Source organism: Candoia aspera, chromosome 1, assembly GCF_035149785.1.
Source record: "Candoia aspera isolate rCanAsp1 chromosome 1, rCanAsp1.hap2, whole genome shotgun sequence".
NCBI classification, from domain to species: Eukaryota; Metazoa; Chordata; class Lepidosauria; order Squamata; family Boidae; genus Candoia; species Candoia aspera.
The window spans coordinates 164,612,684-164,756,862 of record NC_086153.1 but is presented as its reverse complement, the minus strand read 5'-3'; the positions used below and the strand labels follow the sequence as shown (position 1 = coordinate 164,756,862).

The 144,179-nt window shown below is 39.3% G+C and overlaps 2 protein-coding genes across 3 annotated transcripts; both read right to left on the bottom strand.

The window, feature by feature from the left end:
- Positions 1-20,794: 20,794 nt before the first annotated feature.
- Positions 20,795-31,576, bottom strand: OPN5 (opsin 5). The gene is made up of 6 exons (XM_063291484.1): positions 31,423-31,576; positions 28,748-28,867; positions 26,344-26,514; positions 25,673-26,007; positions 21,500-21,744; positions 20,795-20,919 (listed from the first exon to the last, which is right to left on the bottom strand). The coding sequence occupies exons 1-6, from the start codon at positions 31,559-31,561 to the stop codon at positions 20,853-20,855; spliced, it is 1,077 nt and encodes a 358-aa protein (XP_063147554.1). The 5' UTR covers positions 31,562-31,576; the 3' UTR covers positions 20,795-20,852.
- A 20,364-nt stretch (positions 31,577-51,940) lies between these two features.
- CD2AP (CD2 associated protein) lies at positions 51,941-126,692 on the bottom strand. 2 transcript variants are annotated; one of them, XM_063317725.1, is made up of 18 exons: positions 126,534-126,692; positions 105,123-105,287; positions 94,273-94,422; positions 91,557-91,657; positions 88,211-88,331; positions 83,604-83,791; positions 81,803-81,911; positions 78,953-79,047; positions 76,914-77,018; positions 75,475-75,511; positions 74,356-74,418; positions 73,482-73,641; positions 72,636-72,778; positions 63,837-63,952; positions 62,363-62,452; positions 59,563-59,750; positions 58,544-58,607; positions 51,941-55,107 (listed from the first exon to the last, which is right to left on the bottom strand). In XM_063317725.1, exons 1-18 carry the CDS (start codon positions 126,535-126,537, stop codon positions 55,066-55,068), a joined length of 1,941 nt encoding a protein of 646 aa, XP_063173795.1. In that variant the 5' UTR covers positions 126,538-126,692; the 3' UTR covers positions 51,941-55,065. The 2 variants fall into 2 exon arrangements, with proteins under 2 accessions (XP_063173795.1, XP_063173803.1); XM_063317733.1 differs by lacking the exons at positions 105,123-105,287; positions 126,534-126,692 and adding an exon at positions 100,027-100,106 and having other exon boundaries at positions 94,273-94,426.
- Between the last annotated feature and the right edge of the window lie 17,487 nt (positions 126,693-144,179).

Below are 144,179 nucleotides of genomic sequence, written 5' to 3'. Positions count from 1 at the left end.
TTAATTACTGGGATAATATGAAAAAAAGAAATGGCAGCAACATTTTGTTCTCCCTATCTTTCTTTGTTTTAGGGATAATCTGCAAACCATGTTTTTCTGTTAGCTGGCAGGGAAACAGTAGCTGCCAACAAGGCTCTGTGAGTTCTGTCTGCTTACTAAGTGCATCTCTTCCCAAGACAAGAAAAGGAATGAAAATAAGGAAACTACCTTATCTCCTTCATCACATTACTAAATTTGCTGGTTCAGTTTGATTTACAGTATATTGTAGTGTATTTTATGCTGCCTTTCCTATAAGAATACCAGGGGGCACCCATGGGAGTCTGCCCTCATTTGATCCTGATATTTAGGGAGTTGTCTAACTTCAAAAATTTGAGTAAATACATTAACAGTATACTACAGTAAGACAGTGCAGAGAATCTGATCTGAAGGGCAAAATTATTCTGATCATGGGCTCTGATGACAGCACCCAGCAACGTGCTAAAGAATTGGATCAGTTTCCCCTGCCCAGGAATGTGTTTTGAGTAGTCAAGCTTCCTTCCCTGGGCCAGCAAGGTATTTAAATTAAATATCTGTTCCCAAACATTGAAGATCACTAACATTAGTGCAATTCAATGTCCTCCCAACAGCTGTTCTGGACAGCAAATACCAAAAAAGTTCCATGTGAGCTAAGATTGTTCCTTTGTGGTGAAGGACCCGTTGAACCTACAGCCCATGTGTTATTAAATTGTGCCTTCTCTAGGTTTGCAAAGGCCAATTGTAGTATGTCTCCCTATTTGGTGATATACCCAGGCAATTCTCTCTTATTTTATATACAGCTGCCCCTGCCAGACTAGAACAGTTCAGTTTCTGTGGAATGAGGCAACATTTTGTCATCCTGTCTGTAAAACCCATCAAGGCTTAATCAATTGATGATGTAGTTATAATTTTATTTCGTTTGACAGAGACATTTTTTCCTTTACTTTGTGGATCTGCAGAATTCTGGTCAAGTGACCATAATAAAGAACAGCCGGTGTGTTCAAGATTGGGAGGCAATTGCAGAGGGTGGCTACGCAAGGCCTTGAAAAAATGAAACTGCTTTAAGGTGTTCCTGGCAGGGGTTCTATGCCTACTTAGGTATGCTCTAAATCACACTTGCCCTTCAATTCCAGATCTCTGCACAGCCTTATAATATAATATATATGACATAATGATGGCAATAGACAGGATGTGGCAAAAATAATTTTAACATCCATGCTTAACTTCTCTTTTTATAGCTTTAGGACTTAATGGCGGGTTGCTGTATTTCACCATAAATCAGTCTTCCTTCCACAGAGGAGTAAGATAAAATATTAGACTCCTCTGAAAATAAAAAAGAGGAGGAAACAATTATGTATGTATGAATATTGGCCAGACAGTTCTTTGTTAAGACATATTTTCAATTAGCAATAAATACCCGGGATCTTAGGATACTGTAATTACAGGGTTCTTTGCCTTCTCAGCGGGAAAAAGTCCCACTGAATTCAGTAGGGCTTAAACTGGTATATATTTTCATCATTTTAATTTAATTTATTTCAAGTATTTTAGGCTGTGCTTATGAATAAAGTGACTGCAAGGTGGAGTAAAATCTGATAAAAGAATAATAAAAAAATAAAAGCAAGAATAATAAGTAAACAAATCTCAGCTCAAGGAATGCTAAAATGCAGGTATAAATCATCTAGTAAAATAGAGAGCCAGTTTGGTCTAGTGGTTAAGGTTCTGGGCTAGAAACCAGGAGACTGAAAATTCTAGTCCCACTTTAGGCATGAAAGCCGGCTGGGTGACCCTGGGCCAGTCCCTCTCTCTCAGCCCAACTCTGTGCAATGTAGACCAGCCTCCTTGTGGTGCACCCCGGGCAACCTGACTTGTCATGGCTAAATAGTCTACACATCTGGCTGCTGCCCCTCACAAGGATTTCCCAGCAAGAAAAAGCAGCATGAACACTGAACTGCTATGCCATACGATTTAAAAAAAAAATCTAGTGAAATGCAACTCAAGAAGAAGTTAAGAAAAGAAATGGATCTTCAGTTTTTATTTCTTTCTAAAGGCCTGTAGAAGGATGGGTCTAACAGTGATGCTTTGCAGAAAAGAACTTCTCTCTCATCCTTGCCCCCCTAGCTATTCCTGAAAGACAAACAAGTGAGAAGGACCCAATTCATAAGAGGCCCTTCAAGTAATTTGCTTCTAATCAGGTTAAGATCTATAATTTTGGCTCTGAAAATTTTTAAACAGCTTGACTTGAATGGCCATTTGTTGCTGATTCAATGGGTAGGTGCTGTGATGGGTACAGCCTAAGGCCCTTGAAAGAATTGCTTTGCTGCCATAAGTATTAGGTGGGAGTAAATCTCTATCAGTGCTGTTAGAATAGCCATGGGCAATTGAATGCGCTGAATTTTCTATGAAATCTTTTTTTTTCCTTTTTATTAGGAACCATACTAAAGTAGGCAGCAAAAATGATGTTGTTTTCCTAGCCTCACTTGGCAAGCGTAACTGCACTCCATTCCTTTGTGGGTTCCTCCCTCCTCCCAGCACAGCCATTTGCCTCTTAAATTGCAAGAGAAGAACATTCTTTTCCTATACTCACAACTTCAGCTAAAGCATCTCTGAGCATCTGTACATCTACATTATCTATATCTATCCACAGGTAGATTATGATTTGAGCTTAATGTGAGTGCACTATTCTATCCATTTCCTAATTTACTGTTAAGGAAGAGTTTACTGAGATTGGTGTCAATCTCTCCCCCTCCCCCGTGTCTTGCTGGCAGCTGGCTTTCTTCGGGGTAGTAAAACCTTTGATCTTCTTTTCTTCTGCCCTCTTCAACTCCACTGCAGCCCAAAGTCCTTTGCTGGTGACTAGCTCAGTGTCACCAAATGCACATTACATTTGAGTGGGGACTTGAACTCCGTTCAAGACTTCTCAGTTCCAGGTCAGCACTTTAACTGTTGCCCTGCACCAACTGGAAAATGTTCAGAAACTGAGTTCTGACTTCCTGGTTAGTATCTAAAATTCCAGTACGGTTCCAACTGCTGTTTCTGGATCCATTCCAGGTCTGAGGAGTTACATTGTAAATGGTTTGGGTGGGTTATCTAAAACATCCCCTCATCATGGATTGTGCTCAGCAGCAAAGGCTGTGCTCTTTAGCCCCTTGTCTTGGGGTATGAAGCTCCTGAGAAGAAATCCTAGCCTTTCAGCTGCAGTGCCCTGGTTCTGGAATAGCCTTTGAAGGGAGGATTGCCCTGGCATTGTCATCCATCTTACACATTCCTGCAGAGAGTAGAAAGCTGGATCCTGTTTGGATGGCAATTTATTACTGTCCTGGAGATGGTGGCATTGTGTTTTCTTCATGGATTTTTTTTCTGCATTTCTTTATTTTATGTGACTTACTTATTTTTATATTATGCAATTCTTTCTGTTTTATTCTATTTTTCATTTATAAACTGCCTTGGCAGCTTCAGTTTAAAAAATTTAAATTTAAAAAATGTGAGAATCAAATACTGTTTTTCATCACAATTTCTAGGCAAGTGCCAAAAAACTATAAACCATCAGGTATATTTAGAATAATATTAAGCAACATTAAGAGGGAAACACATCAGAAAGCACAAACCCTTTACATGGAAAACAAGTCACACCATCTTTAAATGTCTTACTAACTCATTCCCTATAGGCAGTAATCACTATTTTCAGCCAAGCTCAGTTAAATTCAGGATGAAAGTCAGTTTATTCATAGTGGCAGTGTCAGAAAGGATCTGTAGGGATCAAACAAGCAGAAGCAAATGTCTAACTATATGCTTGGAGTACCTGATAATCCAAAAGCTGCATGGTTGCACTGCAACCTAGTTTGGGATGGAGAAATCAGTAGTTTTTCGCCTGCTGTCACCTTTGCTTATTTTCACTCACTCCATCCATTTTCTGCATTAATTTCTTCTTCTTCTTTTAAAATGTGTAGTAATACGTATATTTAAATGCATGTTTTCTCAAAATATGCATTTTGAAACTTTTTTTAAAAAAAGAAAACCATTTTGGAATCTTAAGTGAGTTCAAAAGCCAATAGATAACTGAGCTCCAATCCTTGTGTGAGTCTGGTTCTTCATAGCAATCAGTTCTCATTGAAATTCTTTAGGCATCTTTGAACAGCTCCTTAATGCGTTTTCCATTTGCCAGATGTCTGCAATTAACTGTGACACAATACATTAAAAACATATTTATTTAATCTTCACTCCGTTGTTCTTTTCAAAATTCTCAAAAGTGCTATGCAAAACAAGATTCACAGTTCATTTAGCTGTATGAATTAGATGCTATTGCTCATTTGAATGAAATAAAAAATGCATTAGAATTTTTTTGGATATAGATGATAGACAGAAAGACAGACAGATTCACGGTTGAGACAAGGAAACTGTGATCAGCACAACTGTTAGGCTATACTTGAGGAAGCACTGCATAATATACAATTAACAAATTCTTTTGTCTTCTATAACCTACCATCATCCCCAAATTGTCACTTGTAGTTTTGGGAATCTAAACCATAGGGATTATTCAAGAATTCTAGCATGGGGGGGTCATTAAGGTTAATATCTAGTTTAAGGTAATATATAAAAGTATTCCTAACAGAAATTTCTTTCTTCAAGTCAATGGTACAATCTTTCAGAGATTGTTAGCATCCATTTCCATGAAATTCACAGGGGAACTCTATCCATTTCATCAGAGAATGGGACCCCTGAACCAGCATTCATTACTTTTTCAGGATAATTTTGTGGATAAAAGGGAATCCAGCGATACTTGGGTGAACTTTACCTTTCGTGATGCAGCAGCATGCTCCCCAGTCACAGCCCAGCCCAGGAACCAGGACACACTTCAGTGCAAGACACTTGTTTGAAAAACTGACTTACGTTGACTTTAATGCTATTTGACACACATGTCTTTACATGATTTTATGTGAGTCATAACAACAATATTACTGTTATTGTTTTATTGTAACCATTAGTTGTCTGATTCATTGAAAATGATTAGTAAATGTAAAGTATGACCCCTGTCTTTTGAAATATTAACATAAGCATACATAGGCTATTATTATTAGTAGGTGTGGTGACCAATATGTATTTTATATTAGAAATGATAGGTTGGGGAGGGATGATAACCTGATGAATATTGTTCATTATTTTAATTTTTTATTATATTTATGTCGTTAAAAAAAGAGAAACTATTCTCTATATCTTGCCAAGGTTTATTAGCTTGTGTAATTTTGTACGAAAATAATAAACTGGTTTTTAATTAAAGTTTTGTAAAATAAGAAAAATATGTATGTATTATTTCTTCTCCTAGCATTCTGCAGTATTAAGCCAATGTTAGCATACTATATTGAGAAATTCTAGTTATCTTATCTTGGAGAAGTAAATATCCTCAAATTCTCAGAAAAATAGTGTGGCCCCCAAATCATGAGATGTGGGGGGAAAAAATCTGAACAATGAATGTTAGATTGGTCTTCTTCATCCACTATTGCTGTCATGGCTAGGTGAAAATGTCTCATCTAGTCCATTGTTATATATGTACTGACCCATACCATGGACTTCCATATGGAATAGGGGAAAATAATAAATAAAATAAAATAAAATAAACAATAGAATATATCAAGAATTTACCTGCTACAGATGGAGTGCTAATTCTATGCTTGGGATACTTCTGATTCTGCTTAATTTCTTTTCTCTGTCTCCTCTTGAACCATAGGATGAAGTGGCAATGTTGAGAACATCTGAGTGGATCTCAATTATTTAGCTGCATGGCAGCTAACTCCAGCCCCAACAACATCCCTGCAGAAAGTTATGGGAAGATGGAGAAATGCCCCTTAAATAGTTCACTTATTATATCGCATTTCAAATCACATTTCACTTATCTGTCTCTACTCAGGAGACCTTTGAATACTTGGTTGTTCCTTGAACTTTGTATTAATAATTTATAGCTCACAGTCTACAGAAGATTTAATTATATTATTACCACTGCTTGTGGTGAAAGAAATATCTTTATGCAGTATTAGGGTAAAAGACGCCCATGAGCTTAATCATAGTTCCTCTTCCCATAAACTTGAAGTTGTAAATTACCCTCTATGAGGAGCTCCTAAGAAGATGACTGGTGTAATCTTTTATTATTTGTCTTTGGCAAGCATTATATCTTCATTGTTTTGTAAAACCAAGAATATGAATGAGCGAGCCATTCACATTAGTTTAACTTAATATGAGTTCTACATCTGAACCTTTGCAAGGAACAAAAATATTCATTCTGACATAATGCCTTTCTTCAGAGAAGCAGAGAGAAATGAGTAGGAATGTAACATGCTCTTATGTAATTTCACTTTTAGTATATTATTCTATGGGATTTGGGGGGCAATTAAAACTTACATAAGAGGTCAGTGATGGTTGGGTCAGAATCTGTTCTGATTCAACCTGCAATATTCACAGTAGGCTTATAATAACCAGCTGTTTTTACAATATGTCATCTGCAGATGTAATATTCAAACATACAGCAGGGACAAGCTTTTCAGATCTTTAATTAAGAGTACTAGAAGATGTGGCATACCAGGAGGATATTACATTTATATAAGGAGAAAATCACTCTCAGCAGATCTGGGCTCCAAGAGTGCACAGCTTTGGTACTAAACAAAAAACCTGATTAATATACCAGGTTATCACAGAAAGAAAAGATTAATTATGTAAAGAGCAGCCAGATCACTCTACTACCAACCCAGGCCAGCTGAAGTCTGCTTGGTCTCAACTCTACATTAACTTTTTTTTCTACTCTGCAAGAAAATGTCTGAAGAAACACATATGCAAATACTGGTTTAGTATGTATGTATCTTTATATTTTCACAAAGTACACATTTTAAAATATATTCAAACTTAGGCTGTTTGCTCTGGGAAAAAGAGCAACAGGGAGATAAAGGTCCACCTAGAGAAGATTTTGATTCATTCTCGTACATACATAGAGAGCCAGTTGGTTGTAGTGGTTAAGGCACCAGGCTAGAATTGGGGAGAGCATGAGTTCTAGTCCTGCCTGAGGCACAAAGACAGCTGGGTGATCTTGGGCCAGTCACTCTCTCTCAGCCCTAGGAGGGAGGCAATGGCAAACCACTTCTGAAAATCTTGCCAAGAAAACTGCAGGGACTTGTCTAAGCAGTCTCTGAGAACCAGACACAATTGAATGGATTAAAAAAAAAGTATATACATAGCACATCAATATATATCACAGCCTTTTCCAGTTTGGTCCTCTCAATATTTTGGAACTACAATTCCCAGAACTCCAGTTAACACGATGTCACTGAGCACACCTGGAGCGCTTCTGGTTGAGGACCACATAGAACTTTTCTACTGGTCTGTAAAGAGGAGATACATCACAGATTTCATAAAGGATCAAAATGTAAACAACAATAATTACTACTAATTTGTGACTCCCTTCCTGTTTCATCCTTTCTTAATTAAGCCTGAGATGCTAAAGTAGATAATCAATACTATGATGTCCTTCTTACAGTATCCCAGGGGAACTATGAGAGTGATTCAAAGCATCATTGTGTTCATAATAGAATTAACTCAACAGCTCTACTGTTGAAAGTGCTTGAATGAAACTTAATGGGCTGTAAAATGATATTTTGTAATGTATTCCCTATAATCCTGGACTAACTGGCTTCATATTCAATTTTTTTTCCAAGAGCTCCTTAAAGCTAGAAGGGGTATGTGTGTGTGTTTGTGTGTAAGGTTTAACACTTCAAGCAGTCTTCAAAATGCAAGCCCATGCACTCTTTGAGAAAATCATGATAATTAAACCATTTATTCATTTATTTGAATGGTTATATATAAAACTTGAAAATGTTTTATATTATGAAACAATGTCCTGAGTTTAACGAATTAGAAATTATAGCTATAGTGATATGGGCCATAAGGAAAAAAAATCAAAACAGAAAGTCCAAAGAGAAAACTCTTTTATTGGGCCATCCACAGTTTTATAATAATTGCATGCTGTCTGGTACATTAAAAAGTATCATTAGGCATTATGGTTAAAAGCCAAAAAAGAAGAAGAAGAGATATTTTTGGCTGATGATAGAACTATTCCCATATCAGTTACAGTCCTCAAGTATTATATAACGCTTAGTAATAAATTAGATGTTATCTGATACAGTGCAAAGAGAATTTTCTCTGGTGGGATCAGATAGCAGAAACAATTGCATTTAATTTTTCCTTTTCTTGTAAATACAAATATACAACATGTTATATAAATATAGAACAGTTTACATTATATTCGATAATGACCTTTTTGGAATAAAAAGTTCCTATATCTCAAGGCATGTCATATAGGGCTAGGCCTTCATTTACAACTGAGAGTCTCCTCGAATTGGCATCTATAACAAAATAATAATAATAATAATAACAATAATAATAAAAACTTGTCAAATGAATAAATTGGCTAAATTGAAAATTTCACCAAGGAATGTTTCAAGCAGCAGTAGAATAATATTGTTCTGTTCTAGCTCCCTTCATGAATGTTCTAGATCCCTTCATGGATTGTTACCTTGTGTACAACTCAGTGAAGCTATGATCTATACCACTGGCAGTGTAGACTGTTAGAAGAGTCACCCATGACAGGAATGTTATAGATGACTAAATATAATCCCCAGGAGAAGGAATGGCAATCCAGCCCAGTATTCTGCCAAGAAAACAAAATGAACTTTCACAACCAGGACAATATCAGTGTGAAGATTACCTTTATTCCCCACCCCACTGGAAAATAACTAATAACTGGAGAAGATAAAGGAGCAAGTACAAGTAGCACTGCTACTTATGATGTGGTAGGTTTAAAGCTGAAAGACGGTCCAGCTGCCAATATGGCCAAAGGCAAAAGGAAAGGTTGACACTGGAGGTATCTGTATGCCATTGATACACGGAATGTTAGCATCATGAACCAAGGTAAATTTGATGGCAGAGCAGAAATGTTAAGACTGAACACTGACATTCTGGAAATCAGTGAACTGAGTAGACTCAAATAGGTCACTCCACAGTATGAGATCTACTACAGCCAAGAAAATGGTTGAAGAAATGAAGTAGCTATCATTATTAACAAAAGGGAGTCAAAATCAGTGCTCAGTTATTTCAATTCAAATCCAAGGCAAGTCAATCAATACTTTGGTGATCCAAGTCTATGCTCTGATCACAAACCCTGGGGAAGCTGAGCAGTTCTGTGACACCTTGCAATACCTTGTAGATCAACACTTTTAAAAATGTCATGCTGACTGTAGGAGACTGGAACACTAAAGCTGGAAGTAAAATAGCATCTGGAATAATGGAAAAAATTGACCTCAGTGTACAAAATGAAGGAGTAGACAGACTAATAGAGTTTTCTGAGAAGAATCAATTTTTATATCAAATACCTTTCCCCAACAACCTAAAATAACACTCTGCACATGGACATTACAGACTGACAATACTGAAATTAAAGTAACTGTAAACTGCAAGCAAAGATGAAGAAGCTTTATTCAGTCATCAGAATCAGGATTCTGACACTGACTGCAAGTCAGATCCACTTCTTCCAAAATTACAACTTAAAATAAAGAAAGCAGATGTAAACCCATCAGACTAAAAAGATACACTCCCAGCAAAATTTCATCTGATTATGAGGCGAAGGCAAAGTGTAGATTTAATGGATTAGATTTGATCAATAGAGTGCCTAAAAGACTGAAATGTATGATGTCATTGAAGATGAAGCAGCTAAAAATGTCCTGAAGTGCTAAAAGCAAAAAAAGCAAAATGGTTCTGCTAGCACATCAAGAAGGGCTGAAGAAAGGAGGAAAGCAAAAGGCAACAGAGAAGAAAATCTGGCCAACTAAGTACTGAGTTCTAAAGAAGAGCAAGAAGAGACAAGATGTAAAATCTAAATAAGCGATACAAAAAAGCGGGGAAGATAACAATCAAAGGGAAAGGCAAGAAATTTATTGAAGGAAACTACAGAAATCAAGGAAAACCTTTAGGCTGAGAATAGGCATGCCAGGCAAAGGTCTACTGCAGAAAGAAGATATAAAGAAGAATTGTAGAAAAGAGAGTCCCACATTGATATGTATAAAACTTTGATTGTTCACCTAGAGCCAGAAATTCTGGAAAATGAAGATAAATGGGCCCAGAAAATATTTCTAACAAAAAGCTGCAGAACTTAATGAAATATCAGCAGAGCTCCTTAAAATCTTACAAGACAATATAGTTAAAGTGGTGGTTAAAGATTTGATTTGTAAGTGGGTATGGAAAACACAGCATGCTCAAGGAACTAGAAAAGATCATTTTATTTTCCACTTCCAAAATGGGCAACACCAAAAGGATGCTCAGACTGCCACATTGTTGGAGGTCCCAGCAAATCATGCCTCATTAGCACGTGGATGAGTTCGTTCTAGGATGCAATTCTCTATGTACTTCTGGAGGAGGCTGTTTGTTGTCCCTCCCACATTCCTCAGGTCCTACCTTCCTCTACCATCTGAGAAGGAAGCATGCTGCTGCTGCTGCTCCTTCCATCTGGGGGCCATGCATGGGCCTAGAGTCAGGAGGTTCCCCATTTCTGCATACAGCCTTTAGCAGCAATGAGGGCTAAGGGTTAATTCAGCTTAGGGAAAGAAAGAAGAACAAGAATCATTTTTCCTGAATGGATGTAACTGGACCAAATAAATGAGTAAGACTTTTTTTCCCCCTTACTTTTGAACCTACTTTGTCTAAGTGTGTAATTCTTTATGCTTGAGTGAGCTAAGTGTGTAAGATCAATAACCTATATTTCTCTAACGTGCTCATTAATGCTATTTTAAATAATATTCTTTTCTGTGTGCGCCTTTTCACTGTATTAAGCTCTGCTCCATTCAGTGGTCCTAGCTGTCCACTAATGGCTTCACACATAATTGCACTTATATCCTATGTTAGTGACCGACAGGAAGCTCTGGCGTGGGCTGGTCCATGAAGTCACGAAGAGTCGGAAGCGACTAAACAAATAAACAACAACAACCTATGTTAGTAAAACTATGTTCAAGATTTTGCAATCCAGACTTCAACAATACATGGAACAAGAACTGCCAGTTGTACAAACTAGATTCAGAAGGGGCAAGGACACATGAAATCACATTGCTAACATCCCATGGATAATAGAAAAGGCAAGGAACTTCTCCCCAGAACTGTTGATTGTACAAAGGCTTTTGACTGTGCAGTCCACAACAACTGTGGATAAGCTTTAACGATACGGGTGTACCTGACCTCCACATCTATCATTTGAAAAGTTTGTGTGCTGATCAGGAAGCAATAGCTAGAGTGGAATATACAGAAACTAAATGGTTCAAAATTGGGAAAGAAGTGTACCAAAATTGTATACTGTCCCCTTATTTATTTAACTTATATATAGAATATATCATTAATACTGCTGAACTAGGAGAAACAGAAATTGGAATTAAGATTTCTGGGAGAATAATCAACTGCTTCAAATATGCTGATTTAGCACTTTGGTGGCTAGAAGCATGGAAGAGAAAATCTTTTGTTGACACTGAAGGAAGAGAATAAAAATGCCAATGTGCTGTTCACTGTCATTCCTCCCCCCCACCCTAAAACTAAGGTTATATGTCAACAGTTCAATGCAAATAGGTGGAGAAGAAGTTGAAGTGGTAATAGACTTTACTAGGCTCAAAAATTATCAAATCAAGGAGTGCATATCACTTCCCATGCCACTACATTCTGTACCAGCTGTAGCTTCTGGATGCTCTTTAAGGGCAGCCCCATGGAAAGCATATTGCAGTAGTCCATTTGGGAGGTGACCAAGGCATGAGTGACTGTGAGCAGAGCCTCGTGGACAAGGAATGGGTGTAATTGGCACACAACACTAAGTTGTGCAAATGTCCTCCTGGCCAAGGCTGCCACCTGTTCCTCAAACAGGAGTCACGAGTCCAGAAGGACCCCCAAATTGCACACTGGTTCTGTTTGGCGTAGTGCAGCCCCATCCAGAACTAAAAGTGCTAAGTCCCTGGAATCAGGTGGCCCCAATAACCAAAACCACTCAATCTCACTAAGTTGAGTTGAGAAAACCTCAAGGAGAATGGAAAGCTCACCAGAAGCACTAACAATGAAGCTAAAGCTTAAATATTTTGGACATATAATGCAAAGGCAAGAGCCACTGAAGTCACTGGGGAAAACCTCAATGCCTGGAAAGTTCAAAGGCAATTGAAAAAGAGGCTGACAAAAGACAAGATGGCTGGGTAGTATGACAGATTACACAAGCATTGGGCACACAAGAACGTGAAGAAGCTGAGAGACAGTCCTGACAAAAAGATGCCTACTGATCATCAACAGTCAGAAGCAGCTGCATGAGTGAATAGTTCTAGCTAAGCAGAAAATCAGGGGGCAAGAACAAACAACCTCCTAGTGTAAATGAGAAACTGAACAAATCAAAATAGTCAGATTTGCTCATCCCTTCTTGTGCATGGAAGAGGTCTGCATGGGCATAACAGGCATAATCCACGTGTGCAACTGTATTCTGCCTATGGTAGAATGAATGTGTTAGGAGCCCCATTGACAAGGATTTAGTTCAGATGGATAACTGAAGACTATTAGAGATCTTTTAAGGTATGTTTTTAGATTGGGGAGGGGGGTAATTCTATAGCAGAAAGCTAAGGCTTTCTTAGAAATAAAATATAGAAATAGAGGAAATTTGGATACTTTGGATATTTTTAATGAGAACTGGATGACTTCCAGGACCCCTCTGATTTGAGGGCAGATCTACCGATCAGCGAACCTAATATTCCCCATCCCCATCCCCACCAGGTTTATGTGAATCTTGAAATTCTATTCTTGTTGATGTGGCTACTGCAATACTGTCAAAGGTTGGACAAAACGAATCACAAGCGGATGGAGCTTTATGGAGGTTCAGAATGGAGCTGAGATTTGTTGTCCCTACCCAGAGTAAATGAAAACATTTCCAAATTGTTCTAGTCTATTTCAAATTCTCTGGGAATAAGCTGATTACTTTTTTTTTCCTTTATGAAACAGGTTTTACTAAAAGATTTTTTTTAAAAAAACACCTTCCTTCCTTCCTTCCTTCCTTCCTTCCTTCCTTCCTTCCTTCCTTCCTTCCTTCCTTCCTTCCTTCCTTCCTTCCTTCCTTCCTTCCTTCCTTCCTTCCTTCCTTCCTTCCTTCCTTCTACAGCACAATATTATAGAGAGCCAGTTTGGTCTAGTGGTTAAGATTCCAGGCTAGCAACCAGGAGACTGAGAGTCCTAGTCCCGCCTCAGGCATGAGAGACGGCTGGGTGACCTTGGGCCAGTCACCCTCTTTCCTAGCCCAGCTCACCTCACATGGTTGCTGTTGTGGGGAAAATAGGAGGAGGAAGGAGTACTGTCATGTTCCCGTTCCGATGTTTATGGTTCCTCGTAACGTTTCACATGTCATATCTGCAGTTGCGTGCTTGCCTGGCCACGCTGGTAAATTTCCTTTGTGCTGACTTGTGATCTTCTGGAATGTATGTTTGGGTTATCTCTGCTGTTCAAGGTTACTTTCTCAGGCCGATTCTAACGGTTGCTAGCGTCTGGGGTGGGTGGTTGCTATGCTAGCCTGAGGGGAGGGTTTGCAACAGGAGCAAGGTGTTTTAAGTTTGTAATTGGCGCGCTTTTGCTCATTCTCAGCTTTCTTCGTACTTTGCATACTATTCATTCAATAAATTAGTTTTCTCTAGTAACTACTGATGAGACTCCTTTTATTGGAATAGGCAATCATTACAGTACTAGGTATGTTCCCTGCCTTGAGTTATTTATAAAAATAATAAAGGCGGGATGGAAAATAAATAATAAAAAAAATCCCAAGCACCATAATGAATGCTCACGCACGCGCACGTACAGAGATGCATTTGCCTTACAATCAGCTCCAGCCCTTACCTAATTTCTCACGTCTTTAAGTGCGAAATTGTAAGTAAATCTAAATCGATACCAATTCCCCAAAGTGTGGGTGCATAACTCTACTTAATCCATAGATTAAAATCTCTCTCATTTTCCAGAAAGAATCAGAGCATTCATTTATTGTTACATTTACATGTTGAAAAAACCCTCCATGCCTGTGGACATGGCTAATTGTCTCATCAATTTCTGCCCAGCTGAGACACTTCAGCAACCAGAGCTTCATTAGAAGGAGCTGCACTTCTTCCCAGTGTCTCATATATAATTTCCCAATGCCTTAGCAGTGATAATTATGAACGATGCCTATAAACGGGAGGCTTTTAATAGATTTTACCTCATTAAAGAAGAATTCAAAGGATTCATGACAGTTATGCCACCTACAATAGAAAATATTACATTTAACACCTCAAACCAATAAATGTAGTCAAATTTGGGCAAATTGATACTCTTGCTGCATTAATACATTTCTGTTCTGGGCATCTCACACTGCCAGTAATGGAAATGATTTATTGCATCTTTTCTGTGGGCGGGTTTTTGTTTTTTGGCATCTTAGAGGATATTAGATAAATAGGGGCTGGCTATGGATGGCCAGGTTTTTGAAGTATTGAGAGTGTTCTGGTTTATAGTTTAGCTGTTTAGATACGCAGAGCTTCTCCTATAGCTTAGAGACACATGCAGTATGCCTGATCTTCCCTTTATAGTTGCCCCATGTTTTTAGTAAGCAATTTACCATTTCTTTATGCCAATTAATATTAAATATCAGATGACATGTATTCAGAGGTATATCAGTATAAAATTATTCCACTAGGCAAATGTCTTTGTGTAATAATCACCTGGCCAACTAGGTTAAGTAGACCATTTCCATTACGCAACGAATTAGATGTTTTAAGAAGGCCAGTGCTCCCTTTCGTCCATAGAGAATCCCAAATAATTTATCACCTCAATTCCTGTATAATCTGGAAATTCCCCCTTAGCTTTTTCTCTAAGTCTCACAGAGTTTTAAACTTGTCTTTAAAACACACTAATGATTTTGCTGAGAATTTCCCATTCTGCCATATTTACTCTATTTTTGGTCAGTTTTCTCTGATTAAATTATGCCTATAACTTTTGCAAACATTGACCCCTTGGTTCTTGGAGACCTCCAGGGATGAGCCTACAAGAAGTGAGAGTGGAAAGAGATCTGTCTCCCTCTCAACTCTCCCCCAAGTGTTGCCTTTAAAAACTTTAGACCGGCTGAATAGCCACTCTATACTTTTCTGCTCCTCTCAACACCGTCCCTGCCTGACCTCCATCTCCATCTCCATTCCCTCTCCCTTCCTCATTTTTTTTTAGAATGAAGTTTTGGAAGGTAGCGAAACTGGCATCGATTTGGCAAAGGGAAGACTGGAAGTACTCAGTACGAGCATCTTCCTTCTGTTGGAGGTCCCAGCAAATCAGCATGCCTCATTAGCATGTAGATGAGTTCGCTCTAGGATGCAAATTCTCAATGTGCTTCTGGAGGAAGCTGTTTGTTGCCCCTCCCAAATTCCTCACTTTCTCCTTCTTCACCATCTGGGAATGAAGCACCATGCAGCGGTGTGGTCTTCCCATCTCTGGGCCACATGCTTGGGCCTAGAGTCTTTGCCCCCTTCTTCACGAGCCTTCAGCAGCAATGAGGGCTGAGGGTAAATTAAGCTTAGGAAACAGAAAGAAGGATCAGAATAATTAACTTTTCTTCTGAGATGGATGTAACTGGACCAAATAAATCAGTTAGACTTATTTTTACTTACTTCTGGACCTACTTTGTCTAAGTGTGTAATTCTTTATGCTTGGGTGGGCTAAGTGTGTAAGATCAATAACCTATATTTCTCTAACATGCTCATTAATGCTATTTAAGATAATATTCTTTTTTCTGTGCACATCTTTTGCTGTGTTAAGCTCTGCTCCATTCAGTGGTCCTAGCTGTCCACTAATGCAGGGATCCCCAAACCCCAGGCTGCAGACAGGTACCAATCCATGGCCTCTTAGGAACTGGGCCGCACAGCAGGAGGTGAGCAGTGGGTGAGTGAGCAAATTTACAGCCTGAGTATTTACAGCCGCTCCCCATCACTTGCATTACCGCCTGAGCTCCGCCTCCTGTCAGAGAAAGCAAGCCCATTGGCTGCTATCTCCAAACGGTGTGAAGAAAAAAGAATAAAAGGTCAGGAAAAAGAGGAAGCACTTGAATCATCCTGAAACCATCCCCCCCCCCCCGGTCTGTGGAAAAATTGTCTTCCACGAAACCGGTCCCTGGTGCCAAACAGGTTGAGAACCACTGCACTAATGGCTTCACCTTCCCCACCAGGTTTCAGCACAGAATCTGTAAATTGGTTCACTTTCACCAGGAGTTGCAGACAGGTGGGAGAGGAAAAGACCAGTTGGTTGACAGCCTGCTAACCCACTGTGACTGTGCCTACAGCTGTAGCAGCATGTTGAGAATTCAGTAGAGGACTAAGAGTTCATAATAAATAAAATTATGACGATATTGACAGGGATATGACATCTCTTTTATTTAAAATTACACATAAACAATACATTGAGGAAGGAAAACCAGAAACCCATTAGTGTAGCTGTAGAAGTACATCTGAGTTTAAGATGGAAAAAATAGACAACAAGGAAGGAAAACAACCATCTTACTCAAAGCAGCAATGAGAAGAATTTAGTTTTTGTATATTGGTATTCAGTACTGTCAAGTCAGATATGATTGTCTAACAGAATCTAAAATCTGCTTTATACTTTCTGAAATTGCATATTTTTATTTAAAAGGGGCAGGAAGTAGGGCAAGTATGACCTGGCCCATTCTGGCAAAGAAGACATTTGTACAAATATTGCTGTTTTAAACACTCACCCACTCACTCTCTGTGCAATCCTATTGTCCTGGGAATTGTAGGATCTGAGAGTCTTTGTCTGCTGGGGGTGGTGAGGGGAGGGGGCTGCTGTAGTGATCACTGCTGCTTGCCCAGTGGCAGAAAGCTCTGCTGGTGGGGCTGCCCTGCTACTGCTGCTTCATGGGCATGAAGGGCTCAAGGAGGATGTGCTGTAGCAAACTCAGGCAATCTTTAGATCTACTAGATCACATGTTTGTTTGTCAAACATGAACTCACAATACGGTGTGGGAGAGAGGAGAAAAATGGAAAGGAAGGAATAAAGGTATAGCCACTCCTTCTCCCCTGGCCAACTTGAGCACAGTGGAGCTTAGCAAGTAGACCTCTTCCTGCATATTCTCTTCCCATTCCACTTTTGTAATATCCTTTGGGTGGGCATTGTTTCTCTGCTCTTTCTTACCCTGTAAATGAGCAAACCTGTTCACTACAGCCACATTACTATAAAGGTAATGGGAGAGGAAGGCAATGACACTTCACTAATATAATTGAATATGGAGCATAACCTGGCAACATATTCATGCTTTTTGCACTTACCACAGATTAAAAGTTTTGCCCAAGGAATGCTTCCAAACGCTCATTATTTTTTAAAGTAATATTCTATATTCGAACTTGTTTTAAAAAATATTTACATTAGAGATCCTCTGTTGTTTCATTTTTAAAAATTATTTTAAAATTTATTCTGACCAGTGTGGCTACAACTGAATAGTTTACAGTTTGCTTCCCTCTCCGTCAATTTTTTTTAAATAAACAAAATAGCAGAAAAACAAACAAAAAACACCCAAAACCAAAACCAAAACCCTGATGTAATTGTCCATAATTTGTATCAAGTTTTTCTCCCTTCCATGTTTAATTAATTTAAAAGGTAAAGGTAAAGGTTTCCCTTGACGTAAAGTCCAGTCGTGTCCGACTCTAGGGGGCGGTGCTCATCTCCGTTTCAAAGCCTTGGAGCCGGCGTTGTCCATAGGACACTTCCGGGTCATGTGGCCAGCATGACTCACGGAACGCCGTTACCTTCCCGCCGAAGCGGTACCAATTAATCTACTCACATTTGCATGTTTTCAAACTGCTTGGTGTGCAGGAGCTGGGACGAGCAACGGGAGCTCACCCCGCCGCGCGGTTTCGAACCGCCGACCTTCCGATCGACAGCTCAGCGGTTTAACCCGCAGCGCCACCGCGTCCCCTCTTAATTAATTTAGCATTTATTAATTTATTATTTATTATATTGATTTATATAGCTGCCCATCTCACTATTGCAACTCTGGGTGATGAACACTGGAATAAAACCAACAAAGAACAAAATCAATTAATAATAATAGTAACAACAACAACAACAAAACAATAGCATAAAGGCACCCAGGGACACTCCAATCCCCAGAACCACACTCAGGTTAAGAAAAGTCATATCCAGAGGCTCACCCAAATATAACCAAAATGCTCCCTAGAGGCAAAGATAACTAGGCTCAGACTCTCATACTTCGGGCACATCGTCAGGAAAGACCGATCGCTTGGAAAGGACATCATGTTTGGTGAAGTCGAGGGCCAGCAGAAAAGAGGAAGACCTTCAATGCGATGGGTTGATACAATTACCGCAACGAAGGATACAAACATTGGAACAGTCAGGCATAGGGCACAAGACTGAACAGCATTTCGTTCTGTTATACATAAGGTCGCCATGAGTCGTAAACGACTCTGCGGCAACTGACAACAACAACACCCAACCTCCCAACGCCATGCCTGAGGCAGTCCAAGCCTTCAAGGATGGTGAGGAGTCCTGCAAATGCTAAAAACGATGTGCAGGAGCTGTCTAAATACTAACACTAGGTCAGTGCAAATGTTGAAGCTCTTTGAAAGTGCTGCTTCAGAACCCGTATGAAGCCCCTCTTTCCAAATCATCAGAGCAGCTGCATCTTTTACCAAACTTGTGCAGTTTTTGTTAGCTTGTTGCAGCAGTCTCTGCCTGTGTATGCCTGCACAGCAACTTCCCTTCCCAGGTGAATTAATCTAAATTTAAGTATAACTAAACTTTTATTAAATACACTTTGCATGGTGATTCCTCGTGCATTTCATTGCTACCCCCATCATAAAGGACAGGGGCAAGATAAATGGACCCCTCTCCAGCCCTCTTTCATAGGAACAACATAACAGCATTAGAGGAGGATGCCCATCCTCCCTCTGCCTTGGCCAATGTCTGGCTACCCCCGTTCCTCACCAGTCACAAACCAAGTTGGAGCCAGGGAGAGATACAGTATGTCATTATTTAGGGGGAGCACATCAACAATTGATACAACAGTGCCAGTTCCACTCTTGAAAATATTTCACAGAATTGCTCTGCACAGATCTTTTGTTTGCACAAACATATTTAAATAAATGAAGAAAGGAGAGGAAGATTGGAACCCAAGGTCTTTACTTTTCTTTGAGCAATTTCCAGTCAAATAGTGAATCATTTCCTAGGCCAGCCTTCCCCAGCATGGCACGATAACACTTAGAAAGCCTGCCGTACATCAGGTCCAACACGTCTGCATAGAGTCTCCTGTGAAGGCAGCTAAAAACTATTGGCTCTGGGCAATTTTGCGCTGTAGTTTTAGCTCCTGGTCTCCCATGCTGCTGCTGGCTGTTTCTTCAGCCAACTTCTGCTTAGGCCAGATCAAGGCCCTGAAAGACTGGTCACTCCCCTGCTTCCTACCCTTCCCCTCTACACAGGGAAGCCTTGCTGTCAGGGGCTGTTCCCTCCTCACCAGTCCCCATGTCTTTCCTTTGCTCTCTCAGATGGTTGTGCCCATGGATGCCTTCACACCCCATTACCTTCTTTGACACTAACCCAGATCCTTTCTTTGGCATTTCCCCCCCTTACCTTAGCGCTGAGTCTACAATAATCCAAACAATAGGGAACACATTGTTTTGTTTTGTTTTTCGTTCCTATGTAGGTCCATGCAAACTTGATTAGCAAGGAAGAACTGATAGTTCGGTGTCATAGAAACAACGTAGCAACATTTCTTTGTTGCAAATTAAAGAAGCTAAAAAATAAGGGGAAAGGAAGGAAAGCTTTTGCAGGTCTGTGAGAAGAGGGGTGGGAAAGCAAGAGGAGCAGGCTTCACCCAGCCTGGCAGAAACCAAAAAAGAGATGGAGGGGAGATGTAAGGGTTGAATGGAACATGAGCTTCTAGGCTTGAGGATAGCTGACTTAGCAGGCTATTGAAGGATAAACTGAAAGAGCATTTATTAAAAATTGCTGATAATGTAGCAGTCCTACAACCCAGGACAAAATGGCTGCACAAGGCGGTGATCAGCTGCTGGAAGGGAGGGCACATGCCAGGCCTTGAAGCCAAGCAGAACTGGGACTACTACTAGAACGGAACGAAGTGCTGGAGACCATCCGCTCTGAAGAGCTGAAGACTGCTCTGGTTGGAAAACAGCAGTGTTGAAGTGAAGCTGGAAAATATGGGAGCAGGGTGCATTTGCTTTGGGAGGAGGATGTCCTCCATTCCTGCCCTGGGAAAGCAGTAAGTGGCCCATACTGGTGGAGGGCCAAGCAGAAAGTATGGATCAGCCTCTGTCTCTGCTCTGCAGCTCTTGGCCAAAGGCATCCATTGCTTCTTTGTGTCATGTGGCTGTTGCCAACAGGCTGGTGGCATTTCATTGAGAGGAAGGACAAGGATCAACAGGGTAAAATATATGGAACCTATGCTACACTGTTTATTGTACTATTACTATTTATTATACACCTATTTGATTGTATTCATTGTAATCTTTTTAAGATACGTAAAATAAGAATGATGCGGGGAGCCCCTGTTTACCTAATTAAAATATAAACAAAATGGTTGTTTTAAAAAAAATCTCAGTAACAATGGAGAAAAGTTATATTAGGACCCTGTGAGAAAATACAAGCCAAGAAAACGAAACTAAAATGGAGCTGCCACACTTTGAAAGGGACTGGGAGCAGAAGCAGCTGAGAAACAAACCCGCTGGTTGGCTGGGGAGCTGAGGGCTGCCAGGCTCCTATGCAACATCCAGTTGAGTTTCAGCCATTACCTCAGACTTGTTTTCTGTAGAGACTACATACAGCCTGCAAGGAAAAGCAAAAAAAGGTGTTTTTATATGGAATCATCACTCCTGGAGATGCTTGACAACAGATACATCATCTCTGATACATACATCTAATCTTAAGGGACAAAACTCAAATGCCCCATACATTCGAGTTACTTGAGGGCTCCTCATTCTTCATCCACCTTAGAATCAGGCACTGGGGCCATGCAGCAGAGTCCACTGTGGCTGAGCTAGATCTCACCCCCGCGGCTCTTGCTGAAATCTCTCAACTGCAGGGTTGGGGTGGGAGAGGAGGTTCAGCAAGAGAAAGACTTTCAAAGGAAACAAGCTTAGAGGGCGGGATCCTGCTTCTCCATAGCCACTGATCTTCCTGCCTCTTCTCTCCCTGGGCACTTTTCCTGCCCAGTCAACCTCCAGGCCAGAAGCCCCCTTAGTGAGGAGAAGGAAGGTTTCTGTTTGGACAAGGATCTCCTTGTTTGTCTCCTGGGGATGGACTGCTTTTATTTTTGCCTCACGCTCCTGCATCACCAGATGGGTGTCAATTACGTGAGGTCTCCAGTGCCTTTCAGATATTTCAGCCCACCTCTGAAAAGCCCCACCTGGATTTCTTCAAGGAGTTTTTCTTCTGCAGTGGCCTGAGAGCCTCTGGCTGACAACAGACTGATTTACAGTTGATGACCTGGTAAATAACAGGGTTGTACATGGCTGCTGATTTTGCAAGCAAAGTGGGCACCACTGAAACCTTTATGGGAACCGAATCTGGTTTTCCAAAAGCAGACCATACTGATACAGCCGCATACGGGATCCAAGCAATTAGAAATCCTGCACAGATCAACATCGCCACCTAGTGAGAAGAAATGCATAACAGAGAATAAGACAACCTTTTCCACACGACAGACAGAAAATTAATTCAATTGTCTTGCAGAAGGCACTGTATTATTGGAGATAGTTCTCAATCAGGGGAGCAAATTACCACAGAATTAGTGACAAAGTTTGTGAAAACCTATTTCCACTTGGCATAACAATGAGGTGCGATGTGCCCTCTCAAAGCTGGGGCAATAACTGGAAAACAGGAGGGCATGCTAGTACATACTCTCTCAGAAGTAAATCCTATTTGAGTCAGCAGGACTTATTCCTGAGCATGCAGCCTAAAAGGTTATGGATGAAAGAAGGCAGAGAAATAAATTCCATCAATGCAACGAGAGTGAAACCACCTCAAACGTGATTACAGCCACAGGAGATCTTGGTGGTGACCTTTTCTCATGTTGCTTTGAAAAGGGATGAAACCTGTGGATATAGCAAAGTACTCACTGTTTTTTCTACCACATTTGTCCTGAATGGGAAAGAACCGGCATACATCACCTTGCCTGTGTTAGTTTATGTGGCCTGTCCAAAGTTTGGGGTAGGCGTGTGCTAAAAAATGATGCCTGTCATTTTGGGGGGCCTGGCCATCATTTTCTGGGAAGCAATTCATTCCTTCTGTACATCCAGGTGACTTGCCAAGTGCAGTGACTAATATAGGTGATTTACTGTATATTAAGATCATGCTACTGTATAAAAACATACCAATAGATACAATATAATGAAGAATATCATTGATAGACTAGATCAGATTGAAATTATTGATAATTTGTTTTAAAGATAATCATTTTTTTTTCTAAAATAAAATGAAGCATAAGAGAAATGATAGATTTTAACTGGGTAGGACTATGTTCAGTTGAAGGCAATTAGGATTCTCTATTTGACTGTAAGTTTTGTTATTTTTTTCTGTAACTTGTACTGAAGTTTACACCAGAGGGCTGTAAGCTTCCTACTGAATTCGTGTTTGAAGAAGCTGGTGAGTTCAGGGAGAGCTATATATAAAGTATAGGATCTGATTGGTTGGCTTCTTAGTAAATCATCCCACTAAAGCTAGTATGGAATGAAAATTTGCCAGTTCGAAATGCTCTAATTGAGTAACAACCATAAATACTATTTTATTCAAAGTTCCTGCATAGATTAATGGAAGTAGACTTTCCTGTCCCTTCTACGCTGCAGGTCCTCCCTGCACAAAAACTCAAAGCCATAGTGTGAAGAAGAGGGACAGTCAGGCGGGGGCACCTTCCACCTACAGGAAGGGCCTTTGGTTAATTTTCAGGGATAAACACCCGTCCCCCACCGCCACCCCAGCCATGGACTGTCACAACCCCCAGCTTTCTGGGTAGCCTTTGGGGGATACCCTCATGGGAAAAAGGGATGGGCGGTTCCATTTCCATTGTCCTGTCACACATACAGTATTAGCGGTGCAGCTGACCTGTGTTCTTTAACTGGATTGTGTTCAGCTCAAGTTCAGGAGACGGGAACTATGCTAGCACTTTATCCCAGTCCTGTTTCTCTGACATCCGGCTCACTTGTGCTGGACGTGAGTCCCTCTGCGTTTCTTCCCCCCAAATATAACTGTATAACTTGTATTTTGCAGTTTCTTTCTTCTGCCAAGTTACGTGTTACCCTTTACAGTATTACAACTTTTTTCCCCCCAGGGAGAGAGACTTTGAAATCATGTTTTGCATTTTTTCTCCACTTTCTCTTCTGACCCATGTTGAGGTTGGACAACAATCTCCCCCACCCTCCGTCCTCCACACCTTCTTCTATCTCTGCCTTTCCTGCTCCTGCTCTTTTGCCATCTTCCCCCTTCCTTGGATCCTGGGCTCTTCCATGGTCCTTGGGGAGATGGAGTGGCAGAGGCAGCTTCTGAGCGGGAAGGGGGCTGCTGCATCTCCTGGTGGTGGAGGATGGCAGAGGTATCGAAGCCTGAAAGAATTTAATTTCAGAGTTCAAGGGGGAAGGAAGCCCAGCTCTTTCTGGCTGGAGGGAAATAAGAGTTGCAGGCAGGGAATTTGTGATTTTTTGTTTGTTTGTTTGTTTGGTGGTTGTTCTCCAATATGTATTTACAGAGCTGTTAACAAACATGCAATTCTCCTTCAACCAGCATTCCTGAGAGGATACAATATAAATCTATTTATAACTGCTGTAAAGAAGATTGGAAGCCACTCCTTTATATTTTTTTTCTTTTCTCTCTTCCTTCCAATCTCAGATATGCAGATGATACCACTTTGATGGCTGAAAGTGAAGAGGAACTGAGGAGCCTTATGATGAAGGTGAAAGAAGAAAGTGCAAAAGCTGACTTGCAGCTAAACCTCAAAAAAACCAAGATTATGGCAACCAGCTTGATTGATAACTGGCAAATAGAGGGAGAAAATGTAGAAGCAGTGAAAGACTTTGTATTTCTAGGTGCGAAGATTACTGCAGATGCTGACTGCAGTCAGGAAATCAGAAGACGCTTAATCCTTGGGAGAAGAGCAATGACAAATCTCGATAAAATAGTTAAGAGCAGAGACATCACACTGACAACAAAGGTCCGCATAGTTAAAGCAATGGTATTCCCCGTAGTAACATATGGCTGCGAGAGCTGGACCATAAGGAAGGCTGAGAGAAGGAAGAGAGATGCTTTTGAACTGTGGTGTTGGAGGAAAATTCTGAGAGTGCCTTGGACTGCAAGAAGATCCAACCAGTCCATCCTCCAGGAAATAAAGCCAGACTGCTCACTTGAGGGAATGATATTAAAGGCCAAACTGAAATACTTTGGCCACATAATGAGAAGACAGGACACCCTGGAGAAGATGCTGATACTAGGGAGAGTGGAAGGCAAAAGGAAGAGGGGCCGACCAAGGGCAAGGTGGATGGATGATATTCTAGAGGTGACGGACTCGTCCCTGGGGGAGCTGGGGGTGTTGACGACCGACAGGAAGCTCTGGCATGGGCTGGTCCATGAAGTCACGAAGAGTCAGAAGCGACTAAACGAATAAACAACAAACAACTCTTCCTTTTCTGTCTCTTTTCTTTCTTTCTTATTTACTTATCACTTTTCTTTTACTTTCCTTTTCTTTAAATTTGTATTGCTTTTATTCTGTAAAAAATTTCTTTAATAAAAATTAATTTTAAAAAACCCTGCATTCCTGTGTGGTCCCAGAGCCATGCATATGGCTATCAGACTTTTTAAAAATGCAATTTCAAACAAAGGCATGCTCCCCCAATTGCACATGAGAAAATTTCACATTTCTCCTCCTCTCTCACTATATACTACTTTGTGGCACTAGATTGTGCTGTAAATATTGTGCATGTACACCAGTGTAAATCTACTTGGAGGTGGTTTAGTTTTGTATGACCAGCACCTGGTGACGTGCATTGGGATCGGGGAGATTCAGCTTCAGCTTCAGCTTCACCTCTGGAAGCTCACTATCTTTAGGCCAGTAACTTTCTCAGCCCAATCTCCCTCACAGGGTTGTTGTGAGGAAACAAAATAGAGAAAGGGAAAGCTATGTATCCATCTCTGACCTCTTGATTAAAAGAGAAAAATATAAATCTAATGAATCTCAGGCTAATTTAATATCGTGCAATCAACTTTATGGTTTAAAACACTTAGAGGGAAGTGACTTGTTTTTCCCCCAGAGAAAATCTCTGACAGAAAAAAAATATCTGGCTAATGTCCCTTTCAAAATCTACTTTTAAACCAGATTCTAGATGAAAAGGCGCAAAGACTTGAAGTGAAAGGCAAGTGGCAGGTAGGGAGATTGCCAGGAGCAGGGTGTAGATTTGCCATGTTCAGTTTAGTTGCCCAAATTCCCCTTTACTTCACATAAATGGTTTTCTGTTTATGCTACTGAACCAAATCTTCTTCTCTATTCAACCCATTCTTAAAACAGAAACAACCGTTAGGGATTGTATGCACTTACCTTAGTTAGTTTCATTTCCAGTTCATGGCTATTCTGAATCCTGCTGTCATAATGAGCTACTTCTTTGCTGGATGACTTGACCTTTGCTATTATTTTAATATAGGAAAACACGATCACAGCAGTTGGGAATATGAGGCAGAAGAAAAGAATATTCAGGATGAATGCCTGCCCTGCCACTGAACCTTGAGCCAGCCACCAGTCCAAGGTGCAGGATGTGCCGAAGGGCTCAGGAGCATAGTTCCCCAAGCCAGCAAAGGGAATGGTGGCCCAAAAGACAGCGTAGGACCAGATAATGCCTAGGCAGATAAAAGCATGGTGTCTCTTCAACCAGATTCCTAGGAGAAAAAATACATATTATGAAGTTATAATTGATTAAGTATATAATACTATGGACACCCACATCTGTACAATTGTGTCTGCACACACATATATATGCAGACACACAGGACTGTAGAGAAGTGGCGAGTCAATCCCAAAGGATCACCTCACCTAGGAATTCAAGGATGAACAATTTCTAGTTGTGATTTGAAATGGAAAAGCAGTAATTAAGACCTGATGAATCACCCAAGTATGGATGCATTTCAGAGATTGTCTCACAGAGCTGGCTGGGAACCCTGGAGTGCAAACCTCGACACATCTGGGGGATAAGTTGTGTATAATTTTCAGCTTACCATAAGCTAAATAGCAGATTTTGAAATACCGGTCCAGGCTGACTGCAGTCATAGTAATAAGACTTCCGACTCCAAAGAAGAAGCCGGTCCATCCGTACCAGCGGCAGCCACTCCAACCAAAGATCCAACGGTGGGAGAGGAATGCAATGACACTAAATGGCTTTCCTGTCACTGTAAAGGAAAAGAAGAGGCAGGTAAAGGTCTGAAACAACAAAGAAAAATGAATGTAATCCTCTTTCAAGCAACATAAAAGTTATAGGAAAGAAAGAAAGAAAAAAAGAAAGAAAGAAAGAAAGAAAGAAAGAAAGAAAGAAAGAAAGAAAGAAAGAAAAAGAAAGAACCCAAGATACAGTCAAACTGAAGAGAGATAACATGACTTATAGAATATTGGTAATGGCTTCATTATTCATTCAAAGATCAAGAAAGTTTAAAAGACTTCATACTGGAAAATATTGCAGATTTTTTTCAAAATCCAATTTTAATAATTTTGTGACACTTGGTTTTAAAATTCCACCAAACATTTCAATTTCCAGATTTTCCCCTCCCAGAATTCTGCATGTAAGGTGATCATTCTGCTAGTAACTACATAAGAAGTGGTTAAAGTAAAGAGACTTTTCATGATTAGTGGTAGATTTCAGCTTTCAATTTCTGGGAGAAATTGCTATGGTCAAAATGTTTTCATTACTTGAGTTGTTATCTATTTCAAGTTCTTCCAATTAGTTTATCTCCATTCATAACGGAAAGGTAGGGAAAATTATATTTGGCCTTCATATATGCAAATTAAAGTGTAGGTTTTCTTACAAAGTAATAAATATTAGGATAGATGACAGTAGAACAACAGTTTTGCCCCAGCCAATGTTTTGCAGGCCATAAACAACGTATGGTTTTTACTGGACTCTTGAGCCCAACAATGCCAACCCCAGAAAGACTTGCTACTTTGGAAACAGAAAGGAAGCAAGGAGCTAGATTTTTTTTTTTTGCACATCTTGCATATGAATTAACTTTTGTCACGAAAATTAGTATAAACCTAAGTGTTGTTTCTTCCGAGATATATCTGACGTTTGTATGTCCAACAGAGCCACATTAGAATGTAGGCCACCCACAGAAGTAAAAAAAAACATGCTATATAGATTTGACTTTGACACCTGAAGATTCATTGGATCGGATTGGATTGTGATGAGCAATAGTGGGAAATCGTGGTATTATTCCACTCAAGGGTGCTCTTAGCATCAGAATATTACTTACCATATCCCTCAAACCTGCTCCTGAAGGCAGGGGACTTCCAGTACATACAACTGGAGTGTTATGGGGGAGAACAGCAATGGAAAATCCAATTCTATCAGCTTCTGCTTAACACTGAATATACCCATTACCTTTACATAGCTTTGTTTTAAATTGAACATTTCTTCTAATAGTATTGATGATTTCAATAATGCTTCAACAATTCTATGCTAAGACTATACACGCTTCATAACTTTCAAGCTAATTCCTCCTATATCATTTATTATACAAAATGGAGGGACTACATATTTAATCAATTTTATTCAATTTTACTGAAATTCAATTTTATTGAAATTAAAGGAAACTAAGGTTTTGACTATATGAAAGAGTCATTCATGGCTACATGAATAAATTTGGTACTGGCTAGAAATAGTAGTTGAGTTTTAGAAATTAATTGCTGTAATTAAATATTTTTTTCACTTCTTTTTTTTACTGGGAAGAAATTATAAATCATTGCATGATTTGTTTGTAGGCTTCCTTTAATTGCACAATACAGAATCCACAATTAAACATACTATTCAATAATTTTTTATTAAAAGCTATTGATATAATACAGTATGAATGAACTATAGAAATGTAGTTTTATTTTATTGAGTCCTTACTATTAGATTAGCAGAATGTTCTCATTTTTTTGAACTGATCACATTTTATTTGTCATGAATCTATTAAATTTAAGGTTTAATTGTCTAAATGATCGATGCATCTGAAGAAAGAATAAAAATAAATTTAATTGTGTAGTATTACTCAGATTTTAAAAAACTATCATTCACATATTGTTATATTCGGTAACAGCAGTCCCCACTCTGGTGCCAGCTATGTTAGACCACAGCTTCCTAGCCAAGCCTTGAGTACATCCAGTACATCTGGAGGACACCAGATTGATGAAAGCTGTTATAGATACTGCAATCAACTACACTACTACCTTTACTAAATTCCAGATTACATTTAAAATATGCACCATTTCAATTATTATTTTCCACCTTGGTTGGCATTAATCATCTGTAAAGACAGAAATTAAAGAAACTTTGATGGTGAAAACCTGTGAAGAAGACATCACTATAGGCCTGGATGCTGCTTACAGGGTCCCATATATTCATTTTCAGCTGAGCTAAAGTAGAATTACCTGAAATCCCCAAGTCACAGACTGCTAAATTGACCGTCATGATCTCTGCAGGCCTCAGCTTCCTTTTCCGTTGTATAGACATATAAATAATATATCCGTTGCCTAAAGTGGACAAGATCCCTGCAATAAAGTGAAATACAACAACAGGAATGCTATCAGAGTAGACTAAGATCTTCCAGATAACTTCCCAGAAGTGAATTTTCAGTTTCAAACATGGAAATCTTAAAAGAGATAAACAGGATTATCTCTCTCTCCGTCAGCATTTCAGTGTGGGGGGAAAAAATCACATCATTTTTTCAGTGGGAAGGATCCGTTGATAAGAATTTGCAGAGGGACGTCACAGTTTCTTGAGGAGAAAGAAACCCTTTTAAAGTCCTCCAAAAAGGTTCCAATGGAACCTATATTTAAACATGTAACAGGCACTATCCTTTTGGAATTGTATCCAAAAGGCTACATAGCCCTAACAGCTATATTATAAAAGGTAAGTTTGCTTTTTTAAAATCTCCATCTCCCCTCCTTTTCAAGTTCTTGCTCATTTGTAAAGTAGCCTGCCCCAGCACATAACTGCTGGCATGCACATACTCACATGTGCTTACTTAGATTTTATTTATAACATTTACCTCTCTCCTTTCCTCCAGAAACTGAATACAGTTAGAGCCAAACATTATTCTCCCTCTTGACTCTTCTCTATTTCTTGTGAAATAGGTAGGCAGGTTGATCAGGAGAAGGCAGGCAATAGAAGGGGAGCAGCACTGTGGATGGGAATGGATTGGCAATTTCTAAACTAAGGAAAGATGCACAATAATCGTAGGGAAACAGTGAAACTTTACAAAAGAAACAAATGGCTTTGAGCTCATGGTCACCCCTAGAATTTGTTCTGCTGTGCTAGAATGAGTTCGGAGGAGAGAATTATAGATCTGTACAATTTTTAAAAACTTATTTAATTCATTTTCAAGGCTGCCTGACTCCTTAATGACTCTGGGCTGTTTACAATTGAAAGAGAGAAAAAAAAACAATCAATTGGAAGACTACACATTACCAATAAAAAACCAAAAAAACATGGGGACTTCACAACCACCCTGTCCCAAGGCCTGGGAGAACAACCATGGTTTTAATGATTTTCTGACTGTCATTAGGGTAGGAGCTATCTGAATCTCTGGCGGGATGTCATTCCAAAGGGCAGGTGCCGCAACACAGAAGGCACACTGCCTGGGTCTTGCAAGGTGAGCCTGTTTAATTGAGGAGACCTGGAATGCACCCACTCTGCCTGACCAGGCCCCATGCCATGAAGTGCTTTATAGGGGATAACCAGCACCTTGAATAGTACTTGGAACTGACTGGTAACCAGTGCAGCTCGTGAAGCAGTGGAGACATATGAGCATAATGCAACACGCCCACTGCTACCCACACCACCACATTCTGAACCAGCTGTAGCTTCCGGATAGTCTCCAAGGGCAGTCCCATGTAGAGTGCATTACAGTAATCCAATCTTGGCAAGTTATGACATAACACTGTTGCAGTTCCCGATGCTTCTTGAGTAAAAAAAAAAAAAAGCCTCATTGTTTTCCCACTGTTCTCCCAAAGCTGAAGGATGTTCTGCCACTTTGTGTAGGCTTCTATATGATCTAAACAATGTGCAGGGCCGCAACTGGGGGTGGTGCCAAAATGAGTGCTGGGGGGGCATCAAAATGGGCGTGGAATCCATGTTTGCCCTGGGTGACCCAGACCCTAGTGGCGGCCTTGACAATGTGGGTATACATGTGTCTATATATATATGCATGATGTGCACTAGTTAAAAAAAATCACATGGCATGTGAAGCAGATTTGCTTTTTTCCATGAAAAATTTCTAAGGAACACTTGTTCAGGTGGCAATGGAGAGGTTCCTTTCATGTTGAAGTACAATGGAATTCCTAGATATCCTTTTTGGAGTCTGTAGCCTGGCTGCTGGAATAAACTGGAACTAGCTGGTGGGAACAGCAGATTGGGATCCAGCGAGCATAATTTGTCTAAAAGCACAACATTTCTTTCAGGCTGTCTCATTGAGAAGGTTTTCTGAGAAGGTTCCTACCCTATGGAATGCATAGAAGGGAAGGTCCTTATCATGGCAGCAGTGTGAAAGGAAAAGCTACGGCTGGCCAAATTTTCCTCTTTTTTTGTGACTGAAAAAGAGATGAGTAAGGATGTAGAAAAATTCTGGCACCAGGTCCTCTGATAGCTTTGTTCCCAGAAGAATCTATGGCATCATAAATGCTAGCTAACAAGCCAAGTTTGATTAACATTCATCCTCTCCCTAAAAAAGTCCCTAGAAGGACTCGGTGTTGTATGAGGAGGATGGAACTGTGTGTGTCTTCCTTTAGCCTTAAAAAAGCTTGACATTCCTCCCTCAGCTCCGAGCAATCGGTAGCAAGATCTCTAACTTTCCTCAATAGTTCCTGGAAGGATGACATGACACCACATGACATGACCCAGCACTCTTTTTAAAAGGGAATCCTATCCTCCTTTTGAAGACTGAGTGCAACTCATACAGTATTGCTTTTGGAATTATGGTGTACAAGGTAACAAACATTACTGTATAAAATTTAAAATCAAATCAACAGCAGATTCTCATCACATAACAGAGCTGCATACATTTCTACATCTCCTTTGTAGATAAAAAGAAACAGAACAATCTTACCTATTATTAATAAATAAATTCCAGCTATTATGTCAGCTTCCTTTGAGAGTTTTGATGCAAAAGGGTCTCCATCTCGCTGGTAGTGAGGAAGATTAATATCTTGGGATGAAGCATTTTGCCTTGAGTACATTCCAGTCATATTGAAATGGGTATCTGAGAAATAAAGTAATGTTACTGAATCACATCTATCCAACCAGGAAAAAGAAAAAACAAATTATTCAAATATTAGACAGTATTGGAACAAAGTTAAAAAAAAATATTCTGGCTCAGCTATCCTCCCTCTATAATTTTGCAATGCATAGAAAGTAATATAATTTTAGCTTATGGCCTGAACCTATGATCCTCTGTGCATTACAGCAAAGAGACCATTAGCATTAAAAATTTGGATGCAGATTACTAATTAAACATTACATGTTATACTGAAACTCCCTTTATCAAGAGCAAAAACAAACAAACAATGGTTCCACATTCCCTTTCCACCTCATTAGACTCATGAGTTTGCTCATAATACAGTGCCAAGAATAATTTTGTCACATTTTCTTTAAAATAAACCAGCACTTCTGAGGTATACCTATGACTCGGGGGGGAGGGGCTAAGAATTGGGTCATTACTATTATTGGTGCAATATCTCTGTCCCAGGTAGTGTAACATCAAGCAAAAATAAATAACAAAACCGCAAGTCCCTCTCCTGAAGCGCACACAATCTACACCGATGTTGGATGGGCACAACCCTGGACAACTCAGCAAAGAGAGCGGAGGGATGGAAAAGGCAAGCCTGTTGAGCAGTGGATGTGAGGAAAACAAGGTGGTCTCCTTAATGTGCCCAGTTTTTGTTGATACTTAGACAGGTACTTCAAATGTTTAGAAATTGCTATCATATCTCAAGAACTAGCTAGTTACAGTAAGGCCTGCATAGAAGGACTAGTGTGGTATTTTACAAGTGGGTAAGAAAGCAGTTGCCAATGCTATCACTCTCGTCCCAGATGCACACCCAGGGCTATGTTCAGGTGGAAGCAATCTTGACCATGACAACATATATGGCTAGCATTGTATTTCTCATGTATTTCTATGTTGTGTCTAGTCAACAGATTGTAAATGAGTCAAACAAGCAACTGCAGTTGAAAGCTTTAAACTATCTGTATACAGACATTATAGAGGGAAGGGCAAACCCTGCTGCTCCCCTCTTAAGTGAAGCAATGGAGCAGACATACAATTTTCACTTTAGAACTGTGTCCCCAGACAATGACTGATTTGTCACCACTTACAGCTGGATTGAAAAGCCACCAATGAGTTTGGTAGCCAGGGAAGATGCTGCTGTCTCTGCTAGATAAGCAATCTTTAACTTCTCAATTTCCAGTTGAAAAATGCCCTAGAAATTAAAAAAACAACCCAAATGTATTGCCATCCAATTACATATTAAACCAGGTTCACCTGATAGTTAATATGGCATACATTGCTTATTGTCCTGGTCTGAACTGGATTCAGTAATTGAGACATATTTAGCAATTTTCAGTATTTTCAGACCTGTGATCTCCTTTTAGTCCTGTCTACCAAATTAGGAGTCACTTTTGTTTTTCACTGTGTAGACCTACAGAATATTTTTCATTCTTTCCCCCCTCTTTAATAGTGAGCTTTGGATTTTCTTTTCCTAATTCTCTTGACCTAAAAATAACAAGAATAAAGAAAAAAGCTGGAGAAAAATGGCACAATTAAATGGTATGTCACAATCCAGAAATTGCAAACTACTAAACTAGATTAATACACTTCTGCATTAGAATTTTTTCTCAGGGCTATATGATTGCCATTACATGAAATATAAATCAAATCAGTATAACCTTAACTGTACATGCTTTCTGATTTTCCACTAGGCATTCATATATACCTTCACTGACATTTTAAAATTAAATAGAAAGAGATACACAATATGTGTGTGCATGTTCTTACTTGAGTAAATGCATCCAATATTGCTTTGTTAGTAAATATAGTACATTGCCTTGCAAGGGGACCACCTTTTAACACATTGTCTTCACTTACAGTATCAGCTTCAATCAGTTTCAAATCTCTTTTTACAAATGCAATGATTTCTACTAAATTTGACTGGACTTTGAGAAAGCTGGTATATTTTTAAAAATATCTGACTCAATGGGAAGCATCAATAAGTTTCAGCAATCTTTCTGTACCAAACTGAGATTCTGAAGGAGTAATACAGGTTAGCAAGTATGTGAAAAATCTTCCTTCAATGAAGAATTCATCTAACGAGCTAAATATTCCCCCAAATGATAAGGCTTAAAAAGAATTCAATCACACAAAATCCAAAATCCATATATGCTTTCACAAAAACTCAGTGTATTTATACTCTGCCAACCTTTCTTAATGGTAAAAGCGAGACCCTAGATGTACCTTAGATCTTGAGTCTGCACAGCACTTTCCTACTTAGCTTGATCTCCGTTAGAATTAATTCTTCCAGCCTTCAGTATATCCAGGAAAGAATTCTTGTTATTGGATGCGGCAACAGGTTCAGTAGTTGAAACACCTGACCTTAAGGCTTCCTCAGATACATTTGTGCTGATTTCTGTCTGCTTATTGCCTCATCCCTCTCCCTCACTCTCTGCTTCTTCTGGAGTTGCTTGAGATCCTGGTAGCTGCCTTATGGAGCTGATTCATCTTCGAGAGCAGCTGAAAACCTTTGTGAACTCAGCAAGATCTCTGAGGAGCCAATTACACCTTCCAGAACAGACAGTAAGAGTGCGCCTGCTGGGCATCAAGCACATTGAGCAAGACTAACTTCAATCCTGTAGTCTGCCGGTTACGAGTCCTTTTATAAGGATTGACTGTATAGCTTTCAAAAAAATCAATGGTATATTTGTTTCATAGAATGGAAAACTCCATATATAAAAGCCAATAGCCACTTGTGCGGTTAGCTTCTGATCATTTGAACAACTAATGCAACTTCAACAAAACCACGTTGTTGTTAAATCAAATCCAAATGCCAGTTTAATCAATCATCTGCTTGGAATTGTAACGTTTATTTCCCAAATGATGAAATTACTATTCCCACAGAAACGTACTGCTGGAGCCCCTGGGAACTGGCACCCGAAGGTTCTGGCCAGAGATGAAAAAGGCTAAGTGCTTGTAGGGGATGAACAAATCCTCTCACCTTTCCCTTTTTTCTCTATTTCTTATTTTCTATCTTCTTGCTTGTTTTGTATATTTTGCTACATTGAAAAATATTAATAAAATAAATAAATGGATAAGGCTGCATGTCTTGAGGTCAAGGGGCACAAGTGGTCTTGCCCAGCAGTTCCTTACTCTTTGGAAAATGTCTCTTGGATTGGAGGTAAACTGGATCATGTCACCTTTTTGTACAAGAGACAAACTGAAATTTTTTATATAAAATCATTCCCATGCAAAAACCCTACAATGGAACTCACCAAAATGACTAAATAAAATTAAAAGACCAAAATAAGAAATATTTGATACAAGTTGAAATCATATGAAATCTGTTTCAGTTTATATTGAATGAGATCCATTATTTTAAGCAACAAAGTGTCTATTCAAAGGAAATTCTCATCTCAGTTGTTAGGGCAACATAGCAATTTTGGGATGTGTAATCCCAACAGAACACAAAACGAAGAAAAGGCTATGCCACAATCCTTTGCTTGCTATAATTCAACATTTGTATTTTATGCATATTTTCACACACACCTACAGAGCACTCCCTTAGTTGGGAGCAACATCATTTCACTTTTAATCTGACTGAATTGATAGCTTCCCGCAAAGAATGATATTGTGTGCTTTTAGCAGATAAATTTCATGTACAGAATTGCTTACTTTCATTCTCACATTGTTTGTTAGTTCTAACACTTATTTGGAAAATTAGATGAAACAGAAAAAAATAGATATTGGGCTTCCTGTGATATTATTTTTCATTGCTTTAGTATATAGAAATAAGAAATAAAAATATATTTCTATTTATTTAGAAAAAAAGAATGAAAAAAATACAAAAATGTATTATCAGGCCTATAATGAACAGCCAATTCAAAATTATAAATCTAGGGTGATATAACCTTTCCTTCATAATAAAATAATCTTTCTTTTTTGTTATGCCTTAGGCTTAATAAATCCATAGTTCTTCATATGTAAATTCAAGTATTTAATAAATTGTTCAAAATCATATGTACAACTTTAATTCCCCCTCCGAAATATGAATGTATTTATGCATATTAAACAAAAATGGGACAATAACAGGGCAGCCCCATGCCATATATGTCCTATCATTTTACATTTTCATCATGATGAAGATTAACAACCAACGGTTTTAAAATATTCTCTAGGCATCTGGTAAATATGAAACAATTTTTGCTGAATTAATCTCATTTTAAGATGATCAGAAACATACTTAAATTTTTTGGACTTCCAGTGGGGACAGTGGCGGCTTGAGCTGGTTTTTTCCGCTGTCCGCAACTGACCTATCAGAGTGGCTTTTTTTCTTGGGCTCAGGCAGGCTTCCTTGGAGCCCAGAAGTGTTCTCTGGATTAAGGAGAACCCCAAGAATCACCCCATGTGTTCTCCAGGCCAGACGGCTGGTCACAGCCAAAAGACCACAAAACAGCATTTCGCGATCGACTGGTATGTGATCAGCTGGGAGGTGGGGCCATCATCTTCTTCCCAAGCCGCCATGAAGCCATAATGGACCTTAAAGCTGCCCATTTCTACAGCACTAAGTTTTTTTTGTTTGAATTTTACCAAAGAGAGGCTTTCTACAACAAAGAAATGCAGAATCTCTTTGTGACTCTCATTATTTTTGAAAATTATTAACTTGGTAATTTGACTTTTTATATATAATTTGTTAAATTGAGATTTAAAGAATTTTATTTTTTAATTGCTTTTTTATTAAAGTGATTTTTGAGGAATATAAAACTTTCTCCACTGAATCTGGGAATTGGAGTTCTGATCTATTTGCTTTCACTTTCCTATGGGAATGCTGTTTGTTATTACTTTTTATTTTCCTGATTGGCCACACCAGAGATAAAAAGGCTGGAGAGAGTGTTCAACTACAGCATTAATGACTTTACCTTCCTGGGGCACTAGAGGGCGCTGTAATCTATCGTAATGTTAAGAAATACAGAGGAAATTAATTTGATATTTAAAGATCTCTACAATGCTGTTATTCAAGTCTTGGAGCATTTCTCAGAATTTGTGGAGTCCAAATTGTCACAAGAATCGAGAGAAACGATAAGGTTGAAAACTACCTTAAGAGTAAAGTGGTTTCTCCAAAGAAAAAGATGAGAATTGGTGACTTACATTTAAACAGTCAAAGGAAAATTGAGTTGTTGAAAGTTGAAGATAAGAAGACAGTGTTGCCACCACACCATGATCAAGGAAGAGAATTAAACTCTAGAGGCTGGAAGATTCTGGACAAATATTTGGGCTTTTTAAAGCAGGTTGTAGAATTTGAAATTGACAAGAAAGCTCTGTACATACTACTGAGACTTGTAAATGCCTTGGTTTACTTTGAAGGGGGCTAATTATCTAAATGTGTTTATCAGGATGGTTTCTTAAAGATTTGGATAAATGGTTATGCTGTTTTGAAAATTCTTACATTTTTGGTAAATGCCTAAGTTACTGTTTAAATGTGGTTATCAGGATGTTTTAAGTTTTTTAAATTTTGTTTTAGAAGGGAATGTAATAATGAGAATTTAAGAGCTGTATAGAAATAATGTTTACTATAATATGAATTGGAGTAAGAGATTGATATTGATTTATGTATACCTTTGTTATAGTTCGTTTTGTTTTGTGTTTTTTCACACCTTTTTAGTTCTGTTGCTTTTTCTTTGTAGGCTTGTTTCAATTTTTTTAGTTTTTATGTATATTTTGAAAATGCTTTAATAAAATGTTCTAAAAAACAAGAAACATATTTAAATTCTTTAAACTCTTCATCACTATTTTATTAATGCCTAGATTTGTGTGATTGAAGCACAATAACACTGCAGCCAAAGTTTCAGTAATGTTCAGTGCAAGATACTAACTTTTTTACATGTTTATTAAGACAATGAATGAAATAAGATTATCAAAATGAATAAATCTTAGAATTTGTGTGGAAGCACACTGAGCAAATTAAGAACAAACTATAAGACATTTTTTTATCTATCCAGGAGTCTTCAAATTCTTCTTCTTTCTCTTACTCTTTTTTAAATTTCTATTTCTTTTTTAAAAGTCATGTTTATGTGATAAATGAAATTTAAGAAAGTAGAGGCCCTGAAACTTTTTGGAGCAGTGAGTATGTTTGGATTTTTGAAAGCATGTATTTGGAAGGCAATTACACAGAATAACTGCATTGTTGTGGCCAACTGAAAGTGCCAATTAATCATAATAATCATAATAAACATAATCATTTTATGAACTTTATATGCCACTTGACTCCCATTAACTCTGGCTGGGTTACAAATTGTTTAAAACATTAAAAACAAGAAAAATTACAAGAAACAAAAAGAAGGCTAGAGATTGCAGAATAACAGACCAGGTGGAAACAAAATAAAGCAATCTGGGTTAGAAGGCTTCAGTCATCTCCACCAAAGGCTTGAGTGAAAGAGCCAGGTCCTCAAGGCCCTTTGAAACACTAGTAGGGTGGGGGCTATTTGGATCCTGGGGGGACCTCATTCCAGAGGGCAGGCATTGCTACAGAGAAGGCACGCTTCCAGGATCCTGATACATGTATAGTGTTGCTTGATTGAAGGAACCTGGAGCGTGTCAACCCTGCTATATTGAATTGGCCAGGCAGATACTATGAGGGACAGGTGGTCCCTCAAGTTACCAGGCCGTAGGCCATGTAGGGCTTGATAGGTAACAATCAGCACCTTGAATCACACCCGGAAGCAAACTGGCAACCAGTGCATCTTGCAAAGCAAAGGTGTTACATGGACATACTGAGGCATGTCCACCACTGCTCATGTTGCTGCATTCTGGGCCAGCTGAAGCTTCCAGGTGGTCTTCAAGGACAGCCCCATGTAGAGCACATTGCAATAATCCAGCCATGAGGTGATCAGGGCATGAGTGACTGTCTGAAGGGCTTGCTTGCTTGCTTATTTATTTATTGAATTTATATGAGTGATTGTCTAAAGGGCTTGGTTATTTATTTAATGTTATTGCAAGTTTTAAAAAGAGATCCTGAGAAAACAATACAGAAGCAAATTAAAAGACAATAATATACACACATCCAACAAATTAAAATATCAAAACAAAAGGAAAATAAAACCCTTCTAAAAAATTAACATGCTGAATTTATATACATCACCTAAATATATCACATGTTCATTTAATAATATACAGTATCAAATTATGCATTAAAAGTTATTTCTTCTGGTAAAATATTATGAAATTTATGTCAAAAGGAAACATACTGTGTCATTTTTTATTAGAACAAATAGCTTTTTCCAATGGTTTAGGGCTAGTGTGTTTGACTGGAATGAGGGGACCAATGCTCAAATCACCATTCAGCATGACTTTTTTTGGGTTCACAGCACTGAATGAAAGGCAGGATAAATAATACATAAAACAATACATATTTAAAAAACAAACAACACATCTTAATTCCTCAATGTTCATATTTTTTTTTCCATCAGTGGAAGTTAAACACCCAACGGCCAGGTAAAAATATTGAGAAATAATTCCTAAATTTTCTTACCTGCAAACTGAAAAGTTTACACAAGAATTAGTTTCATGTCAGTTGATTTTTTAAAATTTACAAGATGTAAAGATAGGATTTTCCGTCCATCTGTATTTTCTAACTGGAGAGCATCTGTTATATAGCATTTTCTAACCCAAAAGCATCAATTAGAATGGATGCATATTTTCCTCTTGCCTCTTGCAGCAAAACAAGAAGTACTTCACACAAAACCCTCCAGTCGATTTTCATATTCTCTGGGGCGAATGCATACTGTCATAAGAAGAAAAAGGGCGCTGAAGTGAAATGACAGCGTGCATTACATTTGCACCTTCCAAAGCGATCTGGAATAAATCAACAATGTGAAAATGCAAAGCGACTGTTGACTTTCCAACTGCTTTATCAAGGTCAGAGTGCAGCTCAAACCAGGTCTCCGGATACAGGGTCTTCCTAAGTAAACAGAGGTGCAGATCTTGGGGAGAGGGAGGAAGATTTCCTGCAAGAAGCCAATGCCAGGTTAGGGTTTAAGTAGCCCCAGCCCCAAAGGTCAGACAGTGGGGCGGGCGTGGATAGATAGAGGAAGGGGAGCTAATTTGGAAGGGGGCAGAAAGCGCGCGCGCTACTTCAGAAACAGAAGAAGTGTAAGAACCTAACTTTGGGCGTGGCAGAAGAGGGGAGGGCGAGAGGAGATCCGAGGGAAACAGAGCGTTTGCAACTAGCCCGGAGCCGCCCCTCCCGAACTGCGTGGCATGAAAGCTACTCCGGAGCTAGTGGCGAAGGAGGGCCGGCGCGAAGCTAGGCCAGGCCAAGCAGCTCGGTCCACGTGCTGGGAAGGGCTGGAAGTTCACCGGTGAGGAGACGCTGCGCAGCGGTTTGGAGAGAAGGATCCTGGGACCAGAGACAGAAGGCGATTGAAGCCCTGCAGCATGTCCAGGAGGCCATAGCAGAGGCAACGAGAGCCCATTTTGGAGAGAGGGGCAGTAGAGTTGAGTGTTCCCTGTGCTGCCCATTGAATAGCTTGCCATATAGTTCCCGTTGTTGTGTGTATCCTGCTCGTCTACCTGCATGTCCTTTCCTAAGGAGTTAAGTAAGCGCTGTAAAAACCCACAACTAGAGATGAGATAGTCCTTTTCTTACTTGACTGTCCAGGAGGGAGAGAAGTCACCTGTTAAAAATGGATAAGCAGTAGGCTTCTTGAGGATAATTCTGCAGGAGTGGAAGAAATTCTGGCTCACAAATCTCTGGGAGACTCAGCTCTTGGAACCAGGACCAGTTTCAGTGTTACAGCTGAGGCAGTTTACTCTAGCACAGTGGTTTTCAAACTTGGCAGCTTTAAGATGCGTGGACTTCAACTCCCAGGTTTCCCAGCCACTGGGGAATTCTGGGAGTTGAAGTTCACACATTTTAAAGTTGCCAAGTTTAAAAAAACACTGTGCTGGTGGTTAAGGCTCTGGATTAGAAGCCAGGAGGCTGTCAGTTTTAGTCCTGCCAGCTGCGTGACTAATCCAGTGACACTCTCTCAGCCTTAGGGAGAAGGAACTGGCAGAGTCACCTCTGAAAATGTTGGAAGAAAAACTGCAGGAACTTGTCTCTGTAGTCCTAGGACTCAGAGGCCTGACTCAAAGGACCAGAACAGCATATGCTTAAGTGACTTATGAGGGGGAGGGGGAATGTGAGAATGTTATGTGACCCCCCTCCACTGAGTTGGTTAACCTGGAGGGAATTCAGTGCAGCCCTCTATTTACTTCCTTTTGGGTAAATACAATAACTTAACACTACAAGAATAGTAATTACAGTTAAGTAATTTAAAATACATTATAGAATCAGTTTATTCCCTAAAGCAGATTTCTCCCAAAGATAAAACAAAACAAAAAAGATTGATTTAGATAGGATTTTACCTTTTTTAAACAAGTATTTGTGGATTACTGCTCTGTCTACCAGGATCATCACCACTGAGGCATGATTTAGAAATGCAATAGAATATACTCTTGATTTTAATAGGCCAATTAGTATCCATTAGTCCCAAAAGTCTGTTAAATCTGAACAGGATAATATGGATGCATAAAATGTCAAATAGGTGTTTACACATGTGTATTTTATACATTTAATATTGTATGCCTGTGATTTGATACATGAATACCAATGGAAAATGGAAATAGGGAAAATGGTGAATGGATGTGTCCATTTCACCCTAAGACCACAAAGCAGTTGTGGAAAATCAAGGGATGACTGTATGGTGCTGTCAACAGATTGCAGTAGCAAAATAAAAGCAAGAACATGGCTCTACCAAGAACAGTTCAAAGAGAAACATCACATTAGCAGCAGAGAACAAGTGTGTTATTTTCCTGCTTCCCAAAAACTCCGTAAAGATAGAGGCAAAATGGCTTCCTGGGGGGAGGGAGGCTTCCGGAAGCCTCAAACTCCTGTACCCACCAACCTGGCCCCTTTGGAGGGTGGCATATGCCACAAGCCTTCTCTGAGGAAGAGAGGAAATTATGGGGGACTCAAATGGGAAGGGGTAGTTTTCCAGCTATTCTAGCCTCAGGCTGTTCAAATGTTGTATGGTCTATAAGAGGCACCACAAACCACAGCCTGGGCCAGCTGTAGCTTTTCAAGAGCCATTTGACGACTGTACTCAACCCAGCTGATTCCCCCCTTACCCACAGATGTGTGTAGTCAGCAAATTTGGGAAGTGGCGATGGCCCTACACTCTGGGAACCTCTGTAGCCACCAGGATCTTCTTCAGAAGAGTGGTCCTTGTCCCAACACATATCCCATTGCCCATAGCCAGACCTTTTTAACCCAGCAGTGCTTAAATTGGGCATCATTTAGGTCTATCCTGGGAGTAATGGAGCAATTTGCAATTGCTTGTTTGTGAGGTGAGGATCCAGCTGGGGGCTGCTGCTGCTGAGACAGTTGTGTAAAACAGCATACTCTTTTTTTGTAGGGGTGGGGTTAATGACATAGGGAAAGGGGTAATTAAGTCAAACCGTTTAAGAACCCCTGCTTTAACCCATTTACTCACCCAGAAGTAGCTGCCCAAACAGCCAGTGTCACCAATCTTCCCAGTTTGGGGTTTAAGGTAAAGGTAAAGGTTTCCCTTGACGTAAAGTCCAGTCGAATCCGACTCTAGGGGGCGGTGCTCATCTCCGTTTCTAAGCCTTGGAGCTGGCGTTGTCATAGACACTTCCGGGTCATGTGGCCGGCATGACGACTCGGAACGCCGTTACCTTCCCGCCGAAGCGGTACCTATTGATCTACTCACATTTGCATGTTTTCGAACTGCTAGGTGAGCATGAGCTGGGATTAACGGGAGCTCACCCCGCCGCGCGGTTTCGAACCACCGACCTTCCGATTGACAGCTCAGCGGTTTAACCCGCAGCGCCACCGCGTCCCTTTGTTTGGGGTTTACTGTCTGAGAAATACAATATGGAAGTCATTCACCTCTAGTCACACTCTGTGTGATAGCCAGCAAAAAGTGCATGAGAAAAGATCTTTCTTTCCTTCCCACTCATAGAGAATTTGAAAGTATATCTCCTTCAAAGTGAGAAAAACTGTGTAAAAATGGTCATTGAGCACAAATGGGTTGGATCAAACCCAGATGCAAAAACTTGAAATGCCAGGCCCTTCTGGGTACTGTTAGGGAATATGATAGACCAACACCCCCCCCCCCATCATTTATAATGTATTTATAATGTTCTGAGTAATTCACAGTTTACAACTCCATTCCATATATTAAAATTATCTCCAGCTTGGTGACTGAGTGGTCTTCAGATTTGTGTGACACTGCATAACTTGTTCCTAGTATTGCCTGGAAAGTGGTATATTATGTAGACATTTCTGCAGACATGTGTGATCATTTTACTATCACTTCCCTATACACCTTCCCCATGTATGACCATGAGGTTTTGTCACAGGGAAAAAGAAATTCAATTGTACATTTTTTAGCTGAACTCAGGAAGGTGTTATAATATCTGCATCCATCCTTGCCTTACTTGACCTCTCGGTGGCTTTCAATACCATCATCCATGGTATCCCTTCGGACCAATTCAGAGGATTGGGGGTGGGTGGCACGGTGTTGTGCTGGTTCACCTTTCTATGGGGTCAGTTCCAGTTGGTGGTGATTGGGGAGGAGAGATCCCAGCCTTGCCCCCTGCTATGTGGTGTGCCACAGGGGTCAATGCTCTCCCCTCTCCTATTTAACATCTACATGAGACTGCTAGGTGAGCTCATCCATCACCATGGGGGGGAGATATCATACGTATGCTGATGATACTCAGTTGTACATCTCTGCCCCTGGTGAATTAAGTGATGCTGTGGATGTCCTGTACTGGTGTGTGGAGGCTGTGAAGGTCTGGATGGGGAACAACAGGCTTCAACTGAACCCTGGCAAGACTGAGTGGCTTTGGGTTTGGGGCCCCTCTGGTTCTAAGACTTTACCATGGGGTCGCCCTGCCCCAAACAGACCCTGTGTGCAATCTGGGGGTCCTCCTGGACTCAACTCCTGCTCAAAGAAAAGGTGGCAGTGGTGGCTAGGAGGATCTTTTCACAACTTCATATTGTGTGCCAGTTGGTCCCACCCTCGCCCCTTGCTATGTGGGAGGCACACAATATAAAGTTGTGCAAAGATCCTCCTAGCCACGACTGCCACCTTTCCTTTAAGCAGGAGTTGTGAGTCCAGGAGGACCCCCAGATTGCGCACAGGGTCTGTTTGGGGCAGTGCGACCCCATCCAGTTGTGGCTAGGAGGATCTTTGCACAACTTCATATTGTGTGCCAGTTGTGGCCCTTCCTGGATTGGGGGGACTACCCATAGTTACTCATGCCCTGGTCACCTCCCGGTTAGACTATTGCAATACGCTCTATATGGACCTGCCCTTGAAGAGTATCCAGAAACTTCAGCTGGTGCAAAATGCAGCGGCGCAAATAGTTGTGTGTGTTTTTGGTAGAACACATTTACACCTCTGTTTTGTGAGCTGAATTGGTTACCACTTTGTTTCTGGGTCCTATTCAAGGGTGCTGGTGTTGACCTTTAAAGCCCTTCATGGCATGGGACTGGGTTATTTGAGGGACTGTCTCTCCCCAATTTCATCTGCCCATCCTACCAGATCCAGCAGAGGGGGCATGGTATAGGTTTCATCACCTAGGGAGATACATCTGGCGGACCCTAGGCAGTGGGCCTTTTCTGCTGTGGTGCCCACACTGTGGAATCTTCTCCCCTGAGGTATTCCCAGGGAGATCAGATAAATTTTATCTGAACTATCTTCTCCAGGATTTAAAACACACTATTACCTCTGCAGTAGCCAAATTTTGTAGTAAAGGTAAAGGTAAAGGTTTCCCTTGACGTAAAGTCCAGTCGAATCCGACTCTAGGGGGCGGTGCTCATCTCCGTTTCTAAGCCTTGGAGCCGGTGTTGTCATAGACACTTCCGGGTCATGTGGCCAGCATGACGACTTGGAACGCCGTTACCTTCCCGCCGAAGCGGTACCTATTGATCTACTCACATTTGCATGTTTTCGAACTGCTAGGTGAGCAGGAGCTGGGATTAACAACGGGAGCTCACCCTGCCGCGCGGTTTCGAACCGCCGACCTTCTGATCGACACCTCAGCGGTTTAACCCGCAGCGCCACCGCGTCCCATGCAAAATTTTGTGTTACTGCAATGAAAATAAGGCAAAAACAGGTAAAGTAATTGATTTAAGAATTTCCCACTTTTACCTATAATATCATTTTTGTATTGATATTTCCTAATTAAAAAGCTGCCAGGGGATATTCACTCTATATTATAGTTTTTAATTTTTAAATTTATCATTACTTGGGTAATCAGTGTATTAGTACAGTATTAGAGGAGTTGATGTAAAAGTATTATGTGATTTTTCTTTTAGTATACTGCTGTATTAATTTGTTTTACTCTGTTCCTGTTTTTTAAATTTGCTGGTCATTGACCGAATACATACATACTACTCCTCTCCCCTGAGGTGAGGTTGGCCTCCTCACCATTGAGCTTCCAGTGGTCCTTCAAGACCTGATTATACCAGCAGGCCTGGGGACCCCAAGGGAGGGGTGAATTAGTGAGGTGATGCCATTATTTTTAACATCCTTTTATTTTTTGTGTTTTTTAATGTTTAAATATATTTATTGACTGTTTTTAACTGTTGCATACAGCCCAGTTGCTTGCTGTGAGATGGGCGGCTATATAAATTGGTTTAATAAATTTAATAAAATATTATCATTTTGGTTGAATGTTAAATGTCATCTTGAGAGATCAGTTTGTCTCCATAATTATCTCAGTAGTGAAAATCACAAAAAAGGTTGTGATGGAAGTGTTGAAGAGAGATGTCAAGAATTAAGCAGCAATGGTTTTGCTGAAGTTGGCCAAGGGGCAAGTCTAGTTCATCAGTGTAGGTGATGTGTTTGGACTCCATGAGCTAAGATCAGTTCTTGGATCCTGCCGCTTAGTTGTGAAGGCTGGTGCGTATCATGGATTATACTACCTCAGGAATCTCCAACCATTTTGCTCAGTGGGCACATTTAGATTTTGAGAACATGTTGGTGCTGTAGGTGCTGGAGAGAGAAATCACAAAGCAAAATGTCAGATGGGGTATAGCACTTGGAGGTGCCAAGGGAAAACTGGTGTCCAGTGACACCACACTGAGGACTCCAGCATTAAACTCTATTGCAGTTGTTTGATTTAACTTAGTCTACTATGTGGACTCAGCAACTATGGATTGTAAAACTGGTTTATGATTTGATATTATGGGAGAGCCCAGCCATTCTAGCTTATTCAACAAACCATGGTTAAAACAAACCTTGGCTTCATGCAATGTGCGACCCACTGTCAGATGGAATGACATTATAATGGCCTGCTACTCTACTTATTAATTTGCAACAACCCTAGAAAAGATTATACTTACATTTAGATGTGGGAACAGGTAGAAGATGTGGGCAAAACACCATAACGCTCTCTGCCATTCTTTTAGCTTCCCACTCCTCCCCTCCTGCAGGATGCTTCCTACTACCCCTTGTTGCCTTTGTTCTTTTTCTGTGCAGGTAAACTCACTTCCAGCACTAGGCTACAGCATCCCATCATTTTTATTTTCTTTGGTACCATTTCGGGTTATTGGTTATTGGTGAGATGTAAAGATTAAAGATAGACATTTTGGGCATCAGTGAATTGAAATGGACTGGAATGGGTCACTTCACATCAAATGACCACCAGATCTACTACTGTGGACAAGAGGACTACAGAAGAAATGGAGTAGCCTTCATAATTAATAGTAAAGTGGCTAAAGCAGTGCTTGGATACAATCCAAAAAATGATAGAATGATCTCAATTCAAATTCAGGGCAAGCCATCTAACATCACAGTGATCCAAATATAGGCCCCAACCACAGATGCTGAAGAAGCTGAAGTAGAACAGTTCTATGAGGATCTGCAGCACCTACTGGACAGCACTCCTAAAAGAGATGTTATTTTCATCACAGGAGACTGGAATGCTAAGGTGGGCAGTCAAATGACACCTGGAATTACAGGTAAGCATGGCCTGGGAGAACAAAACGAAGCAGGACATAGGCTGATAGAATTTTGCCAAGACAACTCACTATGCATAACAAACACTCTCTTCCAACAACCTAAGAGACAGCTTTATACATGGACTTCACCAGATGGACAACACCGAAATCAGATTGACTACATCCTTTGCAGCCAAAGGTGGCGGACATCTATACAGTCGGTAAAAACAAGACCTGGAGCTGACCGTAGTTCAGATCATGAACTTATTGCACAATTTAGGATCAGACTAAAGAGATTAGGGAAGACCCACAGATCAGCTAGATATGAGCTCGCTAATATTCCTAAGGAATATGCAGTGGAGGTGAAGAATTGATTTAAGGGACTGGACTTAGTAGACAGGGTCCCGGAAGAACTATGGACAGAAGCTCGCAACATTGTTCAGGAGGCGGCAACAAAATACATCCCAAAGAAAGAGAAAACCAAGAAGGCAAAATGGCTGTCTGCTGAGAATACTAGAAGTAGCCCAAGAGAGAAGGAAAGCAAAAGGCAACAGTGATAGGGGGAGATATGCCCAATTAAATGCAAAATTCCAGAGGTTAGCCAGAAGACATAAGGAATTAATTTTAAACAAGCAATGCACGGAAGTGGAAGAAGACAATAGAATAGGAAGGACAAGAGACCTCTTCCAGAAAATTAGAAACATTGGAGGTAAATTCCAGGCAAAAATGGGCATGATCAAAAACAAAGATGGCAAGGACTTAACAGAAGAAGAGATCAAGAAAAGGTGGCAAGAATATACGGAAGACCTGTATAAGAAGGATAACAATATCAGGGATAGCTTTGACGGTGTGGTCAGTGAGCTAGAGCCAGACATCCTGAAGAGTGAGGTTGAATGGGCCTTAAGAAGCATTGCTAAGAACAAGGCAGCAGGAGACGACGGCATCCCAGCTGAACTGTTCACAATCTTGCAAGATGATGCTGTCAAGGTAATGCATGCTATATGCCAGCAAATTTGGAAAACACAAGAATGGCCATCAGACTGGAAAAAATCAACTTATATCCCCATACCAAAAAAGGGAAACACTAAAGAATGTTCAAACTATCGAACAGTGGCACTCATTTCCCATGCCAGTAAGGTAATGCTCAAGACCCTGCAAGGTAGACTTCAGCAATTCATGGAGCAAGAATTGCCAGATGTACAAGCTGGGTCTAGAAAAGGCAGAGGAACTAGGGACCAAATTGCCAATATCTGCTGGATAATGGAAAAAGCCAGGGAGTTTCAGAAAAACATCTATTTCTATTTTATTGACTATTCTAAAGCCTTTGACTTTGTGGACCATAACAAACTGGCAAGTTCTTAGTGGTATGGGGATACCAAGTCATCTTGTCTGCCTCCTGAAGAATCTGTATAACGACCAAGTAGCAACAGTAAGAACAGACCACGGAACAACGGACTGGTTTAAGATTGGGAAAGGAGTATGGCAGGGCTGTATACTCTCACCCTACCTATTCAACTTGTACGCAGAACACATCATGCGACGTGCTGGGCTTGAGGAATCCAAGGCTGGAGTTAAAATCGCTGGAAGAAACATTAACAATCTCAGATATGCAGATGATACCACTTTGATGGCTGAAAGCGAAGAGGAACTGAGGAGCCTTATGCTGAAGGTGAAAGAAGGAAGTGCAAAACCTGGCTTGCAGCTAAACCTCAAAAAAACCAAGATTATGGCAACCAGCTTGATTGGTAACTGGCAAATAGAGGGAGAAAACGTAGAGGCAGTGAAAGACTGTATTTCTAGGTGCAAAGATTACTGCAGATGCTGACTGCAGTCAGGAAATCAGAAGACGTTTAATCCTTGGGAGAAGAGCAATGACAAATCTCAATAAAATAGTCAAGAGCAGAGACATCACACTGACAACAAAGGTCCGCATAGTTAAAGCAATGGTATTCCCAGTAGTAACATATGGCTGCGATAGCTGGACCATAAGGAAGGCTGAGAGAAGGAAGATCGATGCTTTGGAACTGTGGTGTTGGAGGAAAATTCTGAGAGTGCCTTGGACTGCAAGAAGATCCAACCAGTCCATCCTCCAGGAAATAAAGCCAGACTGCTCACTTGAGGGAATGGTATTAAAGGCAAAACTGAAATACTTTGGCCACATAATGAGAAGACAGGACACCCTGTAGATGATGATGCTAGGGAGAGTGGAAGGCAAAAGGAAGAGGGGCCGACCAAGGGCAAGATGGATAGATGATATTCTAGAGGTGACGGACTCGTCCCTGGGGGAGCTGGGGGTGTTGACGACTGACAGGAAGCTCTGGCGTGGGCTGGTCCATGAAGTCACGAAGAGTTGGAAGCGACTGAACAAATCAACCACCGTTTGGGGCCCAGAGGCATTCTTGAAATGCCTACCATCAACATTTGACTGACTAAGAATGGAAAGGGGGGGGGGGTGGCCAGGGTATTCTTTTGTCCCAGTATTTGATATATTGGGAACTATCCCCCAGATCCTGGAGATATTCAGTGAGATCTGATTCTTAATGGAGTATGCTTAAAATGTAAGGTGTATTTGCACCTGAAAAGCACTTGAATGATTTAGAGAAATTCAACACAACACCTCAGTGTTCTGGCTTTGAACCAGATTAGACATGATTAGACACCCATAACTTGTGCACTTTTTGTGGAAAGCTAAAAGTTAAATGGGCAACATTAGTAATGTTGTATTTATGCCTTAAGGGCATTTTGGAACTGCTAAGAAAATTAGAGAATGTTAATTAGAGACATTTTTTTCTTACTGCCAGCACTCTTCATAGTTAAAAGACAAGTCAGGCGCTTGCTTTATGGTGTGCTTATTCAATTGGATATATTGATGCCTGAGGACCTTCACAGCCAGCTGAAATTGTGACCTTTTATAGAAGAGATAACATCCTTTCTGCTTTCCTCCCCAGAGGGCCACTCTTAATCAACTTCAAATGATAAAGGAGGGTTGCGAAGAAGATTTATGAAAAAGTTGCTATTTCCAAAAATAGAAAACTGACAGATTTATAATTTTGGTTAAGTCTCCAGTGCTTGTATAAACAGAATCAGAATAAGGCTGAAGACTGATTTCAACTCCCTAAAAGACATACAAAGCAAAGATTTGTCTGTTCCAAGTAAGTAATACTGAGACTCCATTCACCCACAGTTAGCAGCACAGGACCCAATTTCCTATTGATTATCTAGATCTGATTTGTGGAAAACTCTTGTCTGTCACAAACACAATTTTAGAGCAGGTTGCCAGAGTTTTATTTGCATCATACTACTTAATATCCATAAAGAAATCAAGGTGGGTGTATTCACACACAAGGTTGCATTATGAAGCCAACTGAACTGGGTAAAAAAAGAGGTCTGAGTTTTTAATACACCCTACAATAAAGTTCCATACAGCTAGACTGGTTGGTTTTTGATGCTCTGAAGGAGGAGCATGGGACAGTGTTAGGATCCACTGAAGTCTAGAGCAAATGAACCAAATTCATGCTCCAAGGATGCTGTGAATGAAGGATCAGATATAACAGAAGATGCAAACCCAATCAAATGAAGCCCAAATTCTGTAAACTTGAATCTAGATTGCTTGGAGCCATAATTCAAACAAAAGATTACTTTAAATAAGCCTGAAAGTCTTGCTTGGAGGAACTATAAACTGGTAGACCAGTGGATGTAACCAACAGCCAATGAAAATCCAAAGAAATTGTATCTTGTGGAAATTTGGGGGTGACCTCAGAAGCATAGTGGCTAGCAATCTCATGAGATACCATCCTCTCTCACTAAAAGACGCAGGTATCTGTCAAATGGGGGCCCAGATAGGGAATGAGCTGCTTTTTGGCTGTTAGGAGGCATGTTGATGAACTGCAAAATGGAGAGGCTTGCCATTCTCATTAATGATTATTATTTTGTACACTTCTGATTGTCATGGCCATGAAGCCCAGGGGGGCAGTACGGCTGCATCAAATCGCTGTCATCCATTTAGCGTCACCCAGGGAGCATGTGTAGCTTAAGGAATGCTATGGATGCGGGTATATATTTGCCTTTCTCTTGTCATGTACTCATCATATGCTATATATATATATATAATAATTTATTTGTATGCCGCCTGACTCCCAGCAACTCTGGGCGGTTGTTATTTTAGTTTCCCTACCCAATAAAAAAAAAAATCTTCAGAACCTCTTTCTTTTTCTTTGAATTCTTTATACTTTTATTTGAATCTGAAAAACATCTAATAGTTTTGAGGCTCCCTTGAAATGGTGGATATAATTTCCTTTATGCTTAGTTAGAATGCTGAAATAGGCTGAAACTGGAGCTAGAAAAGGACTTTTTATTGATGGTAATATCTGTATTTTTCCACTGATTATAGTTCGTTTAATTTAACATCTATTATAATTTGTGTTGATTAAATAGCAATTACTTCACTTGATTATTTAATTAAGTGCTATTAAGTCCAGCTTGATTCAGTCAATGTATGGACAAGCACCTGCCATTGTGACCTGTCTTCAGTAGTAACACAGATTTTTCAAGAACATTCAAGTAAACTTTTTGATCTTATCCATCCAACTTACCTCATTTTCCCTTTCTACTTCCCCCAACTTTGCCAAGCATAATTTTTAACAGTCTATTATCTGTTCATTTTACATGCCCAAATATGTGACTTTCTGCCTACTGATCATCACCTCAAGGGAACAGTCAGCCTTTAATCTGGTCCAGGACGATTGCCTGGTTCTTCTTGCAATCCGTGGTACTCTTAAAAATATTTTTGAAGTTATTATTTGAAGATGTGTCTCATTAATTTTTCCCCAGTGTACATACATGAGTAATGGAAAGATGACTATTTTAACTGTTCTAATCTTTGCTGTCATTTATGATCTTGTCCAAGTTTGTCTTCTTCTCTAGGATTAATCTCTTCAACATATTGTCCATCTTTATCTCTTCTTGAACCCAAGCAAACAAAACTATTTACCACCTTCACTGCTTGTTCACAAAATATGCAGGTTGATACTAATTTTTCCTCTTACTATATAAGTTTTTAACCCAGACTTTTCAGACTACTTTCTATATGACTTCCTCTAAGACCATGGTATCATTAAATAACACTACCCTATTCCACCTAATATAAATTTGATTTTGTTGTATTAATATCTTAAAACTAAATAGTGAATATCAGTGGTGACAAAAGGCATTCTTTTCTCACCGCTAACATGTAAGTTGAATTATTTCTGTCTTGCAATCACATGAACGTCCTTTTCTTTGTACACATATACAGCTGAATCACATAAAAGGTATTTCAATGCTTTTGAACAAAAATGCATTTACATATTAACAGCATATAATTTTATTTGTGGCATTTTGATAGCATATAACATTTTACAGCACCTGTAAACGACTCAGTGAAGATTCCTGCTTGAAATAAATTTTATTCTTTGGAATGTCTGCATCCAGTCCCATTTCCCATCACAGAGTATAAAGACAGACATTAGAGAAAATAACCATCACTAAAAAAACCTTCATAGCGGCAATTTCTAAGATTTGTTTATTACATCAAGTCATTGCACTTGGTTATTTATTGCTACAGGAAAAAGACAATTTAATAATTAACACTTCTGAGTTCCATGATTGTCCTATTTATCTGCTCTAAGCTTCAAGGTAGAAAAAAACTTTCACAGCAATCTATTTAATACCATTCTGCCTCACACTCAGGATCACATTAAGAAGCATATAAATGATTTTTCTTTAATTAAAACCAATTCTTATTTGCATAATCACTGTAGAATGTAACAGAACCGTTATCAGCAAAAAGCTCTCGAGTTCCAACACTGAAGGCCATTTTGTTTAATTTGGGATGGATCTGATCAATCAACAAAGGTCAGTACCTCTATCTCTTCTTACTGGGTGTGTGGTTCCACTCTGCCCAGTTCCTGTACTTCACCAAAAGCTCTGCTTGTGGAACAATACAGCTCTGGGGAGGAACAGAAATGTGTTTTGACTAGTGCAAGTAAGGCTTTTCTTTTTAAGGCACCATTTCTACTTATTTCTGCTTCTGCAAAAGCACGAAGGGAAGAGAAAACTCATTCCCTTTCTTATCCTGGGAGGAATGAAGCAGCAGTCATTTTCCCTTCAAGTTCAGTTACCAGCAGGAAGAGGTGGATTTTTGGTGAAAAAGTCCTTGCAGCTTTTTAAAAATCCCCTTGCCGGGGGGGGGCACTTTTTCCTTCTGTGGGGGTACAGAATAAAGAAACAGTGGTTTTGCTGTAAGCTGGAGAGTTTGGAAGAAAGTATGAACTATGTCTCATTGCTGGTATTTTTTTTGTGTGTGTGTAAAACCCAAAGTCACTTTTTAAAATTCCCTATACTTTCTCATTTCTGTAATTGGGGGAGTGGGGAGGGTAGAAGATAACAGAAAGTCAGTGTGGAAACTGTTTTCAGAAAGGTAACTTGCACTGAGAACAAAATAATACTTTACTGAGCATTGGGGAAGAACTGGCAGATAGTTTCTGAGCTTCTATTTTGCAAATTTTGTTTTTGAAAGGACACCAAGAGTGTGTAATTGCTGCTATTCAAGGAAAGCAAAAAAACTTATTTATTCCATGACAAAGAAAAGGAAGGAATAGTTTTTCTCCCTACTTGTTCTGGATGGGAGGCAACAGCAAAATATGATACTTCTGGTGAACGTGCCCCTTGGGAGGATGGACACCTTCATCATCTGTCAGTCCACCATGCCTGTTGAGGAAGATGACTTGTTTCTCTTTCTCTTAGCTGAGCTTTGCAGGGGACTGCTTGCAAAAGATCAGTTCAAGACTAAACATGCCTCCCATCTCTGAATCCTCTGCATGGAAACTGCAGAACGAGGCGGCCAATAAACACAGAAGTAATGATTTTGACTACTAAGCCAAGAATTATGAATCGCTCTAACAGTTACAAATTAGTATAAGATTAATCACTAAGAGTGCTTGTTTTGAGCAAGAAGTTATTAATTTGAGAACATTATTTATTACTGTGATTATTAAGGAAAACTGGCAACAGAGGATGATCATTAACTAACTGATATATTAGGTATTTGTCATTAGCTTCGCATCCATAGTGTAAGCAAACAAGCATCATGACTTTATACACTCATGTATTCATTTCCACATTTTAACTCGCTGATTTGTAACTGGAATTAGAAATCTTTATTTTTTCATGTTGAGAACATGGTTTGTTCACATCTAAATAAGACAAAATATTAATGCCATCTAAAGCAGGAGATAGGCACAAAAATTTTCCATTGACTTAGAACAAGCCTAAAATCATTCTTGAAACACTTCCCTTTTTCTATAATGTTTTAGGATAGCAATGCTAGAGAAGAAAGGCTGTATTTTTACCTTTGGCTTGAAAAGAGCAATGAATATGTTCAGTTTCTCTTTACAGAAGAAGAAAAGGGATTTTAGGGTGTGGAAATAAATTAAACAAGGTAACTGAAAGAGTCCTTGTTTAAAATATACAGTAATTCAATTTGACTTCTAAAGCATAAGCCGAATATTTATCTAAAAATCCATTACTGATTTACTGAATACTGTAACAGCCCTGTAGATGATACACCCTTATTTTAAAAGACTGCATTTAGCAAACTGATAGCTTTAAACATTTTGTTATATGAAGATCTTTAAAATGTTACAATTATTAGTGCAAAGCATTTTTAAAGCTGACAATATTGTAGTGTTAGGTTATAATTTGTGAAAAGAAACACTCAAAAGAGAATATTTAACATGTCACATTCTGCAATAATTAGGGATATCATATTATAGGATTATCTCAATTTTATGCCTAGATTTTTCTGTTTTAAGTATTCACATGTATGTATGTGTCCGTGTGCTCCAATTATAAATCCTTTCTATGAATCCTATAGTGCAAGAAGTACAGTATTGTTCTCAGTCAGAGTAAAAACATCATAGTGCTGGGGTTTGGTGATCCTTCTGCTTCATAGTGAGAACAAATTCAAAAGACCTAAACTATAAAACTGCGTATGATTAACATCATATTCCCTTTAGCATGGTGGAAAAGATAGTAACCATAATGAATACAAAACTATACCATCTGCCTCTCTCCTATACTCTATTTTACAGATTATTTTCAAAGTTATATTGCCTTATTTATAGCACAGATCTCTTAAAATTGGAATATTCAATAAAAATCTACTAAGAACTCCCTTTTTATACAGATTCAGTAGTATTTTCAAGCAAACCCTGCCATACTTGCACAGTAAGAAATAAGGCCTCTCCTATATTGGCAAGAAACAAGCAAAAAAGCTATCCATTTTTTTCTTGTAGCTCACAGAATATAAATAAGATTATATTCAGGTTCTTTTTCATGGAATGCTATCATTCATTGGCTTGAAGTTAAAAAAGTCAATTTCATTTCTGATCCTGAAATCCTGGCACATTAAGGATCCGCCATATGTGGCTCTTTCATGTGGTTATGACAGCTTTCTTGAGCTTTTCTATTTCCATCTGTGAATGATAATAGTAAACATTAATCAAATAGGGAATATTTCATATTTTGTACACATTCACAACCCATCAATTTTTTCAAAAATAGTACTACTCTTTTATTACTATTACATTCTAGAAATTTATCACTGGGATGTGTCATCTCATGCAGCAGCAGCAGCACAGCATCTACCATTTAATTCATTATTTATTTAGATTTATATGGCTGCCCATCTCACATAAAACAACTCTGGGCAGCTAACGCAATAAAAGCATCGATACAGTAACAAAAGGAAATAAAACACATCAGAAAACAAAAGAAAAAAGGACAAGGATAAACCAATCAACAAATTCATTCAAGGTGTGGCTAGACATTTCAATAAACTGAATGCAGGTCTGTACAGCTCTGAAGGTTTTAATTCAGTTATTCAGTCATTCAAAGCTTTGCTGCTAATGAGTGCTTTGCAGGGTGCCCCAGGGCTCTACTCCCCCCTCCCCCCTTTTTAAAATATCTACATGAAGCGACTGGGAGAAGTCATACACTGGCACAGAGTAAAATATCATCAATATGCTGATGATACTCAGTTGTATGTGTCTGTCCTCAGCCAGCCAAGTGAAGCTTGTCAAGGTTCTGCCCCAGTGTCTGGAAGCTGAGAGGGTCTGGATTGGGAAGAGCAGGTTGAGCTCAACCCTGCCAAGATGGTTGCAAGATTCTGCACAGCTGCTTGCAAAGTTTGGCAGTCACATTCAATTAATCGATTTTATGCTTGCCCATTTCTTATGTTACTGTATAAGTCATTCCTTTTTACCTTTTGCAGAGCCCACCCAGTTCTGGATGTTTTCTATTGCTTCTTATATTTTAGCCTGCAGCTGGACACAGGAGCCTGGCACTTTCAATGCCTGTTAACTGACCTAGTGTGTAAATGGGATCCATTGTTTTTACTGCTTTTACTGTCCTATTTATACTGGTCTAAGTCTGTAAAGAACATCTGTCCATCCATCTATCCGTCCATCCAAGTTGAAGAATCTCTGGGTTTTAGGTCCCCCAGATAAACTGGAGTGTTTCCAACTCTGCTTCTGGAAGAGGTGGCTTTGCCTAGTTCAGACTCAGTGTGCAACCTGAGCTCCTGCTCTAAGAGTAGGTGGCAGCTGTGGCCAGGAAGGCCTTTGCCCCATTGCATATTGTCCACAGTTGCATCTGTTCCTAGACTGGCAGGCCATGCTTATGGTCACTTGTGCCTTAGTCATCTCTTAATTGCAATGAGGCTGCCTTGAAGACCACCTGAAAGCTTCATTTGGTCCAGAATGCAGCAGCACAGGAAGTTATGGCACAGCTCTTTATGCCCATGTGATACCATTACTGTTAGCGCTACTGGCTCCCAGCAGACTTCTGGGTACAGTTAAGGTGCTGGTTAAGACTTTTAAATCCCTATATGGCTTAGGACCAGCATATTTGCAGGACTGCCTGTTCAAAAGAACATCTGCCTGGAGGACATGCTCCAAGTTCCCTCACTTAAACATTGCCATCTTATAGGACCTAGGAAGTGTAGCTCTTCGGTGGCTACTCCTGTGCTCTGGAATGATCCCTTCCTATCTATCTATCTATCTATCTATCTATCTATCTATCTATCTATCTCTACCTACCTACCTACCTACCTACCAAATTTGTCACCACCCATCTCTGGGCGGTTTACAGCATAAAACAATAACTATACAATAAAATTCCAATATAGACTAAAACAATTTTAAAAACGACCAAATATAATAAAATCCTGATGGCTATGGTCTCGTTCAATCCTTGCATAGGAGGGGCACTTCAAGGCACTAACCAACCCCAAGTATGACTATTCTCCTCCCTGCCCCAAGCCCGATGGCGGAGCCAGGTCTTCAATTCCCTAGGGAAGGCCAGGAGTGATGGGGCTAATCTCACCTCTGGGGGCAAGATGTTCCAAAGGGTGGTGCCACTGCAGAGAAGGCCCGCCTCCTGGACCCTGCCAGATGGAATTCTCTTGCAGATAGGGCCCGCAAGAGAATATATGATGGGCTCCAAATCTGCTTGCCTTTAGAAAAGCTGTTAAGACCTGGCTTTCCCCTCAAGTGTTCAGGTCCGATTGTGCTGTTAATTATTTTATTTGGTTGCCATTTTACATGTTACATTTTATATACTGGGCTGTTCTTTTTAAACATTTTTTGTTTTGGTTGTTATTGTTTACTTTTGTTGGGTTTTGCCCAGAGACACCCATTGTTTGAGTTGGGGGTCTCAGAAATGCATGAAAATAACCAACCAAATAAATAAATAAATAAATCTGAGCCACAGAGAATTTTCATTTAACACCACAGTCTGCAGAAAATATTTGTTCTTTGGGAAACTGTATAGCCTGGAATAAATATTAAAGATTTGCCATCTCAATCTAAAGAGAAAATCCTAAATCTTTATCTTACACTAAAGTAGCCATTTTACTCTCCACCCTTAACTTTAAATTGTGGGCCTGACTACCTCATTCTTACACACTATTAAACATGCCCTCAACTCTGATGCCAGGTTTTACAGGAGAGGATTCTTCTTCCTGCAAACTTGTAAGATTGCAGTTTTGATGGGAACTATAATGGATTTCCTAGAATCTTTGAAACATCTTGATTTCTTCAAGATAAGTTTAACTCCAAGTGACTACACGGACATATGGAAGTGGTTTGCCGTTGCCGCCTTCCACAGTGTTTTTCAATTTCTCTATCTAGCCTGTACCCTCGATAGTTCTGTCATCTCCCATTCAAGTACTAATTAGGCTCAATCCCGCTTAAGTTCCAAGCCAAGAAAAGATCAGTCAGTAACAGTCTACAAAATACTAATTATATCTTCTACAGATATATAAAAACAGTTTACAAAATGGAGATTAAGTACTTAAAATTAAATGTTATTTGTATAGTAAAGTTGGAAGTAACATCTAACATTTATCTAGTCTTTTGCCAATTTTCTCCTAAAAAAAAAAGTATTTTCTCCAAAACTGCAATCTTGCCACAATGAAAGTAAAAATTCAAATAAGTACCAAGATGTCTGAATTTGAGGCTTGGGTAAAAAAAAAAAAAAAGTTGAATGGCGAAGTTCAAATAAATTATACCAAGAATCATTATTTCACAGAGCCGTTCAAACGGCATAGTGGATCACTACACCACCTTTTTTTTTGTTTGCATTTTCTCACCAGCTACTTCCCATGGTACTTCAGAGGAGCTCCCATCCAGCCCTCTGCCCAAAACCTCCACAGCAGACCTCACGGAATAGGAGGAAAAATGGCAAAAATACATCCTTTCCTTAAAATTAGATGCCTAAACTAGTCAAAGTATACAGTACTTTACTATGGCTGTTTCATTATTTTCTGACTAAGTATTCACATTGCTGTACTGAAAATAATGGGATCTGTAGAAAATTAAGTTTCCTATGACTTCTATTCAAATATTTTACCTCTAAGTTACTTCGCATCTGCTTTTCTTCTTCCAATTCTTTTTTCAATTTTTCCAGTTGTTTCCTTTAAAATTTGAATACATACACAAAAAACTGCAGTGAAAAACCACCCTTATGTAGTTTGAAGATGAGTATACAATATACCAGCTAGATCTTGAGTTAAAGGATAAACAGCGTCCTAACAGAGGTAGAAATGGCCTAGATTGAGAGCAGAAGCAGAAGCAAGTCTTAACCCCCTTGAAACTTCCTCCATGAGCCGGAAGAAGCATATTTATCTGAGTGCAGAATCCCCCTCACTCAGCAAACCGAAAGGCTTAAAACCTCTCCATCCTGCTTGTTGTTTGACCATGTGAGTCTCTTCTCATTCTCTGGTATGCACTCACATATTACCAACGTAATATATGAAACCAGCATACAAAAATAAAGTCTCAGCAATTCCTGTTGCAGTACTTATGCATGGAAAGCCAGTGTGGTCTAGTGGTTAAGGTGCTGGGCTAGAAACCAGGAGTCTGTGAGTTCTAGTCCTGCCTTAGGCATGAAAGCCGGCTGGGTGACCTTAAGCCAGTCACTCTCTCTCAGCCCAACTCACCTCACAGGGCTGCTGTTGTGGGGAAAGGAGGAGGAGGAAGGAGTATTAGGTATGTTTGCTGCCTTGAGTTAGTTATAAAAATAATAAAGGCGGGATAAAAATTAAATAAATGGATAATTTATGATCATTTATGAACAAAGTATAGTTGTTTCAGGTAACCCTTTATCAACAAACTAAATAATTAATTATGTTATAAAGTATTTTAGAACTAATCCAGGAGATGTATAAAAACACTGAATTAATATGACAAATATAGTACTATCCTTTATAGTAGGCATTGGCAATACGTGGTCCTCCAAATGTTGAATTTCTGCAACCCTAGCTAACAAGACCAGTGGCATGTGATGATGGGAGCTGTAGTACAATATCAGAAGGACTGCATGATGCCTAACTCACTTACAGAAGCCACTGTGAAAAAATGAGGTCTTACCCATGCTCTTTTTTCAAGGTTTCTACAACCAACAGGAGATCAAAGATCTGAGACCTGAGCTCTTCTAGAGAAGGTTTTTCCCCTTCTTCTGTTTCCTGGTTAACCTTTGCTTCTCCAGCAATTGCATTGATTACAAGAGAACTTGGTCGTGGTAATGAAGACAGAACTGGTGAAGTAAGAGTCGATGGCTGAAACAGAAGAACAGTGGTCTAAATGGGGATGGAGGGAATATAGTCAAATCTATTTCTTGAAGAACAAGCAAAGTCTATATTTTTATATAGAACAATGGCTTAAAATATTGGCTGGTGGTAGTTGACTGATATTTTGATGATCAAGAAAACTAAGGATTGACTATATAAGAGCAAGCCAAAATTATTTTGCAATTTGCTGCATGAATAAAGAGTTCTAATAAAGAATGTGGTCTATTGTATTCTAAAAAAAGTGATATACTATAATTAGAAAGACCAGAATTTGGCAACATGTGGGCTGTGCATCCCAAAGAATACCTGAGTATCCCATTTATGTGGCCCAGCACCCTGAGATCATATCCCCAAATTCGGCAGCAAAATTTCAGCAGTGTATTTTAATATCTTTAATAAAGATGTGAAGTGGGAAGACAGTTGCTCTCATTTTCCTCGTTCAATTCTTTCCCCCCAAATGGCATGAAATTGTATTGCTGAGTTTTGTGCTTTTTGCCACCAAATTTTAGCAACACCATCGCCACATAATCAAAAAGCTCTTGTTCGAAGGTTACCCACCCTGAACCAGATGCTAAGCAGGATTTTATTAAATCAATAATAGTATTGACTAAACTGGACAACCAGGTCAAAATAACTCTTAACAACCTCACCAAGAAAGGTCAAATTACAAAAGAACAGAAAAGAAGTAGACCCGTCCTCCCACGCTTCTACGGACACCCCAAAAATACACAAGCCTGGCATACCACTTTGGCCAATCGTATCATTACCAGGGACTCCCACATACAACATAGCTAAAGAGTACAAAGAAACTTGGGCATCTCACAGGGGAGAGTGAATATTCTATCAACTCCCCACTACAGTGTCTCCAGAAAATCAAAGACTTAAAAATAGAAGAAGATGAAATTAGGGTGTCATTTGATGTCACAACTCTCTTTGCATCCATAGACCCAGCACTAGTGAAAGAATCCATGGCAGCAGTTCTATGCAACATACCCGACCTAGTCAAATACACCAAGATAGAAATACCCAGAATCATGGACCTCATCAACCTCTGCCTCACTGCCTACTTTCAGTTTTATGGACAAATATACCAACAAATCAAAGGAACACCCATGGGATCACCTATCTCAGGACTCATAGCAGAGATTGTAATGCAATTTCTAGAAAGGATAGCACTCCCACATATACAACACAAAGTATGGATCTGGTATGTAGATGACACCTTTGCCATAATAAAAAAGGAACAACTGGAGGAAACACAGGAAACCATCAACAACATCTTCAATGGAATAAAATTCACAAGGGAAGAAGAAAACAACACACTACCCTTCTTGGACATCCTCATCAGTAGAGAAAATGACGGTAAGTTAGAAACACAAGTCTACAGGAAAGCTACCCACATCGACCAAGTGCTCCACTACCAAAGTAACAATCCAACCTCCCACAAGAGAAGCTGTGTAAGAACATTATTCAGACGAGCACTTACACACTGCAGCAACCCAGAACACCAGAAAAAGATCATCTGTACAGTATCTTCCAGCAAAATGGATACCCCCCAACTTTAGCAAAAAGTGCCTGACCACTCAACCCACTACAACCTAACCAACAGAAGCTATGAAAAGAATAACACTGCCATACATCAGAAACATTTCAGAAATTACCAACAGACTGTTACAACCACACGCCATCACCGTAGCACACAAACCAACCAAAGCCCTCCAGAACATCTTAAGTAACCCAAAAGACCCAGCAACCCAAGAAGAAAAAACAGGAGTCATCTACAACATACAGTGCAAGGACTGTAGCAGCCACTACGTAGGACAGACAGAAGACTAGTAGAGCGCATCCACAAACACCAACTAGCAGTCAGAAGACATGATGAGAACTCCTTTATCTCACAACACATGGACAGACTCAACCATACTTTCAACTGGGAAACTGTGAGCATCCTAAACCAAGCCAAATCCAAAAACACTAGAGAATTCCTGGAAGCTTGGCACTCAGACAAAGCAGCCATCAACAGACACATAGAGGTAAACAACATTTTCATACCATTCAAAAGAGACAACAGAAAAGCCAAAAGACCAGAACACCTCTTCGCCAGCAATCAACACCCACAGATGCAAAGATTAACACCATATGAACAATCAACAGCACAATATACACTAATCAAGGAACTATTAACTCAGTCAATCAACCAAGCAGCAAACAACAGCCCAATCGAACTCCCAAGGAGAGAAGAACACCCCCATCAACACAAGCAGGACAAATTACAGTATATAAACGGAAAGCAAGGCCCACTCCCTCTTTGCACTGAAGATGCTGCCTAGGTCTGGCAATGAAACATCTGCAAGAAAACAACAAGGCTCAGAGAGCACCAAGGACTCCATAATAATAGTATTTTGTGCATTTTTAATTTCATCAGGCTGACAGAGAAAATATCAAACTTTAATTATCTCCCACCCACGTAATTATTACTGAATTACTCAAGCTAAATCTGTACCAATACATTGGTATATTATCTTACTAAATAAATGATTAGAATATCCTGAATCATTTTGATTTCTTAGTACAATAAACATAAGCAGTGTCAACAGTACCTTTTTACCCTCATATGTTTTTAATTTGGCACTTTCTTCTTCCTCTTTATGCACCTTCACATTTTTTTCTACACTTTGAATCTGAGTAGGCTTCAGCAGAGAAAGGAAATATAAAATAGGAATTAGTGTTCTTCGAGAAGTACATTTACTCTGAAAGTCGATATATCCGAAGCGATTTATTATACTCATTTAAAAAATTATCTAGTACATTTTATTTCATTCCTAAATAAAATTTATTTCATTCCTAAATAAAATCCAATATGTTGGTTATTAACTATTTCATCACAAAATGGCTAGCCATAGTTTAGCAATCACCTTTTTCAATGTGATTCATGATCTGAGATCAACTGGGGGCTGCTGCTTCAGGGAACTCCACTATCTGCAATGATTCCATTTTCACTAAAATTTATGCTATGATAGTTTTGCCCAAGTGAGAACTACTAGGTGTGTCCTGAAATGTGGTGAGTGAAATCCCCAACCCATTAGTTTTTTGGAAGGCAGAGAAGACTATCCTATTTCAGCAGGCATTTGGTGGGTAATAAGCTGTTTTTTCACTGGATTTGATTTGATGCAATGATTGGGGGAGAGAGGATCTTCACATGGGATTGCTTTAAAATGAGTTGGATATTCATTGTAAACTGCCTTGATTCTCACAAGTGAGAGGGATATAAATGGCTGTTTCCCTGTCTGTCTATTTACATGGCCTCTGAACACTTTACATACTTATAGAGCTTTTGCTACCAAGTAATTGAAATAATCGTAGTACGGGTTGTGCATCTGTCAAACTGGTTTAGCAAGTATTGCCAACTTTTTAGTGAAGATTGCAACTCATATTTTTTACTCCATTACAGGGTGCCTTTCCTTAGAAAGACATGGACCGAAAGACTCATTCAGAAGCAAACGTACCACCGTTGTAAAGGTCTCTTAGGGACACTGCTATAATATCATATTCAAGCAGGAGCAAGTACACAAGTAGTAATCAGTGGCAAAGGCCTTCTCTTAGGACTACCCATGACTCCCTCTGGGGCCCCAAGTGTGTGCAGATGTCATGAGCACTGATGGTGAGCAGGAGGGGGCCTCTATCCAGGGGGGAAAACGCATGCGTAGTACTGAGGAGTTAAGCAGCCATTCAAAGAGACACAGATCAGACCCGCCTTGACTTTTGGGGTTTATCTGTCTGGGTTTTCCCACGCTTCTTCAGTTTGTTAGGATTTTCTGTCTAATGTAGCAGTAATAAACACTAGAGACCTATTCCTCATCTCAGTGTGGTTCCTGACTGTTAGGACAGCAGGGATCTGTTTTGTGGCTAATTGAGTCATTATAATGGGTGACTTATTCTCGGCTGCTGTGCATTTTAATTTTTGTATTATTTTAATTGTTTTTATTTTTAAAATTTTGTTCGCCTCCCAGAATCACCTGGTGTGATGGGTGGCCATACAAATTAAATAAATAAATAAGTTGTTCATGTACTCACAGAATTACTGCCACTGAAACGAGCAGGAAGCCTTCTGCCATGCATCTTTGGCCTATCTGCAGTGGGATGTGATAAATTATCTGAGGTAGGTGTTAGATCATCAAAACTTAAATGTTCTAGAAAAAAATTGAAAGCAGAGAACATAATGAAAGCTCAGGAGATATTGTCAGATAGTATCTACTTTGAGATGTCGCTACCAAATAACAGTATAAAGCCAAAATACCCTATATTCTACTGTAGAAAAGAATTGGAGCGAGTATCAGTGGGCTGAAAGAATATTCCATCTTTAAAATGTTGAAGAGGGAATGCAATGCAGGACAGGAACACATAAATTTCTAATGCAAGGATAGAGCTCTCTCAAAACACCGAAACAGAGCATACAATTGAAGTAGTGAAGCTATTGAGCCAGCTCCCATGCTCCAGGTTTGTGACATGTCTCCCATGGGACATGACCGGGAAATATCCTTTTATGGCAATTCATCACATGCACACCTGTTAATTTATATTATTTGTATCTCCTGTTTATACATCTCTCTCAGGCACATCAAAATTATGCCTACCCAACCCAATTATACACACCCTTTATTTCACAATACTGTACTCACAATATCTACTTACTCTCAGACCACTGTTACATTACTCACCCCCAATTCATATAGTTTCATACAGAACTTGTAGATAGTACTATGAAAAATCTGTTGGAAGGAGGACTATTTCCTCCTATACATCCTTTCCTAGCAGTAGCAATTGTGTATAGGTAGTCCTCATTTAGTGACTGCAACTGAGACTGGCAACTCGGTTGTTAAGCAAAGCAGTCACTAAGTGAAAAATCATGTGACAGCAACTGTACTTATGATTTTACACAGGATAACACGTACTAACTGACTGTAATGGCAAACACATGACTGAAAGAGAGAAGCTGTGAAGGTAGTAAATGCGGGTATTGGGTTGCAAAGTTATTTCTTCAGCACCATTGTAACTGCAAATGGTCACTGTCCGAATGAGGGCTACCTGCACTGATGAGTTCTTTAAATTTCTATTTCACAGTTGTACAAATGGCTAAGGAGGGCTTACCTCAAGCTAAATTATCACTTCCTGGTACTTGATTTATCGAAAGTGCCTTTGATTAATTGAAATGAGGATCCTCACAATGGGAAAAAAGGAAATGAAGTCTCTATCAAAGATAATCTTTCGTTGCATGAGGGCCATTTACTAAGAATACCAGCTTTACAAAACAAAATCCCAGGAGAGATTATATAGATCCCATGTAAAGACTACCGGAACAAAGTAGCAGGAGACTGGTTCTTGAATGTTAAAGGAACCAGAAGAAGTGTAAGGAAGTATTTGCCTAATATCTAGAAAATATCAGATTGATCTGATAGCAGGCTGACTGCTCCAGGAAGGAAGTTCCACAAGCAAAGCATCAGCATCTCCTCCTTGAATAACATCCACCAGGACACCTTCAGCAACAACATCTGAAGGAAGGCTTGAAACAAAGGCCTTACAGTTCAAGCAAACTCAGACTCAGGCCACTGCAGGTTCAGAAATAAACTGGCAGCCAGCTGCAACGTTCTTTAAATACAGGGGATATATTTCCTAGCAACCTATTCAGGTTAATCTTGCATTTGTATTCTGTAGTAACTTCCAAAACATTTTCAAATGGAGCTCCATGTTCAACATTCTGCAAAAATCTAAACAGGAAATTACAAAAGTATGGATAGTTAAGCAGGGCTAGAGTTGGAAGGTTACGCTCAGCTGATAAACACAGTCCTGACATCTAACTCTCTTCAGCTAATGCACCCACCACAGCAGTAGCAAAAGGAAGCAGAGTCCACAGTAGCCAGCAACGAATTCTTCCATCAATCCTCCAGACTGGTTGGGGTTCAAGGCACCAAATCAAGTTCCACTGCCACTTCCTTTATTGAGGATATGGAGGATGGGAAGATACTAGGGGCCCCATGTGAGGATGTGAGACCCTTTGGATTACTAGGCAATCTAAGCCAGATGTGGTAGGATCTGGCTGTGGCTGCCTGGGAACATTTGTTGAGATGGTATTCAGGAGAGCAGTCACTATTCCAACAGCCCATCACATATTGGCACCAGAATTGGTACAGTAATTATTCTTAAAGTTAGTTTTTAAACTGGACATCTAAGACAGTATAGGCATCTTTATTCTGTTGCAGGCTGCTGCTGTTTCTGCATTTTAGGTCAGAATTTATTTATTTAATTTATTTTCTATCCCTCCTTTATCATTTTTATAAATAACTCAAGGTGGCGAACATACCAAATACTCCTTCCTCCTCCTGTTTTTCCCACAACAGCCACCCTGTGAGGTGAGTTGGGCTGAGCGAGAGGGACTGCCCCAAGTTCACCCAGCCGGCTTTCATGCTTAAGGCAGGAACTAGAACTCTCAGTCTCCTGGGTTCTAGCCCGTTGCCTTAACCACTAGACCAGACTGGCTCACTCAGTATTTGTTTGGCTCAATCTGTATTTGTTCAGCACAAATCTTGCAACTCTGTGCAGACCATGCATTAGTATTGAGTACTTTTCAACATTTGCTCAACCCTTAATTTGGAAATAAGGTTTAACTTAATTAAGCAGTCTTGTGCCAATGTTATTCTTTCTGTGATGCAGCTGGCCAGCACAACTCAGCTTGTCTCTCTATCCTCTGAATATGGACTCAAAGGTCAACAGTCTAGTCTTGGGTCAAGCTTTTTCCCCCCATTCTGTTTGCTTGGGGCAGGTTTTAATCTCTACACTGAGTAAATAGACACAGGGCTACCTCCAAAAAGTTTATTGCCCTTCTGAGATGGCTTAGTCCCACCTAACTTTATTATAGATAGAACGGAGGTGCAAGGCTAACAATAGATGCCCCAAACATTTATTGTCTTTAAGCTAAGAAAGGGCTTTGACCCATACATTTTACACATCTGCCAGCCAGCTTGCTTCTGTGTGTCACAAAAACCCAGCTGGGTTTTGCTTCCTGAAATAAACTAATGATGTGTATGCATGGATCATTTACAGTCCCTCCTGTGTGTGTCAGCCTACCTCCACCAAAGCTTCTCTCCACTGTACAGCTACTTCACTTGAACAGTTCTGTAATAATGTAAGCCTGCTATCCAACCAATGTTCTCTCCCTGGTGTAATCACTTAACTGGAACTACTTCTACAGCACTACTCCTGATAACCTGCCATCACCAGCATCTGCTTCTTCTACTACAACAGCCACTCAACTTTGAAAGCCACTTTCTTTGCATGCCAGCCTGCTTCTTTGCTAGTCTACTGCCAAGGCCTGCCAGCAGTTTATTACCTCCAGTGTCACAGGCAGTACATCTTACACACTGGATGCTGGGAAGCAGCAGTGGAGGGAGTATTGCCCTCTAGTCCAGGCTTGTCAGCTTCCCAAATGAACCCAGTTTGGCACTGTCACACAGAATGGCGCACTACTTGGACCTCCTTTATACTTCTTTGTACTTAGCAGAGTCTTCTAGCCATTCTGTCAGCAACTCTCTTCTATCTATAATAAAGCTAGGTGGGACTAAGCCATCTCAGAAGGGCAATAAAGTACTGGCAGAAAGCTACAGCTGGAGTTTGTGTCACACTAAGATTTATTATCGACCTTCCTGCATCATTCCTCAAAATTAGGTATGCTTGCCAGGTCTAAAGAAGGTACCCCAGTCAGGGAGGAAAGTGATTGGAGCGTGGAACAGTGGACTCTTTTTTCCAGATGCTGGTTCTGGAAACCTTGGAAGTTACATCATGCAAAGACTTGTAAAATGGCATTCATCCAAATAATGAGTCCTGCCCAGAAAAGCATGTCCCATCTGCCAGCCCAGAATATTTTTATTTTTAAAATGGAAAAGGGAAACTTTCAGCACAATCCCAGTATAAGCTTATGACTGGAAAAACTGGAGGCTGCTGAGCTGTCCTTTCCATATCCCTGCTACCTCTGTCTTAAAGTAGACGCAAGAAGAACATTTGAAAAATATATTGCAGTGAAACCCTTGAACCTATCTGAGTGAGATGTCATCTTAAGAGTCTATTTTCATCTCATTCTGCCAAAATTGTAACTGGGCAGGCATTTTGGTATCTCCCTAATATAGCCTAATAAAAACTTCTTTTGAACAGAATCTAGAATTAGGCTGAATTCAATTGTCCCTGAATCTGGAAGCAGAAAATCAAATCAGATAATGACAAAGGTTGAATTTCCAGCTCAAATAATCTCAGGTGTCAGACTTCAAATGTACTCAGCAGTACATTTCAGCTTTCCAGACGTTTAATCCCTTATTCAGCAATTGGCTTTACTTGATAGAAGATTGTCAAACATGCAAAAACCTTTAATAACCACACCAGAATTAATAGCAATTACACAGTAGGTACAAACCTATTTCTACCCATAGGCATAGTATGAATTTGCCCCAGTAACAATACAGCTTATCTCTTCTCCCAGTTAGGCTTTGCAGTCCTTTCCCAGCCACCCATATTCAGAATCAGAGCACTTATATATCTTAGCTTGTACCTTAGTGAAATAGTTGCCTATTAACTATACCTGCTACCCATATGCTGGTTAAAGGGTGTCTTACTCCCTGTGGCCTTCTTTGGCCTCAGCTATGCAAAGACACCCAAAACAACAACAAAAACAGAAGGATTCTGCTACTACCAAAATCTACTTTTTATGCAATAATGTTACAAAATCATCCAAAGATAGCATTTTTCATCTGATACAGCTCATTGTAAATTCTTGAAAACATTAACACCTTATGTAAAAGAAAATTAATTTAATAATAGCCAAGAATAGAAACTTAGGTTCAAGAACTAATATGGAACAAAGGATTTGGATTGCCATATAGAAAGTTTCTTACCAAAATGGAGAAGGGGAGGGTAATTTCCTGACACGTAAGAAGGGAAACATGGCAAACAGGATAGGAAACAAAATCTGGAAAGAAAAGTCAAGGAGACGAATATCTAGAAAAGATTCTGAACAAAAAAAGTATCTTGCAGGAAAAATATGGCAGCATTATCTTCAATACATAATCAGGACATTTTTATTTTAACAATATCCATTCAATTTCATTCAGGGGAAGGACCTATGCTATCCTTTAAAACCACAGTGACTGACTGGATCCATAACACCCTTTTTTCAGAGGTATTGAAATTCAGCTATCTCTGAATAAAGAGGTAAACGACAGGGTTTGGTTTCCACTTATTAAAGTATTATATACATCTTCTAAAAGCATATCAATGCTTTTCTGCTAGCGTATGGATTCTTGATTCCTCAAAAACAGAAAATCTCACTGTGCAAACCGAAGTCCTGTCCCATAGTGCTGAACAGGGCTCCATGTATGTACTGTATACCGCATCAAAAGTATACAGAGATAAATAAAGTACCAATATTTTTCACATTTATGTCAACTTTAAAAAGCTGGCCTTAACCAAAATGAATCCAACAATAGTGTGGCTCATTTATAATTTATTAATTGGAATGATTTTGAAGATTGCATTAGTAAGGATTAAAAGCAGAAATTAAAATTTAACAATATGAACAAAATGTTTACAAAAGCTACGAAAATATATTGCAGACTACAGAGCAACATTATATAACGGGTTAAGAATGGAAAAGAAATAGCGTATTATAATACACAGTGGGAAAACAGCAGAAAAGAAACTACTGAATGACATTTGGAAGCAACCCATTATTACAAACTGTTCAACTACAAGACTCAGTTATTACTTGGATCCCAACTAAATGTGTTAGGGACAGCTATATATCTGCCCTACTCATATATACATCTCCTCCTCCTCCTCCAAAAAAAAAAAATGCTCCAGTGGCAACGCTGCCAGATAGGCAGATTTTTATTTACCTAGTCTTATAATAGCAATTCCAGCTGTTTAAAGGTTTTATCTGCAGCACTGATCATTGTTCCTGTACTGATGCCACCACGCCGAGACTGATGAAAGTATTTAAATGTTTTAACAAAGAGAGACATATATTCCTTACATACAGATGTTGTGGTGGGAATGAGACCTGCTGCTCCACTCCTCTGAAGGAGGAATCTCTCCCCAAAACAAGCCCACCACAGTTGCTGCGGCACATCTATGTTTTGCCTTAAGCTCAGTTGGAGGGGACATTATCGGGATTCAGAACAGTAGAGAGTAATCCAGTGAGATGCAAAGCAAGTCAGAAACCAGAAATATTTAGTGGAAATATTAGTAAATATTTACACTACCGCACTATCACAAAACTTCAGTCCTTTGTGCCTAATCAAATCGGATCAATATATTCAGAGACCAAAAGTGTTAATTTTTTTCCAAGTATTATCAGATTGAAAACAGGCACTATATTGCAAATATGTACACATCAAAAGCTGTCAGACCATTGCTAAAGTAGTAAAGGATGTGTGCTGCTGACACTACAGAATGCGCACACATACAGCAGCCTAACCCTAACCTTAATCGTAACCCTTTAAAATGATATTCTATTAACTAAACTGCAGTTTTATAGGGCTGTTTTGTAGAAAAGTTGTTTCACTAGGAGAAACGATACATGCATGGGGGGACAGAGAGGGGAAAGGAGGTAAAAAGACAAATCCATTTTGGTTCTTAAATCTATATCCCTGATTATATGAAGATTGTGGTAAAAGGTGAAAGGTCCCCTGTGCAAGCACCAAGTCATGTCTGACCCTTTGGAGGGATGCCCCTTTCGCAACGTTTTCTTGGCAGACTATAGCGGGGTGGTTTGCCATTGCCTTCCCCAGTGGTTACCTTCCCCAGCAAGCTGGGGGCTCATTTTATTGACCTCGGAAGGATGGGAGGCTGAGTCGATCTGAGCCGGTTACCCGAGAATCCAGATTCCGCTGGGATCGAACTCGGGTTGTGGGGAGAGTTTTCGCTGAAATACTGCCCCCTGCCACTCTGCACCACACAAGGCTGTATATGAAGATTAGGGGACCTCTTTTTAAAGAAAATAATTTTTTGTTTGAAAAAACATACTTAGAAATGTAAATGCATGGATATATAGAGAGATCCATCATATACCCCATCCCTTTAAGATAATAGATAATTTATGGCCCTGTAATCACTTGAAGCTCTGTCTCATGGAGGGATGAAAGGAGTGGGTCATAATGGCTCTCTACAAACTCATCCTTCCACAGTCATCCAGAAGAACAGGGCTTTAGAACCCAAAAATGTACATAGACAAAACTGCTTGCTTAAGACTCCCTGGATTGCTCTGGGAGATTCATGTGACCTCTCTATACAAGCCTTTCTCAACCTTTTGACCCTAGAGGAACCCTTGAAATATTTTTCAGGCCTCGGGGAACCCCTGCACATTCAAGCTCAAATAAAGGCCAGAAGTTACAAAATTATTATTTTTGTTTCATGTGTAGGCCTGTATATATGCACTAACAGTTTTCTTAAACTGAAAATAAAGAATGAAACTTAACTCTTTAAAGTGAAGTTGCTCAAATTCGAAATAATTTTTTAAATAAATCATGATCTCCCAGGGAATCCCTAGTGACCTCTTGCAGAACCCTGGCTGAGAAACCCTGCTCTATACAAACATCCCCACCCAGACCAACAGACACCTGAAATGCAAAGTTCAGGAAGATCCCATAGTTTCAACCCTACGTGGACTGATCTAGTCCAGTCCTCTACACTCTCCCTTCCACTTTAGGTAAAAGGGAATGAATGCTGCCTCAGTTTATTCCTACTAGAGCTTCAGATCCTAATTTATTCAACTCACTTCTGCAGAACCTTTCTGACGTTAACACAAATTATTGTAATACAAAACCTGTGAATTATAAAAAAGAAACCCTTAACATATTGGAAATCATTACTTGTTAAATTTTACATGCATTGAACTTTAATGAAATAGATGCTTGAGACCTTACTTTTGAAGCAAACCAAAGTAACAGGAGAATGAGTTCTATTATGTAAAAGAGCTTGTTTTAAGGACCATCTTTTTAAAAACAAAAACAAAAAAATGTATTATACATAAACATTATTTTTCCCATTATGAAATGCTAACTTTTAAATGGGCATAAGCATTCTCAATAGCATACAGTGCACATTTTAGCTTTCCAAATATTGGAGCAATTCCAAAATAAACAAATTCCAGAAGTCTCTAGAATCTATTTGAATAACTATTTTTAATAGTTCCAGAAGTTTGTAGTAGAGACTATATTGCATTATCTTAAAAAATGAATACATTTATTATGGCATAAGCAAGAGTAGTCCACATCTGGGGCTGGTGGACACATCTGGAATTTTGAAAGGCAGTCAGAAACATCTGCCATTGAGAGGCTTATCTAATCATAGAGTAGCAGCAATGGTGGTAGAAAACATCAATTTATCAGAAGACAAACTTCAGGGTATTCTTTTCAAGGCAGGTGAGCATACCTCCAGGTAAAGCACTGTGGTACAATCATCCACCACTTCCATTTTCTAACAATGCCTATGGGCCCTATAAGGGTCTCAGAAGCATTCTTACGATTAAAGAATAATGCTAGAGGTAAATACTTTGCTGCAAGACAGCTTTCTATTTAAATTTGCCATTAAAAATATAGAAAAAGGTATGAAATATGGTTGGGATCCTGAGGGCTATCAAAGGAAGTAGTTTCAGATACACTGATGCCCTTAGGCCCTCTGCGGCCAACCCCTGTGCTTTCCCACAACAGAATCCATTGATAATCATGGATTCCTCTCTGAAGAATCCTCTGAAGGTGCTGTTTATTCTTTGTTGTGGTTTACTCTAATATTGTAGAAAACTGAGCCTTAATTATGTATGCTTTTCAAACTTACCTGGTTCTTTCAAGTTCTGTATTGCAGTTGAGTCTACCTCTACTGATTTTGATTTCAATGGTAACTGTTCAGAGTCTAACTTTGGTTTCACTGCTGGCTCAATTTCAGATTTTGGCCTCCAGGATGCAACTTCCCCATTTATCCTATGTTTGAAAGTCAAGTTAAATAATTTTATCAGGAATTAAGAAGAAAGAAAGAAAGAAAGAAAGAAAGAAAGAAAGAAAGAAAGAAAGAAAGAAAGAAAGAAAGAAAGAAAGAAAGAAAGAAAGAAAGAAAGAAAGAAAGAAAGAAAGAAAATGCATGTAACAAAAACTTTTTCTATATACTGTATGGTTATAAAAAATTAGCTCAGTATGAATCCAGTTCTTCAAACTGTGGGTTAGAGGCTGAGATATATCCAGAGACGCATAGGATTTTTGCTCCCTTCTTACACGTAGGTTCCCTCCTTAGCTGACTATAGGCTTCCACAGTATCCAACTCAGCAAACTATGTTTCTGTTACTACAACTCATGAATTGCACACTCAGCAATCAATGGCTTCAACATACACTTTGGAAGTAATGTAAGAATTGTATTTTGCTGCTCTGAATGTCAGAACAAACAACAGTAAGGCAAACAAGGAAGAAACATATTGAAACGGGAGGCAAATGTGAATGTAAAAACCTACAGAGTGTTTCAAGGACTCTTTGGAAGGACAGGGTTATAAAAGGCAAATAAGGATGTAATAACAGTTTGCAATATAGTTATACATTTGCAATTCTTATAACGTCCAAACTTTACTCTGCCTCTCAGTTAATTCTAAAATGACACGTCAAAGAATTTCACACACAAAACAAGATACACTTACTTAGAAACTAGTGGTTGCAAAACTGCTTTATCTGGCCATTTTGAATGCAACATCCCAGCTTTTAATATGCTATTAGCCTTGTTTGGAGGGACAGGCTTTTTCGGTGGTACTTGGGGAGCCACTGGTTTACACGTCTTCGGATCCAACACTGGTTTTTCATCTGGCAATTAAAACAGAGCGAGTGAATAATATTTCGGCAGGAAGGAAGTTACTTTTGTAAAACTACCATAAGCATAATGCAGAAATAATTTATAAAAGCTTCTTCCATGGACACAGGTTGTTCTGAACAAAGACCCCAATTTGCATTCTGGAAGCAATTTCAAATAAGACGAAGACAAAAACAGCACATAGTTGAATCAAGACCAAGGAGTCTTGCTCCCTTTCTTTAGTCTACTTTCTCAGGTTCATAAATTTGCAAGGGACTCCTTTTTAAATGGACACAAGTGGAATCCAGCATATTATTCATAAAGCCTGCAAAATACTGACTTTCCTGGAGCATAGGATTTATTAGCAAAAGCTTTTGCAGAAAAACATGAACTTACATTCTTTAAAATTTCTTTAAATTTCCTTTTATTGCTAACAGAACAGATTTTACACAACTACAGCTTTCATCTGCTTTAACAGGAATATGTAAAAAAACTGGTCATTTTTACATATTCCTGTAATATTACACTGAATGGAATTTCGTGGTGCTTGCTATTTCAGGGATCTATATACAGTTTTAAAATTCTACAAATATTGCATGATGGGATTTTCTTATTTAGCTCTTTTCTAGCCACCTGAATCATATGCTTATGATTATTAAAGCTGCTTTGTTTTAAACTACAGTCCTGAGCACTGACGTTCTTAGTATCAGAGATAAACCTGATTTTACCCTTTTCTTCATTCCTGAGATGAGGAAACCTCTTCTCCACAGACAGAAGGTCAGCCTTTGAACCTGTACGTAGAGCCAGTATTTAATTTATGAATCACACTGCTTTAGTAGGGAAACAAACACACAATGATAATTAATACTAAAATATATTGTGCACCTATCAAATATGTGGCAGAAATAGAAATCCAATTAGAAGTGGAAATGTACTCACTAGCATAGGAATTCTAGTCTTTATAAACAAGAATCATTTCATAGCATAGCCTTTTAAAATCTGTATGATTAAATATACTGCTAAAAAGCATTTTAACTGTAGGAAAAAGAAATAGTTACACGCTATCACACGGAAGCATGTTGAGAATGATCTCCTGTGCATTCCTAGGAGTCATGAAGTCATGTACATAACTCATTGTACAGGTAGGTAACAATTAGTGTGAGGTCGAATAGTGTGAAATTCAATTTAGTGCAATTTATAAATTGATACCAGGTTGTGTTTAATGTGAGCCAAAATTTGGTTAGTGTGAGGCTAGCACACACGCAGCTGAGGCTGGTGCATGAGCAGTTACCGCTGGGGTTTTAGATGCTAGTCATTGTGGAAGGTTCCATTCAAGGATAGCTCAGAAAAGAAGAGGCTCATTTTGAAGAACTACAGGAGATAGCAGGTACACTCTGAATATGGGTTTATCCTCTTTTACTGTTATACAGTATTTCATTAATAAACATATAACACCTTATGTTTAAAAGTTTTAATTGCCTACTTCTGTCAAACTGGAACCAATTACCCTATTTTCCATAGAAATAGAGCAAGTTCGAATAATGTGACCATTTCGTGGGATTCATTAACTGCACTAATCAAGACCTACCTGTACAATATAGCAGAAACTGATGGCCCACAAGTAACAGCCACATCATGGTTTTCAATAATGAAAACTGTCCATGTTTCAGTGTTGTAAACCACTTTGGGTATGGATGGATTTCATCTGACAGGCAACATCTTAAAAAACAATCATTCTGATCAAGATAAATTTCTCCTAGACACATTTCCCTCAGAATATATTAACAATTTCCAATCATCTTCACCCTCTTTTGCTGTTAAAATCAAATAAAAGCCTATTTACATACCTTGACCTTTTGCAGGAGGTGGTGGTTTCTTTGGCTTCTGCAAAAAGGACACAATATAATTAACTAATATTCAAGCCAAGCATTTTCCTGAATTAAGACCCAGAAGACAACAGGCATACTCAGTGACTCCACTGTACTGATTATAGGTTACTGATGCAAGGATTACAAATAGCTCTTTATGCAGACAGAGATTCTTGAAAGTGTCCAGGAAAATGCACCATTACTGAGGAAGGAGAGTAAGCAGAGAAGACGGGGGATAAACAACTCATCCTCTTTCTCCTCATTTCCCAGAAACCTCTTACTCTTCACAGGCTGAAGTTTTATTACTACCTGTTTAGAAACAGTTATCTGTGAAGGTAAGGGTAATGTGTAGGTGACTGTGGTCAAGAAAAGGGTGCAGCTGGCATACCAATCTAAGGTGCTGTAACCAAAAACACTCCTAGCCATCCAGGAACAAAACAACTATGAACCCAATTTTTCAAGTTCATTGAATTGTATCTAAAATACGAACTAGAGACCTGTCTGAATTTGAAAAAAATTGTAACACAACATTCAGAACATTTTCTGAGGCTTGTCTACAATTTGCTGGTGAAATACTATTCAGAAATCAAGCAAGTTAGACTGTATGATCAAACAGATGCAGAATCTGAAGACAACATTTTAGACCCCTTAGCAATCCTTTTTTTTTTTCTTTTACTACCTTGAACAGTTTGGTATCATCAACAAACTTGGCCACTTCATCTCTAACTTCAGATTGCTTATAAATGTTTAATTAGTATTACTCTGGATGACTTTACCTTGAACTTCTCTTCAATTTGAATATTGTTCATTTATTCCTACCCAAGCCAGTATCCTTATTTGAATAAATATTTCAGAGCCAAAAATGGAAGTACAATTATTATTATAGGTGATCATCACTTTGGATTCAATTTCCAAATGCAAATGTGCAAACGTAGCATCTGTCTGCATGACCTTAAAGCAGTGCAGTTGTATGATTTGAGATAAGGCAGTATTTGTTTCAAGGAAGTGTTGCACCCAGGTGTTGCATTCATGGCCCTGCACATTCTGAAGCACCTTTTAGAGACTGAACCTGAAGTGCTGAACAGTGCTAGTAATAGTGCTTGTCCCATCCCATCTTGCAAATCACTTCATTTCTCTTCACAACAGGTCTATGAGAAAGGTTAGGTCACGTGATGGTGACTGGACCAAAGTCACCCAAACGAGGTCTCTCCCCAGAGAGGTCCACTGGCATGGCAGCGCTATATTAACAGAGCAATAGCAAGGCAAAAAAATAAAAGGAGAAAAGTAATAGGATGTTGAATTACAAGAAAAAGTTATGACTGCATATTCATGAATCTATACAACACTCTACTTGGTTATTATATCAGCTTTTTAAAGAAGAGCTATACTGTTTTAAAAAAACTGCAATAAGTACTTACAGGAAAATCTTTATCTGATTCAGAAATCTGAACTGCAAAGTTGTCTGGAAAAACGCCTTCTTTACCATTAAGAATGCCTCTCCACCATCCTACCTCTCCAGTGTCCTAAAACAAAATTCCTAAATGTATATTCATTTTACACAACAAATAAATTTTCAGACTTTATCATCTGCCCACCCAGCTTACATTAAACTGCAAGTTTTTAGAAACTGGGTCACACATCACACTAAGTCATAACATTTTTTTTTAAAGGTATAGCATGAGGTATGCACATGATTAATTAATAAACAAGAATTTGTTCTACATTAAACCAGTTTGGAACATGGTTTGATGCTGGCTTATTTGCTGCAAATATTACTTGGCAATATTACTGTGCAAATGGTTATACATACTTTGTGCTTTCCTGGTTTCATCTGGATTCATTTTTGTGCCTTAAGCATATCTTTGCAGAAATGCATCTGAATTGTATGCAGCAAATGGGGGGACAAACAAGGAATAGGTGAAATACACAATTTGCCTGCCTGCAAATCTAAGGTCTCATTTGCCTTGGGTTTTTTGCTTTTGACTTGAGGTGATATGTGAATCAGTCCAACACGGCTTGGTCAACAAACCATGGTTTAAAACTATCCCTAGCTTTGTATTGGCAAGTTTAGCTATAAAATGGCCATTGTGCTTTTTGTGTTTCTCATAGATGCTGCAAGTACTGATACCATGTTGGAGGGCATCCCATGTTAGTTAATGCCAAGTCAATGCATTATTCTGTTAGGTAGCTTTCATACTACTTGATCTTTTCCTTCTTAAACGTTGAAATGTAGTTAGCTAGTCAAAAATGTCCTTTGATAAACATTTCTAATTCAGTAAGAGATTGTGCTGGAATTCTTTCACTGCAAGTAGAATCATAGAGTTGGAAGGGATCTCAGAGGTCATCTACTCTAATCTCCTGCTCAGTATAGGAACTGCTAAAACCATTTGGACAGATGACTATCCAGCCTGTGTGAAGACTCCACTGAACATGCCATACCACTTCATGAGGTAATGATATGTGTATATATACTGTCCATCTACATAAGTTTATATGCATGGACAGGTAGACCTCATTTAGCGACTACCTTGTTTAACAACCATCTGCAGTTACGACAGCGATGAAAAAGTAACGTTATGACCAATCCTCGCATTTACGACCTTCACAGGTCTGTAAAGCAAAGGAAAGCTGAAGTAAAATCATAGCACAGTCATAGTTTCACTTAGCAACCACTTTGCTTAACAACTGAGTTGCTAGTCCCAATTATGGTCACTAAACAAGGACTACTTGTAATGTCCTAGCTTTTTAAACATTCTTTCAACTCAATTCTTGTTATTGAGAGAATAACCATATCATCAGTGTAGGGTGAAATGGAAAATTTCCAAGAACCTAGAGATATAGGAAGGAACTCTGAAGCTGACATATATGGGAATCTCTGCCAGATCTAATGGGATGCGCTGATGTAATCATATAATTATAATCTTATAATATAATTATAATAAATGTAATTATAAATAATTTTCGAAGCACATATTTGTAGCTCAGGGTTGAACTGAGTCTGGCAACGAAACGTCTGCAGAAAACAACAAGGCCCAGAGAGCACCAAGGACTCCACGTAAATAATTTTGTTAGTCTTTACCCAGTCTTCCAGTTTGTCTAATAATATCTTGGCATAAAGTTTAATAGGAGTATCCACAAGGCTGACTGGTCACAATTCTTGGGATTTTGCTTGTCTCTTTTTTTATAATATAGGTATGTATTATTATACCTAACCTCCAGTCCTCTAGATAGGTTCCAGTTTAGCTAATATAAGTAAACTGTTTAGTCAGCAAAGGTGCCCACCAATTGCAACAGCATTTGGGTACCTCTGCAAGGATCGTATCTTCTCTTCAGGCCTTATTAGAGGCTAAGGAAGCAAGCAATCTGACATGTGGTTTACAGAAACTAGAGTCCTCAAACTGTGTCTAACTGTAGATTTAATAAAAAGAAAATTTTAATTTAAATATAAATACCTTACCTTACTTATTATTTGGATAATATCACCTTCTTTAAAATTAAGTTCATCCTCATGGGTACCTTCATAGGCAAACAAGGTTTTGAAGTATTCTTTAGCTTAAAGGAAGGAATGAAAGTTTTGAACCTTGAGCACATTCCAGTGGTTGTTGCTTGAATACAAATGTCTAAGGTTCACAATAGGTAATTAATGGGGAGATGGGGTGTCACTTAAAGTGGAATGTCTGTTAAATCTGAATGGGATCTTGCACATGCATATGGGAATTGAATTTTATATATAGTTGCAATCAAAATTATTTAACCCCCATTGCAAATCAGGTTGATTGTCAAAATGTACAGGCTTTCAGCTGTTTGCAATGAACAAATCAAACAAAAGCAATTGAAATAGCTCAACACAACGAATGCTTCAAGTGATGTCCCCGAAGTCAACTGAAAATGCAACTTATCATGACTTCTCCAGACTCAAAATTATTCAACCCCTTCATGGCAAGCATCTTCAGTACTTAGTAGAGCCTTCTGCTGTTATAACCTGCTGAAATGAGATGCATAGCCAGACACCAGCTTCTGGCAGCGTTCCTGAGGAATCTTAGCTCATTCCTCATGAGCAATGGCCTTCAGGTCAGTAATATTCTTGGGTTTGCGTGCTGCGACCGCCTTCTTCAAATCCCACCAGAGATTTTCTAGGGGGTTCAAGGTGGGTGACTATGATGGCCACTGTAGAATCTTCCAGGATTTCTTCTGCATCCAAGCCTTAGTGGAATCTGAGGTATGCTTGGGACCATTGTCCTGTTGGAAGGTCCAATGATGTCCAAGCTTCAGCTCCTTACAGACAGCATGACATTTTCTCCTAGGATTTCCTGATGGATTTCTTGAATCCATCTTGCCGTCCACACACTGCAGGTTTCCAGTGCCAGAAGATGCAGAGCAGCCCCAGAGCATCACCGAGCCACCACCATGCTTAACTGTAGGCAGGGTGTTTTTTTCAGCATATGCTTCATTCTTCTTCCTCCAGACATACCGCTGATCCATCTGGCCAAAAAGTTCCAGTTTTGTTTCATTGCTCCACAGAACAGAATCCCAAAACCTCTGTGGCTTATTTATATGATTTTGAGCATATCGGAGCTGACTTTTCTTGTGCTTTTGGGTCAGTAGCAGTGTACGTCTTGGAGTTCTGGCATGGAAATCTTCTGTGTTTAGTACGCGCCTTACTGTGCTCACTGAAACCTCAGGGCCTGTTGCCACCAAGTCTTGCCGCAGGTCTTTTGCAGTCACTCGAGGGTTTCTCTCCACCTGCCTTCTCAGAAACCTGGTTGCAGCCATTGACAGCTTCCTTTTTCTGCCCTGTCCAGGTAGTGTAACCACTGTTCCTTTAACTTTGAACTTGTGAACTATGCTTCCAGAGGTGTCTCTAGGAACATTCAGTGCCTTCGCTATCTTTTTGTATCCTGTTCCTTGTTTGTGAAGGACAATGATCTCTTCTCTTACCTTTTTGGACCATTCTTTTGACTTAGCCATACTGTACTTCTAACATGCAGTCAGACATGACACTCAACAAACCCCTAGCCAGGTCAGGTATTTCATGTGTTCCAGCTTAAGCACACCTGGTGCAACTAATGAAGCCTTTGATTAATTGCATCAGGTGTGCTTGAGACAACACCTGTTTTGCAGACTGTATGTGTGCTGTTGTGACGGATTCTATTCAGGGGGTTGAATAACTTTGAGACTGGAGAAGTCATGATAAGTTTATTTATTTATTTATCCAATTTATCCCTGCCCATCTCCTCCCATTGGGGGACTCTGGGCGGTTTACAACAATCAATCAAAACAACAATCATAAAATATACAGTATAAAGTATATGCACCCAGGATGTAAGTTGCATTTTCAGTTGACTTCGGGGACATCACTTGAAGCATTTGTTGTGCTGAGCTATTTCAATTGCTTTTGTTTGATTTGTTCACTGCAAACAGCTGAAAGTCTGTACATTTTGACAATCAACCTGATTTGCAACAGGGGTTGAATAATTTTGATAGCAACTGTATGCATATTTTATGGATTTTATACATGCATATTTTATACATGCATAAAATTACTGATAAGATTATAGTAATGCATAGACCGATATGGTTCATGGAAAGATTCTGCCTACTGCATTTACAATCTACTAAATCAAGGTCAGTTCAGTCAAGGGTTTACTATATTATATGTTTAAACTGTATTACTTTACCATGAAGTATGGCACACTACTATTAATTATTTAAAAGCTATGCTAGTAAGGGACAGAGTCACTCCAGAGAAATATCACAAAATCATTAGGAAGAGAGCATGTGACACTCCCCCCCCCCCCGTTTATGAGCAACTGAAATAAGACAAGGAATCAGCTGAGGAACAGTAGCAAAGTAGTTATTCAAATGATTTACTGAAGTCCTGAGTTCAGAAGAGACACAGGAGAGCAAAGTCAAGGGAAAGTCTAACAGCTCTACTAGATACACCACGATTTATGATGGAAAATTATGATTACGTTTTCACTACACAAGCTAATAGAATGGTCTTGGGAGTTTTATGCAGCAGAATGTGATGTTTACAAACAGTAAAGAAATAAATTGTTATCACCTATCTCCAGCATCACTAAACTGACAAGTTGCTTCGATGCCTTGACATGTTTAAGGTATTCTAGCTCTGAAGGTAAAATGCGCCAGAAATTACTACTAGAGTATATATTCCTCACCCAGGATGTAAGAATATTTTCTTCAAGAAGGCAGGAATAAACTATCTACCCATTTGAGAAATCAATTTTTATCAAAGATTTTACATTAAAGATTTTAAAATTAAAATAAAGCAGATATAAAATCATACGTTTTTGTTTGCTTTCCGTTTCTACTTTTGTTACTTCTGTTGCCATTTCTGATTTTGTTATACCAGAGAATGGGGTTACTTTTGGTCCAGACGGAAGATTAGGTAATGGCTACACAAGAGATATGGAGATAAAAACAAGGATTAGGCAGATGCCAAATATATTTTAATTTGTGATCTCTGAATCAACTCAGGAAAATAAATTGTAAGGTATGCGCCTTACAGAACAAGAAGTTAATGAAACACATTTCTTTTGTTTTCAGTGCATTTAAATGCAACAAAATATATAATGCTTCCAAATGAAAACATTTATCTATCTGAGAGACTAATAGTAGGCTACAAGTCAAACCATTATATTTAGATATAATCAATTAATTTTCTGAGCTAGCCTTCAGATTTCCGTGGATGTCAGTCCATCCTCTCCAAATTAAGCACATTAATGTGCTTCGTCTTTATTAGCATTCCAGTAGTATGTTTTGTCATTACATGCTGCTAATGTGTATTAAAGTTTCAACACTACTTGTGATAGCAACAGCTCGATTTAATGACAGATGACAGCATTAAGTATAAGAAGTCATACAAAATAGACATTAATTAATTATGATAGAGCAGGACAAAGTACAACCAGAAGGAAATTACATACAGCAAAAAGCAAAGCTCTACTATCTGAGACTTCTAAGTCTGTTTTGCAAATGTTCTTACATTAGAATCCACAATTACTCCTGCCCAAATATAGATACACAAACATGTATATGTAAAGTGTTTATTTCTAATGAATTTCAGTAACACACATGAAGACTTAACATACTTCAAAAAATAGAGAGATTAAGTCTAAAAAGAAAGTATAGATCAAGCGGTAAGTATGTCTGTACATTGCTGGGCATAACTTTTAAAAATGCCGAGTGTCCTTTCAAAGTTACCTTGTGGGAAAAAAGTACAACTACAGCATACACTAAATTTTTCCCAAATGGATTTTGAGAAATGGAAGTACGACGACACACGTGCTACTTTTCATGAGACATGAAAGCAAAAAACCTTTACCCACTTTTATTATCAGCTGACCCAATAATGCAATTGAAGACTGGCCACCTATTTACAGGAGAGCAATCTATACTGCCTGAAATACCTGACATGTAGTCAGACTAGTTGACTGCCCTCATATCCCTCCTTCAGATTTTCAAAAATCTAGTCAAACTTTTGAAGACACCCCCCGCCCCCGCTTTCTACTGCCATGCTTATGTGCTATTTTACCGGCATAGACAAGAACAAACATTTGGAAGCTTTTGTTTCCTCTGATTGACTTATCCATCCAAATTGTATGCTACCTGACTCTCAACAAGTTCTTCACTGCAGTTTATGTAGCAGGATTTTTTTAATTTATCCCACCTTTCATTCAGGAGCAAAAGTTGGTATACACAGTGATCTCCCACTTTATCCCATAACATCAACTTGCAAAGGGGGTTCGGCTAAGAGTGACTGCCACAAAATTAGTGAGCTTTTGTGGTTGAGGATGGACTAGAACATAGGTCTTCCCACTCCTAGTCCAACACTACATTATACTGGCTCTCAGATTTTCCCAAATTATAGTTCAGAATAGAATTTTTCAGGTCTGAGTACAGTAAACTGCTTTATGTAAAAGACATCTATGGAATGGTGCACTGCAGCCATTGTTGCAGAACAATGTTACCTGTGAAACAGCAACTCTTAAGAGGCAGAATAAAGTTCTTCAAAGAGTAAACTACATTTTTTTGTAAGTGCACAAAAACTGCTCCATTTTGGAATGTATAACATTTAGGCCCATTACCTTATCTTGCTTTTTTTCTTCTGAATCATTACTGGACAATCTTGGCTTAAGTTTTACTGAGCCTTCTTTGAAAATATCTCCAAACCCAACTCCTCTGATTTTCTTTGGTTGTGCTATCTGTGCAAATGCAGACTCACCAACATTCCCTGGTGAGGATGCAGGTGACTGTGGTCCATGAAAAACAGATTCTAAAAATAGAAAATTAGGTTAGCCCTTATGTTTATGTTTAAGCATGCACACAAGACCCCCTAACTGTGTGTTAGGCATGGGGTTTTCAACACAGTATCTATTACACTGTAAATTCTACAGGGATATTAGGTCTACTTACACTATGCCCTTAGTATGTAAATTCCAAAGAAGGTCAGTCAATTTCTATGTGAATCATCTTCTAGAAGTTTTGAAACCCTTCATTACTTGTTCAATAGCGAAATTCTGTGTTGCCACAATGAGTCATAACTGGTCACAAGAATAACCACTTGTTTTATTCATTACTTCAGGTTTATTATGTTAGTTACTTTGTTTTAGGTGACGTGTAGTTTTACTTTATAGATTGTAATATTTTAGATTTATAGTTGCAGTTAATTTTTTTTAATCTGTTGAATTGTGTCTGATTCTCAGAGACTGCCCTGACAAGTCCCTGCAGTTTTCTTGGCAAGGTTTTTCAGAAGTGGTTTGCTATTGCCTCCTTCTTAGGGCTGAGAGAAAGTGACTGGCTCAAGGTCACCCAGCTGGCTTTGTGCCTAAGGCCAGACTAGAGCTCAAAGTCTCTTGGTTTCTAGCCTGGTGCCTCAACCACTACACCAAACTGGTTCTCATTACAATAGCTTATGTTATGCTTTTATTATAGAAACTCCTGTTATGTTGGTATTCTAGATCAACCATTTGATTTAACTTTCATGTTGTATACAGGTAGTCCTAGGTTATGACTGCAATTGGGACCGGGATTGCTGTTGCTAAGCGATGTGGTTGTAAAGCATGATGTCATGTGGCCACATCGCTTAGTGACTATCCCAGCAGTCCCAGTTGCCACCGTAACCCCAAGACATGCAGGTCGTTAAAGAGGGAGCAGCAGGAGTCCCAGGCAAAGAGCTGAGGGTGCCACAGTGGGGTGGGGGAGGCCAAGGAGGCCCTGAGCAGCCTGATGCAGGCCATGAGCAAGCGCAGGGAGGTTAGGGAAAGCAGGATGTGGCACTGCGCAGGGAGGCCGAAGGAAGCAGGGTGTGGTGCTGTGCAAGCGCAAGGAGGCCAGGGAAGCACAGGGTGGCTGGGGGAAGCACAGAGTGGCTGGGGGAAGCAATTCAAATATTGTAAGGTTAAAAATGTGGAAATGTTAAAACAATTTCTATAACTGTATACACAAATTCTTAACATTCAAAAGACACAAAAATACTTATTTGGCAGTAACTGTAATATATCATATGTATACACTTCATTAGGGCTCTATTCCTTCAATCAGTGTTGGGCAAGTTAGTCAAAGTCTACATTATCATAGTCAAATCTGGTGACAGGCCATATTTTATATGCGGATACAGCCAGAACCAGAAGCAAATGAAATTATAGATATGACTCTTACTTCAGCGCAATACCCAAATGTGATTCTCCTCTTTTCCCAAGGCTTCCCTATCAGCTGTACATGATGTGGAATAAAAATCAATAACTGGAATTAACCTGTTCAGGAATGTGGCTTAGGGAGAATCCAGGTTTCAACCCTACCACAGACTAGTCTGTCCTTGACACACATAATCAAAATGTAGCAATACTTAATGACAATTATGATGTGATTATAAGGCTGCTGTTCAAAATAAAGTTGGATCCCACTAGGACTATACAGTGAATAACATACATAAGTTTGCTTCCAAACAACAAGGAGTCATATCTAAATTCTAATTCTTCAAATATTTACACATATGTTTAGTCTTGAACGAACCGTATCTCTAAATCTAATGGGCAACAAATGTGCTTGAGGTTATGCACAATCCTACAATTAACTAAAACAACTAATCTTTAATTGCACTCCATAAAAATAATACAAATACGAACACGAACACTAATTTAGAGGCTGCCCAACTCCAGAATGACTCTGAGACTTGTACTTAAAAAACTGAAAACAATACAAAAGATCTTATGTGTCTGGACAAACCGCACTCCATAGCCATGGAATACAACCAGCAGGGGCTCCACAAGCACCCTACTCCAAGGCCAAGCTTTTAAAGACTTCCAGAACATCATCAAAATGGGAGCTACATAGATCTCTGGGGAAATATCATTTCAGAAGGCAGGTGCTGCAACAAACAAGATATGGGTCCTGATAGCATCAGATGGCACTGACTGAGGGGATCCAAAATGCACCAACTCTGCCCAATCTAACCAGGCAGGGAAAAACTATGGGAGACAGGCAATCCCTCAAATAACCTAGTACTATGCCGTGGAAATATATAGGTGAATACCAGCACCTTGAATTGCACCCAGAAGCTCACTGGCAACCAGTGCAGTTCACAGAACACTGGCATTACATTGGCATACCAAGAAGGCCCAATTCTGCCCATGCTGCTTTACAGGTAGTCCTCACTTAACCACCATTCGTCATTCATGATGGTTCAGACTTACAATGGTGTTGAAAAAAATGACTTATGACTGGTTCTCACACTTATGACTGTTGCAGCGTCCCCGCGGTCACGTGATCACGATTTAGGTGCTTGGCAACTGGTTCGCATTTATGACGGTTGCAGCATCCTGTGGTCATGCGATCGTCATTTTTGACCTTCCCGGCTGGTTTCTGGCAAGCAAAATCAATGGGGAACCGCATGATTTGCTTAACGACCACATGGTTCACTTAATGCCCACTGCAAAAAAGGTCGTCAAATCAGATTTGCTCAATGACCTCTTCACTTAGCAACCAAAATTCCAGTCCCAGTTGTTAAGTGAGGACTACATGTATTCTGGACAAGATGAAGCTTCCAAGTAGTCTTCAAAGACAACCCCATGTAGAGGGCATTGCAATAGTTATCCCGTGAGATGACTAGGCCATGAGTTACTGTCTGGAGGTCCTCTCAGTCCAAGTACGGGCACAACTGGCATACTACCTGAAGCTGTGCAAGAGCCCTCTTGGCCACAGCTACCAACTGCTCTTTCAGCAGAAATTGTGAGTCCAAGACAACTCCAAGTTTTCACTAGTGCAAACCTACAGTATCTAAGGCTAAAAATGGAAAGTCTCCAGACCTGGGAAAGTGAAAAATCCACAACCACTCAGTCTTGCTATGATTGAGCTAAATTTGTTCCTCCACATCCAGACCCCGCATATTTCAGACCAGGGACAGGACATTGACAGCATTACTTGGCTGGCCCATAGTTAAGATGTACATCTGAGTATCATCCACATATTGATGATGGACGTGATTGGAATAAATTGTAGGGGTGACACAGAAATACAATTTGCCTTTTATTTATTTTATTTAAAAGAGTTGTATGGCCGCCCATCTTAAACAACTCTGGATGGCTCACAACAGCAATAAAACCCAATAGCTATAAAATATAACCATCAAACAAAAACAAAAACCCAGCACCTTAATCATCCCCTCAGGATGCCCCGCAGCAAGCTCCAATTACACTCATCCCATCCCATCCCATCCCATCCCCGCGACTGAGTACAAAGCCAGATCTTGATGGCCTTCTGAAAGGCTAAAAGGGTGAGGGCCTGCCAAATTGCTGGGGGGAGGGTGTTCCATAAGGTAGGGGCAGCCACAGAAAAGGCACACTTCTGAGGTCCCACTAGGTGGCAGGATTTCAGGGAAGGGACCTGAAGCGTGCCTACCCTATCCAATCTGGTGGGACGGGCAGATGTCCTTAGGGAGAGGTGGTCCCACAAATAACCAGGTCCCATGCCATGTAGGGCTTTAAAGGTTATAACCACCACCTTGAACTGCACCTAGAAAGAAACTGGGAGCCAGTACAGCTCATGCAATAGAGGTGTAAAGTGGGCAAACCTAGGAACACCCAAATATTGTGCACACCACTGCATTCTGGATCAGCTGTAACTTCTGAGTGGTCTTCAACAGTAGCCCCATGTAAGGTGCATGGCAGTAATCCATTTTATGTATGTCTTTTACTCTCTTTTTCAACACATGGTTTTATTACTGCTCTGTATTTTGTATGCTGATATAGCCCAATGGCTAATTAATAAAGTATTACACATACTGATGATACCAGACTCCAAACTAATGGATGACCTCCCCCAGCAGTTTTATGTAGATGTTAAACAGGAAGGAAGAGAGCATTGATCCTTAAGGCACCCATAGCTGAGGAGCAGAGGGCACCATCTCCCCTATCAACACCAACTGGAACTGGCTGCTGAGAAAAGGAGAACCACCATAGCACAGTCCCTCCACCTTCTATGCCCTGCAGCTGGTCCAAAAGGACGCGATGATCAACAGTATCAGAAGCTGCTGAGAGATCAAGGAGTGCAAGGATGGATGCAGCACCCGCATCCTGGCTCTACCAGATCATCAGCAAGCATGACCAATGTTGTCTCTGTATTGAATTCCAGCCTGAAACTGACAAAAAGAGGTCCAGATAATTAGTTCCACCTTCTGATTGCCTGTATTTGTTACCTGTGTCTTCTAGGCTTTCTTGTATTTCTCCTTCATCTGTTACCTCGAGTTCTTTTACAAAGTTAGAAGGAAAAAGGCCTGACTTGCCATTCAAAGTCCCACTCCACCAGCCTTCTTCCACCTGTGGAAAAAAATGATTTTGCATTACCTCTAACATGAAAAGGAAAGATGCTCACTGTTTTTGCTATAAATACCATCAGAGATATGCAGAAATTCAGGTGCACTGTGATTATGCAGGACTAGTATGTATACTTAAAAGGTCAGAGCATGTGAGGCAAGGAATACTGATGTTGGACAAAGGACTAAATCACTCATAAATGGATAGAAATTGCTCTATATAGCCATATGATACTAAGAAAACATAACAGCAGTGGGTGATATTCCCTGTTCAACTTTACACTGAATATAAAGTGTGCACCAAGCTTCTTCCTTACAAATAACTAAGCAAAGACTACTTTAAGAAAGCTGAAATTTTGGACCAATGTCTTGCAACCAGCTTTGTATGAAGAGAGAAAATATGGTGGCAGTATAAATTGGAGGAAGAGGGAAATGATCCTTAGGTTTTTTTTCCCCCTAAGATTAGTCACTGACTGCAAGTTCTAAGGAGTCTGAAAACTACAGTAAACAGGATACACACGTTTATTACAGGTCTAAGGCCAGATACAATCAAAATATATAATAGTAACGATCTTACACACACACACACACACATATAACAGAAAAACAAATAGTATGATACAATCTAAAATTAATCAAGAATAAAAATACTAAAATAAATCAAAATTTCCAGGCAGGGAGTGTGATTTCTATTTAATGCTATTTATTTAGGACAAGGACCCAAAAATATCCTCCCAGGTAGCCCAGTTTTGTGCTACCATCTGCACAATATGCCGAACTGTAACTTAGGTTTAGAATTTCTTAACGAAGTATTTTATTTTGATTTTAGTATTTTTATTCTTAATTAATTTTAGATCATTATCATACTAATTGTTTTCTGTTTTGTATATATGTAAATGTAAGATCATTACTATTATATATTTTGACTGTATCTGGCCTTAAAGGTAAATGTAAAGGTTTCCCTTGACGTAAAGTCCAGTCGAATCCGACTCTAGGGGGCGGTGCTCATCTCCGTTTCTAAGCCTTGGAGCCGGCGTTGTCCGCAGACACTTCCGGGTCATGTGGCCAGCATGACGACTCGGAACGCCGTTACCTTCCCGCCGAAGCGGTACCTATTGATCTACTCACATTTGCATGTTTTCGAACTGCTAGGTGAGCAGGAGCTGGGATTAACAACGGGAGCTCACCCCGCCGCGCGGTTTCGAACCGCCGACCTTCCGATCGGCAGCTCAGCGGTTTAACCCGCAGCGCCACTGGCCTTAGGCTGTAATAAATGTGTGTGTGTGTGTGTGTGTGTGTGTGTGTGTGTGTGGGTACAGTAAACAGGAAGTTGAGAAGGTAAGTTTGGATGAAGATTCTAAGAAGGCTGAGAAGAGAGCTGTTGCAGTGACTTGAAAGATCTGTAGCACATTTGTTTTTCCTGAGGATGTACAACTGGAGCTACTAAAATATTTGCAATACAGGTAGTCCTCGTTCAGCAACAATTGGGACCGGCAACTCGGTCGCTAAGTGACATGGTCACTAAGTGGAAAATCATGTAACCACATCTGTGATTATGATTTTACTTTAGCTTCCCTTTTCCCCACTCCCCCATCCTTTGGAATGCTCACTTCAACACTGGGATAATTAGAGGGTTATTATTATTATTTTGTTATTATTTATTAAATGTATATCACCGCCCATCTCCCACAGTGGGGGACTCTGGGAGGTTTACAATAAAATGACACTAAGAACATAACCACCTAAAGTACCATTCAAATATAAATAAAATAAATGTTTATGTTTACATTCATTGGAGAGGAAGGGATCACAAGAGAGTAAGCAGGCACACAATGGGGAATACACATCGAAAGGAATGCACTAGCACCACTGTTTGCCTAGTAAGCTCTGAGCCCCCAGCTGCTTAGGAAGCAAACAAAAGCTAAGGTGTGAAGGTGATTAAGAGTCTTGTCAGTTACAGGCAGCGGCTGCCAGCAGGCTAATTAAGGTCACAGAGCTGAGCTTATTAACTTGCAGTTAGCACCTTTTGGGGACGCTGGGCTGGGGAAAAAAGCAGTTCGGGAAGAGATTGCTTGTTTAAGCAACCTCTCCACTCTGTGAGGGGAAAAAAGAAGAAAAAAACGGTCAGGCACAGGACAATGCATACGGACTGTAATAGCGAATGTGAATAGAGACACTCTATGGAGATCGTAAATGCATGCCTTGGTCACAAAGTTATTTTTTTCAGCACTATTGTAACTTTGAATGGTTGCTGCATGAGGTAGTTGGTAATCAAGGACTTCCTGAATTTATATAGATTAAATTGTAGTCTTTATCTCTTTCACACTGAAAGCTACAAAGAAATAAAAATAACTAAAACAATTATTTTTTATTCCAGTTATACTGCTTCATGAACTTGAGTTTGGTTTATATGATTCTTATTTGTCCTCGGTTTTATTCTTAGAACAAACTTGCAAGGTAAATTAGCTAAGAGATACTTCTAAGCCAAAGTGGATATTTGGGCCTCCCTAGTCTTAATAGTAAGATAAGATAGTAAGAGCCTTGTGTGGCGCAGTGGTAGTTGGCAGTATTGCAACCGAAAACTCTCTCCACAACCCGAGTTTGATCCCAGCAGAAGCTGGATTCTCTCTCGGGTAGCCGGCTCAGGTCGACTCAGCCTTCCACCCTTCTGAGGTCGGTAAAATGAGTACCCAGCTTGCTGGGGAAGGTGACGACTAGGGAAGGCAATGGCAAACCAACCCGCTATAGTCTGCCAAGAAAATGTCGTGAAAGCAGCGTCCCCCCAAAGGGTCAGACATGACTCGGTGCTTGCACAGGGGACCTTTCACCTAACAGTCTTAATAGTAGACAGTGTAGAAGGAGAACTGTATTAGTCTATGGTAGACAAAATCAGGAGTCTGGTAGCACCTTTTCAGACTAACACATTTTATTAAAAGGCATAAGCTTTAATGAGCTTCTCACTTCCAATATTTTCATTACTACAGTAAGTATCTGTATAATAACACCATCAGACATAACATTCCTACTTCAATTTTTCAAAGTCCTTCAAGCAAATATCATAAATAAGCAGTATTATAATAGCTCTCTCTAGTTAACTGTAAGATAGAAATCTTCAGTCATGTTATTTTGATTAGGATAACGAAAATCTAGAAACTTTTTTGCTATTCCAATTCAATTATGACTTTCAGATTTGCTTAATTTCTCACAAAAATTCTTTAAAATAGCTTACCTCTTCATTCATGTCTATGATGTCTCCTACTTTCAGTTCTAACTCATCCTCATTCTGAGGTGTATACTCAAATAGAACTTTACATGGCTGCTTTTTTGACCCTATTGATAATAAGAAATGTGTTAATTCAAAATAAAGTTTCATTAAAACATCAAGCTTATTACATTGCATATATTTAAGGAGACTTAGATGGTAAGACTAGCTGTAGAATGTTCACTGCTCTATAAAAGAAATAAACTTACTTGTAATTCCTTTAAAAATTATAGATTTATTTTGGCATAAGATTTGTAGCACACTATCCTCCCAGATTTAACACAGGAATTGAGAATCTTTGGCAGCAAGTATTGTAAAAGGCATCTGCATCTGGCCTGCAGAGATACCACCCCCTCTCCACAACACCATGCTCTGTGGTAGAGGTGATTGTTTCCTTCTTCTGCAGAGAAGTAACTCCATGCAGGATAAGTTAAGGAACTTATCACTCCCAAGTTCTCAGCCATGGAGAAAGGCACAATATGCACAATGAGGAACAATCTCATGCACCTGGAAAGGATTCCTTTCTCATTCTACAAGAAAAATAGAATGAAGCAGAGTAGTGCTTTAAGGAACGGCTCTCCCTTCTTGAAATCCCACCAGAGATGTCAGCCAGCCAGCCAGAGGTAGATGGAGAGAATTTTGACTTTGGATCACATTCAGTTCAGTTAAGCAGCACTGAATCAATTGGAAGGATGACCAACTTGCTATATTCACTGCTTTCTTATTTTGCATCTGTAAACAACTTCACACGAATGGTCTGCATGTAATCAAATATGCATAACATTGTACCATGTAAAGGTTGTGTTAGCTTCAATTCATTTAGGGATTAATTGAAATCTACAATTTGAATGCAAGTGCCTAAAGTTTTACATGCAATTGAACTGCAGATGTGACAGAATAACACTAATCTGCTGGAAAACAACCTCTGGGAAAATGGATTTTCCTTCTTTAAAAAACAGCAAGTTAGGATTATTCAACATGAATACAAATGTTAAAAAGTGTCATGGTTAATTTAAATTAGTAAAACTAATTAGCTTTAGTATCTGGACCTTTTAGTTCCAAACTCCAATACTGCTTCTCCATTTTAAATTTACACTGCATTCTGTAACACCTACAGTTGCAATCTTTTGAATTTATCATGCAGGAAAATAAAGATTAAAGTCTGGTCCTGACAGAAAGCTTTCTGACCCATTTTCTAATCTACCACTATCTACCTGTCTCCTGCTTTAAGTGTATCAAAGTAATTTCCTCTCAACTACCAGTCTGCTTTATTACTGAAAAATGCATCAGGTACCTTTATTTCATCAATTTATTTCAGCTTAAAGAAAACTGTCAATTGCCTGTCAAGGAATGACTCTTGGAATGTTTTTCCTTCTCATATTTGGTCCTTTCTTAGAAAGTAGCCCAAGAAGAAAAAACAGGAGTCATCTACAACATCCAGTGTAAGGACTGTAACAGTCACTATGTAGGACAGACAGGTAAAAGAGTAGCAGAGCGCATCCACAAACACCAACTAGTAAACAGAAGACATGATGAGACCTCCTTGATCTCGTAACACATGGACAGACTCAACCACAGTTTCAATTTGGAAACTGTGAGCATCCTAGACCAAGCTAAATCCAAAAATGCTAGGGAATTCCTGAAAACTTGGCATTCAGACAAATCAGCCATCAATCAAAGTGAATATTTGTAGTTCAGGGTTGAACTGTGGAGTCCTTGGTGCTCCCTGAGCCTTGTTGTTTTCTTGCAGACGTTTCATTGCCAGACTAGGCAACATCTTCAGTGTGAAGAGGGAGTGGGCCTTGCTCTCAGTTTATATACCGTGGCTTGCCCTGCTTGTGTTGGTGGGGGTGTTGTTCTCTCCTTGGGAGTTCTTTGATTGGGCTGTTGTTTGCTGCTTGGCTGATTGACTGAGTTAATAGTCAATAGACATACAGTATAGGGATAAGCCAGATTTACACACCATTCAAAAGAGGCAATAAAAAAAAGTTAAGAAGGAAACAAAAAGACCAGAACATATCCTCTCCAGCAGCCTACACACAGTTAAGCAGGGATTAACACCAGACAAATGATCATGCAGAAAACAATAATCAAGGAACTACTAAGGAGAAAACAACACCCCACCAAAACTGGCAAGGCAAGCTACTGTATATAAACAGGAAGCAAACCCCACACTCACTCACACTGGTGATGTTACCCAGTTGGGTAATGAAACATCTGCAAGCAAACAACCAAGCTCAGAGAGCACCAAGAACTCCACATTTCTCAGAACAGTCTGAAAAAAAGTCATTTCAATGGATTGGCAGTTTTACTAGACACCCAGAGACTGACTGGAATATTTCATATTACACTGCTATTACTACTCAGAACCTATCCTTAGCAAAGTATAATACATGTTTAAAGTACCCTGTGAGAGAGACATCCTGTTTGTTTTTCCTAGAATACAGGAAAGAAATAGATACATCACTCCAACTTCTTTGTTTTTGCAACTTATGGATACTTAAAGGGTTCCTATAAGCAGAGCTTTCAAATTTCCCACTTTATGAATGAACAGATCAATTCAAAAATATGATAGTACTTTTTCCAACATAATAAACATCAAATTAAGCCTCTCTCCATTCCTCTGTGACCTCAGGAAAAAAAATAGAAAAAAAGTACTGGAGAAATCTAATACAATACATACTTCTTCTGATGCCTTTACCCTGGGAATGAGGCTGGAATGCTCCAGCTGGAAGCCCGTAAGTACTCATACGCTGAACAAGATTGGCCACATTTCCATGCCTTTTTCTTTTGACTGGCAAGCCATCTTCTTTAGATTCAGTTTCTCTCTTAACTTCCTGGTAAATATAAAATGGGAAATTAATTTGAGACTAAATTATTCTTGGTATGTTATAGAACTACAATAGAAAAAAGTATTTTTTAGTCATGTGAAAGCCAAAAACAAAATATTCAGAAACAGATAGATCACTGCTAAATGCCCATGTTATCCATTTAGTTCATAATAAAATAAATATAATATAGTTAGTGGCTAGGCACAACTTTCCTGCCATACAAATATAAATTGCAAAAACGAGCCCATTTAACAGGCACATATCTAGAAAGCAGGTTGAGAAGAAGCAACTTAGCCAAGGACTTTAAGTTCACATGCCTCTACACCCCAAAATCAGTGTCAGACTGATTCATGACAGAGACAATCCCCTTTGAAAGGAGTATTGTTTTTTTGCATAACATACTTTAGAATACGATTTTCCCAAAAAATATAAGGACATTAATACTTTGTTTATGAATATATTTCATTTATTTAAAATACTAATATGGCTGCCTATCTTTTATGCAATAACGCTGGGGAGCTCACAACAACAAAATATAAAAAGGGGCAATAATACTAGCAGCAAAAAAACTACACCTCACAGTGCCCTCCCACAACAGCACTGCCCCATACGTTTGCTGGGCTGCAATCTTACCCTAGCAAAACAGTGCTGCTGAGAGATCCAGGAGGGCCAGGATGGATGTGTCAGCCCTATCCTGAGCCTTCTAGAAGTCATCTAGACATACAACCAATACCATCTCAGTACTACAGCCTGGACTGAATTGTGACTAAAAAGGATCCAGATAATCTGCTTCAATCCAGGACCTCTGAAGCTAAGCATCCACCACCCTTTCAACAACATTCCACAAAAATGGAAGGCTGGAGACAGGACAAAAGTTATCCAACATTCTTGGGTTCAAAGATGGTCTCTTGAGAAAGGGGTGCACCACCACCTCCATCAAAGCAGGCAGAACCACCCCCTCCCACAATGAGGCATTTACCACTGTTTGGGCCCAACGACATGCCACCTCCTGGGAGACCTTAACCAGCCACGAGGGGCATGGGTTCAGAACACAGGTGGCAGAGCTCACAGCAGCAAGGACTTTGTCCACTTCCTCAGGATCGACTATCTCAAACTCTTCCCAAATAACCGAGGTAATAACCCCCATCACTTCCATAGGACTTGCCCAGCCACAGTCCAACTCAGAGTAAAGTCAAATGACTTTATCCAACAGATGCTGAGAATGGTCTTCACAGTGAACCTGCAAGGGCTCCTCCAGCCTCTTTACTCAGAAAGGACACGATAACCCAAAACAGGGCCACTGGCCGGCTATGTTAACATCCCTCAACCTGAGATCACAATGCTACTGCTTTGAGACAAAAATCTGATCTAATGTGTGACTACCACTGTGAGTTGGATCCTTAATAAGTTGGATCAATTCTGTGGTTATCATGGTGGCTATGAACTCCTGAGCTACCTCTGACTCTGGGCCCAGATCAGGCAAGTGGAAGTCCTCCAGAACCATAAGTCACCAACTTGGCCAGAGTTGAAGAGCTCAGGAAGGGATGCTGCAATGCCACAGGGAGAAAGGTAGGTGAGCAACAGTCCCCACTAATTCCTAAGGCCCAATTTCACAAACAGAATGTTATATGTCCAGTTATGGCTGAAGCAGTGCTCCTAAAAGCCACTCCTGGATGACAATAGCCACACCTCCATCCCTGTCCTGGAGTTACAGTCAGTGTCACACCTGAAAGTGGGGCACTACAACAGCTGTAACTTCGGGCATGTGTCGTAGGTCACTTCGTTCAGTGCCACGATAACTTTGAACAGTTGCTGAATGGTCGTAAGTTGAGGACTACCTGTACTATTTTGCATTAGCTGACATAACTATCATGGTTTACTTGCAAACTAGGTATAATGTTGATTAAGCTTTTAAAATTCAATTAATTTCATTTTTTTAAGGATTTTAAGAGCACATTTCTGAGAGGAGAACCTCTCCCTCTGTGCCCGACCAGGTTTCAGTAATCATATTTTTATTATTATTCAGCTCTTTAAAACAAAAAATGGAGCAGAGTATAATATTCCAATGAATTCTTTAAAATAATTTTAAAAATTGAGATACATGGCAGTGCTTTTAGGATGTAGTATGATATTTTGACTAACTTGATTGAGAAATACAATATTAGCACATGCTTTGTTAAATTGTATTTCAATAAATTTGATTTCATTTACTTCCATTTTTCATTCTTCAGGGCTGTCTTTTTGCTTGCACTGTGCCATGGCCATGATGCAACAGCTCTTGAAAATATGCTGAGGTTGTGAATATTCACACTTGCTGCATCTTTGGGAGGAGAGCAGTGCTAGGGAGCAGAGGGTAGCAGAGTCTGGGAGGAGAACCAGAGCTTCTTCAACCCCAGTACTTAGCTAAATTTTTACTGTACTATTTTATTGTACTTTAATTTATTCCTGTTTTATGTAACCCACCCAGAATCGCTCTCTGAGTGAGATGGGCAGGGAATAAATTTGATATATTAATAAAAATAAAAATAAATGCTGCAGCAGTATGGCACACTACAATTTGTTTGATTTATATCCCACCTTTTGTTTTTGTTCAGGAACATAAGGCAGTATATACAGAGCTCCTTTTTCCTATTTTATGCCACCACAAGCTTGTGAGGTAGTTTGGGCTAACTTAAGCCAGTGAGCTTTCACGGTTGAGGGTAGACTAGAAACTTGGTCTCTCAATGCTCAGTGCCACACTGCCATTCTGCATGGTGTATAATGAGGTAAATGGCAAGGCACCAAGAACTCCACTCCATAATAGCTTCAGGAGAGAGCTGAACCCAGAGAAATAATTCCCAGGAGAACATTGGTCTCAACTCTTTATATGAAGAAAAGGTGTATCTCTGTACAACCACAGTACCTTATGTGCTTTTCTGCAGTGTACAGGTAGTCCTTGACTTATTACCACAATTGGGACCAGAATTTCGGTTGCTAAGCCATGTGGTTGTAAAGCGAGATGTCACGTGACTGCATTGTTTAGCTACGGCAATCCTGGCAATCCCTCTTGCTGTCGTTAAGCGAATTTTACTGATTGTTAGCCAAAGACCCACCCCAATCCAAATCATCTGGGCTTGGTCCCTCCCACCTCCGAGCCTCAGTAAGGTAAGGGGCTGCCTCAACACCCCCCCATATCTCCCCCCACATCTCTGCCCTTTTGGCCACCCTGCAACCTGCCTTGCATGGTGGCAGGCAGCCTGAGCCACAGCTGACCAAAACACCCCTTGGTGCCATGCTCCTAAGCCATATTGGCTGGACTTTGGCTTAAAAAAAAAAAAAAGCCAAAAGCAGCCTGAGCCACAGCATGCCAAAACACCCTTTAGTGCTGTGCTCCTGGACCGTATGGGGCTGGGCTTCACGCTGCACAAAGCCTGGACTCCAGTGCAAAAGGGCATTTTAAAAGCTTTTAAAATTTATTTAATTTCATATTAATTTTTTTTTTTAGGATTTTAAGAAAATAATTCCAGAGTTCTTGATTTCTATTTCACAAAAAAATTTGCTCCATCCAAAAATATGGAAACCTTGCAGCAGGCTAAATAACATCTGACCTGTGGAAGAAATGCCACCTCTATGACAGCAGAAAAAAAATGTGGATGATTGCCGGAAGTTCTCCCACTTCCATTCTTGAAGATCAACAAATGGCAACCAGGTAGCTTAGTAATGTCTGTGGTTTTATTTCCAAGGCCGTTTTAAAATATATTTCAATACACATGACTACACCATCAGGAGCTGCCAATTCTCATCACATAAAAAGAATACCACACATTTCTGTATAAAGCTGCTAGGCAGTAACTGCCTTATAGGTGACTATGATAAATATGTTGAAATACTGCATGAATGTCACAGCAGAAATCACAACACACCCTTTTAATTTCTTTATGCTATCATCTCTTGGCAACAGTAAGGCCAGCTTGTCCCTGTCACTGGGTGGAGTGATGTGACTTGAGCCAGGGAAGCCCAAGTCCTCACCCACACTGTTCACTTTATGGCAACTGCTGTACCTCAAAGGCTCACTCGAGGGTAACACCAGAGAAAGGGGGGGGGAAACCCTCTCCTCTTGACATTTGTTTGTTACAGTACTATTTTTTTCAGTTCAATAACAACCTAACTCAGGCAAAACAACATGATGCCTATTTGAACACAAAGTGAAATCTGCAGCCTCTGGAGTGCTTCTTCTCAGAGTTCCAGATACTCCACCCCATCCCATTCCTTGTCCTCCTAATTTTCCATTTTTTGCCCCTTCATTCAACATTCCTTACTCACTGAACATGCTCAGTCCTCACTGGGGTATTTTGAGATACTGCCCCGAATATTTTTTGCAATATACCTGTGCAGGCAGATCAATTATTTTCCCCCGACCCCACCTTATTCTTTCGGCTGCATAAACAATCTTGGTTTCCTGATAGGAAATGCCCCCCCCCCGCCCATTACACATTTCTATGTACTGTATATCCTTACATGGTATCCAAGTCAGCTTATTAAAATTCATTAAAATGTAACATATAAAGCTACTACTAAATCAGCAATGTAACAAATAGCAAACAGCAGGTAAAAACAATTTAAGGTTATCCTGTGCAAGCAAATAAGCAGTTTGGCAGACATAGCTGGAGTATTTCGTCTGCAGTATTCAAAGTAATACTGGCACCTATAGACTGCACTATGCTCGCCAGCACCACCTACACAAAACACTGATTCACACCATGGATTGTGTTAATTTTTGCATTAGATACCAGCAAGCCCACCATCAGTGGTTGTATGGGCTATGCCTTTCTCCATTAGAGCTCAGGAAGAGATAAAAGAATCTCTAATATAGGAATAACATCAACAACAACAACAACACAATCCTAACATAGAAATGGTAATAATAATTACTCTTTCAGTTAGCAACAATAAAATTATAAATTGCTCACAAAAAATAACAGTTTCCCAGTGTAGATACCACAAGGAAGCTGATTTAAATAACTGGATGCAAAGGAAACAAAAGCATTTAGCTTGCTTTGTTCCTGCTTCAACAATGGTTAGACCTGGCCAAGTTTTTTTTTCCCAAAAGAGTTGACTTTTATTTGAAAATAACTTATCAGATTGCCTTTACAATTAATTCAAAACCACATCTAAAATTTTTTACACAGGGGCGGGGGAGGTTACTCCAGCATACAGTATAGTACCATTCCTAAGAGAGCTCCGAAAACTACAAATAGGTAGGCTCTATTTTTTTTCTCATTTCAGCAGCCTAAAAAGAAGCATATGCCCAGTACAATCAATCAGTCAATTCCAGAGCTTAATTTTATGATGTTAAATTCATTAAAGCCCATAAAAATGAAAGCAATATCTAAATCCAAATCCAATTAAAACATTACCTAAATCCAAATGTATAATGAAACTATATGAAAAATAAACAGCTGTCTGAGCCTGGAAAAAATTATGTAATTTACACAGTCCTTCAGACAATGCCATGACATTGCACAATCACCTAAATCATCTTAAAAATCAAAGCATCTTGAGTCAATAATTATTTAACTAGGTTCAAGCAGCAACTTTTAGCAAGGAAAAGTTTTAAAAGAACTTACTGTCTCTAAAGACATATTTGCTTCAACACACCCAGGTGTATGTGTTGTAGAAAGTTTTACCCAGTTGTTGTAGTGGCCAAAGTTCAAATATTAACTAAGCAAACGCTTCCTGGTTTGTGCTAGGCTTGTAGCAATATACCTGTGCAGGCAGATCAGTGATTCCCCCCCCCCACCTTATTATCCTTTTTTACTCCATGGTACTTGATTGATAACTGGCAAATAGAGGGAGAAAATGTAGAAGCAGTGAAAGACTTTGTATTCCTAGGTGCGAAGATTACTGCAGATGCTGACTGCAGTCAGGAAATCAGAATACGGCTTAATCCTTGGGAGAAGAGCAATGACAAATCTCGATAAAATAGTTAAGAGCAGAGACATCACACTGACAACAAAGGTCCGCATAGTTAAAGCAATGGTGTTCCCTGTAGTAACATATGGCTGTGAGAGCTGGACCATAAGGAAGGCTGAGAGAAGGAAGATCGATGCTTTGGAACTGTGGTGTTGGAGGAAAATTCTGAGAGTGCCTTGGACTGCCAGAAGATCCAACCAGTCCATCCTCCAGGAAATAAAGCCAGACTGCTCACTTGAGGGAATGATATTAAAGGCAAAACTGAAATACTTTGGCCACATAATGAGAAGACAGGACACCCTGGAGAAGATGCTGATGCTAGGGAGAGTGGAAGGCAAAAGGAAGAGGGGCCAACCAAGGGCAAGATGGATGGATGATATTCTAGAGGTGACGGACTCGTCCCTGGGGGAGCTGGGGGTGTTGACGACCGACAGGAAGCTCTGGCGTGGGCTGGTCCATGAAGTCACGAAGAGTCGGAAGCGACTAAATGAATAAACAACAACAACTCCATGGTACAGCTGTCCTAAGAGAGTGTCTGTCCACAGCTTTATGGTATCAGCTATTAGTCTTGATATTTCCAAAAAGAATTTCATAAAGAATTTCTTTTACAGAAGATGGAATGCAGTATAAGAAATTTAAAAATGAAGTAAGAATTCTATTTATCCAGCAAAGCCATAAGTCAAAATTAATAATGTCCATCATCCAATCAGGAACCTGCTATTTATACTTCTCAGATCTTTTTCCATCTCTTTTTACCTAAAGCCTAGAGAAATGCTTTCTATTTCATGCTTTCTATGCGGAGGATCTTTGAGTATAAAAGGGTGATTAAAAATAATTTTTTAAAAAAAGTTGAGTCAAACAAAATGCCTGCTAAGACTTCTTTGGTCCTGTTATTTAACATGTATTAGTATAAAAGGAATGGTATTTGCTGTCTTTCTTATCTATGTCATTGTGGTTGCTAAATCATGGCTTGCCATTATGTGCAAACACAGCCAAAAATGACTTAGAAAATCAAAGGGTAGGCCTGCAGAGTGTGCTAAAGGCACCTCCCTATAATACATGATAAAGTACTCAATTTTGCCATGTGCTGCAAATGGATTCTACTGCCTCAAGGATGGAAAAGAACAAAAAAGGGTTTCTGTGCAGCTCTGAGGATCTGCCTCCCCAGTTTATAGTGGCTACACTGTAATAGCATAAATCCAGATTCATAAACACATGCTAACTTCAAGTTGGACAGACAGAAATGATAGAATTTGGAAGGAGCTGCAACCTGTATTTTGGTTGAATTACTTGGTTTCATCAAGAATGTATTAGACACAAAATGTTGACTAGGCTCATGCATTGTCCAAAATATCACTCTTTTAAATCCCAAGAGAGACTCCGCAGAAATCATCTGTTCATGTCCTAGCAATGGATGTCATTTAACCTAACAATGGAATATTTCATGGGGAAAATACTTTTTTTTTTTAGTAAGAGCATATATATCTGAAAACTATATGATTGCTTTACACTTAATTTCAACATGTAAAACAAACAAGAATGTTTATGTTTATTAAAGATGGTTTTAATATTTCAATTTTAGGCGTTTTGACAGTTCTTTTGGAAAAAAGAGAGAGATCATTACTATTTATTTAGAACCAGTAACAAATGCAGAATATTTTATTTTAAATGCATTTTTATTTGGCTCTTCATCTCAATATACAAAAGAATTTTGGAATTTGGAAGATAGGGAGGGGTTCTTTGGCTAGGTAAGACTGCCAAATTCTGGATTATGCAGGGCAGACGCATAGTTTTGCTTGTGAAACATATCTAAATTAAAACTGTAATATGAAGAATTTTTTCTACATGAATTAACACCTCTACCTCAAGAGCTGCACTATTATTGGTTGGTTTCTGGGTGCATTCAATGTATTGCTTGTCACTTTTAAAGCTATCTGGACATCTCTGAGATCACCTGATCCCAGTGGTTTCTGCCCATCTAATAGGATTTGGAATGCAGGGCTCAGTTTTGGTCCCCAGTCTGGAAAGCAAGGGCCTTTTCCACTGCTACCTCCTTTCTATGGAACAGCATTTCTCCTGGGATCATGTCAGCACCAAAACCACTGGCAGTTAGAAAGGCCATTAAGACACTGCTTTCCCTGGAAGCTTTTCGGGGATGACTGAGAATTGGGTTCTTCCTGGCTGTAAATGATTATTATCTTGCATGAGTTGTTCTTGCTGTGATATGATTTTTTAAATTATTTGTTACATTACTTTTGGAGGGTATACAATATTATATTTTAATTGTTATAGGAATATAGGCTGCTTAGAGTTGGTTTTATGATTCAAGCAGCATAGATGCCTGAGAAATAATTACATCAATGTAAAACTGAATTCTAAAATGAACTTGCAACTCTCCATTTAAAAGGTGTAGTAAATCACACTTGGATTAACACAGAGATTTTAATCTGGAAATGGTACCCTAGTAGCCTCAAAAGTATAAATGAAATCTTGATTATCTCTTTATCTGTGCAACACTTGAATTTCCATATACAACTTACTGCAGTTCTATGACAGATGTTGCACACCTCAAATATAGCTGCAGTGAGACATCATCTATTTTGACACACGTGTACCTATGAGTCCCATGGTATACACATGTAGCAAATTATATACAAACATACATACCACACTGTCAGACATGGAATAGAACTGGAATAAGGAGAATTTGTTGCTTGTTGTATCTGGCTATCACATTAAGTCAGACTACCTTAGAATTCCAAGTTAACATGAACAAGCATCATGCTGGTATGCACTGGCTGCTCCTGTTTCAATATTTGTGTCAGCAGGATGGTTTTCTCCATAATTTAAGACCTATGAATCATAAGCCATGGTTCCTGGCTTAAAATTGTGGAAGCGCTAGACTTTTGAATGTTTATGAATGGGTAAATAAACACTATTTGGAGCTATCCAGGTTTATTCCTAGTTTTGCTCCAGAAAAGCAGTTTTTAAAACAATTTTCATCTACCAGTGAAAGAGCATATCCTATTCAACATACTACTTCTCTCTATTACCAGCTCCCATTTGTTCAGAGAGCTAGAGATCCACTGGAGCACAATTCAGAGGGCTGAAAGCATAGACCAAGTTCCACTGCATTAGTAAGACTTAACTCACATGGTATAGAAGTTTGCTATCAAGAACAAAAAGGATTTTAGCTCTCTGCAGCACTTGGGGATATATTCTGAAGATACTGATTCTATCACACCTGAAATATAACATGGGAGGCAATCTGTTTAGCATATACATCAAAACAAATAAAAGAGCAATTAGTAGGTTTACTATTTTAATAGTGAAAAAGTTTCATCTTCAACTCTGATAATATTCTAGAGAAATTAGAAGAAATTAGAAATCTAAAAGCTAAGGTTTGTTTTTTTCCATTTTTTCTGCCATACTTTCAAATTCATCACTTTCAGAAGTATTAACGTATTTTAGAAACTTACATATATCACCCCCTTTTATAGCAATTCTGCATTTATAGACAGAATTCTAAAAATGCCCTGAACAGTGTATTTTCTACTTCTGCTTGTATACAAAGCAAATCATAGAACATAACATGCCTCTCCTGCTCCCCCCACAAAAGAGTAGCTAAGAGAGGTACCCACAGGATTCAGTACTTTCACCAAAAGAATGAAAGCAGCATTGTGTTATTCTGATGAAAGCACCCCTTTTGTATGTGCACGTGATGTCATGACACATATACAAAATGGGTGCACCTTGCATTGTGTTGCTACAATGCTGCTTTCATGACCTGCCTTTCACAATTCCCCCAGCACCGACCTCGGGTAGCTAAATAATCCATATAACTATAAGTTTATATATCATACAATCGCCCCCCATCTCTTTTGCATACTATCTGTATAAATCTATATTGTTCCCCAATACATATAAAAAAAAATCTTGGTCTTAGCATTCTACTTCTATCTACTCTTCTGCCCAATCACAGTAATCACATTTCCAGAAGTGAAGTCTGATTTAATAGCATAATGAAAGGAATGAGACACAAAACCATTGCTGAACAATAACAAGTTATTAAGATGCACTAAATTAAAATAAAATTGTAGTTACTTAGTCCCTCCCATTTTTCCCCTCCAATGGCACTTAACAGGACATACTGATGTCATGATATTCTGCACTCTACTAAATATTTGGGATGGGAAGGTCATGACTAGATGTGTAAGGCCACTGAAGACAGCCACATATTTATTATCATGTCTAAGTTGGCATGAACTGAATATCCACTGTTCTACTTGCAGTTCAAAGCACAACTAGCATCCACATATGGAAAGGATGCAGTGGTTACTCACTACAGAAATACTGACTGCCTTAATGGAAAGAAATGCTTTAAGTCAGTCCGGCATGAAAGCCAGGTGGGTGACTTTGGGCCAGTCACTCTCTCTCAGCACAACTCACCTCACAGGGTTGTTGCTGTGGGGAAAATAAGAAGAGGAAGAAGTTTCTGGTATGTTCACTACCTTGAGTTATTTATAAAAATAATAAAGGCAGGATAAAGAATCTAAAAAAAAAAGTTGTACTAAATAAGCACACTGAAATGTCTCATGTAAATTTGCCACATTACACCACACTCTTCTAATACCCCATTCCTAAATGTCAGTTCTGCTTTAATTATTTCCAATCTCTAAGCTAAATTTCCACCAATATAGATATAATAAATAATTCAAGTTATCCAACAACTTTAATGAAGAACTGATACTTGCCTTAACAAAGTTATCAGGAAACATGCCCCTTTTTCCGTTTAGTTCTCCTTCTAGCCATCCTTCCTCTTCTAGCTTTTTCACATTCCTTATGATTTCACCAACTCGAATGGTTAGCTCATCATCATGTACAGCATCATAATTATATTCCACAACATATTCAACTGGGATGAAGAAAAAAAAAGTCAGTATATTCAATAATCCAAGCATGTAAAAATACAAATCAAATGGTTATGTGAGATTTTTAAAAAAAAATGTAAGCTATAAAGTGAAAATGAACACATGGCTTTCAGAAGAGCTACACAAAGCATTCAAAAGGGTTGCTTTGCAAAGCATATTAGCATGAGCAAAACACTCCTTGAAGTATTAAAGCAGCCTTATCTTCTGGGAGTCAAGTGACTGCTTCAAAAGCTGCACACGCATGTACAGGCAGCAGGTATGCTGGAGACAGCCATACAGACTCCTGTGCTGGTTAATGACTGCAATAAAGACTGCTGCAGCCATACAGACACCCGGGGACAGCCATACAAACCTCCCAAGGACTTGGTTGCCCTAACGTTTCAAGGAGAGGTGGCTTCATTTGTGCTACTGTACTTTGTGAGCTCTTACAAATGTGTCGCAGAGCCCTGATTTTAGATTATGGTTGCAACAGTAAATTTAGTTGTTAGGAAGCAAAGAGAAGTATGATTTCCTGGTTAGGATCAGGCTACAAATACTTTCATTGTTTCTGTTTATTCCTATATAAATTACCCAACACAACACACGCTCAGCTGCATTTTTTTGGAAGTTTAATCCACACCAAAAGGAAAAAGCCACATCCTCATCTTTTCTGTTCTAAGGCTGAAACAAAATGCCTTTCCATTTGTATCATCCTATTTGCAAGCAGCTCTTTCTTGCTCCTATTCTCCTCCATTCTATTTTTCATTCAGCAGTATGATAAGGACAAATAGCATTAATTTGTTCAGGTAAAATGGATTTACTGCATGATCGTAAAACTAAATCAGAATAAGGGCAGTAATTCTTCCCCTCTTCTTGAATATACCAAATTTAAAATCTGCTACAAATATAGATATCAGGCAGGTATAAGCAAAAAAAGATGTCCACACATTCTAAGTCCTTTTGAATTTGTTTTAAAGTCTGAAAACTTTAATCTCAGCCCCATCGTAGCTTATATAAATTCAAAATATATTTTGTTATACAATGTTATGTTATATAAGAAATGTTACTGCATCAATTCCTACACAGACTACTTTTTATTAAACTAGCTGGCAAACCATGAAAAGATAGGTACAATTTAAAAATATTTTCCAGCTGTCATGAGCAAGTTGTTGCTGTTACTATTGTTGTTGTTATTAGTTTGCTATCTGGGCAAAGTCTCAGTTCTTATCTTGATATTACTTTGCTATACAGCAGGGGTCCCCAACCCCCAGGCCGTGGATCGGTACCGGTCCGTGGCCTGCTAGGAACCGGGCCATACACCAGGAGGTGAGTGGTGGGCGAGCGAGCAAATTACAGCCACTCCCCATCACTTGCATTACCGCCTGAGCTCCGCCTCCTGTCAGAGAAAGCAAGCCCATTGGCTGCTATCTCCAAACGGTGCAGGTTGGGAAAAAGAGGAAGCACTTGAATCATCCTGAAACCATCCCCCACCCCGGTCCGTGGAAAAATTGTCTTCCATGAAACCAGTCCCTGGTGCCCAAAAGGTCGGGAACCGCTGCTATACAGTATAGTTTTTGTTTTTGCATTACTTGAGAGTATAGAGATGAAACCCAAGGAAACAATTTAATATGATAATAGTTATCATTATCCCTTCTTACACTGTTCAGTCAGGTAAGGAATTTAGAAATTCTGTACTTAGTTAAGAAAGATTAGTTTCTTGACATAGTGGTTCAGACTGGATATGGGGTGAAGTTAAAGGTAATCCAGAACATGAGGGCAGATGGTGTGCAGGAAACCAATGTAGCTTGGAGAAGAAACTCCAGAATCAAGTCTGGAAGAAGGTAATGATAAACCATGTATTACAAATGTAACAGTGGAAGATACCAAATAATTTTAGGTAAATTGCAAGAGATTCTAAAATGTAGAAGGGACATAGAATCAGAATGCAAAAGATGGGAGAAACAAAGTACCAGGAATTATAGAAAGATTTGGATTAGGTAAATGCAATGCAGCAAAAAATATGTTTCCAGAGTTTTATGAAGAAAACTATTCATTGCCAACACCTACTTCAAGCAATACAAATGAAGATTCTACAAGAGGACATCACTCAGATGGACAACACTTGGATCAAGCCAAGTATATAATAGGAAACAGAAGATGGAAAAATGCAATCCAGCCAGCCAGCCAGGGTGCTGTCCAGTGTAGACTGCAGAACGGACCATGTATTATTGGTGTCAGATAACTTAGAAAATTAAAGAAGTAGACATGCCTGGAAGATTTGACTTAAAGGATATATAGTCAGAATATAAAATCAACACGAGGAACAGATTTGGTACATTTAATCTACACAAAAGAGAACTTGTGGATCAAGGGGAGACAGAAGAAACACTATGAAGGCTGAAGAAGGAAAACATTTCCCAAAACTGAAAAAAGATTGAAATGGCTTTCATAACAAGCTATCATGATAGCACAGAAAAGGTGGAGGATGAAAGCCTTGAAGAAGAAGAACATATAATGACTGAACATAGATTTTTAACATTATGCAAGGAATAAGGAAAGCTACCTCAATCAAGAATGTCAATTAACAGAGGAAAGTAACAAAACAAAAAAGAAAGAAAATGAGGTATCTTTTTAAGAAGATGAGAGAAATTACAGGAAAATTTACAATTTACTACACAAGAGTTGAGAGCCAGTTTGGTGTAGGGGTTAAGGCACCAGTCTAGAAACTGGGAGACTGTGAGTTCTCATCTTGCCTTGTGCATGAAGCCAGCTGGGTGACCTTGGGCCAGTCACACTCTCTCAGCCCTAGGAAGAATGCAATGGCAAATCACTTCTGAAAAACCTTGCCAAGAAAACTGCAGGGACTTGTCCAGGCAGTCTCTGAGAATCGGACGCGATTGAACGGATAAAACAAAACAAAAGAACAACAACAACAAAAACCACAAGAGTAATCAAAAAAGAGAACGAATGAAGGTAAATGAGGTTAAGAAAGATGTAAAGGTTATACTAAAGCACCTCATAATGGAGATAACAGACCATTTTTTAAACAGCAAAGCACCAGGTGCAGATAAAATGCCCCTTCATCTGTTTAAACCTGCAGAAGTGAAGACAGATATTAACAGCTCTGTGTGAAAAAATATGGAACAAGACTATGTGGTCTAGCAACTGAGAGTGAGACAAGGATGCATATTGTCTTTATATCCATGTACCTTATAGAACAAATATATTGTAAAACTTGCTGGATTGAAAACAAAAATTGGATGTTGAAACTCATAAGACAACTCCACTTTGTTAGCTAAAATAAAGAAATCTTAGAAGAGTTCATTATGGAAATAAAAACAAAAAGTGAAAAAAACTAAGTTATTATTTTAATACTAAAATATTAAACTATTTTAAACATTGAGAAGACATGGTAATACCATTCAGCATGTTAAATGAACATTTAACAGTATTAAAATTAGCATTTAATATTGTTAAATGTTAAGCTGAAGGTGAAGAAATGAATATAGTTTTGTTTTCTTTGACTCAAATATAAAAATGGGCAATGTGCTACAGGAATACAAAGGAGATTAAGTTGGAGTTTATAGTTCTGTATAACAATAACAAGGGATACTTCCCTTTCCTTGAAAGGATACTTCAGTAACAACAAAGATCAGGATAATTAATGCAATGGTTTACCTGTGCTAGTGTACATCTGTGAAAAAGTGAGAGAAAGAGATAGAAGCCTTTAACTTATGGATTTGGTGGAACTATCAATTCTTGACCAAGGTTGACTGTTCCATTGAGGTGATGAGCAGAAACTCATATAATTTTGCCAAGTGATGAGAAAAGATGATGGATTGGAAAAAATGATTGGCAAGGTTGTTGGGAATAAAAGAAGGGGAAGACAGGGTTGTTGTTGCGGGGAACATAGGAGGAGGAAGGAGTATTAGGTATGTTCTCCGCCTTGAATTATTTATAAAAATAATGAAGGCGGGATAGATAGATGAATGAATGAATGAATGAATGAAGAAAGAAAAAGAAAGAAAGAAAGAAAGAAAGAAAGAAAGAAAGAAAGAAAGAAAGAAAGAAAGAAAGGTTGGACACTGAAATAGGAAGAGCTACAGACTGACATTGAAGACAGGCTAACATAGGGGGAATTTACTTATATAGTCATCAGGGATCACAAGCAACTCAACAGCCCCTAACTATTAATCACCATATTTTTACACTGAATATACCAAAAAGGGGGACCTTTTTTTCTGTCTTCAACATTTTAGGGAAAGTTATATATCTAAAAGTAAATACTGGATTTCTTATCTTCTTTTAAGCTTTTGTTTATCAAGATAGCCAGTGACAAAGCCCACACCTGTAGAATCTTTTCCAAGATACCCCTATCAGAAAACCCCTGTATTATGGCACATATAATCTTCCTATCTCTGAAGGAAAAAAAACACCAATCATCAGGAACTTTATGGGCACGCCCTCTCAACTTGAAGTGTGAATGAGGTGATAACTCATTAAAGCCTCTTTGAGCCCATTAATCTTTATTACTGTTTGTAACAAATTAACTCAAATTCAAGCCAACAGGAAACCAAACCAATCACTTTGCAAGAGAATGATTACTATAACATAACTTAGTCAGGACAAACCCAAAAACAAAAGAAATAAAACACGGAACTTGACTTTCTTAAGATTGAATCCTGGCAACTTTGAAAGGAAACCAGAGTCATGTTCTATGAGATGGGCAGCCATATAAATTTGCTAAATTAATTAATAAAATTATTTCAGTTTTAACATTTAAAACTTCTAAACTCATTTGTGAGGGTTTATATATCAGAAATGAGATATTAGGAAAACAATTCAGCAGTGGTTGACTACTCCTCTCAATTATTTGGATACTCTAAAGAGTGAATTATAACAGTTTAAACAAAGCCAGTTTGGGCAGTGGTCAAGGCACCAGGCTAGGATCGGGGAGACCGTGAGTTCCAGTCCTGCCTTAGGCACAAAGCCAGCTGAGGGACCTACAAGGGCTTGTCCAGGCAGTTGCCAGGAGTCAACAATGACTGGAAGGCATACACACATACACACAAAAGAAAAACCCAGCAAAACTCCTCTGCAATAGTATTTATATTTCAGTATAAAACTTAAAATTCCCATTTCAAATAGCTGAACAAATTTTAATGTGCTTCATAGGTTGAAGCTAATCACTGAGTTCAGTGGAGTTTCCTCCTTGGTATGTATGCAGAGGATTGCACTATTAGAATGAAAACCAGAAATAGTTAATAGTAAGAAGAGAACCAATGTTTTATTATTAGAATATTTCTACTATTCACATATCCACTTTGGAACATTTACCACTTTTTGTATCAGAAAACAGCTGGATAATTGCATTTTAATTTGAGCTTTAAACTGAGCTACAGGTAGTCACTGCTTTCTGATCACTCATTCAGCAACTGTTTGAAATTACAACGGCGCTGAAAAAGGAGACTTATGACTGGTCCTCAAAATTGTGGCTGTTGTAGCATCCCCATAGTCACATGATTGCAATTTGGGCACTTGGCAACCAGTGCACATTTACGATGGTCACAGTGTCCTGTGGTTAAGTGATTGCCATTTGCAACCTTCACAGCTGGCTTCCAACAAGCAAAGTCAATTGGGAAGCCAACAAAAAAGCCGCCGTCATGTCATGTTGTGCTTAACAACTGCGGATGATTTGCTTCATGACCACAGCCGGAACTGCCATCATAAGTCAGGCGTGGTCACATGATTTTTGCTTTACAACTACATTGCTTAGCAGAGTTGCTGGTCCCAATTGCAGTCAGTAAGTGAGGACCACCTGTATATGGTATAGTGAAGAAGAAATGGACTGAAAATGAAAGAGGAAAAATATCTAAGAGCCTGGTTTATCATAACAATTTAATCAGACAATTTTCAAATTGATCAGTGCATATAATAATGTTGCACAATCATAGTGGGATTCAACTTTCTCACTAGCAAAAATAATCGCTTCACTATCAAGTTGGATTATAACTTGTAGATCCCTGATTACAGTAATGGATGGAGACCTAGCTGAACTCCTTATTTCCACCAATGGAATCTTTCATATAAATCAGCTTTTTTCATTGTGAATATGCCAAGCTGAATTATGGGGCAATTCTGTTCAAGAGTTTATAACAGCAATCAAAACTCTTTGGGCCATGCTGGAAATAGAGATTCTTTGTTTAGGGATGCATCTCTGAAAACAGCATGGATTTTTTTCTTGACAGCTACGATCCTGGCAATGCAGTAGTATTATCCTGCAAATATCCAGAGAAAGAAATTTCTTGTTACATGTAGATAAATAGGGGAGGAGGAAAAAATGATTTTTCTTGTACAATGGAAGACATTAATCTGAATAAAAATTTGATAGTATCCCAAAAGTATCTAAATAGAAGATGATTCTTTAGTCCTCCCACAAAAGTCCCCAGCTCAGAGACTCAAAATGAATAAATTAGTTCCATGAAGAAAACCATTTTTAAAAGGTTTTAGCCAAATAGATGGGATGGATGGATGGATGATGATTTTATCACACCTTTTTATATGTATACAAATACTCCTGCCTCCTGTTTTCCCCACAACAATAACTCTGTAAGGTGAGTTGGGCTGAGAGAGAAAGACTGACCCAAAGTCACCCAACTGGCTTTCATGCCTAAGGGAGGCCTAGAACTCTCAGTCTCCTGCTTTCTAGGCTAACACCTGAACTACTGCACCAAACTGGATGCTAGTAAATTTAAGAGAAACTGGGTAGCTATTACAGAACTGCTATGAACCATTGAAGAATGTATGGAGATTGTTCTAAGTAATAAGAAGATGAGGATTGCAAAGAGAGACAGGAAAAATCTGTCTTTCAGAAGACACTGCTAAAATCCTTCTCCCTAGCATATTTGGCCAGAGTCCTACTTGTAGAAATCTGGGATCCTTGTCTGGAGCAAATATGTATTCATCTTCTTCCAGAGTAACTGAGAGGTACCAACACTATCAAAAATCTCTGGTACAGAGATTCTCACTCAACTTCCAAGCAGTTAGCTTAAACATTTCTGACACAGAACGTTCAGGGACACTGGGAACTGCCAAAGATGACTGTTGACACACTGGTTTACTCTGAAAGCCACATTTGGGAGCAACTATGATCAGCTGGCCTTTTGCTGTCCCAAGTACATGAAGAAATTTGAATCTCAAAACACTAAAAGAGAAGTCATAATAAATGCACTTGTGACCAACCTCTTCTTAGGGATTTTAGAATTCCACCCTCTTCCAGCTTTCAAACTTCTCCAACACTGCATTGGTCTGCAAACACAACTAGTTTGTTGTCAGATTTAAGGTAGAACTATTTAAAAAAACAAAACAAAAACAATTTCACAGTCCACAGAAACCCCATTCAGGAAGGAGAAAAGCCCCAAAGCCAACTAGCTGGCAGCCACCTAACTTTATCTAATGGTAGAATTGGCCTTGAACTCTTTATTAATATATTCTCCCTGAACACTATTCATTACAAATTCTATTCAATTTATTTTTCATTGTGAGGCCATTACTATATGAATAGCAGACAAACTACCATTGTGTCTGTCACTTATTTCTTTTTCTCCTCATGTATCATGCACTTAAAGACACATCCCCAAGAAAATATAGAGGTTTCTTACTGCATTTTAGCCTCTGTAATTGTTAAAGTTGCATTCATTCTTTAAAAATGATAACACAATAATACAAAAATGATACAATAAATATCTGTGTGTGTGTGTGTGTGTATTACCTCTCCTGACACAAATAATAATTCAGTCATCTACCTAGCTTGTTATATTTTACTGAATACAGAATTATACAATAATAATGTAATGTAAAGATAATAAAATGTTGTTACAGATTTATCATTCAAATTTAATGAAATGATTAGATTTCTATCCTGCCTTTCCTGCGAAGCTCCTGTGGCTTACATGGAAAACTACCTTTATACAACAGCAACCCTTCATACCACAAGTTTCCATGGCTGAAGGTGAAACTGACCCTGGATCTCCCTGGTCCTAACCTTCTATCTTGACTTAGGCCAAAGTACCATGCTGAGACAGTGAGTTGGTCTCTAGTGTTTACTGAAAGCTCTAGTAGTAAGAAATCCTGCCAAGCTAAAAGAGCGTGGGAAACCCACACAGATAAACCCAAAACTCAAGGCAGGTCTACTCTGAGTTTCTTGGAAGGACAGTTCAAAGCTTCTAAACTATGCATGCGTTTTCCTCCCTGGATAGCAGCCCCCTCCTGCTCACCATCAGTATTCATGACACCTTCACCACTATACCAGACTCATGAAAAACTAAGAGTTTTTCTACCTTTTTTCTGATGAAGCTTTTTTTAAATACATATTTATAATGGATTTGATGGAAAATACAGTATCTAAATTAATTTATGCCATTCAGTGGAAGAAAAAGTTTGCAACAATTTCCATGATGAAGAATAAAACTTAGAGACGGTGAACAGAAAAGGTGTCATTTTGAAGCAATGTTCAAAGCCTCCCTAAGTACTCAGCTCTGCTATTTTGGGGACCATAGGAATGATGCCATTAGCTATATCTTTCTTTTCTTCCAACATTCTTTCCAAAATTCTTTTTTCAATAGAAAAAGTCCACATGTTCTCCTCTGAGCTGGACATCTCTAACAACAATTATATTTAAACTGCTTCAAGCTTATTAACAATAATACTAGCTAGATTTTAAAATTCTACGAGTAAGGATAATTTTCTAACTCTATTTCCATAGCCATAAACATTCACCAGAAACGTCACTAGATGGCACTAGTACTCACTGACCTAATTTTTGAAAACAGATTTTTAAATGCCAAAATTTTGCAATGTTTCTGTTGCATGAGTTCTTGTAAGATTTCAGCCATTTTAGTTCTTTGTCTAAAATACCATTAAAAAAAAAAAAAGATTATTTTTCCCCATTCAAAATTGTCAAAGACACCTGTGGTCTGAAAAGGTTGCTAACCTCTGTCAAAATCCTTCCCAGTGTATTAACAAGTACTTGAGTGGTCAAGCCTCTCCCTCCAGTCATCATCTGCTATTGAAGAAGCCACGCAAGGGAAAGGAAGCATTAGTTCTTAATAGTCTGTGCACAGATCTAACTTTATGGGAATCTGCTAAATATAAATTATAGTCCAAGGTTGATTTCTTCTTCTCCTTTGTAGGCAAAGTTGTTTTATTTCTGAACTTTCTGAACTGCTCTAGGAAACTTTTTAAACTGAAGAACTGAGAAAAAGGTGTAAAATAATAAAATAGCTTTCACTGAATTAAATATATATATATATATATATATATCTAGAAACAATTTGCCAAATAATTTTAAGAGAGGCAAACTAAATGTTGGAAAAGTGCTGACAGACATTCTATGACTAATTCCCTTATATCGCACTGGTGCTGAATGTCATATCGCAACATATTTTTCATTGTTAACGCCTGTAACACCTCCAGTGGATCTTAAAGTGATCTATTCTAGCCCCTCATCTCTGTAAGTGTTTCTAGTACTGCCTTTCTGTTGTGTTCAAAATCAGTCAGTGCACAGAAAGATTACTGCTATTTTTTAGTATTTATAATATTAAATATAATTTCTCAGGAAATGAAAAAAGCCTGGTGTAGGTTTATTGAAGGGTATAACTTTTGCCAACAGGAAAAGGTTTCAAAATATTGCTCTGTGGAAGTTTAGAGCCCAGCTCTGTGCTTGCAGAGAAAGCCCCAAGAAGAAATAAAGCTACAATCCTATCATGCCTACACCACTACTGAATTCTACAGATAGCCTTTGCATATCAGTAAAATAAAAGTTATCATCAGCAGGTACTCTGCTCCAAATCATAGCCTTAGAACTATCCTGTCTACTGGAAGTCAATAATCAAGAGTTAATTTTAGTTGTCTTTGAGTGTCTGCCATTTTTTCTACCACACAAAAGACCACAAATGTTTACTGCATATGCCACTGTTTCCTGTTCAAGTAACAAGCACTGTTTCAAAAGAAAAAAGGAGGCTTCCACGAGTTTTATATAAGTATGGATCTTTCACATTTAAAACACAGAAACACATTTTAAAAAAAGCAACCAAAGTGTTCTAAAATTTACATGGTAATACAGAACATTAATGTTATAGTAGTCAACATCCGGTAATTGGCATAAGCACGATCAAGCATCTTGTAAACATCGGTAACTAATTCTTCTTACTTGTTTTAATATGCACTATATTATGCCCTGTTTTGCAAAATATTGCCAGAAAATAACTAATCCTCTACTTGAGTTATCTAGTAGAAAAACCATCAAATAGAGCTGAAGCCCCACTACACTGAATTTGAATTATTCATAAAATTATGCCGCTGGAACAATCGAGATAACTGGAGATGCAGCCAAAGTTTGGGAAATCCAGGCAGGAAGCAGCAGTATGGGTCGGTATAGTCAGGTGATAGCATTAATATTCATTTATAACCAAGAGCCAAAACAAATCCATGATCCTTGGAAGACAGAAAATTATACAAGTACAGATTTGGTGCATGAAAATTCCTTCCAAAGACATTAATTGAAGGGGTCACTTGTTTGCTGGCAAGCCCAGACACACAGTAATACAACAGGGTGAAACTATTTCTGCCATGGAGTTAGTGCCACCTTTGAGATTACATGAAATTACACCACCCAAGAAACTTGCTGGACAAAGTGGCTGACAATCTGTAAATATCTTTCAAGCTCCACTCCATCCTATTCCAAAATTACTGTTAATACTGCAATGCATGCTATTTCTGTTTATTCAGAAGCAATTTCCACCGTTCCCTATGTGAACTACTCTCTAGATAATACAATATGTGACCCTTTCATACTTCTAATGTGTATCCCAAGGCTGAAATGTTTTTTGCTAAATTGTGAATCAGCAAGTAAATTCCCAAAATATGAACTGAAGTATATAATTTGCTTCTTGAAAATTATTTATACACTGAAAAATGAATCATAATATAGCCAAGTAAGGCTCCTAGTAGGAATGTGCTTACTTTTTATTGTCATGGAACCATGCAGCCAAAAATATATGAAACAAACATATCCCCAAATGATTCCAGACTCTAAAGACTCCCTGCTTTAAAGACTCACAGCAACATTTATAGCACCTAGCCAGACAACAACACAACTTGTTTAAGTTTGGCCAGGGAGACTGGTCCTGATTAGAATGACAACAGCATTCATTATAAGGAGAGTTATCACCCAATTTTCAAGACCTTACCTACAACTATAGCATATCAGTTTTCTCCTTATCTATCTCACAGAGAAAGAATTAAGACATGAATTCAACTATCAACACTAAGAGGAAGAAAAAATGACTTTTGCTATATCCATAGAACTATATACATAGTTCTCCTGGAATAAACTAGTAATTCCAAACAACCCAGCTTCAAACCGTTTCTAAGGTAAGATTTATCATTGCACAAGAACTTCAACGCTTATTATAAATCAGGGATGCCTAGCATTCAATAATATATAAAAAGAGGATATATAGTTTATAGTGCGATACAATGGTCGATCGATCACTTGACAGCAGCCAGGACTGCGTATGATTTATTCTGTTTGTATATAAAATTCACTTGAGAACTGTAATATTCTACTCCATGGGGAGGCAAAGATGTGTGTGAAAATGTACGGGCAATGCCTCCAAATACCACAGAAACTAGTGGGACTTCAGTGCATTATATAATACCTCATTCCTCTTAGGTACTTAAGTAAATAATAAAATGTCTGTAATAATATGAGATCTTGTGCAAGAGTATGAAAATATTGTGATCTCTGCATCCTTACATATGAAACCACAGACATCTTCCGAGATTTCTGCCATTAAAAAAAAAGTTAATGTTCATATATTTAATGTTGGAGTTCTGTGGGCACCATCCAAGATGTTATGTTGCTGACCCTTGCAGTAACACAAAGGGCAAGTAACATATTGTATTCAATCCATTCATTAATTGCAGCCATAAATTTATCTTTTCTATTTTGAAGGACCAGTTTCTTAGCAATAAGAAGAGAACATAGAATCCATTACCTCTGTCCAGCCATTAATTTCCATGTAATAGGCATATAGTTAAAAAAAATCTGAACATCTGAAAACAGTTGTCAAAACTTTATCAATATCATATATTATTGTGTGTGTGTGTGTGTGTATCTCCTTCTTAGAACATAGCAACTTTAGGGTGCAGCAAAAACTTACGTTTTAAGTTGCATCTCCAACAACATGATGATTTACTCATTCCTCTTCTACACAAATACAATGGTCCAATAAACCTAAAATATTTTTTGTTGAATAGGATCTGCTGGAATATTTGTTACAGATATTAAGACAGTTTCCTATTGTTTAGAAAAAAATGGCATCCCCCATTCCACATTCCATTTATTCTTTAAATTTGAATATCAAATTGATTTATGTATGTATTTATAAAAGCTAACTGTGGGCTTTTTTATATCAGAGGATTTAGTGATCACTTCTAATAAATTAGGTGTCTCTAAAGTTGAAAATGCCATTGGACCAAACTGAGATATCAAGAAATGTTGCAATTAAAATACTGCCATTGGATGGCAACGGACAAATACTATTTCTCCATTAACACAGAAAATGTTATCCAATAGTTGATCTAAAACAAAAACCTCATCTACACTTGAACAAAAATGTCATCTACAGTATTTTATACTGCATCACATAATGAGACAGTGATAATTGTGGTAGTAATGTCCTGAACTTTCTAAACCTAACATTTACAATTTTATTGATTTGTTTGAAAGTATTAAGACCCATATCAGTATTTTCAGAAATGAATTCTCCAGAATTTTTAACATCCAATTTATGGCATTTGTATGTTTTATCCCAGTATGTAACAAAAATCTTAATATCTGTGAAAAGTGGGAACAGAAATACTTTTTTTTCCTGATTTCCTAATAAAGCTTAGGAAGGTTCTGGTTTTGAGTCAATCATTTTCCATTTGGATATCTCCCAGATGAGCCTGATTCAGTACTAAATATGGCCAAATCCAACACACACACGTTCCTCTTTCTTTTTCTGTTCTCCAACTGAAATCAATGGAACCCATCCACTTTTATGCTAGTTTTCTCCCCATGAAATGCAATTATTAAGTACATGCACTTATATTTCTTGAAAACCAGTTAATATTACTGCATCAGGAAATTACCAACCTGCCAAAAGGACTTGCTGCTTTGCTATCATCTCTCTAGAAACTTCTGAAACTAAATAAATATCAAAGGTAGTTTATGATGCTATTCAGGTCATTTTTTTAATTAAAAAAAATTATAACCTTCAAACTTCAACTGAGAATATCTGAAATAGTTTCTAAAATTCTGGCACCTCATTAAGATTCTATTCTATTTTGTATTTCCTGATAAAAACAGCACATCACTGAATGCTTAACTCAATGGCTTAAGAAGGGAGAACTCTGCCCTGATAAAGAAACAAGGGAGAACAGTAGATAGCACAGAAACAGGAAAAGCTTTATTATCATTACTAATTTCATTCTTTTTTAATGCTATGTTATGTTGCTACAACTTGTCATCACACAATAAACTTGTTGATTGATTATATGCACCCTGAGCAATCAGTCTAGCCTTTTTAAAGTAATTTCTTCCCTAGGCTTGTTTTATTCCTAAACATTTTCTGCATTTTAGAAAACCTTTAGGTTTCTACATTCTTCTTGGTAAAATGCCATTTTGGTTTCATAACATTACTCATATTTGAGCACTGGAATTGGCCAGGATAATGATGAGACATGAAACTGAGTGTGAAGATTGTTCAGGAACTGCAGTTAGCATTTTAGCGGCCTTATACAGAACTGGGACTGTCTATAATATCCTATTAAGCCTATGTCCATATGCACTTTTATAAAAGTGCATATGGACATAGGCTTAATAGCCTATGTCCATATAGCTTATTTTTAAGATCATCAGAAACTTATTCTGAGATTCTCTCTGAAGATAGCAAGAAAGAAGCCTTTACAGTGGTGACATCACAGTTCCAGAACACTCTCCTAGATACCTTCCTCTGGGCACTCCCTTTGACATATTAACAGTGCAGGCAAATCTACGGTATTTTGAAAATACAGTGTTTTATTTCCTTATGTTCTAACCTTTTAAAATTCTATTTTATTATTGCTCTATTTTATGTTTATCTGAAACATAATATATCCTTTGATATAATTGCTGTTTTTAGCCTATTCGTGAATTATTTTTTGTGTATTAAAAGTTTATTGTAAGCCAATCTGGAACCTTGACTGAAGTTTGGTGTATACCTCTTAATAAATATTCTATCTATCTATCTATCTATCTATCTATCTATCTATCTATCTATCTAATTTGTCACCGCCCATCTCCTCCAACCGGAGGGACTCTGGGCGGTTTATAACACAGAATAAATATACAATAAAAACTCAAATAAATACAAGGTAAAATTCCAATAAAATCCCATGAAAACCAAAACAATTTCTTAACTACCCCAGCTCATAAAATCCAGATGGCTATGATCTCTTCGGCCATCATGTAAGAGGGGCACTTCAAGGCACCAGCCAACCCCAAGTATGTCGATTCTCCTCCCTGCCCCAAGCCCGGTGGCAGAGCCAGGTCTTCAACTTCCTCCAAAAGGCTAAAAGCGATGGGGCTAATCTTACCTCCAGGGGCAAGATGTTCCAAAGGGCGGGCGCCACTGCTGAGAAGGCCCGCCTCCTGGACCCCACCAGATGGAATTCTCTTATTGACAGGGTCCGCAGCATGCCCGATCTGCATGAGCGGGTGGGACAGGCTGATGATACGGGGAAGAGGCGGTCCCTCAGGTAACCTGGCCCCATGCCATGTAGGGCTTTAAAGGTGATAGCCAACACCTTGAATTGGACCCGGAAGCAAACTGGTATCCAAGGCAGCTCACATAGCAAAGGTGTTATGTGCGCCCTTCTAGGGGCGCCAAAAATAGCCCGCGCGGCCGCATTCTGGACCAGCTGAAGCTTCCGATACTCTTCAAGGGTAGCCCCATGTAGAGCTCATTGCAGTAGTCTATATGGGAGATAACAAGGGCATGAGTGACCGTCCGAAGGGCTTCCCGATCCAGGAAAGGGCGCAACTGGTGCACAACACGAAGCTGTGCAAAGGCCCTTCCGGCCACGGCTGCCACCTGCTCTTCCAGCAGGAGCCGTGAGTCCATGAGGACCCGCAGGTTATGCACCGGGTCTGTCTGGGCAACCCCATCCAGAACTAAAGATGACAAAGTCCCGGATATGGAGGAACCCTTAACCCACAGCCACTCCGTCTTACCAGGGTTCAGCCGAAGCCTGTTGTTCCGCATCCAGACCCCTAGAGCCCCCAGGCACCGAGAGAGGGCAGTCACAGCATCACTCACCTCACCCGGGATGGAGATATACAATTGAGTATCATCAGCATACTGATGATACCTCATCCCGTGGTGACGGATGATCTCGCCCAGCAGTTTCATGTAGATGTTAAACAGGAGAGGAGAGAGGACCGAGCCCTGCAGCACCCCACAAAGGAGAGGTCGAGGGTTCGATCTCTCCCCCTCATCACCACCGACTGGGACCGGCCCTGGAGGAAGGAGGTGAACCAGCGCAAAACTACGCCGCCCACCCCCAACTCCCTGAGCCAACCCAAAAGGATACCATGGTCGATGGAATCGAAAGCTGCTGAGAGGTCAAGAAGAGTGAGGATGGATGCACTACCCCCATCCTGCTCCCGCCAGAGATCATCCATAAGTGCGACCAATGCCATTTCTGTCCCATATCCTGGCCTGAAACCTGACTGAAAGGGGTCTAGATAATCCGTTTCCTCCAGAATCCTCTGGAGGTGTAATGCCACCACTTTCTCAACCACTTTCCCCAAAAAGGGGAGGTGGGAGACTGGACGAAAATTATCCAGTACAGTAGGGTCCAACAATGGTTTCTTGAGGAGGGGTTGTACCAGTGCTTCCTTAAAGGCAGCTGGAAACACCCCCTCCCTCAAGGATGTATTAACCATCGCCTGGACCCAACCACATGTCACCTCCCGAGCTGCTTTCACCAGCCAGGAAGGACATGGATCTAATTGGCAAGTGGTGGCATTTACTATCTGGAGGATCCTGTCCACTTCCTTGGGTCCAACAGGATCAAACTGTTCCCAGATAACATGGTAAGTATGATCCCTTGGTATCTCCACAGACCCTGCCTCACGCTTGGAGTCTAGCGTAGAGCGGATCCGATTTTGTCTTGCAGATGCTCCAAGAACTCCTCTGCACAGCCCTGTAGGTCGGTCACTGCACCCACCTTCCCCAAAAGGGATTGAGTGATTTTAAATAGGGCTGTTGGGCAGCATTCTGCAGACGCAATAAGAGCAAAGAAGTATTGACACTTCGCCACTTTTATTGCCACCAGGTAGGCCTTAATAGCAGCTCTAACCAGTGTTCAGTAGGATTCAGTCTTCGTCTTCCTCCAGCGGCACTCTAGATGTCTCTTAGTCCTCTTCAAAACCCTCAGCTCCTCCGTAAACCACAGGGAGCATCAAGTGTGATGAGGCAAGAGAGGTTGCACAGGTGCGATCCTGTCCAAGACCCCAGCCGCCTCCCTATTCCAGGTGGTGGCCAGGGCCTCCACTGGACCATGCAGCAGATCCCCGGGTATAACCCCCAGCTCCCTCTGAAACCCTACTGGGTCCATCAGTCACTGGAGGCGGACCAATTGAATGGGTCCTGCCTCCCTGCGGAGGGGGGTGGTATAAGAGAATCTCAAGGCCACCAGGGCGTGATCTGACCATGACAATGGGGATAGCTGTAACTCTCCCCTCAGGTCACATTGCCACTGCTCCAACAAGAAAACTAAATCCGGGGTGAGGCCGCTGTCTCGAGTTGGGTCACGAATAATCTGAGTAAGGCCCATGGCTGCCATAGTAAAGGTAAAGGTAAAGGTTTCCCTTGACGTAAAGTCCAGTCGTGTCCGACTCTAGGGGGCGGTGCTCATCTCCGTTTCAAAGCCTTGGAGCCGGCGTTGTCCATAGGACACTTCCGGGTCATGTGGCCAGCATGACTCACGGAACGCCGTTACCTTCCCGCCGAAGCGGTACCAATTAATCTACTCACATTTGCATGTTTTCGAACTGCTTGGTGTGCAGAAGCTGGGACGAGCAACGGGAGCTCACCCCGCCGCGCGGTTTCGAACCGCCGACCTTCCGATCGACAGCTCAGCGGTTTAACCCGCAGCGCCACCGCGTCCCATATCATGGCTGCCATGGTAGCCATGAATTCCCAAGCTGCCTCAGAGGCCCGCCCCAGGGAAGGCAGATTGAAGTCCCCCAGAACCATTAAGATGGCCTCCAGCAGCTCAGGCAGGGAGGCTGCCACGCAGCAGGGAGGCTGGTACAGCAGCAACACTCCCAACTGCTCTCATGCACCCAACTTGAAAAACAGGGTCTCACAACCGGCCACTTGTGGGGCAGGGCCCCTGAAGGCCACCAGAGACTCCTGGATGACAACTGCCACCCCTACTCCCCTACCCTGGAGTCTCGGCTGGTGCCATACTGTAAACCTGGCTGGGCACATTTCTGAAAGGGGCACCCCTCCTTTGGGGCCCAATAAGATCATTATTAGCACCGATAACGTATTGTGATGTAGCCTGCCAGTCAGACCCTCATGACAAGATTGTCAATCAACATCCCCACATGGGAGAGAGTTGGTCATGTACAGTGAAATACCCAAGCCCCTCCCTCTGACAGAAATAGAACATGGTTTGGACCCTTTAAAACAAGAAAAGCACAGGACTACTATTGCTTCCCACATCCTCCAATTAAAGTTTAGAATTTCAAGGAGTCTGGAGGACATCCAGGTAAATAAGGTAGAGGAACTTTTTCTTCAGAAAATTACTAGCTGCTACCACAATGCAGGGTGTTGACCAGAGTGTGAAAGCCCCAAAAGCTGCTGGAGGAGAATGTTTGAGACATCCTTCTACCTCATGGGCTCAGCCATTTGGAACAATGTGGAGCCAATTTTTTTGTAACAGAAAGTTACCCACAGAAACTCATTTACCAAAATGCAATGATTTTATAAAAATGAATTGTTTTATAAAATATAAAAAGCATTACCTAATATAGATTTAGAGGTCTGAATTACTATCAGTGCATTAAAAAGCCCAACATATTCATTAAAAACTCTTAACAAAAATTAACGTGCTATTAAACTACCCCTAATCACAATAACAGGAGCGGTGGCTAATACTTTAAGAGAAGAGAAAGAAAAGATCCAAAAAGATCTGGACAGGCTTAAATAGTGGGCTGAATTCAGTAGGATGGAATTTATCATTATTTGACAGGCATTAGGATAGGCAAGGGGATTCTAGCACTGGAAGAAAGATAGTGAGTTGAAATGGCCATCGAAAGGTCCTAGTTAAGATTCATGAAAAGTGCTATACACATATTCTGCTAGTGTTAATTTTCTAGCAGTGGCTTTGGATAAGCTCTGTGACACAGAGCAACCTTACAATGGTAAACGTATCTTCCTTCCTGAAAACCAGCAAAGATAATTTTAAAATGTATATATACATAATACTTGAAAGAAAGAAAAGATCACCACTATACCACACCACCTGTCCCTGGCCAACAGAAACAAGCGGGCCAAAGGATTTGCCTTGTTCCCTCAATTTTTAGGATGACTAAGTGCAGTGATGTTTTTTCTTATCAAATATATCAATTCACACTACTATTAGCAAGCAGGAGGGCTTTCAAGATATTATACTGTATGTAAAATGAACACGTGTTTTTCGCTGTGTTTTATCAAAATGATCATGTTTAAGATACTGAAGAAAATGCAAGAGCAAAATGTTACTCAATTTCAAATAAGGCAGGGTAAGTTTATTGTGAGACCAGACAAACAAGCTTATGTGCATTTTGAAAGCACTTCCACATCAGTATATATTTACAGAATGTTTTCCCCTTTGTATGTGCCTAAGCATGCATATTCAACTCTATCTAATTATACAGAGTATTATCACAAGAATGATCAACGTGGAGAATCAGGCTTCTGTGAACCAGGTGTCTTAGCCACAAATGAATTGTAGCACCAGACAACCCTATGTATGAATATTTCTGGATTGGAACTATACTGTCTTTGCAAATTATACAATAAGTTGTCAAGAAATACCCTGAATATTATTATAAGAGAAACTGACTAAAACAACTATCTCTGGGGAGGGGAGGTGCATTAATAAGTAGAGAAGAATATTTTTGCATGCAAAGAGAAAACTTTCAAGAAATAGCATATAACAAAGTAGTCATACATGCAATACCATGACTGTTGAACTAAACAAATATCTATAGCATATACCATAGAAATTTTAGGTTTTGCTGCACCAACACCAATTTATAAGCAGTCACATTTAAAGTAAAGTCCACAGGCAACCACATGTCATTCCTAATCAGGGGAAAAGAAAACCCTTCAGAAAGTATTATCAAGCAACATTACATAATTTTTTCCACACACTGAAAAAACTGTTGAAATAGACTTGAAGCAATTGCTAATTAATAACCAAAACAGGATTTAGGTTTTACGCAGCCACTGCCACTTCCTCCAATTATATAACACTGCCGGTATTTGTTATGTGGCAAGAAATCAAGTACTTTATTGTTTTCAAAAAAATATCAGGGTTCTCTTTTAAATGTACGGTATCTTTTGTTCTTCATGAAAAAAAAAATCTACATAGAATTCTATTTGCCACAAATAAAAATCAAGTTACAAATCTATCTGGTCCATTACAGATCTTCCCAAATAGATCTAATATTCTTGCTTCACTTTTGTATCTTTTTATTTATTAATTATTTTTATTTTATTTTTTATCCCATTTTTATTATTTTTATAAATAGCTCAAGGCAGCAAACATACCTAATACTCCCTCCTCCTCCTTTTTTCCCCACAACAGCAACCCTGTGCAGTGAGTCAGGCTGAGAGAGAGGGACTGGCCCAAGGTCACCCAGGTGGAACTGGAACTCACAGCCTCCTGGTTTCTAGCCCCTTGCCTTAACCACTAGACCAAACTGGCTGTCTTTTGTTACAGCTTTGAAATGCATGCATTACTTAGCAACTATACAGTGTATATTCCTCAACATGATGAGGGGAGGTGCCTATATTTCTGGCAGTGAATTGATTTCTTTCCACAATCAACACATCGTATACTCAGAAATAGTTCACACTGGATAAACTAGATTTACTGTACTGTATTTCTAAAAGACAACGTAATTTCAGGCTGCATATGGTTGCAGAAAGAATTTAGCAATCCCTTTTTACTGTACTTTATTTTAAAGAAACTGATACAAAAATCCTCAATACATAAAAGCAGATCAGATCATACTCAGATCATACTCAGCCATGCAACCTTTCATAAAACTGATTTGTGTAGCCCAGAAGTAAGGTAAATTTACATAATGCCTGAACTGTAATCCAACAAAAATCCACAGAGACTTATCAACCGTAGTGCCTTGCAAAACAGCAACAGACTTTTACTAGTTCCAACATGCTTCCACATGAAACAAAAAGCAGGCAATATTATTAAAGCACACTTCGCTGAATAAGACATGGGAGTTTCCTTCCCCATCACTTTTCAACATAAATAAAAATAGCAGTCACTAGGATATAAAAGTTCCTCCTTACTTTCTAAATATAGGGAAAAGTTCAGAAGAACCAGGAAGTCAACTATAGATTTCTAGCCTTAAACTGAGAGGAAGCCCATTCAAGCTTTCTGTCCAGTACCCTACCTGCTCGCGTAATTATGACTAATTGGATACTCCGGAGGCTTCGAGGGTGAGAAAATATGCAACTCCGCCAGCATTAGCGCCCAGGGACTAGTGGTAACCTTTGATGCTGGAGGAGGGGTGAACCGCAAAAAAGGCCACTTTCCCCATCCTATTTGGGTCTCGTTTGAAGGAAAAGCGAGAGAGACTGGCCGAGAATGACCAACGGGGAAGGGGGAGACCAGCCCAGGGTTTTACGGAAAGCCGGGAGGGGCTCCTGAGTCCCACGCCGCCAGTTCTGAGTGAGGGCTGCGGTGGAGTGGAGTGGAGGGACGAATCGTCTTCCGAGGCGTTTGTTCCCCGCTCCCCATGAGGAAACGAGGCAGACCTCTGGGGCAGCCCCCACCCCAAAGGCCGGGGCGAGTAGCCAGGAAGGAAGGTTCATCCCATCGGAGGAGTGGGGCGAAGGCTCCCTCCTCTCCCGCCTTACCCATGCTGGGCGAGCCCGGCTGGGCTGCACCCCCGCCGCCGCCTCTTCTTCCTCAGCCACCCGGGCCTCGCGGTCTAGCAGTCGCCAAACTCAGGCCGGACTCGGCAGCTCTCCATCGGCGGCTCGCGCGGCGCGACTCGGGCTGGAGGAGTCGGGCTCGCTCCCCGGCAGCAGCAGCAGCCCGCCAAATCTCCGCCGTCCACAGCAGCCCCTGGCGGTCTGGCCCGGTTCTACCCGCGCTTCCTCTTCCTTGCGTCCCGCCCGCCCGCCGCGGGAATGGGGGCAGGTCTGGGGGCGACAAATCCCGCGAGACCTCGGCGGGCCCGCTCCCCGTCCCTCCCGTAGCGCCGGGCAGCGCTGCCAGCAGCCTGCGGTTGCCAGGTGCGGGATGCGTCGGCTGCTCCTCCCGCTCACGGATTCCTGCCGCCTCCGCGAGCAGGGACGAGAAGGCGTGCATGGCGCCCCTCGTGTGGTCCCGGCCTTTCAACTGGAAGGGAGACCCTGGCTTTTCTGAGGGTCCGTTCAGTATTAAATGGAAACCAACACACGGAAGAGGGCGCTTAAGCATGTGCAGAGGTCATTCGCTTCTGATCCTGAGGACAGGGTTCAATTTTGCATCCCGCCTTTCAGCCCCTGAACTTCAACATAACTTTGTGAAGAGTAGCCCTGGGTGGCAAAATGAGTCTGGCATGAGTGTTTTAAGAGGCTATAGACATCCTCCAGTGAAACGTCAGCGTGGAAAAGAGCATCGAGCTCCCATACGGGTTTTATAAAACAGCCCCACTGCGTGAGAGGATTATGGCTCAGGGACGGAACAGCGTATTTGTAGGGTAAAGTTTCCAGAGCCGGTCTGAGGCCTCTCCTGTTAAAAGGAAGGTGTAGCTCACGATGGAAAAGAACAGTCTCTGAAGACCATGGTGGGCTGGATGGAACTAAATTCCAACCTGCAATCAACTGTTTCCTAAATCCTTAGAAAACAGCACTTAGCACTGGCTGCTTAGTAGACAAAACGGAATAACCCTCATATGAGTTCCTTTAGAAATTCAGGGTGGATTGAGAGATACAAGAAGCTACTGTTTTTTGCAGGCAGGATAAATCACAGGATCCCTGCCTACTCTATTTCTTTGGTCCGTGATTTGTGAGGCCATCCATTTTAAGACTTGACAAGGAGAGTAGGTAGGGCCTATCATTACTGTACACCAGGGTTTCTCAACCAGGGTTCTGTGTCACCCTAGGGCTCCATGAGAGGTCACTAGGGGTTCCCTGGGAGATCACGATTTATTTAAAAAATTATTTCAAATTTGGGCAACTTCACTTTAAAGAGGTAAGTTTCATTCTTTATTTTTAGTTTAAGAAAAATGCACTGTTAATGCATATATACAGGCCTACACATGAAACAAGTAATTTTGTAACGTCTGGCCTATATTTGAGCCTGAAATTGCAGAGGTTCCCAGAGGCCTGAAAAATATTTCAAGGGTTCCTCCAGGGTCAACAGGTTGAGAAAGGCTGCTGTACACAAAGTGAGGCAGGAGCTTCAGAAAGCAGGCATAGAGCAGGAAGTAACAGCTAGGCATTCAAGAACAAAACATATACTGTACGCCACAACTTCTATTCTAAACCTTTCAAGGTAGCTAAAAGGAATGAAGAAGCTCCTCCCACTGCTAGGGTGTTAAACTGAAATGCATCTGTCGATTCAGACACTGTTTCTAAATTTAATAAAAGGCATCACTGTGCCCTTTGCGGCAGGGACCAAAATGTCCTGGGGCTATGACCCCCCCCCCGTTTGCCCCCAAATAAAAACACTGAATAGGGTTATTTATTAAATCTAAACTGTAACTCAGTAGGGCAATTTCATTTAATTTATTTTCTCAGGTGGTCCAATATGGCTGCTCTTCCAAAAAGCTTGTGGAAGCAGGGATGACTGGCCTTCTCTGTCATTTTCAACTATCTGTGGAGGAACTGAGACTGAAAGGAGACAGTGAGCTGACTTTACAGGAAATCCTATGAAGCTAATGATAAAAAAAGAGATGTGGAACCGGAAACTATTGGAATGTTAAAACTGTCAATCCTCGTGCTCAGCCTGTATGTGTATATGACTGTATACATACAGTTGATATTACAGAAATGCCATCAAATTCCAGCGACTTCTTTCCAAAGAAACGAGCTGAGTAAGTTCTGATACCCCTTACATTTTCACTTGATAAAAGTTGAGTGTACAGTAACATTTATTTGGATGAAAGTGAGAGATCAGCAATTTTTCTGGCAAGTGTTCGAAGTATGAAATTGAACCATTTTATGTTTCTGTTTCTAAGTGTGTATGAAACAACAATTCCCATAATATTTTTGCTGAAATAAACTCTTCTCCAGGAGCATGCAAAAGAAAATTAGCATGAAGTTAACACAAATACTGTAAAATTGCTCACATTTTAAATATCAGTTTTGTTTTGTCAACAATAGGAAAAAAATCTGTTCTATTTTCCAAGGTGTAAAAACATACACCTTGTGCAGACGCAGTGGTGCTGCGGGCTAAACCGCTGAGCTTGCCGATCGGAAGGTCGGCGGTTCGAATCTGCATGACGGGGTGAGCTCCCGTTGCTAGTTCCAGCTCCTGCCAACCTAGCAGTTCGAAAACATGCAAATGTGAGTAGATTAATAGGTACCACTTTGGCGGGCAGGTAACAGTGTTCCGTTCAGTCATGCCGGCCATATGACCATGGAAGTGTCTACGGACAAACGCCGGCTCTTCGGCTTTGAAATGGAGATGAGCACCGCCCCCTAGAGTCGGATGTGACTGGACTTAATGTCAAGGGAAACCTTTACCTTTACCTAAAAAACATAAATACTTCCATTTGGCAGTGCCAAAGGGGTGCATTCCCAGTTTTTACAAGAAGATAGCTTACTTGAAAAAGAATTGAGAGAACAAGGTTGATTTTAAGAAAATTCAAGAGAAAATTATTTTCTATTCAGACTAAAAGGCTTAACAACAAATCCCTTATTTTACAGCTTCCTGACAATACCAAAACTACAGTTTTGGTGTTTAGGGCATAATGCTGCTATTCCTGTTTCAGTTGGAGATAATAGGGCTTCTATAAATGTTGGGCAACACTTGGGAGGCAGTGAGCTTGCATGGACCATTGAGAGCACGTTTTGGTTGTTCTCACAATCTGACCTGAAATGGTAAGTTTGGCCTATCACAAAATACCCGTTTCCCCAAAGACAAACTACTGAGCTTCCTCCCTGCCACCCACTGCAGCATTCCAGTTTTTAAAAGCTTACCTTTCTTTTCTGTGCAAATGGGCATGCTTCCAAAGGAAACACAGGGTTGCAACCAACTAGCAATGCCAAAGGGGCATTGATTTTTTTAAACAGCATGCCAGGCTTTCATTTATTTATTATATCAAAGAATTTAAAAATAAAAAGGGTGACTGCAAGCCTAACTGTATTAAAGGAGTTTTCTGCAAGTGCATTGATAGGGGCAGAATCTTTACTCTTAGATAAGAGCAGGGAGACATTTCATCTACAGTTGTATGGGAATTTCCCTAATTCAGACTTTTCAAGCTAGTATACAAACCAAAACACAGTTATACTTCGTATTTACACTTACTAGATTGTTGTGAAAATATACAAAAACATGTTAGTAAAAATTATTTGCAAAAATGTATATATAAAAGGAAAATTGCATACAGTTTAGAACCAATTGCACACACATTAGAACCAAGTATTAAAATGTATACAATTTTTAAACAACTTTACAAATCATTGTGGAAACAGAATAAACAATGTACATAAGGATGGAAAAATTAGAAAATGAGCTAAAGTTCGATTGACTATCCCTTCTCTTCAGGATATGATGCTCTCATGTGAAGAATTCATTTCTGAACAGCTCACCCAGCATATGAGAAAGAATTCATTAGAATTTTAATCTAAAACATGGATTTTGGACATATGACCAGAATAATTACTAAAAAAAATAATTCAAACCTGGGTATAAGTAGTTTTTTAAAAAATCAGATAAGCCGCATAAACTCTCAAAAACAAAACAGAAAGAAAACACTGGAAATGAGATTAGTAACAAAAGCAATGAAAAGTGATAGTTTTCATCAGTAGTTTACAACAACAACCTCAAAATGTTTTTTTAACCTTTTTAAGCTATAAAAGAAAAGAAAAACAATGTCGAAATACAAAGTTAGATCATTTATACAGAAAACAAAACAAAATAACCAAAACAAACAGGAAAAAAAGGAAAAAATTAACGCATGTTAGAACGAATATGTATACAACAGATTTCAACTCCTAACAAATTAAACATAGACCACACAGAATGATATTCATCAGCCTTTCCATAGGTCAGTAGGTAATTTCATATACTGTATGGAAAGTATATACATGATTTTCAGTTCAGTACATTAAAATATTCTATCAGAGTAAAACCAGTTTATCTCATGCTGTCAAATGAAAAATCCATAATTCTTCATGCTTTGATATATTCCATTTTTTCAAAATAGAATTTAACATATTCTCATCTTTGACCCTTGTTCCCTTTGAAGGTGTGGTAGCATGCTACTGATCTTAGAAAATAATTTCTTGTGACCTGAGTTTTTATTAGAAGATCAAATATTTACAAAGCAATTCACTATAGGCATGAAGTAATAATTTCATTTAATAATCCTTCAGCAAAGGATTGTTACCTTGTCGTGGTGCTGGAGCTTGAGTACCTCAGTGATGCCATGAGCTAAACCGTGAAGGGCCACCCAAGATGGGAAGGTCATGTCAGAGAGGTCAGACTAAATGCGATCCCTGGGGAAGGTAATGGCAACCCACCCCAGTATTCTTGCCATGAAAACTAAATGGATCAGTACAACCAGAGATATGTTGGTATACCATCGGAAGATGAGACCCCCAGGTCGGAAGATGGTCAAAATGCTACTGGGGAGGAACAGAGGATGAGTTCAACTAGCCCCAGACGTGATGACGCAGCTAGCTCAAAGCCGAAAGGACGGCTAGTGGCCGACGGTGCTGGTGGTGAACGGCGAATCCAATGTTCTAAGGATCAACACACCATTGGAACCTGGAATGTAAGATCTATGAGGCAGGGCAAATTGGATGTGGTTATTGGTGAGATGTCAAGATTAAAGATAGACATTTTGGGCGTCAGTGAACAGAAATGGACTGGAATGGGCCACTTCACATCAAATGACCACCAGATCTACTACTGTGCACAAGAGGACCACAGAAGAAATGGAGTAGCCTTCATAATTAATAGTAAAGTGGCTAAAGCAGTGCTTGGATACAACCCAAAAAACGACAGAATGATCTCAATTCGAATTCAAGGCAAGCCATCCAACATCACAGTGATCCAAATATACGCCCCAACCACAGATGCTGAAGAAGCTGAAGTAGAGCAGTTCTATGAGGATCTGCAGCACCTACTGGACAACACGCCTAAAAGAGATGTTATTTTCATCACAGGAGACTGGAATGCTAAGGTGGGCAGTCAAATGACACCTGGAATTACAGGTAAGCATGGCCTGGGAGAACAAAACGAAGCAGGACATAGGCTGATAGAATTTTGCCAAGACAACTCACTCTGCATAACAAACACTCTCTTCCAACAACCTAAGAGATGGCTTTATACATGGACTTCACCAGATGGACAACACCGAAATCAGATTGACTACATCCTTTGCAGCCAAAGGTGGCAGACATCTATACAGTTGGTAAAAACAAGACCTGGAGCTGACTGTAGTTCAGATCACGAACTTCTTATTGCACAATTTAGGATCAGACTAAAGAGATTAGGGAAGACCCACAGATCAGCTAGATATGAGCTCACTAATATCCCTAAGCAATATGCAGTGGAGGTGAAGAATCGATTTAAGGGACTGGACTTAGTAGATAGGGTCCTGGAAGAACTCTGGACAGAAGTTCACAACATTGTTCAGGAGGCGGCAACAAAATACATCCCAAAGAAAGAGAAAACCAAGAAGGCAAAATGGCTGTCTGCTGAGACACTAGAAGTAGCCCAAGAAAGAAGGAAAGCAAAAGGCAACAGTGATAGGGGGAGATATGCCCAATTAAATGCAAAATTCCAGAGGTTAGCCAGAAGAGATCAGGAATTATTTTTAAACAAGCAATGCGCGGAAGTGGAAGAAGACAATAGAATAGGAAGGACAAGAGACCTCTTCCAGAAAATTAGAAACATTGGAGGTAAATTCCAGGCAAAAATGGGTATGATCAAAAACAAAGATGGCAAGGACCTAACAGAAGAAGAAGAGATCAAGAAAAGGTGGCAGGAATATACAGAAGAACTGTATAGAAAGGATAACAATATCGGGGACAGCTTTGACGGTGTGGTCAGTGAGCTAGAGCCAGACATCCTGAAGAGTGAGGTTGAATGGGCCTTAAGAAGCATTGCTAATAACAAGACAGCAGGAGATGATGGCATCCCAGGTGAACTGTTCAAAATCTTGCAAGATGATGCTGTCAAGGTAATGCATGCTATATGCCAGCAAATTTGGAAAACACAACAATGGCCATCAGACTGGAAAAAATCAACTTATATCCTCATACCAAAACAGGGAAACACTAAAGAATGTTCAAACTATCGAACAGTGGCACTCATTTCACATGCCAGTAAGGTAATGCTCAAGATCCTGCAAGGTAGACTTCAGCAATTCATGGAGCGAGAATTGCCAGGTGTACAAGCTGGGTTTAGAAAAGGCAGAGGAACTAGGGACCAAATTGCCAATATCCGATGGATAATGGAAAAAGCCAGGGAGTTTCAGAAAAACATCTATTTCTGTTTTACTGACTATTCTAAAGCCTTTGACTGTGTGGACCATAACAAATTGTGGCAAGTTCTTAGCGGTGTGGGGATACCAAGTCATCTTGTATGCCTCCTGAAGAATCTGTATAATGACCAAGTAGCAACAGTAAGAACAGACCATGGAACAACGGACTGGTTTAAGATTGGGAAAGGAGTACGGCAGGGCTGTATACTCTCACCTACCTATTCAACTTGTACGCAGAACACATCATGTGACATGCTGGGCTTGAGGAATCCAAGGCTGGAGTTAAAATCGCTGGAAGAAACATTAACAATCTCAGATAGGCAGATGATACCACTTTGATGGCTGAAAGTGAAGAGGAACTGAGGAGCCTTATGATGAAAGTGAAAGAAGAAAGTGCAAAAGCTGGCTTGCAGCTAATCCTGAAAAAAACCAAGATTATGGCAACCAGCTTGATTGATAACTGGCAAATAGAGGGAGAAAATGTAGAAGCAGTGAAATACTTTGTATTTCTAGGTGCGAAGATTACTGCAGATGGTGACTGCAGTCAGGAAATCAGAAGACGCTTAATCCTTGGGAGAAGAGCAATGATAAATCTCGATAAAATAGTTAAGAGCAGAGACATCACACTGACAACAAAGGTCCGCATAGTTAAAGCAGTGGTGTTCCCCGTAGTAACATATGGCTGCGAGAGCTGGACCATAAGGAAGGCTGAGAGAAGGAAGATAGATGCTTTGGCCCTGTGGTGTTGGAGGAAAATTCTGAGAGTGCCTTGGACTGCCAGAAGATCAAACCAGTCCATCCTCCAGGAAATAAAGCCAGACTGCTCACTTGAGGGAATGGTATTAAAGGCAAAACTGAAATACTTTGGCCACATAATGAGAAGACAGGACACCCTGGAGAAGATGCTGATGCTGGGGAGAGTGGAGGGCAAAAGGAAGAGGGGCCGACCAAGGGCAAGGTGGATGGATGATATTCTAGAGGTGACGGACTCGTCCCTGGGGGAGCTGAGGGTGTTGATGACCGACAGGAAGCTCTGGCGTGGGCTGGTCCATGAAGTCACGAAGAGCCGGAAGCGACTAAACGAATAAACAACAATAATTTTATAAATACAGACTACTGTACAGTAAACGAGTTGATACTTTATTGGTTCAAACAATATGTACAAGTATGTTTAGCTAGGTAGCAAATTCTAGTAGCTGAAAAATCCATAAATTTTAGATCCTGCTGGAGAATTCAGCCAGGATGACTTTGTTACTGTTAGCTTTGCTGCTATTTTTTATTTTAGAGAATAGTTCGTGGTGTAATATTAAAATGTCATCTTCATTTCCCAGATTCCTAGACACTTAATGGCAACAAACAACGTAAACTATAATATACAGGACAAGCATGAGAGCAAGGAGGTCAAGTAATTAAACGTGTTCTGACATGATAAAAATCCTGCCCCTTACTTATTTGCATGCAATTTCATAATACAAGGACAAAAGGGCAGTGCTTGCATTATGATGTCAGGACACCTATTTTGTCATTTTGGCATCATCATGGAACAGATACACCTGAGTACTGTACATAAGAGTAAAGAACTAAATACTGCTGGGAACAGGCATCATTTGATTGGTGGAGATCACCAATCAACTTCCATGATGCCAACATTTCCTCCTCCTCCCTGTAGAGTTATGGATGGGAGGGAGGCTGAACCTTGAGAAGACTTAGACCTGGTCCATGAAGTCACGAAGAGCCGGAAGCGACTAAACGAATAAACAACAATAATTTTATAAATACAGACTACTGTACAGTAAACGAGTTGATACATCACTCTGAGAAAACTGTTTTCATATGTTCATATATGATCATATAGACATGAAAGAGTTTCATAAACAGCAGGGCTATTACTTAGGACATCCATTTGGCTGCCAGATATTGCATCTGATTAGGTGACCATTTGTTGTATTATTTGTGGGTGTTAACTGAGATCTGTCATTCTGAATAAATGAATCAATGAAAACAAAATCATCATCTGTAATGAAATTCAGGCACTCACTCACTCTCTGGCCTCCTTGTGCATGCTAGGGTCTATGGAGCTGCCCTTGAAAACCACTTGGAAGGTGCCGCTGGTCTAGATTCCAGCAGCATGGGTAATTATGGGCATGTCATATCATACCTACACAACATCTTTGCTCTGTGAGCTGCACTGGTTACCAGCAGGCTTCCAAGTGCAATTCAAGGTGTTGGTTATCGCCTATAAAGCCCTTCATGACATAGGACCTGGTTATTTGAGGTAGCATCTTGTCTTCTATAATTTCTGCCTGGCCTGTATGATAGGTGGAATTGGAATACTCCAGGTCTCTTCCATTAAGCAATGACACCTGATGTGACCTAGGAAGCGTGCCTTCTCTGTCACAGCACCTGCCCTCAGGAACATAATTGTTTGGTATATTGTTTTCTGCTACAGATTAAGGTTACTATGGTAACTAATCATTTTGGCCGGGTGAAGAGGTTGAATTTAATTGTCCTCTTTTTAGGTGTTAATAGTTGCATAGCCTGAAGCGAGGACAAATGCTTCTGATCTCTCCTGGGCCAAATGCTTTCTAGCACTCTGCCACCAATAATCTCTGAGATTTGTCTGGCCTCCACCTTGTGTTTAAAAGAGCCTTGAAAACTTGGCTTTTCCCTGAGGCCCTGGGTTAAAGGGAGTGATGGGTCCTGTGTATTTTACTGTTTTAGAATGGCTGTTTCTTCTTCTAGATGTCTGTGGTTTAAATTTGTATATTAGTATTGATTTTATTGCATGCCACCTAGAGTTATGTAGAATTGGGTGGCCTTATAAATGCAATAAAATAAATAAATAAATAACTTGTTTCTGTTTTGTGTTTAATGCCATCATCAAACATACTGCAGACTAACTTAAAATTTGTATGAAGACTGTGGTCTAAACTTATATAATTTAGAAACTGAAAGAAATTTCTCATTCATGGATGACTGTCTTTAAGTGCTGCTATCACTGAAATGTTGAACTGAATTGCCATCAAATCTTAATCGATCAGTACTAATTGTAGCTAGCAAAAGCAGACAGTGCAATCCTATGACACTTCAGATATGATGGAGGGGACTTCTTTTTGTTTAACAACATACTGATTAATGTTGACTTTAAAAAAAAAATACAGCTACTATTCAGGTATATTTCACAATGAAATTTCTGAAACAAATTTACACAAACAAACAAATGAACAAAAATGATATATTTTATTTATTTATTTATTTATTTGAACGTATTAGCCACCCAACTCCAATGCACTCTGGGTGGCAATATTCTCTCTGTTTGGTAATATTCTCTCAATATTACAATATGTAGATATAAAAGGCTTTTCTTTACCCAAAGCCTCTGCAGCCAATAAAGACTTTCAAGTATTTCTTACAAGTGCATACGTAGAAAATTTTACATTTCAAAGGAAAACTGATCCTTTTCTTGTCAGTTATTTGGTCACATGAATACCTCCAAAAGTATAGCAAAGTTTCAGAAATATTTTTTTTTAATTACAAATGGTCAGATTTTGCTTTTGAAATTTTACTTTTGAGGAAAGCCTCTTCAGTGATAAGCCTGGTTGATACAGAAATTACACAGACCAGGAGACCATGAGTTCTAGTCCTGCCGTAGGCATGGAAGCTGGCTGGATGACTTTGGGCCAGCCACCCGCACAGCCCAACCCACCTCACAGGGTTGTTGTGGTGGGCAACATAGGGGGCAGGAGTATGTTAGCCGCCTTCAGTTATATACAAAAAAAAGGAGGGATAAAAATATAATAAGCCAAATATAATCTTCCATACTTTTTTTAAGGATAACTACAATAACAGTATCAAGGTCACAGTAGTATTTCATAATAATTATTTATAATGTTGCAAACATGAAAATAATGACAAAATCAACCTGAAAACAATTTCAAAGCAGATAAATAAAAATTATTTGCAGATACATCACAGCTGATTCTGAAACATTATGAATTCCTACCTTCTTTTAAAACAGCTCAACCTGATGGCTGGAACATTTTAAATCATGTCAGAGAATAAGAAGAGTTTAATCGGAATTCCAAACATGAAAAGGTGTCTGTTATAGTTCCTTGTCTACATGAATATAATCTAATCCCATATAATGTAATTTCAATTTCCTGATCATCTTTTACTTTAATATCAAAATAGAATTTAATATTATTATCTGCTTATGTCTGGAAAAAAAAACATTGAAAGGTTTTAAAATTCTAGTCACAGAAATGAAAAAGAAGGGGAATTCTGGCAGCATTACTTAGTGCACCAGTTTCAGTGCCGTGAGGGAGTTGCTCAAAAGTCACATATTAGGCAATTTTTCAATGTTGTTATTACCTCCCAAATATAAAAACTTCCTCTTGAAATTTAGTACCTTTGGGTCAGTTAGACTAAGCTGTAAGGGAGAAGTACATTTTTAACTCTCTTTCATCTTAATTTTTATTCTATTTAAATAAAAAAAAACTATGTTAGCTTTATTGTTAGTATACTTTAATTTAAATTGTTATTCTTTATATACTGTTGTTGATTATATGTGTTTTAATTAAACTGTTAATTAAATTACTATTTGTTAGCTGCACCATGTATTGTTCAAATGTTTGGGATGAAAAAAGTCTGTAAATAAATAGTTACGTTTGTAGGAAATAACTATTTTTATCCATAAATCTCAGAAAATAGGGGCAAGGCTATCAGATCAGAAAATTTAGCCTATTTTTTTCCTCTATTTAGAAATGAATCACTTTAGCCTTGTATTAAGAGCCTCTAAAATAGCACTGACTTGCTCAACACAGTTAAAATGAAACTTTGCCAAGTTTAGTATTGTAATAGCAATACTGTACTGAAGGAGGTATCTTTGACACTCAGAAACTACTGAGTGAATTCAATAAATAAATTCTACTGATTTATACAGAACCTATGGCATATATGAGAACTGTTCACTTGCTTGGATTAAAATAATTGTAATAACTGTACCACTTAGTCTGCCATTAAGATCTATTCATACGTGATTATTAGGGCGAGGATTTCTATGATATGTCATATTTTTTCTGGAACCTTTATTTGAATGTATAAGTAAGTTAAAACATGTTTTAGAGTAATCTAGTGAGAATTAGATGCTTTTTATTTTGCCTGAAAAGTCATATTTTGACTTTTTAAAGGTGTTATGTCATATTTCTGCTTAATTTTTTTAACAAACATCATATTTTAGTCATATTTTGGTCATTGGCAACCCTCCTGATAAGCCAGCAAGTTCGAGCCAGCAAAGAAAGTGAGAATTTGACTGTTTTTTTTCTTTCTTATTTGCTCCCCAACTCAGGGAGGTGTGTGTGTGTGTGTGTGTGTGTGTGAGAGAGAGAGAGAGAGAGAGAGAGAGAGAGATGGGAACAAAGGCTTCTCCCCTGACAAGGCCTGAAAAAAAAGGTGACAATTTGCCTATTTTGTTTTCTTTTTCTTATTTGCTCCCCAACTCAGGGGTGTGTGTGAGGGAGGGAGGGAAAGGGAAAAGGTTTCTCCCCTGACCAGGCCTGAAAAAAAGGGGAGAATTTGCCTGTTTTTTCTTTTTGTTATTTGCTCCCCAATTCAGGACTCTGTGTGTGTGTGTGTGTGCGTGTGTGTAAGAGGGGGAGAGCAACCTTTTTTAAAATTACTTCAGGCAGAGGCTTCTCCCGGGCCAGGCCTGAAAAAAAGAATGAAAATTTGACTTTTTTCTTTTTCTTTTTCTCATTTGCTCCCCAACTCAGCTGTGTATGTGTTCAAGGTGATGGAGTCACATGAAAGCTGCAATCTGATTTCAACATGCCTGAAAGTAGATGTTCAAGGAATGTGAAATTACAGTGTCTGGTTCAAGGATTTGGGGAGCAGATTTTCAGTAGTGATGGTGATATTTTGTTTTGTAAATTGTATGAAGTTAAGGTATTGGCCCAAAAGCATTTTAATATTCAACATTGTGACACTGCGAAACACAAGAGTTGTTTAGCAAGATTTACCTTCACTGAGAACAGGCAACGTCTCCTTTTTGAGACAGCTTCTTCCACTGCAGGTTCATCAAATAGCCAGTCAGAATTTTGTAAGGATCTCTGTACAATGATGGTTACTTCAAATATTCCCTTAAGGAAATTAGGTAGTGGTAGCCTCAGGCGTTTTTTTGGAGAAGTACACCAGTCACCCGATTCCAAATGAATTAACTGTAAGGAAAAGTTACATCTCTGCCTGCTATGAAGGTGTGTTAGAAAAGATAAGATCTGCTGTTGACAACAATAAGATATGGGTTTCAATAGATGAAACAAGTGATGTAAACAGAAAATATGTAGCCAATGTTATTATTGGCACTCTGAAATGTGACAAGCCTGGTGAAGTATTTCTTCTAACATGTGAAACTCTACAAAAAGTAAAAAAATTCCACTATTGCTATGCTCTTTGAGGATTCTGTGAAACTACTCTGGCCGGATGGTGTACAAAGGGGAAATATCCTTCTCTTTGTACAGATGCTGCTCCATACATGACTAAAGCAGCCAAGGGACTTAAACTTCTTTATCCAAAAATGATCCATATCGCATGCCTTGCACATGGTTTACACAGAGTGGCCAAAGAGATTTGAAGCAACTATCCTGATGTAGATAAGATAATTTCAAATGGGAAAAAAATGTTCATTAAAGCTCCACTTCGAGTACAAAAGTTCAAAGAAATTGCTCCTACTTTGGCTCTCCCTCCCCAATCTGTCGTGACACGTTGGGGGACTTGGCTGGATGCGGCTTTGTATTATTTCACAAATTATGCTTCCTTGGAGCAGATAGTTAAAGAATTTGACTGTTGTGAATCTTCCTCCATCAAGATTGTGCAAGATTCCTTTTCTGAAATCTTGGCTGAAAACTTAGCATATATAGGATCTAACTTCAGTGGATTATCAAGAGCAATCACCCGCCTTGAAACTGTAGGAATGAAACTTAATGATGCACTGAACATTGTAAAACAAACTGAGAGTGATTTAAAGCAAGCAAAGGGGAAAGTGGCTGAAAAAAATAGTGATAAACTGCAAAGAGTGCTGCAATCTAATCTGGGTTATTCAACATTTTGCAAAATAAGGAATGTTCTAAATGGACTCAAAGCAAAATTTGAAGACTTCGAGCCAGAATTTTCTCCAGCTGAGTTTGCTTTTTTCAAATTTGTTCCTATAACCTCTTGTGATGTTGAACGGAGTTTCTCCAGATACCAGAACAGACTGGTGGACAACAGAAGGAGTTTTGAATTTGATAACCTCAAGATGCACGTGGTCATCCAATGCAATTCTGCTGCTAATGAAGACTAATCCAGGGATGACCATTTCACTCTCCAAATGTTCATTTGATTCCTTCAATACTAGCACTTATGCACTGGAAGTGAAGAAGAATAAACCTTTTAATGTGTGTGTATGTCTGTGTGTGTGTAAGCACAGATTTTTAAAAATTGGGTGCTAATTTCAGAAAAATTGTAAAGTCATATTTTTGCTTTAAAAGTCATATTTTTTGGTTTAATTGGTCATATTTAAACGGTTTTAAGGTCATAAATATTTCTAACATTTTTAGGTCATAGAAATCCTTGCCCTAGTGATTATAGTAGAGATCTCTTTAATGGAGAGTAGTATATAGAATAGTGAAAAAGTTGTGAATGAAAGTTCCCGTGCTTTCCCCAAGTTAAGCAACCCAATGAGTAGAAGCCCCCTCCCTCTTTTCAAGCATGCAGCCCTCCTCTTTGTACCAGTCAGCTCAACTCCATGCAGATGTCTCCAACGGCTCAGTAGCTTGACCTTGGATACCAAAGATAGTACAAACAAGATGTTTTCACACTCCTGGCATGTTCCCCCTCCCAGCTCTACTGACCCGCAAGTCCCAACACGTGTCAAGTCCATTCATGCATGCAAGTCCAATCAGATGTTCTGGGAATGCTTGATCAGGGAGCATGACAATAATGCCATAAATAAATCTTCATAAAAAGCCATTTTTCTTTCAAGACTTCCCTTTGAATATTTTTATTTTAAATGTAATAATGTGAAACAGCTGGATATTCTTTTGCATGCAAACAAAAGGCACATCCAAGGACAGGTCTATAGTATAAAATTCTGAAGCTTCTGTGATGCAAGGCATTTCAATTTAGAAACTGTTTCTCTAGGCTTTAAAAATAAATCATTTGTGAGTTTAAAACATTTCCAAACTGTTATTATAGAACCTTTTATTAGAAGGGAGAAAAATGTGGCTGTCCCAACAGGAAGACAAGAGAAGGCAAAGTCTTACTCCGTAATTATGCTTCAGGAATGCCAAGTCTACCTTTCTTGCTTTGGTTTAATATTGACATCAACCAGCACTAGGCTTTGTTAAATCCACTCAAAAGCAGGAGTGGATTTGTTGAAAGATGAATTTCTGATAACAAAAACGTGTACTGTTTTACTGCAAACATTCTGGCTGCTACTGCTGATAACAAGTAACTACAAAGAAAGTGACTGGATTGTTTCTGTAATTTTTTGTGCAATGTTTGGTGCACGTGGGATTCAGTCAAGCTTGGTTACAGCTTCTTGCAACTCTAAATGTTCTCTGCTTTGTGTCAGGGAAAAAAATACTATAGAAAAAATAGTATGTTTCAATCTTATTGGAGAGGATTTTTTTAAGATGGCTGGAAGATTTCCAGGAACTTGTTAAGAATCACCATTGATGAGCAGATTTTCCCCCCTTCAGCCTGGTCATCAGTTTTGAACAAGTGGGTTTTTCAGAGAAATGTAGCACTTCAAAAGCTTGTGAAACTGCTTTGATCAGAGAGGATAGCAGAAGAAAAGAAACAAGGGTGCACATCAAAAGCTCTAACATGTCTGCCATAATGTCTTCAATTATCTTCTGTTTTTGCACCTAATGTAGTATAACACTATGCATAAGAAATCCCCAGAGGGACAATGAAGACGATGTCCACATTAAAATATAGTTGAATGTTATTTCCATTAAAAATACTGCTCAACACAATAATTCATCTATTTCTTACTAAAGTATTTGTATTGCAGTGCTCTCCAGATTAAAATGTATTTTAATCTTGATATACTTTCTGCCCACATTCTTTGCAGATGTACCTTGCTACCTTTAACCTACAGGTAGGTTGGGTAACTTAGGCTTTCTTATTCCAATGTTACTTACAGAATAGATTTTTCCCCCAGAGGTTTCTATAAACATAATACTCATAGCTTTGTTTTTACCCATTTTTTTTTCTGTTGAGCAAAGCTACCTGCCCCAACAGTTAAACGTTTCTTATGACCCCTGTACAGTAACTAACTTCAGTGAATTATCTGGCCACAGCATTTTGGGCCAGTTGGGTATACTTTGCAAAGGCAGACCCAAGTTGAGCCCACATGAGATATAACTAAGCAATGTGTCACCATAGCATCCAGCACATTGTTTTCTTGAAAAAACTATGAACAAAAACAATCCTAGCCATTTTTGAGGCACACTATAGTAATGTAGGTGTTATTAAATATCATCTAATTTTTGCTGGATTTCAGCAATTACCCTTTGTCTAGAAAAAAAAATAACTTATGAATCAAAAGATTGAGAATTGATGTTTGGTCATTATACCACACAGGAAAGTGAGATTTTCCTTTTCTTGTTCAAAGCATTTTTTTCTTCAACAAAGGTTCTGTTCTTCCCTCATCTGCCAGCTGTACTCATGGTTCTGATAAAGTTTTGTGTAGTAAATGACTGGAAATATTTCTGGAGTGATAGCTGACAATCTTGAAGTATATCTTCACTTCCATCCCAACAAGCAACTTTGGAACCAGAACACAAAATCCATCATTTTTATCCATGAGCCAAATAGATTTGTGAGAAGACAAAGAGGAGGATCACTTCCTTCAACTATTAACTGGAGACTCATTTCTACCATCCCCCTGGAGCCTTTTGCTAAGATTCTTGAAAACCATGAAAACGTGTCTGGTTTCTGGAATAGTACTGCCTCCTAGTGGTGCAGTGGGGAATAAAACAGGAATTCCAGAATTTGGGCATGACTGAATTTCCAGCATGCAGTATCATTTCCCTGTTGATAGCTATATTTAATTAATTCATCTTACTAGTATGATTTATGTGTCTGTATGTGTTCAAATTGCTTACAAAAATACACAAAGAATATTTTAAAATCTAAACTTTCTAAAAACATGATCAAATTAAAAACTAGCTTCACAGTGAACAAATGTAGTTGCTATACTTTTCAGAGGTAGTGGTGCTACTACTTGTGTGATCAATAAGAACTTTTTCCAGGAGATGCAGGAATCTGATTATAATTGATTTCTAAAGAAAAATACAGTCCTTTTCGAAGGCTTTACAAAAAATCTTAAAAATCAGATCAGCATGAATATCTACTGAGTAAGCAAGATCATCCTCAGGCTGGCAAAAGAACTGAAACAGTCTGTTCAGCCAGCAAGAAGTCACTTGCTTTTAAAATAAAACAAAACATAGAATTAGCTAACTTGTATTTTTTTCTTAGATTATTCTTAAGGCAGATTCCAGAGTAAGTTGTAACCTAGAACTCTTTATTACATAATACTTTTAAACATAGCACTCTCGTTTTTTATTTTCTCCCATCTCTCCACCCTACTCCTTGCTTTTCCTCTGTGCTGCACTGTCTCCTGGAACTTAAAGCACTATGCTACATAACTTATTAGGAGCCCAAATCCTTGAGAATTCTTTACCAGAGTTGTTCACAGGGGCCTCTGCAGCATAGCAAGGTCTTGTGAAATGGAGGGTTCACAAAACAAACCTATTTTTATGGAGGTTGTATAAATTCCAGAAATGGAAATTTAAAGTGACCCATTCAAAAA

Coding starts and splice junctions, on each gene's coding strand:
- OPN5 (XM_063291484.1), bottom strand. CDS start 31,561: ATGACTGGAATGTACTCAAGGCAAAATGCTTCATCCCAAGATATTAAT. Junction 28,868..31,422: donor AATTTATTTATTAATAATAG/GTAAGATTGTTC, acceptor ACTTTATTGCAG/GGATCTTGTCCACTTTAGGC. Junction 20,920..21,499: donor AACTCCTTGAAGAAATCCAG/GTGGGGCTTTTC, acceptor TTTTCCTTGCAG/GCTGTATGTAGTCTCTACAG.
- CD2AP (XM_063317725.1), bottom strand. Junction 94,423..105,122: donor TGATAACTTTGTTAAGGCAA/GTATCAGTTCTT, acceptor TTTACCAGGAAG/TTAAGAGAGAAACTGAATCT. Junction 55,108..58,543: donor AGATGCGAAGTAACTTAGAG/GTAAAATATTTG, acceptor TATCATTCACAG/ATGGAAATAGAAAAGCTCAA.